The sequence below is a fragment of the Diabrotica virgifera genome, chromosome 1 (genome assembly GCF_917563875.1).
Source record: "Diabrotica virgifera virgifera chromosome 1, PGI_DIABVI_V3a".
In the NCBI taxonomy this organism is placed as follows: Eukaryota; Metazoa; Arthropoda; class Insecta; order Coleoptera; family Chrysomelidae; genus Diabrotica; species Diabrotica virgifera.
Window position 1 is genome coordinate 299,875,307 of NC_065443.1, and position 144,179 is coordinate 300,019,485.

The window sequence follows — 144,179 nt, forward strand, 5'->3', positions numbered from 1 at the left end:
TCCCCAAGTTACATTCATCAAGTCAGAGTCACAGTCTGTCCTAACAAACTGACTCCTACCCGACAAATATGACTCCATCCAACTCAGTGACTTATCTTTAATTCCGTAGTGTTTAAGCTTCTGCAGCAGCAAACCATGATTGACACAGTCAAAAGCCTTCGTCAAATCACAGAACACTGCCGCAACCATCTCGCCTAAATTAATATTATTGTAAGCTATCTCTAAAAAACTGAAAATCGCGTCGGTCGTGCCAGTGTTACCGCGGAAACCAAACTGTTTCGGACTTAGTAGTTGGTTAACCTCTAAAAATTGTATTAATCTTGCTTTAACAATTTTCTCTATTATTTTTGCCAACGTAGGTATCAGAGAAATTGGCCTGTAATTGGAAGGGTTTATGTGATCTCCACCCTTGTGCAATGGAATTACAACATTTATCTTCAGGAAATCGGGAAATGTGCCAGCATTAAAACTATCATTAATTAAAATAGATAAAACATCCAAAGCAGAGTTTGGTAGATTATTGAAAACTCTTATAGAGATGTCATCATAACCCGAAGAGTTTTTGTTTCTGATTGATTTAAATATCTCTTTCAATTCCTCAACATTAGTATCATAAATTATGAAGGGACACATAACTTCTGTTTTCTTCAGATATGACAAAGGATCTGTACCATGTCTCAACTGTGCTGTTAAAGTTTCGGCTATGCTACAGTAAAATTCATTACAGTCATTTGGAAGTGGAGTGTGATGACTATTACCTGATCTGTGTTTACCCCTTAATTCATTTATTATAGACCAAGTTTCCCTAGTTACATTTGAGGAGTTTTCTATTCTATGCTTGTAGCAGTTTTCTTTTGCAGTTTTAATAACATTTCTGTATATCTTTTTATATTGATTATAATAGGTAACAAACCATTCATCTTGGTAATATTTTTTGATATAATGGAGCGATCTCATGGTTTTGCAGGAATTTTTATGCCATTTGTAATCCAAGGTTTTCTATTTTTAATTAGATAGCAAGATGCGCAAAAGATTAAACATATTAAATTTACAGTGCAATATACGACAGGACATAAACGAAATCCTAAATATACAATCAGTTTCTCAACCGAATAATTCTATCAAAAGAAAACGGACAGTATGCTACTTATGCCCTAGCCGTCTAAGAAGAATGACAACAAACTTTTGTGTACAGTGTAAACGAGTAGTCTGCGGAAAAATATTTCTAAATTTAAAATATTTTAACCATGTAAAACTTAAAACTTACATTTTTAAAAATTTTCAAATTACTTTTACTAAGTGCAAGATAGAATGTACGGAATCGGAATCGGAATGTAGAACGGAATCCTATATTTTGTTAGTAGTCACTAACATCACCAGGGACGCTAAAATGATATTAAAGCTACAATAGTGAAATTAGGTATTAAAAACAACTTACTAGGGTAAGATATAACATCTACATATATGACGACAATCTCACCCTAGTAAGTTGTTTTTATTACCTAATTTCACCATTGTATCTTTAATATCACTTTAGCGTATCTGGCAATGTTAGTGACCACTAACGAAATATAGGATTCCAGAGAAAAGAGTGGATACACCTGGTCTTCTATAAAAAGTAAAAGGTAAACGAATTTGAAATGCCGATAGAATACTTTCGTTTTTGGTAAATCTGATGTTTAAATTGGATATAAATTGATCCATACACTGAATAATAAAAATAGAAATAATCCTAGTAAAAAAAAATAATAATTTCGTTCACTTTTCCAAAAAAATAATAATGACTTGGGGATAAACTTGCTGCCTTGGTACCAAAGCCGAGACAGTTTTGGGAGGGGTCCGGACCCCATGGACCCCTCCCTTGGCTACGTGCCTGGGTGAGGCGTCATCTTGTTGAAAATAAACAAGGCCTTCACTTGTAAATCCTTTCGCATGTGATCTTGTAGTGTTGACCGTGCAGTACCAAACTCTGCAGAGCGTTTCCGCGTTGACTTCATCTGTAAAGGTTCAATGGAATCCTCAATGCCGGCATAAGTTTCAGCTCGAGTTCTTGACCTTCCACTTCTTGGTTCATCGAGAATGGTTCCCAATGAAAATGCCTTCTTCTCCCACGACATCAAAGTTGGTCTGGATGGTGATGGTTTTTCAAAACTAACAACAAAATCATTCATATTGTCTGACATTGTTTTATTGTTATGACGACGTTCGTGTATCCACACTCCAGCTGTGTTGGACCAAACGCTCTTCAATTGTATACTCACTTGTGTCTGCCATTACTTTTCAATTAAAACTATTGTTGTTTGGATGCGTTACCTGACAGGTGCCCTTGACGATGCACATGCGTTGCAACGCCAACAAACATTGGCGCGGTGATGAAACATTACTATTTTTAGTATAAAGGGACTTTCTGGCCACCCTATAGAAAGAGGAACGACTGGATAAGATCGAAAAAAAAGTCGAGAATATCACAACAAAAAATGAAAAATACAAATGGAACTTCACAGGCCACACTACTAGACACAGCAAAACCACAAAGTTGGTGGGCGACGTGGTAGACGACCAAGAGGAAGACCACATATTAGAAGACATCAAAAAGATAGCCGGAACAAATTGGAAGTATGCTGCTCAGGGTAGAGATCGATGGGAGGACTTGGGAGAGGCCTATGTCCAACAATGGACGATAGAAAGCTAAGAAGAAAAAGAACTTTGACGTGTATGATTATTCCAGACAGCATTTCTTAATCATCCAGATATGACTGCGGCCTGCGGCCTTACTTTTCTGTCCTTTTAGGTATCTGACTAGGCCATGGTAACTGTATATATTTACGCCGAGGTACACCAGGGTGGATCTGTTTTGAGGTGGATGTGAGAGGTGGCATTCGGATTTTTGCAGATAAGGTTAGGTGACAACATCAATAATTATAATTGACTTATGCTCCTTCTCAAATATGCCCGGAACATTAATAAAAAAATTAAAATATTTAAAAATTTCGAAAAATATCGATATTTTTCTACTTTCATTGCTTATATCTTTAAAACGATTCATTTTGGAACAAAGTCGCACGGAAAGAAAATAAAGATAATTGAATTTTGTATAATATACGACTGGTTTAAAATGTCTTAAATTATTACCTTTTCTGCAAAATAGCAATAAATAGAAAATAAGGGGACAAAAAAGACTGTTTTTACTCAATGTTTTTCAACCACTTTGGTTGCACTTAGAAACTTCATAATTCTCTTAGAAAATAATTATATCATACTTAAACTGTCCAACAAATGTCATTAAAATCCATCGAATAGATTTTGCATAATAATTTTGCAATCTAAATTATTTTAAAAAAGTTAAAATTTTTTAAAGTTTAAAAGTTTTTTTTAATCAAGGTTATGTCAATCCACATGTTTACAAAATTTTAGCTCTTAAGTTTTAATACTTTTTTCGGTTAAAAAATTGAGTTAAAAAGTCTGAATTACATAGTGTTTTCTATTTTGTATTACCACAAGTATTGAGGTTATATAATTCCCGGAAACTTCTAATTATTTTTGAACTTATTACAAAGTGAGGTTAGATCAGATAAAACATGGTTAATTCCTGCAATTCATGTGAAGAAATTATTTCTGAGGGCAATAAATCTGTGTGTTGTGATAGCTGCCATGTACTAATGCACCCAACTGAGCCATGTACAGGGCTTAATGCATCTGAATTAAGGGCGGTTGTCATTCAAAAAAGATCTATGATGTTTTTTTGTAAGCCATGTAGGGAAGCATTTAAGAATGCTCCAGCTATTTTGAAACAAGTTAGAGAGCTAAAAGCTGAAATGGAAGTCATGAAAATGGAGCTGGAGGCGGTTAAGAATAAAAAATGTCAACATGTTTCTTCAGAATTGGATCCGGAACAAGTGATCAACGAGGTGCATGAAAGAACAATTAGATCCAGAAATTTAATAATTTATAATGCAACGGAGTCAAATAAGGATGATCTCTCAGGAAGGATTGAGGATGACAGGAAAGTGGTTCAAGAGGTGTTTGATATTATGAGTATTGGTGAAGATGGGCGTGACAAAGTTGAAAAGGTTCTTAGATTGGGTGCAAAAAAGACGGGATCCTGCAGGCCATTAAAAATTGTCTGTACTGATCAACTTTTTGTGAAAAGAGCGTTGAAAGCTAAGAAAAAATTGGTGGAATCTGGTTATAAAATCACTTCAGATAAGACTACCCTACAGAGAGACCAATTTAAAAAAGCATTAACTGAACTTAATGATAAAAACAATGGAGTTGACGATAGTTGTTATATAATTCGTTACATCAATGGGTGTCCGAAAGTAGTCAAAAGGGATAACCGCTCAGATAATGGCTCGAATAATAAAAGAAAAAACTAGCTAATACCCCATTACTAATGTATTATCAAAACGTTGGTGGACTTCGCACTAAATTAGCTGAGTTGGATTTAATGCTGAGTTGCTCAAGTTATGATATCCTTGTTATTACAGAAAGCTGGTTAAGCGAGGACATCTTATCTGAGGAGCTTGGTGGAGCTAGTAGCTATAATGTTTTTCGTGCTGACAGGAACATGCAAGTTACATCAAAAACCAGAGGTGGCGGCATATTGGTATTGGTTAAAAGTTACATCCAAGCTTCAATTATTAAGAAAACTGAAAGCCACATCGAACAGTTGTTTATATTATGTAAATATTTTGGAACAAGTTTTGTGGTGGGCGGTGTATATATACCACCTGGATCAACTGAGGATCAATACAGTGACCACTGTCTGGCTGTTGAAGAAATCTGTGCTACATATCCTGATACCAAGTTTTACATAGTGGGTGATTTTAATCTGCCTAGTGTACAGTGGTCAAATTCTAATAATGGTGTTAAAGTAAACTGTTCTTCAGGTTCTCCAGCTCTTTATCTAGCACAAACATATGGTTTTTATAATATGTTCCAAATGATTAATACACCAAATAGCAGAAATGTATTTCTGGATCTTCTTTTTACCAATGATAATTCAATGGAATGTTGTAAGTCTTTAGATCCACTTTTTTGTGACTCTATTCACCATACCTCTTACACCTGTAATTTTAAAATAGGGAAAAATGAAATGTTGGATTCACTTAAAATAGAGGAATTTTATTTTGATTTTAAGAATGGCAATTATGAGGGTCTAAATGATTACTTATTTTCAGTAAACTGGGACAATATATTTATACATAATGATATTGACACTGTTGTGTCAGATTTTTATAATATCTTAACTTTTGGTATTCAATGTTTTATTCCACAGAAAAAATTTAGAACATCCAGCTATCCCTCTTTCTTCTCTAGGGAATTAAGAGAAATGATATCACTAAAAAAGAGTAAACATAAAAAATATAAGCTGTCTTATAGTGAAAGGCACTATCATGAATTTAGTATGTTGAGAGCACAATGTAAACGATTGAGTCAAGAGTGTCACAAAAATTATCTGACATCTGTAAATAGGGATTTGATTAGTAATCCAAAGAATTTTTGGAAATTCATTAGTGGTAGGAGAACATCAAGTAATATTCCGAAAAACATGGTTCTAAATAATTCAGTTGCTACCAATGGTCAACAAATTGTTGACTTATTTGCTAATCACTTTTCTACAGTCTTCTCAAATGCAAAGGCAATGTCTCCTGAAAAATTTTATAGCCAAATTAACATAGATTGTCCTGTGATATGTGTATCTGAGGTTTTCGAAAAGTTAGGGACTCTTCCTAATAAGCTAATGATTGGGGCTGATGGCATTCCAAATCTTGTTTTAAAACAGTGCAAATATTCATTATCTCAGCCATTGTGTAAACTGTTTAATTTGTCTCTATCTACTGGAATTTTTCCCCATATCTGGAAAGAAAGTTATATCTCGCCTATATTTAAAACAGGCTCCAGAAATGATGTAAAAAACTATCGTAGTGTATCCATACAATCATCTATCCCAAAATTATTTGATAGTCTCATGTATAATTATTTGAACTGGCATTGCAAACACATCATTATTGATGAACAGCATGGTTTTAGAGGAGGTCATTCCACAATGACCAACTTGCTTCTATACCATGGTAGGTTGTTGGATGCCTTGGAGAGGGGGTATCAAGTTGATGCTGTGTATACTGACTTCTCCAAGGCATTTGATAAGGTCAATCACTTGTTATTGGTTGAGAAGCTGAGAAATATAGGTTTCTCTGATAGATTGGTGGAATGGTTGCGTAGTTTTTTGTGCGATAGAAGGCTAGTAGTTAAAATCGGTAACTTTATATCTAGAGTGATTGAGGTATGTTCAGGGGTTCCTCAGGGGGGACACTGCTCTCCTTTGTTATTTAACCTGTTGGTTAATGACCTCAAAAAGGTCTTGAAGTATTGTGACTTTCTCATGTTTGCTGATGATCTCAAATTATTTTTAACTATACGTAATGATCTTGACATTAGTTTACTACAAAAAGATTTGGATAGTCTTTCTCAGTGGTGTGAACATAATCTCTTAGACCTTAATATTGATAAATGCTTTCAGATTTCATTTCATAGGAAAAAAAATAGAATACCATCATTCTATTCTATAAATGGGCAAAATCTTAAAATAAATGAGGTAGCTAAAGACTTGGGTATACTATTTGACTCCAAACTGAATTTTAGTGATCATATAGATAAACTAGCAGTAAAAGCGAACAGGATGTTAGGTTTTACACTAAGAAATTGTAAAGGGTTATCTTTGGAGGCAGTGAAGACAGTATATGTTGGGTTGGTCAGATCACAGCTTGAATATGGGTCAATTATCTGGTCTCCTCAGTATAATGTCTATAAGTCGTTACTGGAGAGTGTGCAACATAAATTCCTACGATATTATAATTATATGTTCAATCTGAATATGATTCCTGACCACAACTATTCTCATATTTTAAGGTATCTTAAACTGGATACATTAGAGAAGAGAAGAACCATGTTTGATATTTGCTTTGTTTTCAAACTATTGAATGGAAATATATCATGTTCAGAAATTCTTTCACAAATCAAATTTGCTGTTCCACAGAGAATGCTTCGACAAAATAACTTATTTTTTATTGGCTTTCATGCAACTAATTATGGTAGACACTCATTCATGAATCGATACCTAGAGTTTATGAATAGAGAAGATAGATTGGATGTGTTTAATAACTCTTTTCAGTCATTTAAGAGAACTCTTTTGGAAATATGTTAATGTTATATTGCTATTACATATGTGCCAGTTTATTAGTGATAACTTATGTACCTAATGGATTTATTATTTAAATAACTTTTTGTTCATTCTGTATGTGATATATTTGTACCTATATGTATCTTTTAAGCTTTTTTTAATAGGATGCTATTTAGATTAGTTTTGATATAGCCTTTAATCAAAAATGTACTATTTTTTTTTTGTAATGGGGGTTTCCCGTCTAATAATAAATAAAAAAAAAAAATTTTTTAAAATCTTTCTGAACAAAAAGTAGACCATTTAGAAGTTTGCTAACATATTTTTTTACATATAAAGAGGTTCTCCACCTATCTATTACACTTTACAGACTTCGGACAAATCGGATTATTTAAGCGGACTCAGCACTGTTTAAAAAGTTATAAACAATGTTTTGGCTTATAAACAAATACAGTGAGGACGTTTGAGTTGGAATAAATTCATTTTCTTGAGAATGGGCGACTCCGGAGATAAATCCCGAAACAGATCGATTTTTATTTTTAAATTATAATTTTTTGGCATAAATATCATACTAGTGACGTTATCCATCTGGGTGTGATGACGTAATCTAAATACTATTGGATATAATTTAATTCAATTTTTGTTTAATTCAAACCCTGTATAAATAATTATGTTAATGTTTATATTAGTGAATACAAAATTGAATAGCCTTTCGATTGAGCTATCAGACGGCACCTATTCTCATTTAAAAAATCATCGATTACGTCATCACGCCCAGATGGATGACGTCACTAGTATGATATATATACCAAAAAATTAGAATTTAAAAATAAAAATCGAGCTGTTTTGAGGTTTATCTCCAGAGACGCCTATTCTCGAGAAAATTAATTTATGTTAACTCAAACGTCCTCACTGTATTTGTTTATAAGCCAAAAAATTGTTTATAGGTAACTTTAAAACAGTGCTGAGGCTTAAATAATCAGATTTTAATTCTGTAAAGTGTATTAGATAGGTAGAGAACCTCTTTATATGTAAAAAAATTAGCAAACTTCTACATGACCTACTTTTTCTTCAGAAAGTTTTTAAAAAAATTGAACTTTTAAAAAAAAAATTAGATTGCAAAATTATTTTGCAAAATCTATCAGGTCGATTTTAATGAAATTTGGTGAACGATTTAGGTATGTTGTAAACATTTTGTGAACAAAGTGGTTGAAAAACATTTAATAAAAACAGGCTTATTTTCCCCCTTATTTTGTATTTATTGCTATATTGCAGAAAAGTTATTACCTTAAGACATTTTTGACCAGTCGTATATCATACAAAATTCAATTATCTTTATTTTATTTCTTTACGACTTTGTTCCAAAACGAACCGTTTTAAAGTTATAAGCAAAGAAAGCAGAAAAAAATCGATGTTTTTCGAAATTTTTAAATATTTTAATTTTTTTATTAATGTTCCGGACATATTTGAGAAGGAGCATAAGTCAATTATTATTGTTGAAGTTGTCACCTAACTTTATCTACAAAAATTCGAATGCCACCTCGCACATCCAAAAATATACGTTTTTTCACAGATCCGCCCAGGTCTACATTTGAATTGGTTCGGCTCTTATATGGATATCTTCTCCTCCAATATCAACTATCAGCTTATATGATCTAATCTTATTTTAAGGTAAACGTCAGGTTTTAAAGCAAGCACAATTGAATTAACTGTTGAAAACATTCCCCAAACATTTGTTTTAATTCGATTTAAGTGATTATTTTTATAGTAAGTACTTATCAATATTTTTTAGTAAAGATAAACTTAGATAGACTTGTAACCTGAGGAGGAACTGAAAAGATCTTCTTCCTCCTTATAAGCAATTCTGCTTGTGCTTGTTCATTATCAGACTGATACCTATAGGTATCGAATATGAGGCAGTCTTAACAGATAATCGTACAATCAGAGATCAAAATTTTACTCACAAACTCCCCTTATCTATCACTTCCACTGACAAATCAGTAAATCTGGCATCGCGGCTTTGCAGGTTTATTTTAAGATTAATATAAATTATAACCGATATTTAAAATCTAACAATGTTTACATAATTCTAAAAATATGTTTGCTGTGATGTTCGAATTAATATTTTCGAGATTTCACAGTGGCAGAGGTTTTTGTAGCGTTTCTCTAATAAAAAATAACCTACATATTCCGATGATTTGCATTGAACGAGTATCAGAATGAAATAAAGTGGAAAATACTGGAGAAGGTCACATTGCTTACTATTATCTTAAAGGAGACCACACACTACGAATTTAAGCGATTCGATAGGATGAAAAACAAACGTAACCAGTGTTTTTGCTTCTATCGTCATCAACGTGTACGTGTCCACTGCTGGACATAGGTCTCCCTCAACTTTTTCCATCTGTCCGTGTTTTGTACGGCTTGCATCCAGTTACCGATAACCCGCTTCAGATCGTCGACCCATCTAGTTGGTGGCCTCCTCTGCTCCGTAGTGCTTCTTCTCGTGGCCTCCACTCTCCACTCGACAATATGTTTTGTCCATCGGTTGTCTGACAATCTGGCGATGTGTTCCACTTTAGTGACGCGATTTTTTCAACAGCGTCTGTTGTTTTTGTTCTACGACGTATTTCTTCGTTTGGGATTCGGTCCCTCCTGACAAAACCAATAGCAACAAAAGAAAGGCAGTAAAGGAATAAAGTTTCAATGAGCAATTGGTAAACATTAAATAAAAAAAATGAAACATGTTCTTTCAGAATTCTTATCGGTCTTTTAACAGTGACGTTCCATCTCTCTTCATTCTAGATTCGATACAATCAGAGGACTCGTAGTAAAAACATGCAATTGGCAATGAAAACGAAATTAAGATTCATCAACAGCATCATAACATCCATAATATCATAATGGATCTCTTGCAAAGGGGCACACATGCAACACAAATAAAAAGAAGATGAAGATAACAAGCAACCCACACCAAATACTTAACAGAAGCCACAAAATTGCCCAGATTATATACAAATAAGTAGCTGAATACTTCCTGTTAAGATTTGAAGTAAATAAGAGTACTGAAAATGATAAAAGGAAATCTATCGATCTAATTAGCCTTCTTCAGTCCATCTTTGGCCTCATCAGATATCATCATCATCATCATCATGCAACCTCTTCTGTCCACTGCTGGACATAGGTCTCTCCCATTTTTCGCCACTTTCCACAGTTCTGTGCGTCTTGTTTCCATTTATTGGATATTAGTTTAATGTCTTCCATCCAGAGTGTTGGTGGTCGTCCTCTGCTGCGTTTGTCTTCTCTTGGGCGTCAGTCAATTAGTTTTCTGGTCTATCTTGAGTCTTTCAGTCTCGCTACGTGACCTTCCCAATTATTTAGACATAGGCCTCCCCCATCCTTTTCCATTCTTCTCGGTCTGTCGCTGTCGCTACAGTCATCCACCTAGAGCCCACGTGCTTCTTGATATCATCTGCCCATCTCATTTGGGGCCTTTCTCTGCTTAGTTTATATTCCCACGGTCTCCAATTTATAAGAATTTTGTTCCATCGGTCTTCTTTTTGTCTTATATTGTGTCCGGCAAATCTCCATTTCAATTTTGCAACTTCTTGTCTAACATCCCTAACTTTTGTTTTCTCTCTTATCCACCCGTTTCTCTTTTTATCCATTAGTCTTATGTACAACATTTGTCTTTCCATTGCTCTTTGCGTGTTTATGGTTTTGTCCATGTTTGCTTTTGTAAACGTCCACTTTTGGGAACCATAAGTGGGAACAGGGAGTACGCATTGATTGTATACCTTGTTCTTAAGATGTTGTGGATATCTTTTGTTTTAAGGATGTTGCTTAGTTTGCCAAATGCCGCCCATGCCTGTCTAACTCATCAGATGAAAGGAAAAAAGGATAAAAAGAAAAGCCAGAGTAAAATTAGCTGAGCTAGAAGATCAAGATAAACAACAATTGTTTAATGAAGACTAAATAATATTATAGCTCTATCAAAAAAACCAATAGACATTCAAGAAATCGTGCATAAATTCATCGATATTTTCTTTACTTGGAAGGAGATGGAATAAGAAGATAACGTATTGATGACCAAGATATATATTATTAAATACTCATCTATTGGCAATCAACAAAGTCAGGCAAATATGCAGGCTGAAAAGGAAGATATATGCGCATATATATGCATATTATTTGTGTCAAATATGCATGTAGGTATATGCATTTATTTATGTCAAATATACATGTATATGCATGTATTATTTGTGTCAAATATGCATGTATGTACATAATAATACTGATTATTATGTCCATAATATTTTAAGTATGAAAGTTGCGTGGTACTTATTTTATTTTTCAACAATTCTTTGAAAAGTTTAAGTGGTTCCGAAGAATCTACTGGCTTCAATTCAGCAAAAATTTCTGCATAAAACATTGCAGCCTCTAATCAAGTTCTCATCCAGTAACAATAGGTTTTGGTGGAAGAGGAAGATTCGGCAAATGTTCTTTATACAACTGAGACCTTAGAGGTGCCATAAGAAATATTTTGTTCATATTTGAAATAAAATTATTAACAAGAGGAAATTTATTTCTAATTTCTTCTGCGACCCTATTTAAACCATGTGCTAGGCAAGTTGTATGTACTAAACGAGGATAAAAAATTTTCAAATTGCTTCCTACTTTAACCATGTAAGGTGCAGCATCTGAAAGAAAAATAAAAAATTTTCGTTGGGAACAGCTAAAGGAAGAAAAAAAATTGCTAAACTGTCTTGCAAAACCCTTAAAACTCTTACCTAGTGCCTTGGTTTTACTCAACTTCTTGGAAGCAATTAAATGCGATTTAAGGGGCGTTTAAACACAGCGATAAGTCCAGCAACTAGTTGTGATGACAAGTTGCTGTGATTTGTTGAGGTTGAAACGCTGTTTAGACGCTGCGATAAGTTGACCACAACAAGTTGAAGAGGGGACCATTGTGTACATTAGACCCTTTTAGACCCTTCAATGAATTATAACTAGTTTTCATCGTAAACAAATAGATCCTGTTACTTTCAAAATATAAAGGTTGGGTATGTTATACAGGGTATTTACAAAGTTATAACCAATTTTATATGAAAATCGTAACAAGTTCAACTCACTGTATAAATAAAAATAAGCACAACGGCAATGGTTTATTGATGCCATATTTTATTTATTGTCAAAATTTTTAAAAATGATTGATATTGCTAATTTACTTTATATCTAATAAAGGGTGAGTTAAAACTCAAGTAGGTAGGTACATTATTTTTTCAGTAAAATTTAAATGGGATACCCTGTATTTTATATCACTATTAAAAAGTACCATTACCGTACTTTAATTTGTATACAACATTCCCTATTCGTCTGTCTACGCAAAAGAAAAAGTAATTAAAAATGCGTGATCAAGGGATCAGGCACGTCAACTTCTGTCGGTTTTTCAACAAAAGCTTTGATGGTTCGCAATACGTATTTGGACGGGTTTGCGAGTGGTTTGTTGGTTTTGGAGCGCCTGAGTTGAAAATATCAACAAAAAACATTCATACATTAAAAATTTAACTTTGTTTCTGGTGAAGCAACACAGTTGGAAAAAGCAGCTGATATAATATTATAATTGTCACCGGAAAGCAAAAAAGGTAACGCACAACTTGGAAGAACCTATAGTTTTCTAACTTCGCTTCTGGTGAAGCAACAGGGTTGGAACAACCAGATATATTATAATTGTGTCACCGGAAAGTGAAAAAGGTAACTCACAACTTGGAAGAGCCTATAGTTTTCTAACTTTCGCTTCTGGTGAAGCAACGGAGTTGGAACAAGCAGATATATTATAATTGTGTCACCGGGAAGCGAAAAAGGTAACGCACAACCTGGAAGAACCTATAGTTTTCTAACTTCACTTCTGGTGAAGCAACAGGGTTGGAACAACCAGATATATTATAATTGTGTCACCGGAAAGTGAAAAAGGCAACTCACAACTTGGAAGAGCCTATACTTTTCTAACTTCGCTTCTGGTGAAGCAACGGAGTTGGAACAAGCAGATATATTATAATTGTGTCACCGGGAAGCAAAAAAGGTAACGTACAACTTGGACGAACCTATACTTTTCTAACTTCGTTTCTGGTGAAGCAATGGAGTTGGAACAAGCAGATATATTATAATTGTGTCTCCAGAAAGCGAAAAAGGTAACGCACAACTTGGAAGAATCTATAGTTTTCTAACTTCGCTTCTGGTGAAGCAACAGGGTTGGAACAACCAGATATATTATAATTGTGTCACCGGAAAGTGAAAAAGGTAACTCACAACTTGGAAGACCCTATAGTTTTCTAACTTCGCTTCTGGTGAAGCAACGAGTTGGAACAAGCAGATATATTATAATTGTGTCACCGGTAAGCGAAAAAGGTAACGCACAACTTGGAAAAACCTATAGTTTTCAGGGACTACCTTTTTCGCTTTCCGGTGACACAATTATAATATATCTGATTGTTCCAACTGCGTTGCTTCACCAGAAACGAAGTTAGAAAACTATAGGCTCTTCCAAGTTATTCGTTACCTTTTTCGCTTTCCGGTGACACAATTATAATATATCTGCTTGTTCCAACTGCGTTCCTTCACCAGAAACCATGTTGGAAATCTATAGGTTCTCCCAAGTTGTGCGTTACCTTTTTCGCTTTCCGGTGACACAACTATAATATATCTGCTTGTTCCAACTGCGTTGCTTCACCAGAAACGAAGTTAGAAATATATAAGTTCTTTCAAGTTGTGCGTTACCTTTTTCGCTTTCCGGTGACAATAATTATAATATTCTGCTTGTTCCAACTGCGCTGCTTCACCAGAAACAAAAGTTAAATTTTTAATTTATGAATGTTTTTTTATATACTGATAACGATTTCCGAAGTGAAACTCGAAACGTCAAGTAAACTTGATTTCAAACTCGAATTGTGACTTATGTCCAAATAAAATAGTAAATCTTATTTTGTATTTCTCACGCCGGTAAGAAGACAACAATGAAATGACCTTTTTTACATTGGTCCGCATGTATATTTTTTATTTCAGCTTCGAGATGGATGACGTCACTAGTATGTAAATGCCAAAAAATCATAATTTAAAAATATGTCCGGATTTTTTAGTCGTCGGTTTACGAAATAATGAATTTATTCCATTTGGTTTTGCCACACTGTAGAACGTAGAACTAATAATAATTATTAAGTTACATAATATTTATTTAATTATAAAATTGCATAAAGTTATAAATTTAAAAAGCCATCGTCGTCATCTGAATAGGGAATCTTACTGATTCAAAAACAGCTTTCTTTGAAACACTTCAGATATCAGGACATCGAGATTCATTTTTCGGAAAAATAACAAAGAGTGCGAGCGGAGAAATCAAACTTGTTTGGTTTCGCTGTTTTGCTCTATGATTTCTGCCACTATGTTATCGAACACCCTATGTAACATTCTAATTAATTTTATAAATGTGAATCTAAAAGTTGGCTACAATTTTTGTTATTAACTTTTATTGCTATCTATTACTATAACGGATCTACGTAGCTTTACCCCACTAATCAATCACCCTGTACATTATTTAATTATATATGTAAATAAATTCTAATACGGTAAGATTCTCCTAAATTGATACGACCCAAGTCCAATGATAAATCACTGTACCGTTTAGACACGACGATAAATTAAAACAACTCGATCCTTGTGATAAGTTGATACCAACCTCAACCCAACTCCAACTTTGATAAGTCGTGCGATGCACCGTTTACACACAATGATAAGTTGCAACAACTCGATTGACCTTGATAAGTTGTTTGATATATCGCTGTGTTTAAACGATCCTAGCTTGCCCATTTTTAAGAGATTCGATTAATAAATGTGCGATGTAACGTCCAGAACAATCAATTGTTTCATCCACACATACATAAAAATAATTGTCTCCTATTGTCTCTAATTTTATGTTACTCAGTACCGCAGAATATACCTACAGAATCGACCTCGTTTCTTCTTAAGCTTCTTTCACTTGGAATATTCCATTTGCAGTATTTTCCAAGAAATATTCGCACATTTTCGTTTGATAATTTGGACAAAGATATATTTTAGCTTAACAATGCTTCGAACAAATCATGGTTAAATGTCTCTTGCTCACTTGATTTCCGATTAGTTGATTTTAAGCACCTAGATATCGAATCTTGCTTTTTCTCTTCCGATTCTAATTTATTTTTTTACCGGTGTAAAATGCTGGACTATTTGGAATTTTTTTGCATGGAATCTGTAAAAAATTTCCTACAGTAAACTAAATAATTTTTAGATCGGGGTTATTTAAAGCATTTTAAATTAAAAATGTATATTTTTTGGTTTTCTGATTATTTTTATGCAATTTAAAATATTTATGTTTACTGTGTATTTACTTACTGCACGCTGAGCATAATAATTTTCCCATATCAATGACCAATTCTGGATGCCTTAATCCACACAGAAATATCAGGTACGAAGGTATTTGAACCATGAATAAACAAATAAATTCGCTTTGAAAAAAGCGAAACTAAAAGAAACTACAAAAATATGCAAATGCATATGCATATGCACTATTGCATATTTGCCTGACTCTGGTAATCAATCAACAAATTGAAAAAGTCGAGAGCTATACATATCTGGGTACCAATAATAATAATATCGTATGGTTTTTTCGGATTCGGATTCTTCTGGGGAGATCCTTTCGGATTGTTTCGGCTCCAATTGCATCTTTAATCCTGTTTTAAGTAACTATGGTCTGATTTTAAACCAGGTGGAGTGATTCAAATTTACCGCGCCGTAATTCTAGTTTGTAATTGGTCCAACCTCAGGCAAGTTTACTCCACTGTTATGAAATTTTGATACTAATGACATGTATTAATTTTGAGACTATTGGCATTTCATAGGTTACTTAAGTTATATCGGCGATTTTTTGTGTTTTCTGTCTTATTCCTTTAATTTTTAAATTTTTAGTCTACTTTTACATAAAAACCCGTTGTTTTTAAAACTCTTTAGCGACTTAATATTTGTGGATAACCGTCGAAGGCTGATATGGTCAACTAAAAAAGAAGATGTATTTAGTGATTTTTCTAGTAACTTTCTTGGGTGTGAATCTGTCTTTTTAGTTTACTCCTCCTGATTTAAAAACAAACCGTTCACATTATAAATAGCGGGGTACCAATACAAATAGTCGATGGGACCATTTTAGGCTCCATAAAAATAATAGTCTCCATTTTATACCGCTACCGCTGCTTTGGGATTATAATAGGGTAGTCTGCTATCTCTACATAGATCCTATGATATACAAGGAAGGTAACAGGGCCAGTGCTACGCTTCAACCGCCAATTATTATCCCTGCTTTTACGGATTCTGGATTCGATCCCCGGCCTTCTACGTGAAAGTCATACATCCTACCGCCTGAACTACAGCCCGCCATTCTAGGTTGAATCTGGTTCTTAAATCTGAAGAAACTCTTACAAAAAAAAGTTTCCAGCCAAAGAAACAGCTAACCAAAGTTTACATAATAAACCCCATTTTTAGAAAAGCACGTACAAATTTTTATATTTCTTATAATTATATATTAAAACAATTTAAAAAAATGTTGTATTTACAACCTGGACCAAATTTGAATTTTGCAATATAGGTACTTGTCCAAGTCACAAGTAATGAAGCTTAAAATAGGACAAAACCTCGCAATTTTTACAGAATGGATCGATTTGCATGAAAATTTAAGAATAAGTAGTGGATAGTCCAAGGATCAAAATCTATATGATGCTGAAAAGCGCTTTTACCATAGGGGTGGTTGCCACCCCATCTCGGGGGTGGAAATATTTTATTATAGTTTGACCACAAAAGTTGGTAAAAACATTCATTCTAAGCAAAAAATGTTTTATACATTTTTTTGATAAAATGAACAGTTTTAGATTTATTCGCTATCCAAAATGTTAGTTTTATATCGAAAAAATCAATGTTTTTAATCAGTTTGCTGCTAATAACTCAAAAAGTTTTCGTTTTATCAAAACAACTTTGCTTAACAAAATGTACCTTTTGAAAAAATTAACAAAACCGTTTTTTCTAATTTTTTTACGACCAATAGTAAATCGAGCTATACTTTATTATATGGTAGCTCTTCTTCGTCAAATGCTAAATATTGTAATTTCAAAGTCAAAAGACAGGAAAACTATGCATTTTTCGAAGATAACTTGTGTAAACTAATTTAAAGAATATAAAAATATCTATCTCCAGAAATAAAACAAGTCTTTATCTCAAAAATTAAGTGACTTATAATGAAAAGAATGTCAGTCCCTATGTTTTTCAGCGAAAAAGTGATCGGAAGCAACCCCCTAATCACCACCCTAATTGAAATTAGTCATTGACCTTATTTGGTCTTCTTTATTTATGTATTAATAATAGGTTCTAGAAGTTTGGCCGGCTTAGAATGATTAGTTTTTAAAAAAATGGAGATAAAAGCGAATAACGAATTTTTGTAGTTTGGTAAAAAATGCACTTTTCTTCAGTATAAAAAGATTAGCATCAGAGATACGAAAAAATGTTTAAATATAAAATTGTAGTTTATTTATTTCTCAAGAAGTTGGTTTGCAAAAATTTTTTCTATGGCAAAAATTGAGTGATCTATTGACAATTAAAACTTGTAATAACATGCAAAAACCACCTTTTCCAACCCTTTCAAAGTCAGCTCTTTTAGCGACTGAGGATTTTAAAAGGATTTAATATTAATAGCCTTATAGATCTTGTAAAAACCTACAAAATTCTTTTTTACCAAACTTTCTAAGATAAAAAATAAAAAGTTACGGTTAAAAAATCAATATAATTTTAGGAAAAAAAGGAGAAATTCAATCGGAAGCATAATAATGTAAGTTGTTTTTAATCATTAGCCTTATTCGTTCTTCTTTATTTATGTATTTTTAATAGATTCTAGAAGTTTGACTGGCTTAGAATGATTAGTTTAAAAAAAACTGGAGTTAAAAGCGAATAACGAATTTTTGTAGTTTGGTAAATAATGCCATTTTTTTCAGAATAGAAAGATTACCATCAGAGATATGAAAACATGTTTAAATATGAAATTGTAGATTATTTAATTCCGAAGAACTTGGTTGGAAAAAAAATTTTCTACGGCAAAAATTGAGTGAATCGTAAATGAGTAAAATATCGAAAATCATTGATTTTTTCGATATAAAACTAACACTTTCGATAGCGAATAAACCGAAAACTGTGAATTTTATCAAAAAAATGTATAGAACATTTTTTGCTTAGAATGAATGTTATCAACTTTTGAGGTCAAAATATAATAAAAAATTTCCACCTCCGAGATGGGGTGGCAACCACCCCCATGGTAAAAGCGCCTTTCGACATTATAAAGATTTTGATCCTTGGACTATCCTCTACTTATTCTCAAATGTTCAAGCAAATCGATCCATTCTGCAAAAATTGATTGACTGTAAAATTGTAAAGACAAATTTTTTGCCTGAAATCAATATTTTGAGATAAATGGCATTATTTTGAAAAAAAGTTGTTTCTGCCCCTTTTTTACACCTGTAAAGAGTGATGTACACAATAAAATTTATTGACAAGATTATCATCCAATTACTCTCCCAGTTATAGATGACATTCGGTAACAAAGCCACTGGTATGGCATTTTTTGAAACCTTCGGTTTTCGAACTATGTATATCGAAAATTAAAAGAAATTGAGCAGTCAATGAAAAACGCCCTCCTTCGTTACTTTTTCGGATTAAGTTGTGGGCATTATCAAAGAAAAGTGATTTTGTCCCAGTTTGCTATCATATAAAAATATCATTCTCTTACTACATAAACAATACAATAACAATAACCTTAATAATTCTTTTTTAATATGCACAGTGAGTAGATAAAGTAATATCAAAAATGAAGTCGGCAAGTCTCTTTGTAGGGGAAAAATGTTCTTTTGTTGAATTCTCGAGCCGACTACAGATATAAATACTACAAGTATCTATTGTTCGTATCTAAAAGTACACTCGCGAACGAAAGTATTGCATTTAGTTATCAAATGCATTATTCAATTATGTCAACCTTATTCTTCATGTTTTTCTCTTTGCTTCTTTAATTCCTTTTTTATGGGATTTTTAGTCGTCTGAATGTTCTTTTATTTGTAGATTGATATTTTAACGTTTTATATGAGTTGACGGACTATTATTCTGTAGATGACCTTCCCTCTTCAAGTCTAATGTCTTAATTTCTTCTTTATTTAATGTTTTACATTTTTCCTGCTCTTCTAAATGATTCCTCTTTTTATTGTTAATTTTTTTACTTATTTTTCTTGATAATTGGACAACACTTTGAGCCATAAGTTTTTCTGATCTCTCTAATAGACCTGTATATTGTAAATTTTGTTTCCTGCCAAACTTCTTTGACCAATCTATTAAATTTAGTTTTTGAATCGTCGCTTTACATTTCTACTGTATTCCATTTGATGTTCCTTTATATATAGCCTAATAAAATAAAAAAAAGTCAAAATGTAAATTCGTACAGGTTAAAACAAATTTTATATCAAAGTTTAGATGGGTACGAAAGATATTTTTAAGAAAGTATCCAAATCATACAAGGGGATCATTGTTTAAATAATTAAAAAGGGGTCATTTTTGCAAAAAAAAATACTTTTTTAACTGCTGAGGTAATTCACTTATTAATGAAGGTCTATGGGATTTTTTCTGCAAATTTGAAGGGTAAATATTTCACATAAGACTTACTGAATTAAATTTGACCCCCTATTTATTTAAATAATTGTATATAACTGTTTTAAAAACAAATTTGCAAAAAATTATTTTTAGCGTTTTAAATAGGCAATATAAAATATCTTACTTTACAGATTAAGTTGCACTATGTTACCAGTATTAAGCAAAAAAAAAATTGGTCGAAAGTATTTAATATTTTTTTAAATATTGAATTTGTTTATTAAATGTTACTATATTTTCAATTGCAAAAACGCGGTTGTTCCCAAAGAAATATTCACCTGCTCAAGACCTCATTATTTTTGTTTTTATGTATATTTTCGATAAATGTATTGATAAATTCAAATTTCAATTAAACTTCCCCCTAAAATGGCATTTGAAAATTATTCAAATTTGTTTTTTTAATAACGTCGCGGGGATTAAGTATTTTGAAATGCCGTTTCGATAATTGGGTTCGTGGGAATTTTTTACTAATTAACAAAATTTTTTGTCGTTTTTCTTCTTATTTTTTTCTTGGAGTTATATTACTACGGGTCCTTTTAGGGTTAAATTTTATTAAGAATGTCGAATCTCTGAGTTGTAGATTCTACACCCAAAAATATTAAGATTTAACTAAAATCTCTTAAATAAAATGTGGCTACTTACTGAATTACAGGGTGTTTTATTTAAAAATTTAAAAATTATTGTTACCAAGTACTTTAAAACTATTTGACGTATTCTTATCATATTTGGCAGAAAGTGTGGCTATTATACACCCTACTAAATTGTGATTAATAAACGTTTCTATCTAGTGCCAGAGGCGTACGACAGGGGATAATGGATGATTGACCCTTCCCAAATTCTACGCCACTGCGTGAATTACTATTTTAGCGAAATTTTTCGATTCTCCAATACTTTGTATGTAAACTACTTTATTAGTATCGATAAAGTCATCAGTTTGAGAGATATTGGAAGTTTAAAGTGAATGAATGAATGAATCAAAGTAACTATGCCGTTTCATTTTTAACGTCCAATATCTCGAAAACTAATGACTCGTTACCAGTAAAGAGTATATTATTTACATAGAAAGTATTGGAGAATCGAAAAATTTTACTAAAATAGTAATTCCCCCAGTGGCGTAGAATTTGGGAAGGGTCAACCGTTAACTATCCCCTGTCGTACGCCTCTGGTACTAGCTAGAAACGTTTATTAATCACAATTTAGTAGGGTGTATAGTATCCACACTGTCTGCCAAGTATGATGAGGATACGTCAAATAGTTTGAAAGTATTTGGTAAAGATAATTTTTAAATTTTTAAATAAAACACCCTGTAACTCAGTAAGTATCCACATTTTATTTAAGTGATTTTAGACCAATCTTAATATTTTTAGGTCTAGAATCTATAAATTAGAGATTCGATATTCTTAATGAAACTTAACCCTAAAAGGGCCCGTAGTAATATAACTCAAAGAAAAAAAAAAAAAAGAAGATGAAAAAAAGACAAAAAAATTTTTTAATTAGTGAAAAATTCCCAGGAATCCAATTATCGAAACGGCATTTCAAAATATTTAATCCCCGCGACGTTATTAAAAAAACAATTTATAAACAAATTTGAATTATTTTCAAATGCCATTTTAGGGGGAAGTTTAATTGAAATTTTAATTTATCAATACATTTATCAAAAACATACATAAAAATAAAAATATTAAGCTTTAATACAGGTGAATATTTCTTTGGCAACAACCGCGTTTTTGCAATTGAAAATAGAGTAACATTTAATAAACAAATTTAATATCTCAAAAAATATTAAATATTTTTTGACCAATTTTTTTTTGGTTAATACTGATAACATAGCGCAACTTTTGCTGTAAAATAAGATATTTTATAGTGCTTATTTATAACGCCAAAAATAATTTTTTGCAAATTTATTTTTAATGTTTTATATATAATTATTTAAATAAATATGGGGTCAAATTTAATTTAGTAAGTCTTATGTGAAAGATTTACCCTTCATCTTTGCAGAAAACAATCCTATAGAGCTTCATTAATAATAAAATGACCTCAGCAGTTAAAAAAGTAATTTTTTTGCAAAAATGACCGCTTTTTAATTATTTAAACAATGATCCCCTTGTATGATTTGGATACTTTCTTGAAAATATCTTTTGTACACACCTAAACTTTGATATAAAATTTGTTTCAACTTGTACGAATTTACATTTTGATTTACATGTAGTGTAATTTTATTTTACTAGACTAATAGGATACTTATAATATTTCCTAAATATGTGTATTCGTCATTGTGTATTCGTCATAGGTTCCACGCTCATGATCTTCTATTTCAACGTCAGGTGCTAGGTCTCCCAAGCTTAGGTATCCAGTCTTTTTAAAATTTATTTTTCGTCTGTTCATTCCATAGGTTCTCTTTTATGTTTCTTACCCGTAACTCGTTGTCTCTTCCTTCTCTCCAACTTGTTCCCATTCCGGTTGCTATTTTCGTATTTCATTTAAATAGGTTTACTTTAAATAAATTGGAAGACAGGCAATACCATTGCTTCAATCCCTTTGATGGTACAAGTACTGTTGATGTTCGTTCTAGACAGAACTGGAAGAAATTAGAGGAGGCCTATGTTCAATATTTTACGCAGAATGTTGGATGATAACGAAGTTAATTGGCTACAGTACGAACGACCGATGAAGAACATGCAGCCTCCAGATTCTTGCTTTAATTTGTTTGCTTTTCATTCTTTATTTATACATTGATAAACTAATTAATAAATAATTAAATTGCTTATTTACAAATTACAAAAGAGTAATTTTTACCACAATATCTCGGTATTTAATTGACGAGGCCTAGATGATAAATATTCAACAATTCAAATGCCAGATCCAATGCAATGAGAATAATTAAAGATTTAATGAGGCAAATATAATTACTCGACTGTCCTGCCGTTAAAAAATGTGACATCCTGTATGTACCCTTCATAAACATTAAATCATGTATATATAATAAATATAACAAGCATCCGATTCAATAAATCCAGTTTTGAAGCCAGAGCCGAACTAAAAAAGGATGAAATCGATTGCATATATTAAATATGATCATAATCTGTATCAGATTACTTTGTAACAGATTTAAGGTCATTAAACAATATCTTTTAACTTATGACACTTTGGAAGACTCTCGTGCCCTCAGCTAGCAGTGGCGTGCTGGAACTTTTCAAGCGGCCCGGTGATTTTATAAAAAAGCGGCCTCCCATCCTCATTTTATCTTCTATTTTCAGGATTTTTAATGGTTAGGTATTTATTTATAAAACAAAAATACAAAAACATAAATTATTTTTAAATCAAACATTAAACTTTGCATTCAATGAAATTGTTTAAAATTTGCTGTTTTATTATTTAAGAATAAGCAATCTGACAAAAATATTACCTAAATATTATCACATGTATGACAATGTTGTTTGCAGTAAGGCAGAAACCATAATTTCCTGAATAAATTTACAATAAATTTAATGTGATTAAAAGATTAAAATAAAATGAAATTTTGAGAATTTTTCAATTTTAAATTTTAGTAAATCAATAATAATTATACATAACATAGTATGGTATAACTGGACCCAAACCCAGACATTCAAAGTGAAAGTTATCCTCCAACACCAAATTGTTCTATATGGTCCACATAATGTTCAGAAAAGTCACACCATTTTGAGCGTCCGGTTTGGGGGGGGCGAGGGGGGAGAAATCGGTAAATTCGTAGTTTTTTACGTTTCTCGTCAATATTTCTAAAACTATGCGGTTTAGCATGAACAACCTTTTATACAAAAATGTTCTACATTAAATTTGAAATAAAAAAGGCCCCATGCATAATCCTTCTAAAATGAACGGTTCCAAAGTTACGGAGATAGTATATTATAATTGGTCCAAAAAAAGGCCTAAAAGTTTTCCTCCAACACAAAATTGTTCTATATAGTCCACATATTGTTCAGTAAAAAATTACACCAATTTGAGCGTCCGGTTTGGGGGGGGGGGGAGAAGGTCGGTAAATTAGTAGTTATGTTTTACGTTTTTCGTCAATATTTCTAAAACTATGCTTTAGCGTAAATTATCTTCTATACACAAATTTTCTACATACAATTTAAAACAAAAAAGGTCCAATACATAATTGTTATAAAATCAACGGTTCCAGAGTTACGGAGGGTGAAAAGTGGAGGTTTTCGATACTTTTTATATTTTTTGGGCAATTTATAATATTACTGATGACAGAAATTTTTTTGTAAATAAAATTTGCTATTTCAGTGGCCGATGGTATGTTAGTGATAAGCCCTTGAAGAAACGTCAACCTCACCACACAAAATCATCATCAATATTGTCCAAATAATGTAAAAAGTATCGAAAACCTCCACTTTTCACCCTCCCGTAACTCTGGAACCGTTTATTTTATAACAATTATGTATAGGACCTTTTTTGTTTTAAATTTTATGTGGGATATTTTTGTATAGAGCATTGTTTACGTTAAGGCATAGTTTTGGAACTATTGACGAAAAACGTAAAAAAACTACTAATTTACCGACTCCTTTCGGTTAATACAACGCAATAATCTAAACATTATTTTGCAATTATTTTATAAAATAATTAACTCTCATTCAATAATTTCCGCATTAATGGCGTAGGCGCAAAATTTCGCGCCAATGTGTTTTAAAAGCATTCATTTTTTTTCGAATCCTGAGAAAACTAATAGTATTTTTGAAGAGTTTAAACGAAGAATGAAATATTACATTATCACCGAGGCCCGAAAGTCCCTTAGAATAACCAAAAAGTTTCTTTTGAATGAGATATTTGAAATTAAAAATCACACTAAATTTTTTCTTTTTTACCCCAGTAACTTATTCAAATAAACATTATAGAAGTTGGCAGGGACTTTCCGCCCTCTGTAATAATGCAATCTTTCAATCTGCGTTTAATTTTTCAAAAATACTTATTAGTTTTCTCAGGATTCTAAAAAAATAAATGCATTTAAAACACATTTTCGAGAAATTTTGCGCCTACGCCCAAAGTAGATTTTTGAGCAAATTCGTCGATTATTTTATCATTTCTAAGGTCATACAAAGTGTCTTTTTCTATAGCCATTAGCACAAATGTTTTTAAGTGATCTTGGGTTAAAGTACTTCTTAACATATTTTTTATGTACTTCAACGTTAAAAAGATTCTTTCACAAGATACTTGTGTCACTGAGAGAGTTAATAAATACTTATTTATCTGTAGCAATCATGTATGTACATATAGTGTTATTAATTTACTTAAACTGCATTTTACAATAAAAAAAGATTTAAATTTTTGTGAAATGTTTTGTTAACATCATTCGATTCGAAATTTAAAAATATTGTTGTTGCACCTAGAAATTTTTGTGAAAAAAACTTATTTGACCGGCCTCAAGAGACCGCAGCCTCTCGGTGATTGCAACGTTTCATTTATATGGTCAGCACGCCACTGTCAGCTAGTTCAACTTCAGTTTGCTCCTTGGCAACTCGACTAGAGTCCTCTTAATGTCGACCAAAAATTAGATAATGTCATTTGAATGTTCTTCCATTTTCCTGTTCATTTTACTTAATACAATTAACATAAAAAAATGCAGTAATTAAAATGAAAAGGGCATATGACAAGTATAGTAGTCTAGGCGCCAAATAGAGGTCAGAGTGTCCTTTTCAATTCTGATGGACAAACTCAACGGTTTATTATGGATTTTTGGCTGCTGATTACGAATTTCGAGGGTGGATTTCGATCCGAGTGATCAAAAAATTGTTATAAACAATTTAATTGTTTATAAGGCTCTGGCTCATAAACTAAAAGAGAAAAAAAATGTTTCAAATAAAATTTGTTCCTTAATAAAAAACGAAGAAAAAAACGTTTACTAAACTTAAATCCAACAATTAGAACTCAAGATATTGTAACATTTGTGCACAATACAAATTGCAAAATAAGTATTTTTCGAAGCTTTATCGATCGTAACTCGGCTTTTAAGCATGGAAATGAGTCTTAGAAGGTCTCATTTAAAAGCTTAATTAATAGGCTTCCAAACAAAGTTTGTTAAATTACTTTATCTTCATGTGCTTTAAAGGTATACCCGTGTGAAGTTATAATTTTCTTAAAAAAATTGTACATTAATTTGTTTATAAGGGTTTTAAGCAAATTTGAGCTATAAACATTTATACTTTAATTAACAATAATGATAGAAGAACTCAAAAGGAACATTTTGAGCTTACGAATATGTTCGTAAGTTTATTTTTCTCCAAGATATCGATATTTTAATAGCGCGCTCTGAGCCAGCTAGAATTTAAGGTACTAGTAGTAGTAGTTTAAGGTGAAGTGCGTATGTAGAAGTGTCTGTTTTTCTATTGTTGAAAGCCCTTTTGTGTTCTGCTATCCGTTTGTCAAAAGTTCTGCCAGTTTGACCGATGTAAGTTTTCGGACAGTCACCACAAGTTAGTTTGTACACACCACTCTGTAGTTGCTTTCTTTTTCGGCTTTTATTGTTTTTTATATGTTTGCTTAAGTTGTTGTTAGTTCTGAAAGCTGGTGTTATTCCTTTCTTTTTTATGTATCTGGCTATTTTTGTTGTTATTTTGCCAGTATATGTGAGAGAGCAGAAGGTACTGGGTTCTTTCTGTGGTGGTGGATACACTAATTTCAAGGCTTTCTTATGGAGTTTTTGGTTTAAAATGTTGTTAACTGTTTGTTCGTTATAGCCATTGTTTACTGCTATTTGTCTAATGATATTTAGTTCTGTCTCGAAGTTATTTTTTGTCATAGTAATTTCTGTCAGTCTATGTATCATGCTATGGTAGGCTGCTAATTTGTGTTGTGTAGGATGGGATGATGAATTGTGTATAGTTGTGTCAGTATGGGTAGGTTTATGATATACGGAGAACTCATGTTTGTTGTGTAGTCTGGTAATCGTTACATCTAGAAAGTTTATGGAATTATTCTGTTCTGTTTCTATTGTGAACTCAATATTACTATGAAGTGAATTAATGTATGATAGAAATTGGTCAAGTTGTCTGTTAGTTCCTGTAAAGCAGACTAGTATGTCATCCACGTATTTTATGTCCACGATATGTCATCCATTTTTTCATTTATGCACGTACACTAATATTGTAGAGGGCGCAAAAGTCGAGGCCTCGAAAAATGATGGCGGACAGTTAATCTCAGGAATGGGATATCTGAAATAAAAAAATCGTACTGCATTTGAAAAATAAAGGTTTCTTACGTGACAATTTACCACAATTTGACCAAAAAATAAAAAATAAATATTTTTTTGCCATGAAAAACTGAAGAAAAATAGGCGATTTTTTCACAAAATTTTTTCAAATTTCCGTAAAATCTTTTTCTTGTGGAATTGTTCACTATCGGTGGTAAATTGTCACGTAAGAAACCTTCCTTTTTCAAATGCCGTACGAGTTTTCTGTTTGAGAGATTCCAATCCTGAGATTAAATGTCCGCCATCGGAATTACTTTTTTTCGAGGCCTCGACTTTGGCGCCCTCTATAATATTAGTGTACGTGCATAAATGAAAAAAGATATATTTTTTGTATTCTCTAAGAGTTAGATATTAATATGTAAAAAGTTTTATGTTCATTTTTAATAAAGGTTCTGAGAAAAAAATCTTGAACAAATGCTTATTTTTGGTCTTCTAAAGTGTACTAGTACCTTAAATGAGCAGCTTTAAATCATAGAAAACATTAAAGGTACTGGAAAAGGATACGAGATGGCGGAAAAACAAATAAAAATCCTCTGTTATGCTGACGACGTAATCTTAATCTCCGACAGTGGCGAAGAACTACAACATGAAAATATCAACAACCAAGACAAAATTCCTGGTAGTGTCAAGGGAACCCATAAGATGCAAATTAAATTAGTAATTAACAACGAACTAATTGAACAAGTCTCGAGATTCCAATATCTGGGAATCGAAATATGTAGTTATGGAGATGTTAAAGAGAGCGTCCGAAAGGAAGCAAATAAAGCCAATTACGTATCAAGATGTCTGAGGGATGTAATCTGAAGAAACAAAGATATGAGGGTGGAAGGGAAAGTACGCATATACAAATCATGTGTAAGACCGATCATGACGTACGCGATAGAAACAAGATGTGACACAGCAGAAACCAAGAAGATACTGAGAACATCAGAAATGAGAACGTTGAGGTCAATAACTGGGAAAACACTGAGAGACAGAATACCGAACGACAGAATAAGAGATCTCTGTAACATACAAGATATAGTACGGTGATTCTTCTGTCAATAAAGCCACGATAGCGAACAAGATAGCAGATAGCCTTCTGACAGTCTTGGAAGTAGATAAAGGCCAACACAAAGAAATAAGGAAGAAATAAAAAATGAACCTGTAATATTGTCTTTCAACAACGACAAGAAACGATAGGATATTATATGAAGTATTTTAGTCTGAGTCTGCTCACAATGGTATTATGTGATAAAACAGACTGCTACGCTATTTACTACAAAAAAATATCTTTCACATAGTGACCTAATTTTTTATTTCCTTCTGCTGGGTACCCATCATTACGGCTCTGTACTATCCACAGGAAATAACAGGCAGTTACTAACATAATTAATAATAATACAAAAATAGATTACGGTTGGAAATCTTGACGTAGACAGTCAATGGTAGATGGTTTGTTGGTCTAATCGATCCGTATTTATTAGTCAGGGATCCCAGACCTATTTTCACAATTTACTACTAACAAGCTAATTTTTCGTAAGTAGCTTCATTTTGACGAGACGCCCAACTTTTTTCTTTGTAACAATTTCTGTATGTGGTAGATAACAAAGATAGCAGGGATAGTTCAGTCGGGTTAGACGAATAACAGGTCTAACCTTGCATGCCGAGCTGCCTCAAATTTTATTTTTCTTATATTTAGGGAGGGTCATTAGTAGTGTAAATTTGAAATCTCGACTGAATTTCGCCGTAGCGTTAGTCGTCATTTTGATTTTAAACGGGAACCGTTTTTGCTCAATATCTCCGCCATTTTCAACTTCTCGACAAAAAGTATGACAACTAAAATTGTTGAAAATGTGATTTTCTATAATTTCTTTTATTACAATTTTTTTCGTGCGGTCGATATTTTCCGAGTTATAGCGGAAAATAGTGACAGTTGGAGCATAATTATTGAATTACATATCTCGTTTCATATTACTTTTACAACAAAAATGTACGGTCTAATTGATCCGTATTTATATATTAGACCAGAGGTTCCCAAACTATTTTTTCTCGTAGACCACTTTAAAAATTATACTGGTTTCGGTGGACCCCCTGCTGCTACATTTTTACCATACTTCCAATGAAAAACATGGGGGGGGGGGGGGTAAAAATAAGACATTGAAGGTCTTTTTCGTCTTCTTCTCTTTTCTCAAAATATCATTTCAAGCGATTTTACAGTGATTTGGAATCTATTTAAACAAATTTGCATTTTTATCGTAAATAATCGATTGAAAAAATAATGTTTTAATAGAAGGGTTGTCCAAAATGTGATTATTAGGCATTATAACAAGTTTTTTGTTTTAAAACAAGTTGTTGATCTAACTTTAGCGTAGAAAACGTTAAAAAAATACTGTTTTTTCCATTTTTCTCCATTCCCAAAATGCATGTTCTTCTATTTGGCTGAAAATTTGCCCATAGATAGCCAAAAGACAGGACTTTAATGGTTAAAATAATTTGCATAGTTTTACAATACAAGAAAAGTTACATGCAATGAAGAGTCAAAATTATATAGTAGTCAGGTTAGCATTTGATCTGGCATGCCGAGATACCCAAGCAAGATTCTATTTTTCTAATCTTAAGGGGGTCAATAGCAGTGTAAATTTAAAATCGCGAATAAAGGAGAACCGTTTTTGCTCAATATCTCCGCCATATTTAACTTTTCGACAACAAGTGTAAAGACTGAGTTATGGGGGAAAGAGTGACAGTTACAGCTTAATTATTGAATTATCTCGTTTATTATTAGTTTTATAACAAAAATGTACCTACACAAAAATGGAGAGAATTAAATTTTATACAATTTTGATCTCTTTCATGTTTTTCCTAAAATCAATATTTCAGGTAGTACATATGCGGTAAAGGCGCGAGCATAAGCCCTGATTGATTTTATAGCAGTGGTTTTTGTTCAATATCTCCGCAATTCTCAACTTTTCAACAAAAATGGTATAGGAACTGAAATTGATCCAAATAAATTGTGTTTACAATAATTATTATAATTTTTAACGATTTTTTTCGTATGGTCGATATTTTCCGAATTAATTATACCTACAGTAGACGCCCATATTTTTGACTCTGATATTATTCCACGTATTTTTTGAAGTTATACTTCTTTACGATCGAGAGTGAAATTTTTATAATGCCCGGCCCATGCGCACCCAGGCAGTATGTATTTCGTTGCTAATCTTTCAAGATATGTATGTATCAGCGCTGTCAGCGCAAATAAGTCATATTTATTATATCATATAAAAGGATATATTAGTGTTCTTAGTAAATGTATTATTTATTATAATTTTTGTGTCTTTGGATTTGTCTTCCTCGGGAATAAGATATTTTATAATAATAGTAAGTATATTTAAAGTATTTTTGTATTAAATTTGTCAGTATGTATGAGAAATCTTGTAACCTGTCAAAGCAATAGGAATATAGCTCAGTGGTAGAGCGTGTGACCGGAGATCAAGAGGTCCCGCGTTCAAATTCCGGACGATTCATATTCTTTTTTTTTTATATTTTTGGTATCATTTTAATAAAATTTTTTTAAAAGTGGTAGGCAAAGAAAGTTAGTTTAATATTTAAATAAAATACAAATAACCTGTTAAGTATATTAATTTCGTTGAAATCATAATAATAGAAGTAACTTCTTACGTGCGTACAAAGTACACACACATTCTTTTTTTTTTTGTATTGTAAAACGATACAAATTCTTTTAACCACTTAAAGTCCTGTGTTTTGGCTATCTGTGAGCAAATTTTCAGTCAAATCGAAAGAAATAATGTGTTTTAGGAATGGAGGAAAATGTAAAAAACGGTATTTGAACGATTTCTACAATAAAATTTGATCAAAAACTTGTTTTTAATCAAAATAACTTGTTATGATGCATTATAATATCATTTTTGAGTCACTACTATTAAAATATTATTTTTTCCATTGATATTTTACAACAAAAAAATACAAATTTGTTTAAATAAATACCAAATCGCTATAAAATTTTCGTGGACCCCCACTTGCAACTTGTGAACCCCCATTTTTATTTCACGCCAACGTAGACCCCCGTTGAGTCCCTCGTGGACCCCTGGGGGTCCACCTGGACCACTTTGGGAATCACTGTATTAGACTAAGAGCCGCTATAGGTGAAATTTGCTAATCATTTTAGGCACGATAAGAGTCTATAACTTACATAGTAGAATCTAAAAGAAAACGTATGAACACTGTGCCGTCACATTTTGTGGCACATGCGTCGACAGTGGCGCATCAAACTTTCCATTTATGGACGGGATAAACAAATTAAAAGGGACCCTCCCTCACTACCAGGATTCAATTTTTTTCATTTTTTAAGTTCTATATGATTAAAAATAAGACTCGGCTTAATTTTAACCCAGCACCCCCTTCCCCCTTCCTCCTACATCCAAAACTTCATTTTTGGTTTTTATTTTTTTAGGTGGGATGCAATCAATTTTCAAATTTCAAAAAATCACACGTATGATGCTTTTAGTGAATGCGTAAAATAGTTTTACAAAACATGTCTATTTTAATGGACCCGTGGGTTGAGTGTACATAACCTCAAAAAAATGTTTTATTTTTTTTCGGAAAAAAGCGTATAATTTTTTTTGGTGATGGCTGCAGGTTTAATTTTTTTTAATCTTATGTATTTTATCAAACACTATACAGGGTGTTTGTAAATAAGTATGAAAAATTTTAAGGGCTAATTCTACATGAAAAATTAATACCAGTTTGCTTTATAAACATATGTCCGCAAATGCTTAGTTTCGGAGATACAGGGTGTTGAAATTTTTATTTCAAACAGCCAATTTATTTATTGCTCTAAGACCAGTTGAGCTATGAAAATGAAATTTGGTGAGTTTTAGGAGGTAGTTATTACGAATTTTTTGACATACAATTTAGAATTTCGTATTCATCATTGGCGCGCCTACGGGCAATGGTCTGAATTATTTTAAAGAAAAAAAATAGTACGCCACTGAGATATTTTAAATTAAAAATTATTTTTAAATTCCATGTGTAATTTATGATAAAAAACTTCTCTAGCCTTTTTCATATGATGCACCGTTTTTATGCAGAAAAGTAAAACATCTTGGCGCGTATTTTTCATTTCTTAATACATCATCAAGAACTATCCAATATAATAATACTAAACTAGAACAATAACAGAAAATATTACTAATAAGATTTCAACTAGGTGCAAAACTGCAAGAAATGTTTAAAATGATCTCCTTTACAGATAACAGAAGAATTTTATATTCATCATTGGGGCGCGTACGGGTAATGGTCTAAATTTTTTTAAGAAAAAAATAGTACGCCACTGAGATATGTCAAACTAAAAATCATTTTTGAATTCCTCGTTCAATTTACGACAAAAAATCTTTCTTTCCTTTTTTTTACAAGGCTCCGTTTTTATACAAAATAATAAGACATCTTAACGCTTACCAAGTATTTGAGGTAGTTTCCATATGCATAGAAACTTAGTTCAAATACTTTGTAAACGTTAAGATGTTTAATTTTTTTGCATAAAAACGGCGCCGCATATAAAAAAAGGCAAGAAAGATTTTTTGTCGCCAATTGAACGAGGAATTCAAAAATGATTTTTAGTTTGACATATCTCAGTGGCGTACTATGTTTTTCTTCAAAAAATTCAGACCATTACCCGTACGCGCGACAATGATGAATATAAAATTTTTCTGTTACCTGTAAAGAAGATCATTTTAAACATTTCTTGCAGCTTTGTACCTAGTTGAAATGGTATTAGTAATATTTTCTGTTATTGTTCTAGTTTAGTATTATTATATTGCATAGTTCTTGATGATGTATTAAGAAATGAAAAATACGCGCCAAGATGTTTTATTTTTCTGCATAAAAACGGTGCATCATATGAAAAAAAGGCAAGAAAGGTTTTGTATCATAAATTAGACGTGGAATTTAAAAATAATTTCTAATTAGAAATATCTCAGTGGCGTACTATTTTTTTCTTTAAAATAATTCAGACCATTGCCCGTAGGCGCGCCAATGATGAATACAAAATTCTTAATTGTATGTCATAAAATTTGTAATAACTATCTCTTAAAACTTACCAAATTTCATTTTCATAGCTCAACTGGTCTTAGAGCAATAAATAAATTGGCAGTTTGAAATAAAAATTTCAACACCCCGTATCTCCGAAACTAAGCATTTGCGGACATATGTTTATAGAGCAAACTGGCATTAATTTTTCATGTAGAATTAGCCCTTAAAATTTTTCATACTTATTTACTAACACCTTGTATTTCCAATTTTTTAAAGATTTTTCCTAAGGTTCGTTACCTTCAAAAATCCAAAAAACTGTTTTTTTAGGGGGTGTTTGTGGGCTTGAACGTATTTCTCCCATTTTTAAATGCTCTAAGGGACTCACTTAATTTAATTTTCATATAACGTATAAAAATATTGATTTGATCTATTTTGAAGTCTATAAAATAGGGTAAAACCCCAAAAACTCCTAAAAATAGTTGTTTGGATTTTTGAAGATGGCGAACCTTAGGGAAAATCTGAAAAAAAATTAGAAATATAGTGTTTGATAAAATACATAAGACTAAAAAAAATTAGACTTGTAGCAGTCCCCGAAAAAAAGTTAAGTAAAGCTTTTTTCCGAAAAAAAAATAAAACATTTTTTTGAGGTTATAGACATGTTTTGTAAAAGCATCAACCAAGCGTGTGAATTTTTTGAAATTTTTAAATTGATTGTATCCTGCCTAAAAGAAATAAAAACCAAAAATGAAGTTTTTGATGCTGGGGAAAGGGAAAGGGGGTGGTGGGTTAAAATTACGCTGAGTCTTATTATTTAATCACATTAAACATAAAAAAATTAAAAAAAAGAGTGTGTGTGTACTTTGTACGCACGTAAGAAGTTATACTTCTATTATATGATTTCTTAAAAATAAATATACTTTAAACAGTTTGTTTTAATTTTTTTAAAACACCAAACTAATTTTAAAACTTACCGCTTTCAAAAAAAAAGTATAGGATTGCACTGGATTCGAACTCAAGACCTCTCGATCCCTGGCCGAATGCTATACCAAATACGCTACGACGACTGTGTCTGTATCGGTTCGAACGTACCTAATGACAATTCACGGTAACAAACAGACAAGGTGATGTATAATAAAAATATACAATAAAATGTTTTAATAATACTCATCTTACTCCTGAGAAAGACAAATCCAAAGACACAAAAATTATAATAAATATATTTACTAAAAACACTAATATATTCTTTTCACACCTTTTCTTACACTGATATATTTATACATAACTAGAAAGATTTAGCAAGTAAACGCCATACTGTCTGTGTGCGCATGCGCGCAGTATTATGAAATTTTACTCTCAATCGCGCCTAAAGAAGTATAATTTCAAAAATTTGGGAGTGAATGAGGGTATCTATTAATTTATTTATCCCGTCCATAAGTGGAAAGTTTGATGCGCCACTGTTGACGCATGTGACACTAAAAAGTGTCGGCACAGTGTTCATACGTTTTCTTTTAGGCTCTACTATTTAAGTTATAGGATCTTATCGTGCCTAAAATGATTAGCAAATTTCATCTATACCGGCTCTTAGTCTAATAGTTCGTATCTGGCCGTTTTTTCATCGTGGGAATTTCTCATCTCGGCTTTTTTTCCACGACGTGTTTGCTAGGAAATGGGAAATGTGTAATTTCCTTCCAATTTTTTATTTTTATCTATCTTGATCTAAAAATATGAAATTTTTAATAGCAAATTCTCACATAAAACGCAATATTCAAGTTAGTAACTGCTGCTAATTTTTTTCGGAAATCGTCTTCAAAAAAGATTATTAAAGGAAGAAAATTGTGTTGAAAAAAAGTATAACCGCCAGTTGTTGTTAAGGTCAGAGGCGGCGTAGGGTGTGGGCGACGTGGGCAACCGCCCACGGCCTCGCGATCCGAAGAGCCTCGCGCCATGGAGATTTAAGGCAAGCGTCCACAGGCCCGCATCGTACGCATCGGACGCATCGTACGCAACGGATTTTAGTTTGCCTTGTACAGAAACTTATGTAACCGCGTCCACTGATCCGCATCGTACGGATCGCATTATCGATTGTCAAACTAAAATCCGTTGCGTACGATGCGGGTCTGTGGACGCTTGACTTTATGCATTAGTAAAATAAGAAAATCATACGGTTTCGTTTTGATCAAAATCTGTCTTCCTCCATCCCCCGATAGTACTATTTCTAAGTCTACCTGTTGACAAGGAGGTTCTGAGGAAGACAGATTTTTACCATCACGACCGTAGATTCTCGATATAAATTGAAACAATTTATATAGCAGTATGGTTAGAACGCCCTCTAACGGGGAATAAGCGAAATGAATTTCGACTCGATTCAAGTTCTCTGTTTACCCAGGTATAACCATACCAACAGGCACCGCTAGGAAAACATTCCACTTTGCGGTTCAGAGAACCTGTATGAAACAAGTATGTGTACTCTATACAGAGTATGGCATTAGTAAAATAAGAAAATCTACGGTTTCGTTTTGATCAAAATCTGTCTTCCTCCATCCTCCGATAGTACTATTTCTAGGCCTACCTGTTGTCAAGGAGGCTCTGAGGAAGACAGATTTTTACCATCACGACCGTAGAACGGGTTCTCTGAACCCCAAAGTGGAATGTTTTCCTAGCAGTACTTACTTACTTTCCGTGTCCGGAACACCAACAACTTTAAATTCTGTATTTCCAATGGTTGGCCACATAGATGGCCCTGTCATTTGCTATAATTAAGTCTTCTTCTGAGTGGGTCTCTCTCATCTCTGTGCATGATAGTAGATGCCGGCTGGTCTGAACCGCGCCACAGTCGCAGGTATCGTCATCCTGGTATCCCCATTTTTTCAGGTTACCAGCACAACGTGAAACGCCGGTTCTTAGTCTGTTTAGCGCTTTCCAAGTCTTCTTCTTCTTCATGTACCATGTCCTTTCAGAACGTTGGTTACCATCATAGCTATCTTAATTTTATTCACTGCCACCCTAAATAGCATGCTTGTATCAACACCATACCAATCTCGCAAGTTCTTCAACGATGAGGTTCTTCTTCGTCCTGGACTGCGTTTGCCTGCTATTTTTCCTTGCATAATATTTTGTAGCAACCTATATATGGGACCTCTCATCACATGTCCGAAGTACTCCAGCTTTCTCTGCTTGATGCTTTTTATGATCTCACTAGTCTTGCTGAGACGTTATAGTATTGTGGAGTTTCGAATCTTCTCCACCCAGGAAACTTTTAAAATTCTTCTATAGCAACACATTTCGAAAGCCTCAAGGCGATTTAGATCGATTTTATTCACAGTCCAGGACTCGACACCATAAAGTAAGACCGAGAACAAGTAGCAGCGAAGTAGGCGGATCCTCAATGCCAATTTTGTGCCAATGTCTCTGTTACATAACACCTTGGACATCCTTCTAAAAGCGGCTCTAGCCTGCTCTATCCTAGATCTAATTTCGCCGTGACTTTCTGCGTTACAATTTAGTTGCTGTCCAAGGTAAACGATTTTATCAAGTTTGGTATTATGTATTTACATATATAGACGGTTTTATATGCTGCTGTTTACTTATTACGAGTAATAAGGTATTTACCGTATCCGACTTTCCAAGTCGGATACGGTAAATTGTGTCCAGCAGCCATTGGTAGCTGACGCTTGCCATAGGTGTATTCGGCGCGTCTCTGGCGCTTCGGGGATGGATCTTGATGTTTTCAGGAAGCTTTTCCGAGATCTTAGTGTGCTTGGCTGAGTTTGGTGGTCATATAAAGGGTCTCTTCGGTCCGTCTCCTGCTTTTTTCGTTCTACCTCTGACGTGACCCTCCTCCTGATAGGTAGAGGAGCAATTCCAGCTATGGGGTATACCTCTTCGATAGGTGTCGGTTTCAGGCAACCCGATATTATACGGACCGTTTCATTTAGAGCCTAGCAGTGCCTGTTGGTATGGTTATACCTGGGTTATCAGAAAACTTGAAGCGAGTCGAAATTCATTTCGCTTATTCCCCGTTAGAGGGCGTTCTAACCATACTGCTATATAAATTGTTTTAATTGTTAAATTGTTTCAATTGTTAAATTGTTTCAATTGTTAGATTGTTTCAATTGTTAAATTGTTTCAATTTATATCGAGAATCTACGGTCGTGATGGTAAAAATCTGTCTTCCTCAGAGCCTCCTTGACAACAGGTAGACCTAGAAATAGTACTATCGGGGGATGGAGGAAGACAGATTTTGATCAAAACGAAACCGTAGATTTTCTTATTTTACTAATGCCATACTCTGTATAGAGTACACAGACTTGTTTCATACGGGTTCTCTGAACCGCAAAGTGGAATGTTTTCCTAGCGGTGCCTGTTGGTATGGTTATACCTGGGTAAACAGAGAACTAAAATCGAGTCGAAATTCATTTCATTTATGTATTACTTAAACCTAAGCCATGAACGCGCCGAAAAATGGATAACATTAGAGAGAGGCATAAAAAACGAAAAAACAACAGGCAAAGAAAACGAAAGGCTACTCTAATTCGTGAATTTCAAAAATATTGGTACAATTTGTTTGAGAGATTAATCGATATTATTAACTTCTTAGCCTCTCATAATCTCGCTTTCAGAGGTCACAGAGAAGCTATAAAGACAGACAATGACTTTAGGAATAGTGGGAACTTCATTCATGTATTTCATTTGATACCTATCAAAATTTGATCGTACTTTACGAGAATTAGTTCAGAGAAATAAGGAAAAAAATATCCTGTTGGTGACACAACCCCCTCCAGGCCGAAACCAAATTTTTTGAGTAGTATGGACATCTATATTAATAACCTTTATGTTTTCTGCAGCCGATTTTGATGATATACATACATAGTTATAAACAAATGAAGATCAAAAAACGGTAAATTTTTGCTTTTTCGTCTATAACCAAAAAGTTAGGTATTTTAAACAAATTTGAGAGTGAGAAACTCATAAATCGTATAAAAAACTTATATATGGCTTTCGCTGAATATGTCTATCCTTATTGGTTGCTTAGAAAATTGCAAAATAAATAATAAATTTTGAGTTTTTATAAATATTCATAATTTATGTAAAAATTAACTTAGAACGTTCTTATTACACGGAATGCTGAGACTTCTGATGCTTAAATCATACCCCGAATTTCAAAGAAATTGATCAAATAGTTTAAAAGGTATTTAATTTGTTTATCCCAAATTAATTTTTTTTTGCAACGCTATAAGTCAGAAAATTATGAAGTTGCACTAATACTTTGGATAGTTTATAAAAGAAGAAGATTTATACTATTAATTTAATTAAAAAAAATGACAAAAATAATTCTAAATACTGCAAAATTATTTTACAAGAACATGTAAATTAAAAAAAAGGGGGGGCTAACTTCGTCCCTAATTGTCCTAGGACAATTGTTTTTCTTTCTGAATGTGTATAAACATTCAGTCTTTCCAAATATGAAAAATTAATTTTTCTACGGGTAACGGTTAAAAAGTTATTCTAATTGTTTATAAGTAAGCAAAAAATCGACGTGTTTTTGCAAAATAATTTTACACTGTTTAAAATTACTCTTGTAATTTTAAAAACAGTAAAAACTGTCAGAAGTCTTACTGTAACCTCATAATTTTCTGACTTATAGTGTTGCAAAAAAAAATGAATTTGGGATAAACAAATTAAATAACTTTTAAACTATTTGACAAATTGCTTTGAAATTTAGAATATAATTTAAGCACCAGAAGTATCAGCAATTCGTGTAATAAGGAGGTTCTAAGTTAATTTTTACATAAGTTATGAATATTTATAAAAACTCAAAATGTATGATTTATTTTGCAATTTTCTAAGCAACCAACAAGGATAGACATATTCAGCGAACGCCATATTGAAATTTTTTAGACGATTTATGAGTTTCCTACTCTCAAATTTGTTGAAAATGCTTAGCTTTTTGGTTATAGACGAAAAAAACGAATATTTACCGTTTTTTGATCTTCATTTGTTTATAAGTATGTATATAATCAAAATCGACTGCAGGAAACATAAAGGTTATTAATACAGATGTCCATACTACTCAAAAAATTTGGTTTCGGCCTGGAGGGGGATGTGTCACGAGAAAAATCTTATTTCTCTGGACTAAACATATGAGACGTATTACTGACAAACAACTTGCGCATCATTAGGCCTTTTCGCGTTGTATAACCCGAACGTACCCAGAGGGAGAACGCCAGCGCATTACAAAATTGGACGTTCAATAAGGTCGAATATTGCCCTCCGAAAACGTAATGCGCAGGCGATCTCCCTTTGGGTACGTTCAGAGCATGCTCCACGAATAAGTCTAATAGACTTATTCAAATTATTTAAGTCACGACATACAAAATGACTTAATCATACTGATGTCAAAAACGGTAACTGGTGAAGTGATTCGCAAATTAAAAGAGGCAAAATATTATTCTTTTTTGCTTGGCTGCACTCACTAGAGACTGTAGTAAAGTAGAACAAATGTGTGTGATCGTAAGATTTTGTAATACATCAACGGACTCAATAGAAGAGCACTTTACTGGATTTCTTGCTGTAAGTGAGACAACAGGAGAGTATTTTAAGTAATGCGTAATGCCATACTAGGCTAACTAGAAAAGAATGGCTTAGATATTTAAAACTGCCGTGGCCAAGGATACGACAATGGCGCAAATATGGTAGGCATAAATATAAATAGTGAAGTCAAAACTCGAATATTAAATATAGTCAAAACAAGTAGCTACTTGAATCAGGGCTACTTTATCCATTAGGCAATATAGGCAGTTGCCTAGGGCGGCACATTATGAGAGGGCGGCAAAAATACTGTACAAAAAATATTTGTATATAAAAATTATGAATCTAGGTTCTGTCATTAAAGAGTATCTCTTTCAAATTACTTTACCGCAAGGAAGCCAAACAATTGTGCCCAAATAAAACATAAAGAAATAAGAAAGAGAAATTCAATTTGCTAAACTAGTAGTAACTAAACTTTTCACCTAGTAATGAGATAAAATCCACACATTCTATGTTATAATCGACACTCTGATAAGAGACCTGAATAGACGTCAGGAATCTTATCGACTTATTTATCAACGTTTTCGTGTTATTAACAGATTTGCCAAAATTAAGCAATGAAAAAATTATTAAAGAAGCTGAAAATCTGATACAAAATAAAGACGACCAAGATACATAATTCATACATGAATGCCTTCACTTAAAGGGTCATTTAGATACCACAATAAAATCACCAATTGACATATCTTAATATTTAAAGAAGAGTTAGTGCAGTCACTGAAGGTGGATATGAGCTATTACCTCCGATTTCGTTGAACCTTCATCGATTTGCATGAAAATTGGTGAGTGGTTAGAGGATATCCCAAGGAACAAAGGTTACATGGTGTCAACTTGCGCTTGTACCCTGGGGGTGGATGCCACCCCTTCTCGGGATTGAAAACTATTTTATTAGAAATATCCCCTGAAAATTAGAAATTCGATAGAGGGACAAATTCTAAGCAAAATTTGTTAGATAAAGTTATTAAAATAAATCAATACTTTTTGAGTTACTAAAGATCAAAGATTTTAATTTTTCGTGAGAAAACTGCATGTTTTTTACCGATTTTTCATAAATGACTCAAAAACTATAAGATTTTACAAAAAAGTTATTATTACCAAAATTAAAGCTAATATAAAACGAAATAAAAACTCCGTACTGGAAAAACCTTTTAATGTTAACTAAAATTAAAAATTCTGATTTTTAAATTACATCTTTTTTTCAAAAATATGCATTCTAAACCGGTAAAAAATGTTGAAATCATTACTTATGCTAATATAAAGAAATTCTTCTAAGGATTACTATAAATTTTGATTTGTGTAGAAATGGCGTATGTTTTATTTTTCACTTTTTCCTAAAAAGTTCTAAAGGGTTCTCTTATTTTCATCATTCATATGCTTAATTGTGATGCTATTAACTTCTACTAGAGCTCATTTGATAGGTACTCCGAAGTACTTTGACAAGTGCTTAGTAGGTATATTTTTTAAAATGCATCGTTTTCCCGTTATTTAAGTTTGAATACTTAGATTTGAGTACTCATCGAAAAAATATACATTCAGTTACCCACATAACTCACATTAGTTTAGTTCTTTAAGTGAGGAGTGTACGTATTCAGCTTTTTATTATCTTCAATTTTGGTAAAAATAACTTTTTTGTAAAAGCTTACAGTTTTCGAGTTATACGTGAAAAACAGCTTTAAAACATGCATTTTTTACGAAAAAATAAAATCTTTGATCTTTAATAACTCAACAAGTATTGATTTATATTAATAACTTTATATAACAAATTTGACTTCGAATTTGTCTCTCTATCGATTTATGGTATTATTTCTTTCACCCCCCTTAAAGTGGTATTTTTCACCACCAAGGTAAAAGCGCAAGTTGGCATCATGTCATCTTTGTTCCTTGATGTATCCTCTTACTACTCATCAATTTTCATGAAAGTCGATGGAGGTTCAACGAAATCGAGGTGAAAACCTTCAGTGACTGCACTAAGTGGATTGAAAGGTATTTTCCTTAATTTTGACATTGCTTTGCACATTTATTTGTGCTTCCCAGTTGCCAACGTGTCCGCTGAAAGGTCATTTTCGAAAATGTCTAGAATTAAAAATATTTTCCCATTAAGTATGACGCAAGAACGTGTTAACAATTTGTCGATTTTGTTAAGAACAAATTTTTTTTTAAATCTTTTTCTAAAAAGATGTTTTTTCAATGAAGAATGCCATTTTTTTCTATTATAGGTATATAAATATCGTAGTTTAAATCGATTTTTAGTGTATTCTTATTTAAATAAAAAATTCTGTAATTTTTTTCGCAAAAATGGTACATGTTTGAAGGGCGGCTACTAGATTGACCTAAACGCGGCCCTGACTTGAATCATTCCGAGTTTATGTAAAAAACAAATACAGTAATACAGGGTGAGTCATGAGGAACTGTACATACTCCTACCTCCTATAGAGGCCACTATGGAGAATAACAAATGACCATTAAAAAGTGTCTGCTGCCATTGTTTAATAATATACAGGGCGAGTTTCGCATTTTGACCGAAATTTATATTCGTCATAATTTTTGAACGGTCAGATCGATGTGTCTCTTATTTTGGTCAATCGTTACACTATTACCACCTAATAAACTGATTTATTCAAACTAGAAAAAAATCAGGACCGACTTTAAAAAATTAGTTCGTTTGGGTCTTAGAAAAAATTTCACCCTGTATACGCTTTTTGAAAACTCTAGTATTAATTTTACAAATTAGACAAATACGCAATTAAAATGACATATTTATTTTTCCCCACACAATTACTTAATTTTTTATAAAAAAATCAAATTTGTGAAAATCGCAATTTTACCATAAAAATAAAAAAAATTAAACAACGTTTTTCTTAAAATTAAAGTTTCACCATTTTTTTTTTCTGTAACACGTCTAGATCTAAAACTCCCCATAACACTGCTCTTTGGACTCTATAGTTTAACATAGACGTGATCAAATAGATAAATTTTAAATTTTTTCACTTAATTTTTGCGATTTAACTTTGCAATTCACGAAGCTGCACCTTTCATTTTTTTAAATTTATAACTTTTACGAGAAGAAGACTGAAAGTCTACAACAATTGTCATAGTCTTCACAATGGTAAGAGATATGTGCTGTAAAAATTTCAGAAAAAAAAAATTTAAAATGGAACGTTGTAGCGAGTTAAACCGTGATTTCATCTTTTTTTTTCATTTTTAGGTTAAAATTCCGATTTTGACAAATTTGATTTTTTAACAAAAAATTAAGTAATCGTGTGGAAAAAAAAATATGCCATTTTAATTGCCTATTTGTCTAATTTGTAAAATTCATATTAGAGTTTTCAAAAAGCATATACAGGGTGAAATTTTTTCTAAGACCAAAACGAACTAATTTTTTAAAGCCGGACCTGATTTTTTTCTAGTTTGAATAAATCGGTTGATTGGGTGGTAACATAAATCAAATATTTGTTAAAAAAAAATTAATTTTTGTAATAAAAGTAAATTTTTTTTAAATCTATGGTTCACTTTATCAAACTTTTAATTATTATTCATAGTCAAATTTGATTTTTTTATAAAAAATTAAGTAATCATGTGGGGAAAAAATAAATATGCCATTTTAATTGTCTATTTGTCTAATTTGTAAAATTCATATTAGAGTTTTCAAAAAGCGTATACAGGGTGAAAAGACCCAAAACGAACTAATTTTTTAAAACCGGACCTGATTTTTTTCTAGTTTGACTAAACAACATAGTTGCACCAACAAATAACCGATTGATTTGGATTGCCCGTTTATTTTAAAATATAATTGTCAAAAAACTGTCAAATTAAAAACAGAAATTTTAACGATTCTTTCAAAAGATATTAAATTTTAACCTTTTTCGAAAGAAACGAAAAGTGTTCTATTGTTATATTTGATGGTAAAAAATTTAATATTTTTCGGGAGAATCGTTAAAGTTTCCGTTTTAAATTGACAGATTTTTGACAATTATTATATTTTAAAATAAACGGGCAATCCAAATCAAAAAATCAATTGTTTATTTGTTGGTGCAACTGGACATACGCCAACTTTTATTTTTATTTACACACAAAAAATTAATATAACAGAAAAAAGATCTTCAAACATAATAATATTCAAATAACTGAGTTCGAAAATACAAAAATAAAATTTATATATCTTCAGTTTCTTCATTTGCGGCAGATGTATTAAAAACTTGAAATAAATACACCAGTTTTGGTTTAAACCCCTGTTTAAACTAAGGTTTTAAGCATGTTGGTTTAAACCTGCCAACCCTGATCTGTAGTTTTAAAATAGGTCGAGGTAACATCTTTAGTTGACATATCTTTACTTATAACACTATACATGAGGAACTGTACATACTCCTACCTCGTATAGAGGCCCCTATGGGGAATAACAAATGACCATTAAAAAGTGTCTGCTCCCATTGTTTAATAATACACAGGGCGAGTTTCGCATTTTGACAGAAATTTATATTCGTCATAATTTTTGAACGGTCAGATTGATGTGTCTCTTATTTTGGTCAATCGTTACACTATTACCACCTAATCAACTGATTTATTCAAACTAGAAAAAAGTCAGGTCCGGCTTTAAGAAATTAGTTTGTTTGGATCTTAGAAAAAATTTCACCCTGTATACGCTTTTTGAAAACTCTAATATTAATTTTACAAATTAGACAAATAGGCAATTAAAATGACGTATTTATTTTTTCCCCACACGATTACTTAATTTTTTATAAAAAAATCAAATTTGACTATGAATTAAAAATTTGGTAAAGTGAACCATAGATTTAAAAAAAATTAACTTTTATTACAAAAATTAATTTTTTTAAACAAATATTTGATTTATGTTACCACCCAATCAACTGATTGGTTCGTTAGTTCGTTTTGGTCTTAGAAAAAATTTCACCCTGTATACGCTTTTTGAAAACTCTAATATGAATTTTACAAATTAGACAAATAGGCAATTAAAATGGCATATTTATTTTTTTTACCACACGATTACTTAATGTTTTATTAAAAAATCAAATTTGTCAAAATCACAATTTTACCATAAAAATAAAAAAAATTAAACAACGTTTTTCTTAAAATGAAAGTTTCACCATTTTTTTTTTCTGTAACACGTCTAGATCTAAAACTCCCCATAACACTGCTCTTTGGACTCTATAGTTTAACATAGACGTGATCAAATAGATAAATTTTAAATTTTTTCACTTAATTTTTGCGATTTAACTTTGCAATTCACGAAGCTGCACCTTTCATTTTTTTAAATTTATAACTTTTACGAGAAGAAGACTGAAAGTCTACAACAATTGTCATAGTCTTCACAATGGTAAGAGATATGTGCTGTAAAAATTTCAGAAAAAAAAAATTTAAAATGGAACGTTGTAGCGAGTTAAACCGTGATTTCATCTTTTTTTTTCATTTTTAGGTTAAAATTCCGATTTTGACAAATTTGATTTTTTAACAAAAAATTAAGTAATCGTGTGGAAAAAAAAATATGCCATTTTAATTGCCTATTTGTCTAATTTGTAAAATTCATATTAGAGTTTTCAAAAAGCATATACAGGGTGAAATTTTTTCTAAGACCAAAACGAACTAATTTTTTAAAGCCGGACCTGATTTTTTTCTAGTTTGAATAAATCGGTTGATTGGGTGGTAACATAAATCAAATATTTGTTAAAAAAAAATTAATTTTTGTAATAAAAGTAAATTTTTTTTAAATCTATGGTTCACTTTATCAAACTTTTAATTATTATTCATAGTCAAATTTGATTTTTTTATAAAAAATTAAGTAATCATGTGGGGAAAAAATAAATATGCCATTTTAATTGTCTATTTGTCTAATTTGTAAAATTCATATTAGAGTTTTCAAAAAGCGTATACAGGGTGAAAAGACCCAAAACGAACTAATTTTTTAAAACCGGACCTGATTTTTTTCTAGTTTGACTAAACAACATAGTTGCACCAACAAATAACCGATTGATTTGGATTGCCCGTTTATTTTAAAATATAATTGTCAAAAAACTGTCAAATTAAAAACAGAAATTTTAACGATTCTTTCAAAAGATATTAAATTTTAACCTTTTTCGAAAGAAACGAAAAGTGTTCTATTGTTATATTTGATGGTAAAAAATTTAATATTTTTCGGGAGAATCGTTAAAGTTTCCGTTTTAAATTGACAGATTTTTGACAATTATTATATTTTAAAATAAACGGGCAATCCAAATCAAAAAATCAATTGTTTATTTGTTGGTGCAACTGGACATACGCCAACTTTTATTTTTATTTACACACAAAAAATTAATATAACAGAAAAAAGATCTTCAAACATAATAATATTCAAATAACTGAGTTCGAAAATACAAAAATAAAATTTATATATCTTCAGTTTCTTCATTTGCGGCAGATGTATTAAAAACTTGAAATAAATACACCAGTTTTGGTTTAAACCCCTGTTTAAACTAAGGTTTTAAGCATGTTGGTTTAAACCTGCCAACCCTGATCTGTAGTTTTAAAATAGGTCGAGGTAACATCTTTAGTTGACATATCTTTACTTATAACACTATACATGAGGAACTGTACATACTCCTACCTCGTATAGAGGCCCCTATGGGGAATAACAAATGACCATTAAAAAGTGTCTGCTCCCATTGTTTAATAATACACAGGGCGAGTTTCGCATTTTGACAGAAATTTATATTCGTCATAATTTTTGAACGGTCAGATTGATGTGTCTCTTATTTTGGTCAATCGTTACACTATTACCACCTAATCAACTGATTTATTCAAACTAGAAAAAAGTCAGGTCCGGCTTTAAGAAATTAGTTTGTTTGGATCTTAGAAAAAATTTCACCCTGTATACGCTTTTTGAAAACTCTAATATTAATTTTACAAATTAGACAAATAGGCAATTAAAATGACGTATTTATTTTTTCCCCACACGATTACTTAATTTTTTATAAAAAAATCAAATTTGACTATGAATTAAAAATTTGGTAAAGTGAACCATAGATTTAAAAAAAATTAACTTTTATTACAAAAATTAATTTTTTTAAACAAATATTTGATTTATGTTACCACCCAATCAACTGATTGGTTCGTTAGTTCGTTTTGGTCTTAGAAAAAATTTCACCCTGTATACGCTTTTTGAAAACTCTAATATGAATTTTACAAATTAGACAAATAGGCAATTAAAATGGCATATTTATTTTTTTTACCACACGATTACTTAATGTTTTATTAAAAAATCAAATTTGTCAAAATCACAATTTTACCATAAAAATAAAAAAAATTAAACAACGTTTTTCTTAAAATTAAAGTTTCACCATTTTTTTTTTCTGTAACACGTCTAGATCTAAAACTCCCCATAACACTGCTCTTTGGACTCTATAGTTTAACATAGACGTGATCAAATAGATAAATTTTAAATTTTTTCACTTAATTTTTGCGATTTAACTTTGCAATTCACGAAGCTGCACCTTTCATTTTTTTAAATTTATAACTTTTACGAGAAGAAGACTGAAAGTCTACAACAATTGTCATAGTCTTCATAATGGTAAGAGATATGCGCTGTAAAAATTTCAGAAAGAAAAATTTAAATGGAACGTTGTAGCAAGTTAAACCGTGATTTCATCTTTTTTTTTCATTTTTAGGTTAAAATTCCGATTTTGATAAATTTGATTTTTTAACAAAAAATTAAGTAATCGTGTGGAAAAAAAAATAAATATGCCATTTTAATTGCCTATTTGTCTAATTTGTAAAATTCATATTAGAGTTTTCAAAAAGCATATACAGGGTGAAATTTTTTCTAAGACCAAAACGAACTAATTTTTTAAAGCCGGACCTGATTTTTTTCTAGTTTGAATAAATCGGTTGATTGGGTGGTAACATAAATCAAATATTTGTTAAAAAAAATTAATTTTTGTAATAAAAGTAAATTTTTTGAAGTTATACTTCTTTAGGCGCGATTGGGAGTGGGAGGTTTTTATTATTCTGCGCGCATGCGCACACAGACAGTATGGCGTTAGTTGCTAAATCTTTCAAGTTATGTATAAATATATCAGTGCAAAAAAGGTTTCAAAAGAATATATTAGTGTTTTTAGTAAATATATTTATTATACTTTTTGTGTCTTTGGATTTGTCTTCCTCGAGAATAAGATAAGTATTATAAAAACATTTATTATATTTATTATACTTCACTTCGTCTGTTTGTTACCGTGAATTGTCATTATGTCCGAGACTATACAAATAGAGACGTCGTAGCGTTATTGGTATAGCATTTGACCAGAGATCGAGAGGTCTTGGGTTCAAATCCGGACCATTCCTATTCTTTTTTTTGAAGTTATACTTCTTTAAGCGCGATTGAGATTGAGGGTGAATTTATATTGATCTACGCGCATGCGCACACCGACAGTTTGGTATTAGTCTTTATACGGGCTCTGATTGGGTGTTGAAATAATCTGTCATAAATTGTTCAATACGGAGGTTATCGCTAAACAAAAATGTTGTATAATATATTAGTTTTTATTGTTGTGAGGACAGAAATAAAATCAAATTTATAATTATAGTGACTTTTTAAATAGTTTTGAAAAGCCACAGGTACGTAATTCTAAATGTTTCAGTTGTATTCCAATAAAAAATTATCTTCATACCTATTTGGAAAATGTAAAAAAAAATAATGTACTTGCCTGTAATAATGTACCTAGTACTTGCTATGCTATACCCCTAGTAGGCAATGCTTTAATTTACATAATCTGATTACGAACAAACTTTCTAGAAATTTTCATCTAATGTATCGTTTTCTTACTCTATATATTGTTGTATTTTAATTCGACAAAAATCAAACTAATAAAAATTCATATAAACAAAATGTCAAAAAGCTGTTCAGTTTGTGTATATTCCCACATGACGTATACGCGAAGGTGGTGCAGTTTGAAATCGCTTCGACTCTCGTACGGCGGGATACACGGGAAGTAGGTTCAAGCCCAATGCAAGTTATATCATTTTTTTATTTTTTTTATAGATTTTATGATTGTAAGTATATTATTATATAATTTTTTTCAGAAAATACGTATTTAATTAAAATTTTTGGCAACAATTATTGTTCAGAAATTATTTGTGGCATTTTCAATGTGTTTGTGTGTGTTTTATTCTTTTAATTTTTGGTATTGTTTTAATAAAAATTTTTGGAAAGTAGTAGAGAAACTGTTTAAAGTACATATATTGATTTCGTTGAAATCATATAATAGAAGTATAACTTCTTACGGGCGTACAAAGTACACACATTCTTTTTTTAAATCTATGGTTTACTTTACCAAACTTGTAATTCATAGTCTTTGATTTTTTTATAAAAAATTAAGTAATCGTGTGGGGAAAAAATAAATACGCCATTTTAATTGCCTATTTGTCTAATTTGTAAAATTCATATTAGAGTTTTCAAAAAGCGTATACAGGGTGAAATTTTTTCTAAGACACAAACGAACTAATTTTTTAAAGCCGAACCTGATTTTTTTCTAGTTTGAATAAATCAGTTGATTAGGTGGTAATAGTGTAACGATTGACCAAAATAAGAGACAAATCGATCTGACCGTTCAAAAATTATGACGAATATAAATTTCTGTCAAAATGCTAAACTCGCCAAATATATTATTAAACAAGGCGAGGAGACACTACTTTTTAATGGTCATTTGCAGGCACGTAGCCGAGGGGTCCATGGGGTCCGGACCCCTCCTAAAACTGCCTCGACTTTGACAAAAACCGCTTTGGCTTTGTACCAAGGCAGCAAGTTTATCCCCAAGTTAAGAACGAAAATATTATTATTTTTGTTACTAGGATTAATTCTGTTTTTATTCAGTGTACGGATCAACTTTATCTAATTTAAAAAACAGATTTACCAAAAACGAAAGTACATATTCTATTAGCATGTCAAATTCTTTTATGTGGATCTGCCTCCACAGACAATGCAAAATTGCTAGAAAATTTGTGTGCCCATTACTCCCGCGACACTTCCCTTCCAGCAATAAAAGCTGAAAATATGTTATGGTGTAACTGTAATACCATATATTTGGAACCAAATACCGAAGTTCTCCGCATAATGGAACATTGTAGCAAAGATTTTTTCCAAACATTTACATATTCCTTACAATTTTGGCAACTATCCCTGTCACAACAGCCAGTGTAGAACGTTCCTTCTCAACAATGAAGCGAGTAAAAACTTTACCCAGAAACAAGATGGGAAACGAAAGACTCAGTTTATTGGCTCTTTGGTCCGTTCATTGGAACGCTGAATTAAAGCCAGATATATCAAATAACCAAAAATTATTGGATAGACAGCTGAATAGAAGACCAGATATTCTCTTTTCTACGGAATCCTATATTTCGTTAGTAGTCACTTACATCATTTAACTAACTAACTAACATCCAAACTAAAATGATATTAAAGATACAATGGTGAAATTAGGTATTAAAAACAACTTACTTACTAGTGTGAGATTTTCGTCATTTAGATGTTAATTAATGGTTAATATATTTTATTAAATTTTAAAATATTTTTTAATTGAATGAGAAAATAACTAACAACAAAATGGCAATTGTTAAAATATTAATAGTTTTTTCAAATTTTGCATATTATGGATCTAAAATTTATTCTGAATATTTTTTTCAATACCTTACCGTCTAATCTGACAAAAATTTTGTTCTACAAGGAAATAATTTTCCTATAGCTACATCATCCTATACCATCAATCACAAAAAAATTTGAAAAACCCTTTAGAAAATGTATAAAATTTATTAAAATATCTTAAAGGGCTATATCAGTCACAGAACGTTTTAGATATATAAAATATCATCATCAGTGTTAGAACTGGTTCATCACATGCTGAGCCACCAAAAAAATACCAGGATATAAACCCTTTAAATAATATAAAATTTGTTACCTTAACATTGATACTTAAAATTCCAAACGATGGATAAAATTTATAAATATGAGGCCCTTAGGCACTGTATGACTCCCCCATCACGTGGGTAGCTGAACTGGTGATGGGGGAGTCATACAGTGCCTAAGGGCCCTATTTTTATAAATTTTATGCATTGTTTGGAATTTTAAGTAATAGTGTTAATGTAGGAAATTTTATACTATGTAAAGGGTTTATACCCTGGTATTTTTTTGGCGGCTAACCATGTGATCAACCCGTTCTAACTTCCACACTGATGATAATATTTTATATATCGAAGACTTTCTGTGATTGAAGTAGGCCTTTAAGGGATTTTAATAAATTTTATACCTTTTAAAGGGATTTAAAAAAAATATTCGAGTTGTGTTTAGACCCCCCTCAAGCACATTTTCTGGCTACGTGCCTGGTCATTTGTTATTCCTCATAGGAGCCTCTATACGAGATAGGAGTATGTACAGTTCCTCATGACTCACCCTGTATAAAAGACAAACTCATATTTATTAGAAACAGAGGCGAATAGGCAACGGTATGACATATCTCACGTCAGTTTCTACGTCCTGAAACATACACGTCAGTAGTTAAGCGTTAAAAAAATTGTCGATTACGTCATTACACTAACACACACACACACACACACACACGCGCGCGTTCAACCCAACCTCTAGGAACATGTGTGTACCACTGCTAGTCAGCGGGACCCACATGTCCGAAGATCAAACCGGTCTCGCTCCCGAAGAATATCATTCCGGAGCGGTACCTATCTGACCCCCAGGTTTTTTCCTCCACCCCTCCCCAACGTGTGACATACGAAGGGAAGGCTTTGAACTTTTACGTCGGGTGATTTGGGTAATGTAACACCCTCCGTCTTGTCATGGTTGTGGTTAGGCCACCTATCTGTAGGGGTAGCTGTTTAGCTTTTCTCCCTAATTACTTTACTGAGTTTATTTATGTTTTTCATGATTTTGGACTTAAGTCCCTAAATGTGTGTTCCGAACGGAGAGACACCAACCTGGATTGGTGTCCCTCCGCTCGGACTTTGGTGTGTGTCGGTCACTCAGTTGCCGATTTGACAATACTTGCGTATTGTTCTCCTCGTCAGCCGAGCAGCCGCAAGGTCTGGCCATCAAGCTCGTGCTTGGCGGACACGGTCTTGATGCTAGGTACGCGCTATGGTCTCTCATTGACCTGCCTGAAGGGCCTTCAGCCTAAGTGGCTGTGTATAAAGGACCTGAGGGGTCTTTATTGCATTTCATACTTACACCTTGATTTTACCAGTACTAAATTTATTGAGCTGATGGTTTCATGTATCTTGTTTTTGGTGATCAACTTCGCTACTCCGTAGAGCAACGCAGTTTCTCGGTTTTTTTATTTTTATTTTTTTTTATGCATGTTCCTACGATTGTGCGACTGTCTTTAATTTCTTGAGGTCATTATTCTGGGACTTCCCTATATCCTGTTATTTGATGTTTAGGCCTTCTGTGTGTAGTACGTATGTTTTCATCATAGTCTGTCAACTCTCTCAGTTTACTGTTTGGATGGTCTCTTATGTTATTAAAAATTTCATATGCTTTTTCATCCATCATTCTAAGGATCTTTTTCTGCTTCGTGTCTTTGTTATACAGGTATCTGACTGGTACGTATTTGGGTACATTTAGGGCATCTCTTATTATGTTATTCTGGATTACCTGGATTTTCTTTCTGTTAGTTTTGCATGTTTGTCCCCATGCGGCAGATGCATATGTGAGAGTTGGTATGATTATACTATTAGCCATTCTAATTTTTGTTTTGAATCTTAATTTGCTTCTCTTCCCTATCAGCGAGGAGAGTTGGCTTCTTAAGGCTTTGGCTTTGTGGACCGTTTGTTTCACGTGTTCTGTGTACGTGAGCCTTTTGTCAAGCGTAACCCCTAGGTATTTCGCTTGTTTACTCCATTCTATGTTTGTGTTTTCCATTCTTAGTTCTCTTTCTGGTCTACCATATCTGTGTTGGAACACTACAGCCTGTGTTTTCTCGGGGTTTAGTGCTATTTTCCATTGTATGCACCATTCCTGCAGTTGGTTTAGGGCTCTTTGTAGGTGATTTCTGGCTAGGTTAGGGTCTCTACTACTTGCTGCTATTGCCGTATCATCAGCATATAAGCTTAGTAGGGTTCGTGCATCTGTAGGTGTGTCTGCCGTAAAGATAGTGTACAGATAAGGAGATAGTACCGCTCCTTGAGGCACTCCCGCTTCCAATGTTCCGACTTCGGACAGGGTGGCCCCTATTCGAACTCTAAACCTTCGGTTTGTAAGGTATGACGCAAGGAGGCATGTCATCGCTTCGCTGTATCCATTCTCATGCATTTTATGCAGCAGACCTTCGTGCCATACTTTGTCAAAGGCCTTACTTACGTCGAGGAAGGCTGCTGCTGTGTACATCTTTTCATTGAACCCTTTTGTTATGTACTCCGTTAGTCTTAGTACTTGTAGCTCGCATGAGTGCCTTGATCTAAAACCAAACTGCGATTCTGGGATAATTCCTAGTGCCTCTGATTCTTGTTTTAGTCTTTTAAGAATTATTTTCTCCACTATTTTGCTTATTGCTGGTAGTAAGCTTATTGGCCTGTAATTTTGTGGAAAGCTCCTCTACACTAACACTGATGAGGTAATATCCAGAATATATCTTATGCCTCCTCTACACATCTGCAGACGCGTCCGCGAATGGCATCTGCGTATGCATCCGCAGATGTGTAGATGGGGTAATTTGATCGTTTGTTGTTTATATATCACGTCGGCGGACGCGTCTGCGAAATATCCAATCGTTGGCGGTTTTTCTAGCACAGATCAAAGGGTTTCGGTGCGAACGTCCGATGCCTCTCCACGCACAGACCTCTACGACGCATTAGTTTTCGCAGTGAATTCAAAGTAGATATTGCGTCACCCGAGAATTAACACAGAGTGAACGATTTACAGATGTGTACCTACAGATGTGTGGTCAGCTCGTGATGATACATCGGCAGATGCATTCGCAGACGCGTCTGCCGATGTGTAGAGGAGGCATATCAATTGATGGATATTCGAAATTTGAAATTTGCATGTTTTAAGATCTTTTTAAAAGTCATCTGTTTCTGAAATGATGAATTTATTCCATACTTTTGATTCATACTGTATAGACATCTAGTCGCGGTTCAATTCAAAAAGATCGTATCCACGAACACAACACTGCATAGCCTAATAATAATTCGCTCAGAACATAATTCGGTTCATACCGAATTTGTCTATTGGCATAGCAAGAACGAAAGTGAGAAATTCTCGTGTTCTCATACACATATATAATTTTATCTTATAAAATAGCCACTTCCGCTGGGGGCCGATGTCTGGATATTCAGCTTCCGGTCTATTCATGGTGCATCCTTTGGCAAGGTTGTCGGATATAACGGTTTTCGACAGATCTCGGCAGAAATTCGGAATCTGTATTTCTAAATGGATTTATAATTTTTTTACTTCTGAATTTATTTTCCCCCATAATTGTCTAAGAAAGGGAATGTTTTTAAAGATTAACATAATGAAATATTAGTTATAGGCCTGGATCTCGTGTACCAAAAACAGTTGATTAATAGCGCAATAGCTGAAAATTTGTTAATAGCTTAACGGTGTCTAGTCGGACAAACTTTGATGTACGGGAACACTGGAACAGGGGAAGTTTTAATTATCGAACAAGTTAAAAAGTTGAAACGTTCAGACTACGAAAACGTCCCATGTATTTTGTGGGACAGAACTTTTAATTGATTTGTAACCCTTTCATTAAACTCATGCAAAAATCAGACTGTTATTGATCACCTGTCATAATTCCTGTCATTTGACATATTCTACGTGTCGGACTTGTTAAGAGCTGGGAGCGGATTTTGTGCGTGATAAGTAATATGGAAAAACTATACGGGGATATGTTGAATTATCTATGTACATGATTTTCCCCAACGGCCGGAAACCAGAGTGGGGGACGAGGGTAGTTATAAGGGGTCAAAGTCGCTGTTTTTATTATTTTTTTTGTGACGCTCATGATCGAGATACTGCATCAAAATTTGGGAATAAGTAGGTCATGACGTAACTAAGTAAAATCTCTAGGGGCGGAACGCTGCGTGGCCGACAAAGGGGTGGGGATAGGGGTGAATATAAAAAATATAAGGAGTTTTTTGCGACGTTTGTGATTGAGATAGTGCACCAAAATTTGGGAATAAGTAGACCATGACATAACTAAGTAAAATCCCCAGAGCCGGAAACCAGAGTGGGGGATGAGAGTAGTTATAAGGGGTCAAAGTCGCGGTTTTTATTATTTTTTTTTGTGACGCTCATAATCGAGATAGTGCACCAAAATTTGGGAATAAGTAGGTCATGGCGTAACTAAGTAAAATTTCCAGGGGTAGAACGCTGCTTGAGGTACAAAGGAGTGTAAGGCAGGGGTGAGTATAAAAATATAAGGGATTTTTAGCTGTTCGTGATCGAGATAGTGCAGCAAAATTTGGGAATAAGTAGATCATGACATTACTAAGTAAAATCTCCAGCAGAGAAACGCTGCGTGGAGGACAAATGATGTGCTGCGTCACCATAAAAAATAATACAAACTGCGACTTTGACCCCTTAAAACTACCCTCATCCGCAACTCTGGTTTCCGCCCCTGGATATTTTGCTGTTATGTCATGATCTACTTACTCCCAAATTTTGGTTTACTATCTCGATCACGAACGTCACAAAAAATTCCTTATAATTTTTATATTCACCCCTGCCCCCATCCCTTTGTCGGCCACGGAGCGTTCCGCCCTGGAAATTTTACTTAGTTACGTCATGACCTACTTATTACCAAATTTTGGTGCACTATATCGATCATGAGCGTCACAAAAAAAAAATAATAAAAACCGCGAATTTGACCCCTTATAACTGCCCTCGTCCCCCACTTTGGTTTCCGGCTTTGGGGATTTTACTTAGTTATGTCATGGTCTACTTATTCCCAAATTTTGGTGCACTATCTCAATCACGAACGTCGCAAAAAACCCTTTATATTTTTTATACTCACCCCTACTCCCACCCCTTTGTCGGCCACGCAGCGTTCCGCCCCTAGAGTTTTTACTTAGTTACGTCATGACCTACTTATTCAAAATTGGGGTGCACTATCTCGATCATGAGCGTCACAAAAAAAATAATAAAAACCGCGACTTTGACGCCTTATAATTACCCTCATCCCCCACTCTGGTTTCCGGCTCTGGGGATTTTACTTTGTTATGTCATGGTCTACTTTGTCCCAAATTTTGGTGCACTATCTCAATTACGAACGTCGCAAAAAACGCCTTATATATTTTATACTCACCCCTACCACACCCCTTTGTCGGCCACGCAGCGTTTCGCCCCTATAGATTTCACTTAGTTACGTCATGACCTACTTATTCCCAAATTTTGGTGCACTATCTCAATCATGAGCGTCACAAAAAAAATAATAAAAACCGCGACTTTGACCCCTTATAACTACCCTCGTCCCCCGCTCTGGTTTCCGGCCGTTGGGAAAAGTCATGTACACAACTAATTCAACATATCCGCGTATAGTCTTTCCATATTACTTATCACGCACAAAATCCGCTTCTATCTTTCCGACTATGCCCAGTTGGTGATAAATACCAGTCTGATTTTTGCATGAGAGTTTAATGAACGGTACCAAATCAATTGGAAGTTTTGTCCGACAAAATACATGGGACGTTTTCGTAGTCTGACGTTCCACATTTTCAACCTGTTCCACAATTAAAACTTCCCCTGTTCCAGTGTTTTTGTCCGACTAGACACCGTTAAGCTATTAACAAATTTTCTGTTTGCTATTAATCAACTTTTTTGTGGCGCGGGGTCCAGGCCTATTACTAAAACTTGCAGATCCAGGCCTATTACCTACAGAGAATTTGATGTTTTTTTAAAGTGAAGTATATTTGAAAAAAAATCAAAAATTATGTATTGTCCTTTTCATGATCATTTTTCAGTGCGTAACAAATGATAGGAAAAAGGGTAAGTCCGTGATAATACACATTTATGACATTTATTCTAACATGACATTTTAGTTAAATCTGACGGTTGTCACATTTTATTTTCAATTTGGAATAAAAAAAATCAAATGTGTTTCTTGCATTTATAAAATGGTATTTTCTTTGATTTGTATAGTCTTATAAATTATACAGATTATATTTGTAATATTATTATCTAATTAAAAAAATATTTTTTATTATGGCGCCATCTATCGACAACTAGAAGAAATGCTATAAAAATGTCACCGACGAAATGTAATCACCGACGTGCCTTTTTTTCTGTCACATACAATTTAATGCGTTAGAAAGAAATCTAAAAACTGTGACGCACTGAAAGATGATCATGAGAAATACTGTATGTGTGATATTTTTCATCAGGATGAAACATGGATTTGTGTATATTTTGTAAGAAACAATTGGCACGATAAACTAGATAATAATGCTTACTCACGCTGATTATCGGAGGAGCTGATATTATATTGGAGGAGATAAAGAAGTTGTTGATCAAGGTTTGTTAAGGCTGTATGACACTATACATTTTCTTGTATCATTTCTAATATCGTTTCTGATATGTCAAAAAAATGCATAGTGTCATACACAGATACAAGAAACGATATCAGAAACGATACAAGAATTTGTGTCAGGCACAGATTATTGTACAAGAACTGCGCCAATTTCTGCGCAAAGAGCAAAAACGTAAAACCTGCTGGTAAAACATCTAAAATGTCATAATTACTTACTCATAATGGCGGCTGAAATGAAAATGGGATAATGTATTGATGAATTTATTTGTGTTTTTGTAGGTATTGTTTATAAATCTTTTATTGATACTTAATATACCGTTTGGTATGGACTACTGTTCTACTAATAACCATATATTTAGCTCCTAGTAAAGTTCAAACTATAAATTTAGGTTTCATGGTGCATAATTTTTTAATAGACGAAAATACAATAGTTCCTAATTTGGATCCAACTGAAGATAATTCTAATGCAAATATTTTAGCACAAATATCAAAACAAAATAAAAACACAAATAATCAACCTCAGTCAACGTAAAATTCTGGTTAACATTAAAATGTTAATTATATAAAAGTTTATAAATTTTATAAAATATTTAAAATCAGCTGTGTCTGTAGATGCAGTACTACCATAACGTGACACAGGGTGACAAACAAAATTTCGACCAATCACGTGCCGAATTTCATACAATTTTCGATACAAGAACTTGCATAGTGTCATACAGGGCACAAATGTACGTACAAGAAATGATACAAGAAAATGTATACAAGAAACGATATCAGAAACGATATTAGAAATGATACAAGAAAATGCATAGTGTCATACAGCCTTTAGAATTTGTTTCTAACTCTACGAAAGACCATCGTAAAGAAGCTACTTTTATGTTTTCGAAGATTCGTCTTTTTGTTGGGCTGTCTGCTTTAGTGGAGGTAAGCGACTACACTGGCAAATCTATCTCTGTCCAATTTCCAATTAATGGCACATTTGACAATAAATCTTCGTATGCGTGTCCTACTAATGTTAATTATATCCAGTCTAATTAGATGTCAGATTTTTACTTATATTCGCATTAAAATTGCCCACCTCATCGCAAGTTAAACCATTCAAACAAGTGAGTCTCACTTGTCTTTATTATGCGTAGTATATTATAAATTACGTAATAAGTTACTATAATGCCTATATAGTTTTCGCAAATGTTGCGGTCACATTTTTCAATAGCTGTAAACACAACCGCAAGCTTAATCTGTTTGTATGAAATGCAAAAAACTTACATGTCCGTACAGCGCCAAGGATTATAACCGAACCGACTACAAGCACAAGCCGATTGCAGATCCTAGTTGTCTACACATACGCGGTACAAATGGATTATAATAAGTTTATGGATATGTACGTAAAACATATAATTTCACCTAAAATACATCAAAATTTTAATAATTTTATATAAATATAGGTAGGGTACATTAACTCCTTCAGTCGTAATCGTCGCAGGTCTTTACATAATTATATGAAACTTCACAAGTCATGTTAATAGATTGGAATCTTTACCATTTATAAAAACAACTTATTATGTACCTACATGAAAAGGTATATTGGTATATTGATAGGTATATTGATTAATACTGACAACGTGACAACTAACATTTATAAACTGTGGGGCCCGAACCTGTGATTGGAGTACCCAGTACTGGTCGGGGTAGTCTCAGGGAGCTTCTTCTGAATGAGTCCTATTGTAACAAGAGTACTTTTGATCGACCCTCGTATAACAGGTCCCATCTCCACACAAACAGAGCGACATCGATATTTCTGGATAAGACGCGAAGCAAGTGGGCGTGGCGAGCGAATGGCTAGAGATGAGCGTGGATTGCTCTAGAAATAACGGCTGGTCTATATAACGGACGAATTTTGTAAAAAGAAGTTATTTATAAGCTAGAGTTTGTAAAGTAAACTTGTATTTTTATTTTTATTTAGCGTATGGCTTAGTACATCACAGAATCTATTTAGATTTATGCGTCACAAACAGATATCCAGTTTTTTTTTATATATTCGATTGAACCTAAGGTTGCAATTACAAAGTCTATAGGGTCGCCCTTTGTATGCTCTGCGTGGGCAGTTCTGAACAATGTTTGTTCGAATTCGATTAAGGGTTGCCCTAATCTTATGGGGACGCTCAAATTCGCCAGGTTTTTCTATGATATCCGGTAGACTATGGTAATGCGGATCTGTCTTACTCTCCATCGGGTATTTAAGTCAAAGTTTGATTGCTGCAGCGCTTGAGCAGATTGTAGAGGGGGTAACCTGGATCGGAGACGGTTTCCAAGAATATCGGGGATGTCGTTGTGGACTAGAAGCTGGCGACTGTCCATTATTTTGTTATATTCTTTAACCAATGCATGTTCACGGCGTAGGTTGGGTGGTGCTATGTTACTAAGGGTAGGTAGCCACATTGTAGGGGTGGGCTTAATTGTTCCTGTTATCATACGCATAGCACGGTTTAGTTGAGTGTCGACCAGGTGGGTATGCCTGCTATTTAGCCACACTGGTCCACAGTATTCTGCCACCGGATATATCAGGCCAAGAGCAGAGGATCTTAAAGTTGATGCTGTGGATCCCCATGTAGTGCCGCAGATTTCCGTATTATGCTGTTGCGTGTTTTCAATTTTGCTACTGTTTTCGTCAGGTGTTTTCTGAATGTGAGCGTTCTTTCTTGAGTAACCCATCAAATACACTCGCGATTCTCTGTTTGTCAGCTTGTTATTGAGATGAAAAGCTGGTACTTCAGTTTTTGTAGTACTTGGTTGTAGTCTCCATTTCTTAACGTATTCGCTGAGGATGCATAGGTCATTCATGAGAGTGATTTCTGTAGTTTTTAAAGATTGGTGGCTTGTTGCAAGGGTCCAGTCGTTAGCATATCCAAACTTCCGAGATTCGGTTTCAGGCATGTCAGCAATATAGAGGCTGAAAAGTAAAGGGGCAAGGACAGAACCCTATGGAAGGCCATTGTTAAGTTTCATCTGTCTACTCGTCTCCTTTCCCATTATAACCGGGAAGGCTCTGTTTTTCAGCATGTTGTCAATGAGGTTAATTATCTTTCTGCAGGGTATAATACGGGCCAGTTTATATATTATAATCCCTGTCTCCAAACAGTATCATATGCTGCTGTTAGATCTATGAATACTGTTGCTGTCTTTTGTTTCTTTTGAAAAATAGCTTCTATAAAAGTTGTTAATGACAGCACTTGGTCCGTATAGCTTCAATGAGGGCGGAAGCCAGCTTGTTCAATGAAGAAATTTTATGTCCCACATGCCACGTTGAATGGTTACAAGTAAACTTGTATAAATAAATAAAGTCGTATATGAATACGAACGCTCGTTTTTTTTACTGTAAGTTCGGTACATTATATAAAATTAATAAAGTTTTGATGTATTTTAGGTGAAATTATATATTTTAAGTACATATTCATAAACTTATAATAATCCGTTCGTACCGCGTATGCGTAGAAAACTAGGATCTGAAATCGCCTTGTGCTTGTAGTCGGTTCGGTTATAATCCTTGACGCTGTGCAGAGATGTAAGTATGCAAAAATTCTACGATGATCCCGGTCTACACCGGAAATGGAGACAACGCCTGGATGTTTATGTAAATAAGTGTCTATTTTCCCCTGAAATATATTCATTATTCGTTTCTTAGAAGTGTGGAATTTGTCGTCATGCTGTCTGTCTCTGCCATTGACACATTTATTTTACGTTTTGTTCATTTGGTGTGCCGGTTTATGGTTTGGTTTATTGGCAGAGACTTATTTCTCGGCTATAAATTATGCTCAAAAAGATAATATATAAAAGTTCCATTAGACAACATTCCAAGATCTAATGATAAATCAATGGATAATTTTTCTATATACGTAAATAAACGCATTATACATATATATCGTCGGTCTATTGTGAAAAATGCATAAGTCCAAAATATCTGGTTTTACAGGAGAGGCAAAAAACTAACAACTGTGCATAACTCCACTTATATACAAATAAATATATGTACTGTGAAAAGTGCCCAAGACCCTAAACAATTTAAATTCAACGTTTTTCGTAATCAATTTGTTTAATTATCAAACAATATGCCATGTCATTTTAACCTATACCCTATTATAGGTAGGTACTCACCCGTTTTCAATGAAAAGATTTTTTATTGTTATAAACATCAGAAAATCACCGATACGTTTGATCACCAGATTTCATATGCTTTTCCATATTGAAATGGACTTAATTTTCACAATTTTAGCAGAATCTAGTAAACTATATTAGGCAGTGGCGACGCGTGACTTTTTCTAAAGTGTTACCAAAACCAGATATTAAATATATACCAGATATATTATATATTATCTATATATATATAATGTATTTTATAAATATTTTTATATATACACTGTTCCCATACATCAAAGTTTGTTCGACTAGACACCGTGAATTTTCAGCTTGCTATTAATCAACTTTTTTTGGTACGCGCGATCCAGGTCTATTATAAAAATAGATGAAATAAAATTAAAAATTTAAGAAATTATATAAAGTATCTACAAACTAAAAACATATTTGTTGTTTTTAGGTAAAATATGTATTATATCACCTTTATACTTTATTAAAAAATCCAAATTGTATAATTAGTATACTAATCAGTACATTCATTTGTCATTTTTAGCCTAAAATATTAAATAATTTTTATTTTATTGATTATACACTACAATGTACTGTATAATCAATATTATTATATGTCATATTATAATAATGTTGTTGTTAATTAATATATTTCGACAAGTAATTAAAATCGATTAATATGATTTATATAGGATAAAAAGGTATAGATATATTATCTGTATAATAAGCAAGTACAGTTACAAGTTATAAACTAATAATTAATAATGCATATTATGCAATAATCGAATCCAAAGGGCCGGTACGGTTAACTAACCGGAGTTTAATCGAGAAAATACCGGCCCTAAGAATAACAGACTTCATAAATGGAATTATAATTATTGCCTATAATTATAATAATAATTATAATTGCATTTATTAAGTCTGATATTCTTACGGTCGGTATTTTCTGTCCCGATAGACACCGGCCCTACCTAGCGTCACCAAATTAAAATTTGGTAACACCAATACGCGGTTTCAGAGCCATCGTCCCCACAAAATTTTCAGAGACGATCCAGTCAAAGATCCTACTATCGTTGCCACTCACAGAAGTGGTAAACGGCGCGGCGCACGGTAAGGACACAGTATAATAAATATGGAACCTCTTTATACTGTGGTAAGGGCGTATTATAATAACGTGCAACCGATTTTACATAAACTCGCTGATATTTTCGTGCGTCTAGTTGGCTATTTTACTGAATTAGGTAGATACTATTAACAAATATTTCTATTTTTAAAAAATATAAATGGAATTATTTCATAGTAGTCATAAAATATTTATTTACAAATTTTAACTGTTACCAATGGTAACAATGGTTACATGGACGCTTCGCCAGTGATATTAGGCTGTGGTCTCCAATAGACGCTGTAGGCTGCGTACAACGTCACGCCGTAGGAAAATCATTTGTACGTTGAAAATTTTACGTTTAATAAACGTTGAACGACTAAAAACTATTTTACAACCGAAAATAGTTAAAAAGAGTAATTCTAAAACAAATTCAAATTACGGGGTGAATAATTGTAGTGACCACCGACTTAGCCGTTGGTATCCAATAGACGCCGTATTCTGGGTACAGCGTGTATTGGAGACCACCGCCTCAGAAGAAAACAGAGCTGTACATAGCTTTTGAATAACGCTGATAGATGCCATCATTGAATATTTTCTACTTATGCATTTTTCATATTAGGCCGACATATTATTTATAATTGTTTTAACGGTGGCTGTATTTCCTAAAAGAATATGGAGAAATATGGTCAACGTTAATAGGGACTGCAATTAAAAATATTTTAGTCGATAGTCTCGAATACACGCTGTACGCAGGCTACGGCGTCTATTGGAGACAACCAGCAAAGTCGGTGGTCACTTCAATTCACTTCGTAATTTGAATTTGTTTTAGAATTATTACTTTTTTTAACTATTTTCGGTTGTAAGAGAGTTTTTTGTTCTTCAAAGTTTATTGAAAGTAACGAAAATTAACAATTTTCTTACGGCGTGACGCTGTACGCAGCCTACAGCGTCTATTGGAGACCACCTCATAGAGATATATTTGAAAATAAAGCGGTTCGATTGATGGACGTCACATGTATTCCAACTAAAAATAAAAGCCTGAAAATAAAATTGTATACAGAGTGACAAGAAATTACATTAAACTTAGATATTTCAAATTATATCGCAAAAACGAAAGAAGCGTGTAAAAATCTATGTATATGATAATCTTGACATCAAAAAGAGTCAAAGGAAGATACCGTCAGTTCAAAGATGAAATATAGTTTAGAGAGCAAGACATCAGACATCCAATGATATAAATAAATTAGATGTTTCAGACACTATGTGTAGACATGACTCTGTTTTTCAATGGGCCTCCAGTAAGTTGTCGTTCCACGGTTTTCGTGGTCTTTCCACTGGTCGTCTTCCTATATAGTAGTTGTATGTGTATGCCTGTTGCCAGGCCTCTTATTTTCTGATCTGATGTTATACTTCTCCCTTCTCCCTCCCCCTCTCTCTCTCTTTCTCAATATCTAATAATAAAGCGTGGTTTTCAGAAAACAATTTTCAATAATAGGGAACTTGCAAAATATTTAAAATTAAAAAACATGTTATAAATCACAACAGAAGATAATATGAAATATATATCAAAGAAAAAGACCTTGTTTTTGTCTTTCGTTTGGCCCCTAAAGACTATTTTAAATTCAAGTTATAGCAGCTAGGCCAAAACGCGTCGTGACGTCATATGATTATATATTTACACTCTGCACCAACAAATTAAACAAAATTGTATTTATAATTTTAAATAAGACATTATAAACGTCAGTAGAAAATACAATGATGTAACTTCACAAGTGATTTTGATTGTTTGAAATGATTTAAATACATAGAAGATTTTAAATTTGTACTTTTAAGTTATTATGAGGTTTTAAGGCGTGACATTTTGGAAATCTTATTTTTAATCGAAACTGAACATTATTATGTAATAAAAAAATGTGTAAGTTCCCTATTGATTGAACATTTATAAAGATCCTGCGTTTATTGTAGTCTAAGTTGTTTTTCCTTTTTAATATCACACGACTTCCTCCTTGCGTGTACCTAGTAATCCTGTACAATGTTTACCACAGAGGAAATAATTCAAAGAACTTGTTTTAATCATTCCAGTCGACAAGTATTCATTAACTTAATGAATGGATTAGTAGTAGGCAGCTCGGTTAGCTGGAAACACCTCCACTTCTTAGAAATTAAAATTCAGTTTAACGTCGCCCACGAAAAAAAGCGGTTATGTATTTATAACTTCCATCGAAGAGAATGTTTCACAAAAATATGTAGGTATATGAATTGAAATAATGTGCTGGATAGTCTATATTGCGCGGCAAAAAATGTAGACCGATATGGGACGTATCATGGCAAAAGTTTTATCATTTTATCATTTTACAGGGTGATTCATCAAGAATGTTCAATCTCGTGAGTTGTAGATTCTAGACCTCAAAATATTAAGATTTAACCACAATCACTTAAATAAAATGTGGATTCTTACTGAGTTATAGGGTGTCTTATTTAAAAACTATTTTTGCTCAATATTTTAAATTTATCCGACGTGTCTTTTTCTTGCTTGGCAGAAAGTGTAGGTACTATACACTCTATGAAACTATGTTAAATAAACGTTTCTGGCTATTACCAGAGGCGTACGACAGGGGCCGACAGTGAATGGTTGATATCCTTACCAAATTCTATGACACTGGTGGAATTGCCATTTTTAGCGCAAATTTTCGATTATCCAATACTCTCTTTGTAAATAACATACTCTTCACTCGTAACGATAAAATCATTAGTTTTCAAGATATTTGAAGTTAAAAATGTGAAGAAAAACACGTGAAGAAAATAGTGACCCGACTGTCATTGGAAATCTAATCTGCCCTACTAAGCGAAAAGGGGGTAGGTATCTGTAATTTATATTATTTTGAGTTAAGAAGGTATTTATTTAGATTTCGTTTATTCGCATTCTTATTTTGTTTACAATCTTTAAGTTTAAATCATTTATATTGAAAATATACTTAGTTTTTTTTGTTTTCTCAATAAAAATAATAAAATTCAGTTTTTTTCATTTTTTACTAAAAAATACCCCCATAATTAAGAAACAAGTATAGGTTAGGTAGTAAGATCTACATATACACATATAACACAGTATCTACATATTATACACATTTATTTTTAAATAAATGTGGAACAATGATTGGAACAATGATCAACTCCACAGGAGATTACTTACAGGAAATCAAAATCAGAATAGAAAAGGCTAGAGCAAATTTTAACAAAATGAGAAAAGTGCTCTGTACAAGAGATTTGAAGTTCATACTAAGGTTGGCTAGGTGCTACGTTTTCTCAACTTTGTTTTATGGAATAGAAGCTTGGACCTTGAATGCTGCATCAATGAAAAACTAGAATCATTCGAGCAGTGGGTGTACAGAAGAATTCTGAAAATATCGTGGACAGAACACGTCACAAACAAAGAGGTTCTGAGAAAGATGAATAAAGAAATGGAAATCCTAAAATACCATCAAAACAAGAAAATTGAAATATCTCGGACATATTACACGTGGAGAGAGATACAGCTTGCTCCAATTGATCATGCAGGGAAAGATTCAAGGAAAGAGAAGCATAGGGAGACGCAGAAAATCGTGGCTGCGCAACCTGAGAGAGTGGTACGGATGTATATCAAATGAACTTTTTCAGAGCAGCCGTCTCTAAACTACGAATAGCTATGACGATTGCCGACATCCGTCGCAGAGATGGCACTTGTGTATTAAAAGCCTGTATTAAAGCCATATACATATTATCCCCTGTATTAAAAGCCAATATATGGTAGAGGTATTTCTGCAGGGTACCACGTTTATCCCCATATGATAATCTAACGCGCTCGAGTAACTGCAAAAATCCCCGCTTGGGCTCACCTACCATTAAAACAAGTTTTTATTTATTTCTAAAATAGAATATAACTACCCAAATCCTTAAGAATTTTAATTTTCCCCTACACCTTATAATAAGTCGTAAAAATTAATTAGTTCATATCAGCCCTAGACAAATGCCAGAGAAACGAAACTTATAAGCCATGCTTAATTATGAACACTCAGCTCAAGTACATACCCAATTTTTAAAAATACAAATCCTCCGAATTATATTTTACATAGACTTTACTCGATACATTTTTGGGCTGAGCGATGTACACCACCGTGAAAACAGACTGAAGTTGGAGCGCTAGTAAGATAAAAAATTGGAACGTGAATGGAGCCGAATATCCAACAAGTAATCCCATTAGTGGGACCACAAATCGGAATGTGAATGCCCCGCTTTACCGAGATCTTGTAGAGATAGTGCAAACACTCCTGACCATCACAGATCACTTAACTCTCTTAGGTGATCTGTGCTGACCATGGAGCTTGCGCGAAGGCGGATATTTTCACATTGCATAGTACAGTGCGTTTCGCATGGAAGTGGGGACTAAACCAAATTTCGTCTACTGCGCCGTGGTCACGAGTGTTTGCACTATCTCTACATCTGGGTATTTCGTTAGTTTACTTGTACTGAAAGTACCGAAATAACGAGTATTTCTAACAACTAGGTATCGGTACTTTGTGTATTGGACAAATACTCGTTACTTTGTGCGGGTAGGTACGTTTTTACATCACTAGCGCCGACCATTTGAGAAATACAGTTTACAAGAAGGGTTGAACAACAACGGAGAGCAGAATTTACCGGAATTGGGAAAGTATTGTGGTATCTAATGAAATAAGCTTGTTAGTGAAATGTATTTATTGTTTTTGTATTAAAAATTTACAAACATTTAAAATACAATAATTTTTCATTCTTATATGGACCACATCTGTCCACCCCCAGATTAAAAAAGACCACACTTCTCTTCTAAGATTTTTCTTCTTGGATGTTCATATGTTTACTAAATAAATTTATATGCAACATGGTATGTTGTTTCAAACCACCGGACTTGGAAAAAGTCTTAAATCAAACTTGGCACTTATAAGGTTTTCCCCCAGTATGTACTCTCAAATGTAACTTCAAAGTACTTGTTGTACTAAATTACTTAAAAAAAAATTTGCACTTATGAGGTTTTTCCCCAGTGTGCACCGCCGAATGTGTTTTTAATTGACGCACTAAACTGCTTAAAACAAATTGAACACTTGTGCGTTTTTTCTCCAGTATGAACCTTCTTGTATTGTTTCATAGCACTTAATTGAACAAACTGTTTAAGACAAATTTCGCACTTATAAGGTCTTTCTCCAGTATGTGTTCTGATATGTTGCTTCAAAGCAATGAACCGACAAAATACTTTAAAACAAATTTGGCACTTGTATGGTTTTTCTCCAGTGTGTATTTTCAAATGACGTGCTTGAATAAATTGCTTAGAATAAATGTCATTTAGGTGGTTTTTCTTCAATGTGCACTCTCAAATGTATTTTCAACTTACTTGCTTCAATAAATTCTTATTCTTCTTTTACGGCACTACAGCCCAAATTGAGCCTTGCCTCCTTTATTTTTTGCCTTCGCCCTTGTTTGTCTGTAGCTGCTCTTCTCCATACACGGACTCCTAAAAGGGCTTGTGCGTCTCTGTTTACTGTGTCTTCACAGCAGCGCTTTTTTGGCTTTCCAACCGGTCTCTTTCCCTGCATTCTAGCGTTCAGTGCTTTTTTGGTAGCCTATCCTCTCCCATTCTTATCACATGTACGGCCCATTGCAATCTTTGTATTCTAATGAAGTCTGACAGGGGTGTTTCCTCATAAAGTTAATAGAGCTCGTGGTTGTATTAACTTCTGAAGATATAAGGGGGTGAAAGAAAATGACGTATAGCGCACAAGATATACTTAATTTTGAACTATACGCAACATACAACGAACCCGACGTCAAAACATCCATAAAGATCGGACGTCTACGCTGGATGGGCCATGTTGAACGGATGTTGGAGACCGAAACACCAAAGCATATAATGAGGCAAACACCAGTAGGGAGAAGGTCAAAGGGAAGACCCAAACTTAAGATACATGGAACAAGTGGGACAAGATCTGAAACCACTCGAGATTACCCACTGGAAGAACAAAGCAAGGAACAAAACAGAATGGCGGAGAATCCTAGAACAAGCCAGGACCCAAAAAGGGTTGTCGAGGTACTGATGATGATGATCCTCTCCCATTCTTATCACATGTCCGGCCCATTGCAATCTTTGTATTCTAATGAAGTCTGACAGAGGTGTTTCCTTATAAAGTTGATAGAGCTCGTTGTTGTATTGATTTCTGAAGATTCCTTTTTCCCTCACAGGTCCTAGTATTCTCGTCAGTACTTTCCTTTCGAATGTGTCGAGTTTGTTTTTGGATGTTTCTTTCAGGACCCATGCTTCACTACCATAGCATTGGTCGAATTAAGGTTTTATATGTAGATTCTGACCTTTGTTTTTCGGTGGACCCTTTTATATCGAACTATATGGGAGAGGGCAAAATAAGCTCTGTTTGCCTGCGTTATTCTCTTCCGTATTTCTCCATCTTCTGATCCGTCGGCATATATTTCTACTCCCATCATTATTTTTGTTTTTTCTGTGTTAATAACATTGTGCTCCTGTTTATGTTCTACTCATAATATTAATATCATCGGCATAAGCGGCCAGTTGAACCGTTCGGTTGGCCAGTTTATTGCTTCGTCCAGTTTGCATTTGCACCGCATACTCCAGTGCCAGGTTAAACAATGTTGGGGTCAGCATATCTCCCTGCTTCAGTCCCTGTGAAATTTTGAAAAAGTTTGTCCGGTGGTTTTGTATTCGTACACATGCCTGAGTTTCATCCATTGTGGCTTTAATGAGTCGAATTAGCTTGTGTGGTACTGCCAATTCAGCCAATATATGGCATAGTTTTTTCCTTTTGACTGAATCGTATGCCTGTTTGAAGTCTACAAACACGTTGTGAACATCAATGTCGTGTTCCCATGATTTCCTCAAGATCTGCTTGACTGTAAATATTTGATCCAGTGTCGATCTTCCCCGTCGGAAGCCCGTCTGATACTCTCCAATAATATTCTTCCGTATTCCTCCATCGTCTGATCCGTCGGCATATAGGTATTTCTATTCCCAGGTATGTAAACTTTCCAACCGTTTCAATGTTATCTTCATGTATAATGTTTTGTGGGTCTGTATCATTATCCAGACCTAGCCTTTTTGTTGGCGTTTTTAACTATGCGTATGTTTCCTGTGCTCCTGTTTATGTTCTACTCATAATATTAATATCATCGGCATAAGCGGCCAGTTGAACCTTTCGGTTGGCCAGTTTTTTTCTTGGTCCAGTTTGCATTTGCACCGCATCAGTTTTACATTAACCGCATACTCCAGTGCCAGGTTAAACAATGTTGGGGTCAGCACATCTCCCTGCTTCAGTCCCTGTGACATTTTGAAAAAGTTTGTCCGGTGGTTTTGTATTCGTACACATGGCTGAGTTTCATCCATTGTGACTTTAATGAGTCGAATTAGCTTGTGTGGTACTACCAATTCAGCCAATATATGGCATAGTTTGTTCCTTTTGACTGAATCGTATGCCTGTTTGAAGTCTACAAACACGTTGTGAACATCAATGTCGTGTTCCCATGATTTCCTCAAGATCTGCTTGACTGTAAATATTTGATCCAGTGTCGATCTTCCCCGTCTGATACTCTCCAATAATATTTTCTAATATTTTATAATTTGGGTCAAAAACCTAAAAAATATGCATTAAAAGTATGAATCTGAACATTCAAGGGTAACACGAGTGGACAGGTGGGGTCTGTCAGGACATTATTGAATATCTCAAAACCGAAAAATAAATTTGTTCCAAAAATATCGTCATTAGTTGAAGTAAACATTTATTGAAAGGTACTGAAAAGGCCAGTTCTACAATATAAATAACATTTAAAATAAAATAATTTTTAAATCTTGCGTGGACTGATAGACACACGCGTCCACTCCCGGGTTAAAACAGATTTCACACTTCTCTTCTAAGATTTTTCTTCTTGGATGTTCATGTGTTTACTAAATGAATTTATATGCATCATGGTATGTTGTTTCAAACCATCTGACTGGGAAAAAGTCTTAAAACAAACTTAGCACTTATAAGGTTTTTCCCCAGTGTGCACTCTCAAATGTGTTTTCAAAGAACTTGCTTGATTAAATTCCTTGAAACAAATTTCAGACTTATGAGGTTTTTCACCAGTGTGCACTCTCAAATGTGATTTCAAAGTACTTGTTGTGCTAAACTGCTTAAAACAAATTTCACACTTGTGCGGTTTTTCTCCAGTGTGAACTTTCTTGTGTTGTTTCATAGCACTTAATTGAACATACTGCTTGAAACAAATTTGACACTTGTATGATTTTTCTCCAGTGTGCACTCTCAAATGTGTTCTCAAATTATCTGCTTGAATAAATTGCTTAGAACAAATTTCAGACTTGTAAGGTTTCTCTTCAGTGTCCAAGTACTTACTCAAATGAAGAGTACAGTAGAAAACAAGGAAAACACATTTTATACATATCGGGATAAACACCAATAAAGGTTTGATTCTTATGATATCTAAAGACTACTTACCAGATTCTTAGCAGAATTCTAGCAATTCGTATTCTATAATCTTAATATATTAATCTATATTAACTTATTAATTTAATAATGCACAAAAAAACTGCTAACATTCCTTTTTTTGCTCAGTGACGTACAGACAATCCTGGTTCTTCGCCTGAATACACATTCTTAGAAAATTTATATAGTCTGATCTTTCTGGTTATTGTCCTGAATCGATAGTACTGTTTTTGATACCACATGGCGAGAAAAGCCAAAATTCATAAAAAATTGGCATTCCTTGTTTTTCCCCTGTACTCTTCAAATGTATTTTCAACTTACTTGCTTTAATAAATTGCTTAAAACAAATTTCACACTTATAAGGTTTTTTTTGTAAGGTTGTGGTTTTCTCTCAATGTTCAATTTGATATGGTTTTTCAAATTAGTTCCTTATTAGGTTAAAATTTAGATTATAAACACAAATTTATAATTTTCCTATTTTTAAAATTTCCTTTAAAATTTTGAATTTTTTTTTACCAACAATATAACCTTTTCTGTTTTCATTAAAAAATATACTATAATTGAACCGGCCATTTCAAAAACAGCATAAGTCCACAATTTTCAGAAACTAACTTTTTGAGCGGAATAGACTCCTTTAAGATAAACGTTGTGTGCAAAAACGACACTAGTCCAGTAAAAACATTAGGAACAAAACTACAATATAACTCTGAATTTTGATGTCATCCATTTCATTCATCTTTCAACTGTATAGTTAGTTTTCTTTGCTCTTCTGTAAAAATAGGAATATGTGACTCGTGTTGTTTTTGAAATGACCGATTCAATTGTTAATTACATTATTCGGCTACAATGTAGGTTCGCGTTATATTGCATATAGGCGGTATAACGCGAATTCAAACGCGTTATATACTGGCCTATACTGCCCTGCTAATCCAAAATGACGTAACTCAATATTTTGACATATTTGCGTAAAAGGTGGTGTAGGGTGTTTATACCGATATGCATCAAATTTATTAAGCAAAACAGGCATATCTCGCGTTGTTGAAGCGGTTTCATGCGAGATACGTCTGTTTCGTTTAGAAAATTTAATGCGTATTGGTATAAAGACACATTGGTATAACACAACCTTTTACGCATATATGGCAAAATGAGCTATAGTGCAAAGTCAAAGTTATTGATCACATACGACATTATACAAAGTACATGTATGAGACAAGTCAAAGTTACAAACATACATCTTAAAAGTATATAAATTAATAAATACGATAAAACATACTTAAAAGTTATTTTTAGAGTATGGCTCTAGCTCACAAATGTATTGATGTACACACCTCCGAAAGTTTGGCTGATGTAAATTCATTCGTATATCTATTGGCAATTTGTTAAAGAAACTTATAGCTGCATAATGTGTGCTACCTTCCAACAAAACAGAACGATGTTGTGGAAGCATAAAGTGATTGTCTCTGAATCTTGTTGAATAAACATGGTTAAATTAAAATTTATTGAATTCATAAATTCTGCAATGTAAATACATTATACAAGAAAATATATACAGACCAGGAATTGTAAGAATATTGTTTTGTCTAAAGATGCCTCTACAAGAATCTCTAAATTTCATTTTATACATTATCCTAATAGCTCTTTTCTGAAGTACGAATATCTGCTCTAATTCAGAGGTACACCCCAGACTTCAATGCCATATTTGGCTATTGAGTAAAAATGGGCAAAGTATACTGTTTTTAATATTGATGTATTAAAGAGACGTGAAATAATTCTCAATGCATAACATGCGCTACTTAATCTGGATTTCAAATTAGAAATGTGGTTTGACCATTTACAATTACTGTCTAACAGGACCCCCAGCAACTTCGTGCAGTCTGTTTTATCTATTGCTGCTTGTATAGTGGCTTGATGGTTTAATAAATTATTTGACGTGAAAATCACATATTGTACTTTGATTTCTCTTCATTCAAAACTAGTTTGTTGGATAAGAAATAACTGTTGATGGTGGATAGTATCTGTGTAGTTTTATTTTGCAAATTTTGATCGGATGTTGCTGTGACTAGAATGTCGGTATCATCCGCATAACTGATGATGTTAACTCCACTCAGTGAATTAGTTACCAAAGCTATATCATTAATAATAATAATAGTCTCCCGTTTTATACCACTGTGGCTTTGGGAGTATAGCAGGGTTGTCTGTTATATCTAGGGCCTACCGTATACAAGGAAAGGTAACAGGGCCAGTGCTACGCTTTAACCGCCTATTATTACCCCTGGTTTTATAGTCCAGGGCGCATCTGTTTTGAGATGGACGTTGAGAGGTGACTCAAATTTTTTTGCAGAAATTGCTTGAAAATAACTCAAATAATAATATTTGAGTTATCCTCCCACTCAAAATGGTCCGGAACATTGTTTAAATAATCAAAATGTCAAAATATGAAGGAAAAATTCGATTTTTTATTGGTTTTTTGATTATAACTTTAAAATTATTCATTTCTGAGAAAAGTTGTACTGACATAAAAGTTGCGTAATTAAATTTCCTACAATATAGAATTGGTTAAAAATTTAAAAAATTGTAACCCTTGTTGCAAAATAGAAATAATTGCGAAATAAAACATAAAAAAACAAGTATTCGCATTTTACGTTTTTCAACTATTTATGCTAAACTTAGGACCTTCATGTTTTACCCAGAAAAACTTTATGATATAGTAAAACTACATTTTAAATTTTATTAAGATCGGTTTAATAGATTTTGCAAAATAAATTTTGCGATCAAGCTTTCGCAAAAAAAATTCATTTTTTTAAAAGGTTGCAGGACTGAAAATAAAGCAGATAGCAAGTTGAATTATTTTTTGCTTATAGAAGTGTACTGTACCTTTCATTTGCAATTTGCAAAATTAAAATCGATTAATTACCACGGCGTGAGGAAATTTTTTAAATAAACATTAATTTTTGGTGCTACGCGCAGGACAGCGGTGTTCGATTCACGCAAGTTGATTTCCACCAAAATTTCTTCCAATCTTTATCTAATATATTATTTTCTAACTCTATATTTTGTTGTATTTTAATATTTTAATTCCACAAAAATCAAACTAATTTTATTATTGTTTGTGAAATATTGTTTAAATAATTGCATATGATTAAAAATAAGAAAATTTTATTCTGAAGTTAAAATATATGAACAAAGAAAGTTTTTGCTAAAAAAAGTGTTATTTCAAAGGATAGAGTATGTGTTTTTATTTTGCAATAAACAAATTTATTTATTTATATCCAAATGTAATAAAAATTAAAATGTATCAATCATTATCAAAGGTCATTGAAATGCCCAATAATAAATGTTTATTTAAATAAATTCCTGACGCCGTGATAATTACTCGATTTTAATTTTGCAAATTGCAAATAAAAGGTACAATACACTTCTATAAGCAAACAAAATTTCAACTTGCTATCTACTTTATTTTCAGTCCTGTACCATTTTGAAAAAATGAATTTTTTTTGCGAAAGCTGGATTGCAAAATTTAATTTGCAAAATATATTGAACCGATCTTAAAGAAATTTACAGTATTTTTTTACTGTATCATAAAGTTTTTCTGGGTGAAATATGAACGTCCTAAGTGTAGCATAAATGGTTGAAAAACGTAAAATGCGAATACTTGTTTTTGTATAGTTTTTTCGCAATTATTGCTATTCTGCAACAAGGGTGCCTATTTTTTAAATTTTTAACCAACTCTATATTGTAGGAAATTTAATTACGCAACTTTTATGTCAGTACAACTTTTCTCGTAAATGAAAACTTTTAAAGTTATAATCAAAAAACGAAGAAAAAAATCGAATTTTTCCTTCATTTTTTGACATTTTGATTATTTAAATAATGTTCCGGACCTTTTTGAGAGGGAGGATAACTCAAATATTATTATTTGAGTTATTTTCAAGCAATTTCTGCAAAAAAAATTAAGTCACCTCTCAACGTCCAAATGTACTAATATTTTTACAGATGCGCCCTGGTCTATTACCCAAGGTACTCATTTTATTCAGGCTGCGTCGACCTGGGGCCTATAAACATTTTTAAAAATGTCTAGTTGTTCTTGCCAGCGGTAGGATTTGAACTCCGGACCACCGGCACGCGAGCCAAGCACACTACCACTTCGCTACGCCGCGCCGGCCCTACTATATCATTAATATATACTATAAAAAGTAGAAGACCCAATACACTACCCTGAGGGACACCATAATGGATATCCAATGTGTTTGATTCGTGTTGATCTTTACTTTTTGTCTTCTATTTTCTAGGTAGGACGTAAACCATTTTAGAACTACACCACGAATACCAATCCCCCAATGTTTTATTAGCAACAAATTATGATCCAAAGTATCAAAAGCCTTGGACAAATCGAGAAATAAACCACATGCCTTCTCTCGTCTGTCCAAAGCATCCAACACTAAGCTGACGAAATTTGCAAGAGCTGTAGTTGTAGACTTAGAAGATGTAAAACCATGTTGAAAATTATGCAAGACACTATGCTTTTTTAGGAATGCTTTAATTCTAGTACAAACCAGAGTTTCAATTATCTTTGAAAACACAGATAAGAGACTTATGGAACGGTAGTTGTTAAGGTAATATTTGCATCCGGACAATGTAAAAGGCAATTTGCCTTTTTAAAAATATGTTGTTATTATCAAAAGATTTCTATTATTAATTGTAATTTTATTTTACCACTTCAATTTTATTACTTTGAAATCTCTTGAAACACAAAGTGAAATGTAATTTAACATACACTCTATATACCACTTATTACATTTAGAAGCTTTATTCAGTATGTTTAGAAGTGTTCTTAAATTATTAAAGTACAAAATGAGGAATAATTAAACGCAAAAATCGAAGATATAGCTTCTTTTATTTTAACAAATAGAAAGCATGATTACATTTCAACTTCAACATAATATATTTACAATAAAATTACATTATCTATTGACATTAGAGTTACTACAGTTTCCCGTTTAAAACTCCTTCGAAAAGCATTTGAGTCGAAAAGACTTATTTCCCTAGTGAAAAATTAAAACTTTATGTTGAAGTCTAGGCTGCCTCTGTAAGGTCTTTTTAAAAATGTGTCATTTGAAAATATTTCGTTGGGATCGGCTTTTATAATACATATTTTCAGGGGCGGCTCGTGATAGTAAAAGATGGTGAGGCACCCTACATTTGAGGAATAATATTATTACGGTGTTAAGATTCTCTTTAATGACCAGGTCTTTTTTGTGACGTTATAACGTGAAGCGGTCTACAATACATTCTGCGAAATCAGTATTACCTCGTATATAAGTGCGTTCTCATCCTGCGATTTTATAAATGAATTTTCAGTTGAGACTTTTGCCATATTACTCAATCGTGTCTGTCTCAATTTTAATCCTTTTTAGCGCGGAGAAACTTCTTTCTGCAGAAGCACTTCATTGATTTCACTTTCAAAACAACACAAATCCCTAATAATTTAAAAACTTCTGGCATACAAAGTTTTAAATCATTATCGTGAAAAAAAGTCTGTATCTATCCTCAAAAAAAAAAAAACGTTATAGTAAAGGTTCCGATATAAGATCGAACTGCACCGATTTGATTAATGGATAAAAATTATTGGATATGTGATGTCGTATGTTACCAATTATACAATTATTATACAATATGAGAAGAGTAAAGTGTTATGTATGGTCTCTATTACTATATGGCTGTGAGTCCTAGACGTTAAACAGTATGACGTCAACAAACTGAATTCATTCGAAATGTGGTTGTACCGCCGAATGTTAAGAATAAGCTGTGCCAGCAGAACTACGAATTAAGAAGTACTGAAAATAATGAACACACGTCCTCCTCTGGTCAATACTATCAAAATTAGAAAGACGTCATTATGTAGTGTAAATGTAATGCGTCATAGGGAATTTGAGTAGCTCCAGGTAATATCAGAAATCAAGATCGAAGGTTAAAGGCGTATAGGAAGAAAGAAAAAATCTTGGCTACGAAACATCAGATATTGGGCCCACACAACAGCAAATGACTTAATTCATCAAGCCCAGAACAGACAGAAATTTGTCATATTGACCGCCAACCTCAATAGAGAAGACACTTAGGAGAAGGAGGAACAATTAAAAAAAACAAGGGGTGCTCGATCTAATTTTGTTCTGACTATAATTAATTAATAATTAAAAACTAACTTTTTCTATAAACTAAAAATATAATTGATCGTTTTTGAATTATACACAATTTAAAACTGAAAAAAGAACGAAAGATGACGATTATAAAGGCTCAAAACACACGTAAAAAATTATATTTTTGTAATCATCAAGAACCTAAATTCAAGTTCAAACCCTCTTCTATCAGTTCCTGATAATAATTTTTGCCATATTTTATTCAAAAATGTAAGATAGTTTTTTTTATTTTTAAGGAGGAAAGTTCCTTATGGCAAAACGGTCGATTAACAACTAAAAAACAATGTTTTAAAATAAAATCACTAAAATAAGTCCAAACTACTTATCAAAACTGATAGAATAATGGTTGAACTTGAATTTAGGTATGGACTTCTAATTTCAAAAATGATATTTTTTACTATACTAGCTGACCCGGCAGACTTCGTACTGCCTCAATAGATAAAAACAAACTGTTGTATACAATAAACTTAAAATGAACAAAAGGAATTCGTAATTAATAAACAAAAATGCTCGATGTGAATGAGGTTTTATTATTATTTTTAATTAATTACACATGATGTTTGAAATAATAAAGTTTAGTTAGAAGTAACAAAATAAAGTTTGTAGTGCAACAGTTACAATCTTAAATTTGTTTATCTTATAATGAATATAACAGCTTTATTATATCTACATTCAAAACAACCATCTATTTATTATTAGGTTCGGGGAGATTCCAAGTCTATAGGTGTTGATTAAATAAAATTAAATTCAATTAAAATTAAATAAAAAAGTAAATGAAGTAAATTAAAATTAAATGAAATTGAATAAACGTAAATAAAAATAAATAAAACTGAATAAAATTAAATACAAATAAATAAAATCATATTAACTTAAATACAATTAAATAAAGTTAAAAAAAATTAAATAAAAATAATAAATAAATTAAAAAATATTAATAAAATTAAATAAAAGAAAATATGTATAGTCTAATAAAAATAAATAAAATTTAATTAAATGAAATAAAATAAAATAAACGAAAATAAATAAAATACTTAAATTAAATAAAATTAAACAAAATGAATTAAAATTAAATAAAAGTTTATAATTTGCTGTTTGTTCTTTTCGTGTGCTCAGAATTTTTCTCCTGCTTACGGTTCCGTTTAGAGATATTTTTTGAAAATTTCGCAAAATTAAAAAATTCATATTTTGCCCAATTTGAGTCCCAAAGTTAAACTGTGCCACTTCTCTTCTATGAAATTTGTCGCTCGTTCTTCTTCTGTCCTCAGAATATTGCTACGGCTTGAGATATTGTATTTCGGACACCGATTGTGCTAGACAAAAAATTTTAGTACGGTTCTGCTTTGAATTCAGCAAGGAGTCTACCTACTTAATTTCATATTTTTCACGTCATTGTTGTCATGGGCAACCCCCTAATGACATACGGGTATGAAATATAGACAGCAACCTACTCCCAGTACAGTCCAATATACCTGCAAAATTTCATAAAAATCGGTTTAGTCGTTTCGGAGGAGTATGGTAACAAACACTGCGACCGGCGAATTTTTATATAGATGTAAAATATTTAAATGGCTATTAAAAAATACGGTCTGAGATAAAAAATTGAAAATTTAGGATTGTATGTATCTTCTGCTTCTACATCTCATAAAAATAGTAAAAAACGGTTTTTCCAAAAATTAAAAAATATATCAGGGGGGCAACACCCCTTATGACGTACGGGTATGAAACTCCATATTATCCTATTCCCAGTCCGCTAGAATATACATGTAAAATTTCATAAAAATATGTTCAGTCGTTCTCGAGTTATAAATGGTGTAACTAACACAATCTCGACTTTCTTTTATATATATAGATTTCGAGCCTTGAAAAACGTCACCTTTCATTCTTTTTTTCAGTTTTAAATTGTTTATAATTCGAAAAAGATCAACTTAAGAAAAAAATTACAAAAGATCTTTTTTGTTTCGAATGATCTATAAAATCTAAAATATCTGACCCGTCCGATTTTTTTTTAATTTATAAAGAAAAGTAATTTTTTAATTATTAATTAATTGTATTCAGAACAAAATTATATCGGGCACCGCTTGATTTTAAAATTGTTAACAGATTAAATTACATATCCAATCATTTTTATCCATTAAACAGACGGTGAAGTTCGATATTATACGCTTAGTAGTGATGAGCAAAACAAGAACAAGACCAAGACCAGGCTAGTCTTGGTCTTGTTCTTGCAAACTTGGTCTTGGTCTTGCAGCTAAAAGGCAGTCTTGGTCTTGGTCTTGCACTAGCCGGTCTTGTTCTTGGTCTTGCTGCAAGAGTCTTGCTGGTCTTGCTTTTTTGGTAGTAATAATTTGATCCAAACAATTTCGAATAAAATGTACATTGAAATAAATAAAGGTGTGAAGAATGAAACTATATTTTCTGCTTTAAAATTTTAACAGAATGTAGAATGTAGTTTCAAACGGATACCAATTTTAACATTATACATTCACCTAATGACCTAATTATTTCTCTTTATATAAAGAGATTAGAGTATATTTTTATAATGGTAATGTTTATCAGTAGAAAAAACCTGCATTTACAACCCTTGTTGCAATTGCCGGCCTTCGGTTGTGCCACGTTGTGTTTTGCATGCTGTCGATACCTGCCGCCTGCCTTCAGACCACGTCTTGAGTCTGGATTATTGTTTATTGCCCCTGTATTTTAATAAAATGTTAAAGAAAAAGAGCTTCTTAAAGGTGCCACAAATGGTCGGGGACCTTCAATTCACGGATGTTACGAAAAGGAATAAACGGTTTATAGTTGTCAACAGATAATGATCTGCTCCTTTCACTCGAACACTGTAGTATTTATCCTACGAGGGTCAAATTTAAGAACATAAATTAAATTTTTTTAAGAGAACACAAAAATCAAATATTTTTTACTCTATTTAATCATTATTTAATATAATAACTTTTTTATAAACTAACTAAAACATACTTTTTAGTAAATACGTACATATTTACCATACCTATTTATAGACCTAATACTATAACATAATAACTAAACCTAATGGGGAGTTATAAACGCTTAATTCTGTAATTTGTTATCTTGCAGTTCTTTAATTTTATTTAAACTACATTGCTCTCGTAACACGAGTTATTCGCACTTCTTATTTTCACATATTTTTGGATTGAATACACATTGTGGCATTTAAAAAGTTGAAAATATTCGGATGTGGGTAGTAAAAACTAGAATTTAAAACACACTGAAATGATGCGCATGCATTTCAAGTGCGTCACATATTATTTGTAGTACTGGCCCTTTCTGGGGAAAATCTAGATTCTTCCAAATAGTTTTCAACTATGAAATCAATAAAATTCTTTACACGTTTGTCATCCGGGATTTGCACAAATAATTCAACTTCCAACTTTCGTTGATTGTAAAAAATTAATCCAAAAAATAATTTTAAAAATTTCCCAGTATCGGAATTTTTGTCATTATATTCAGAAACTGAACCTAAGCTTTGGATTTTACGATACCAAGCTTGACACATTACAATCGACAACCAGTTATTTTTTATTCAGGCCACAATGCTTTCACAGCATTGTGAATCCCTTTACAAAATCTATTATGATATTTTTTGTATTCATTTTAAATTTAACGACCTATATTTTTCCTCGATTATGCGAAAAGAATTGAAATAAGTGTCAGTATTTTTATTAGACAAAAAAGCGAAAACTACTGGTACATAAAACCGTTTTTAATTGCATTTTTTTTAATGGATTACCCTGTCTATCATTACATTTTTATGTCTTACAAGTAATTTCAATTGTCCTTGAACTGTCGCCGTTTGAAAACTTGCCTTCTGGACACTTTGAAGGTTGAGAAAATGTAAACCGTTTGACTTAATCAAAACGACTTAAAAATATAACCAAAATATTATGTATTTTAAAAATTCGATATTGTTTAAGGTTTCTTACAATGTCAGTATATATTATTGAACTAAAAAAATAAAGTTAAATAATAAAAACCAATTTTTCTCAAAAAAGTGCAAGAGTCTTGCAGGTTGGTCTTGGTCTTGCGTGGTCTTGCAAGGTTCGGTCTTGGTCTTGTTCTTGCAAGCTTGGTCTTGGTCTTGCAACCAAAAGGCGGTCTTGGTCTTGCTGCAAGACCAAGACCAAGACCGCAAGACCAAGACCAGTCTCGCTCATCACTAACGCTTAGGTATATCGTATCTTACACTTAGTACCACTATGGCCAGCCTTCGAGGCTAGCCTCGAAGGATAGTGAAATTCGCGTTCCGAAATTGAACCTCAGTTAGAATTTTGTTGTTGGTTGCTGGCATACATCTGGTTCCGTTGACGAAAATGCCGTGTGTTAGAAACGGCAAGAGAGGCATGCTTCATCTGTAATAATTTGAGAGATGAGAATGAGATGCAAAATACTCGTACGTAGGAGGGAGGGCAGAGATCACGGCATACTCATTTTTATGTTTTATCATAAAAATCTATTTAGCAAATTTCAAAGAGTTACTTAAATTTTATTTAAAGAATTGATGACGAAATAACGTAAATAGTCTATTGATATACTGGTGAGGCACTGCCTCGCCTGCCTCATAGGACCAGCCGCCACTGCATATTTTTATTTTCCTCGTTAAAATCTAAGCACAGCCAACCAAACGCGCCGACTACCTATACCAGGAAATCAGAAGGGATCGGGAAAATGGAGCTCTACTTCCCCTCTAAGATTTTTCTTCTAGAATATTCATGTGTTTACTAAACGAATTTATATGCATCATGGTATGTTGTTTCAAACCACCAGACTGAGAAAAAGTCTTAAAACAAATTTCACACTTATAAGGTTTTTCCCCAGTGTGCACTCTCAAATGTAATTTCAAAGAACTTGCTTGATTAAATTCCTTAAAACAAATTTCACACTTGTGAGGTTTTTCCCCAGTGTGGATTCTCAAATGTGATTTCAAAGTACTTGTCGTACTAAATTGCTTAAAACAAATTGTGCACTTATGAGGTTTTTCCCCAGTGTGCACCACAGAATGTGTTTTCAAATGACATGCTGCACTAAACTGCTTAAAACAAATTTCACACTTATACGGTTTTTCTCCAGTGTGAACTTTCTCGTGTCGTTTCAAAGCATTTAATTGAACAAACTGCTTGAAACAAATCTCACACTTGTAAGGTCTTTCTCCAGTATGTGTTCTCGTATGTTGCTTCAAAGTAATGGACTGAGAAAATACTTTAAAACAAATTTGGCACTTGTATGGTTTTTCTCCAGTGTGCACTCTCAAATGTGTTCTCAAGTTACCTGCTTGAATAAATTGCTTAGAACAAACGTCACACTTATGTGGTTTTTTCTCAGTGTTCAATTTCATATGGTTTTTCAAATTACTTGCCTTAGGTCGACGCATAGGTCTGTTCATAATTTCCGCAGTTTCTTTCTCTTGAGGCAATCCTAAAATAAAAATTTACTACATAAGAAGAAAATTTCAAAATTCAGAGGATATTGTGCAGTGTAGATAACTCTTTTCTTGGCAAACAAAAATAATAATCTGAAAACTGTGTTTTATTTCTATTAATACCCTTCTAGAATTATTTAAAAATTTATGAAATAGATATTTCACCTTTAATTTATCGAAATAGATATTAATACCAAATTTTAATTTGTTGCAGCAGTCACAAGCGACTAACGCACTGGTTGGGTAGTAGTCGAGGAAATGAAGCATTTTGGCTCGCAATTTTTTCGTCCAGCATGGATTTATGTACTTGAAATTTTCACAGAAGGTAGGGAATAATCCAAGAATCATTTTCTATATCATACCGCTGTACGCTAAAACCATGGAGGTGGCTGCCAAGGAGGTGGGAATTTTTTATTACATTTTAACCATGTAAATCGATGTAACTAACAGTTTTTCGTCGAAAAAATCGACTTTTTTAAAGGGTTTTTTGAGAATACCTTGAAAAATATGCATTTAATCGAAAAAACTGCAGATAGCAAAATTGTATCTCTTAGTATATATAATGTTCTTGAACTCCTAAGTGGAGCATAGAGCTTCAGTGAAAACGCGCCATCGGGTTCTATTTTGCGCTAGGGCCTTCACCTCATTCCAAGACTTTCCTTGACTTCTTATCTCGTCCATGATGGATCTTCTATAAGTTTGTGCTGGGCGACCTCTTTTTCTCTTTCCTTGGGGATTCCACTCTAGGGCATTTTTTGCAATACTGGAACTATCTTTTCGGAGTGTGTGACCTATCCACCCCCACTTTCTGTATTTGATTTCATTTTCTACCCTCTTTTGTTGGGTCAGGTGTAGCAAATCTTCGTTTCTGATGGTGTTTGGCCAGAAAATACGAACAATTCTTCGTAGACATTTGTTAACAAAGACCTGCAATTTGTCTGTAAGGTATTTTGTCACTTTCCAGGTTTCACATCCATAGAGTAGAACAGACATAACATTTGACTGGAATATTCGGATCTTTGTCCTTGTAGTATATTCTCCAGACCTCCAAACAGGGTTAAGCATGCTGAAAGCTTGTTGAGCTTTTCGTATCCTCATACGAATATCGTCTTCTGTACCTCCGCTTTCTGTTATGACACTTCCAAGGTACGTGAAGTTCTCCACATTTTCAATCTGCTTGAAACGCAAATTAAATTATTCTTCTATAATATGTTTAAGACCAATACAAACCGAGATACGGCATGTTAAAGGTTAGCTTTTCTCGTCAAATGCATAATTTGAAATATTCAATGGGAAAACTTTGCAATTTTCGAGGAAAACTTAAATTATCTTTTTTCAAGTATACAATTAAACCTTTCAAATAATAATAAAAAATTTCTAACATGAAAATAGGGCGACTTATGATCAAAAATAAGTCAGTACCTGCTTTTCTCTACGAAAAAATCAGTGAAAATAACCCCCTAACTACCCTCTCAATTACAAATTGGTCTTTACCTTTCTGTAATTCCTTGTATATTTGTATTGTCAATAACTCAAGAAGTTTGACCTATTTATAAGGCCTAATTTTAGAAAAATTGGAGTTTAAAGAAAAATTGATTTTTTGCAATTACGTATTTTTCACCTATCACTTCAAAATATCTCCGAAAATACTGGAGATACGAAAAATATCATGGATTACTATATTGTCGCTTTTTTAATAACTAAAATTATATTGTGCATAGATTTTCATTACAGTGAATAGTTAGCGAGATATAGCTGTTTAAAACCTCTATTTACAAGCAAACACCCCCTTATTCGAGCCCTTTAAACCCACCCCAATTAAAAAGTAAGGGATCTAACAGAATTTAATTTACACAGTCTTATAGTTCTTCAAAAATCCTACAAAATCGTTTTTGAAAAAACTTTTTACCGCCAAAAATGAAGGAGCTATGTTTATAAAACAAATTTTTTTTTCGAAATATTCGAATACTCCGCTAATGGAACATTTTCAATGCATGTATAATACCACAGAACTGGTTGGTATAATGGAAGATGACTTAAAAACTATTGGTATTTGTACTTCTACATATTTGTAAATACGTATTTTTGTGTAAATAAATGTTTTTGTAATTCTTTAATTCTACTTTTTTTCTGTATAGATCTATTAAATTATCTACTTATAAAAATTGTAATGTTTTTAAGGGTTGAACTATTAGGATATTATATCCTAAAGCATAAAACAATCATTATTTTTAGACAATCAAAACCAAATTTTACCCATATTAAAGTTTACAATGTTTTTATCTAAACAAACGCTCATATGGTATTCACTGATCTTGAGAAAGCATATGTAGAATTCCTCGAGAGATTCTGTGGTGGGCACTCAATAAGAAAGGAGTCCCTGGTGAATATGTAAAGATTGTGAGGGATATGTATGAGGGAGTAACGACTAGTGTTAGGACAGGTGTGGGAGAGACTGATAAATTTCATGTGAAAGTAGGATTGCATTAAGGCTCGATGCTTAGTCCTTATTTTATTCTCATTATTTTTGGACCAGATAATAGCGAAACTACAAGGTAACATTTCATGGTGCTTAATGTATGCTGATGATGTAGTGTTAATAGAAAATGAAAATAGTGAAAGATACTTAGAACAAAAAGTGGAACAGTAGAGACAAGCTCTGGAGGAAAAAGGTTTAAAACTTAGTATTGGAATGTTCATTTAAATATGGAGTTACTACAAATAAAATGGTATCTTTGGATGGTGAAATGATTGTGAAAAGTAATAGTTTTAACTACCTAGGATCAGTATTGGAGTAATGGAAAAATAGATGGAAATGCATGCAGTAGAATTAGGGCTGGATGGATGAAGCGGAAGGAAGCGAGTGGTGTGTTGTGTGACAGAAAAATTCCAATGAAGCTGAAAAGAAAATTCTATAAAACAGCCATAAGACTGGCTATGATGTACTGAATTGAATGTTGGGCAGTGAAAAAGAAAAAGGAACAACGAATGCATATGGGATAAATAAGAATGCTTAGAAGGATGAGTGGAGTGACAAAAAAGGATAAAATTAGAAATAAGTATATTAGGGACCATTCAAGTATTATGTAACGCAGCTTGGGGGCCGTACATTAATCACGTGAGGTTTTTTTTTAGCATTTTTTAACCCCCCCTCCCCTTTGGTGATACATTTTGAGGTTTAAGACCACGTATATCACGTGGATTGAGACATTTCGTGATTTTTTATAGACCCCCTCCCCCCCTTTCGAGCCTCACGTGATTAATGGACGGCCCCTTGGGGGGGTCAAAAATCTTCAAAAATTGCGTTACGCAATAGTTAAACTCCCATAAGAGTGCGTTACGTAGGGGAGAGGGGGGGTTAAAAATTTTCAAAAATCGCGTTGCGTAATACTTGAACGCTTCCTTAGGGAAAATTTAGGTGTGGCACCAATTGATGCCAAAATGAGAGAGCATAGGTTCAAATTCAAATTCAAATTCAAATTCAAAATATCTTTTATTAAAAAAATTGTAAACAACACACTTACAGCAAATTGTCACAATTGAATAATAAGTGTCTAATATACATACAAAATTACAATTACAAATACTATGAGTTAAAAGTTAAAATGTGTGATTTAAAAACTCATACACAGAATATGGTTCTAAATCCAATAAAATGCTTTTTATTTCAGTTCTAAATATATTAAAATTCTGTTGCAATTTAATTCTAAGAGGCAATTTGTTAAAAAATTTTATACACGAATATGTAGGTCCTCTCTCTGTTGCGACTAGCCTATGTATAGGAAAATTGAGCCCTACATACCTAGTGGGTATGCTGTGTTTTGGCTCAAAATGTGTAAACCTATCCCTATTCTTGAACAGGAACAGTAAACACTCATATATATAAAGCCCTGCCAGTTAATAATCTTAACTCCTTAAATTTTCCCCTACAGGTCCTTCGAGCTTTTATCTTGAGCATTGTTCTTATTGCTCTCTTCTGAGCAATGAATACTCTATCAACATCAGTTCCTCCGCCCCAGAAAATAATACCATATCTGAGCACTGAGTAGATGTTTGCAAAATAAACTGTCTTAAGGTGTTGTAAATTCAAATACTTAGACATTACTCGTAATGAATAACATGCCATGTTGATTCTCTTGCGAACACACAGATGCTCTGACCAATTTAGATGTTGATCTATGTAAATACCCAAGAATTTTGTATTTGTTGATAATACAACAGTTTGATCATCCAACTCAATCTCCTCTGGAATTATCTCATTATTTTGCTTTGTGTGAAAACAAACACAGTTAGTCTTCTCAGTATTTAAAACCAATTTATTTTTTAAGAACCAATTCTGAGCTGTTTTTAAGTGATCTGAAGAAATACTCAGAAGATCCTCAAACGTTGATGCTAATGTTAATAAGTTTGCATCATCTGCAAAATTCACAAGGTGAGACTCACTGCTCAGTATTTCGCTACCAAGATTGTTAATGTAGAAAACAAAAAGAAGTGGTCCCATGACACTGCCCTGAGCAATACCAAGTTGTAAATTCCCTTCTTCTGAAGAAAACTGTTGTCCTTCTCGAGTTATAATAACTTTTTGTCGTCTGTCAGTGAGGTAATCTCTTATCCAGTCCCGAGCAGGGCCACGAATTCCATATCTTTCTAGTTTGTTGATCAAAATATGATGATCTATGCTGTCAAACGCTTTTGATAAGTCCAGGAACATTCCCAAGGAAATCTCCCCGTTCTCCCATCCATTCAAAATCTTATCCACGAATTCGTATGTAGCTGTTTCAACAGACCTTCCCTTGAGATATCCATGTTGTGATTCAGCAATTAGGTGGTCATCATTGAAAAAGGCTATAAGTCTTGTGCACATTGCTATTTCGAAAATTTTTGAAAATGTCGGTAGTAAACTGATAGGTCTATAATTTTCCAATTTGGTTTTATCTCCCTTTTTATGTAAAGGTTTCACTAGAGCTAACTTTAGTTGGTTAGGGAAAATACCATACTTAAAAGAGTTATTAATAATGTGGCACAATGGTTCTGCAATCTCTTCTGCACAATGTTTCAACAGATTCGCTGAGATCCCATCATAACCTGCACTTTTTTTATTTTTTAGCTTTGAGATGATATTAAGAATTTCAGAAATAGTTACTGGTATAAGAAAAAAAGATTTGGTGTTATATGGAATACTGCATGAAAAAGTGGCTTGAGGTTGAGTTTTTATTAAATTAGGACCTGCATGAAGTACAAATTTGTTAAAGTTATTACAAATATCCTCAGGCTTACCACTAATATTCGAAGTTTGATCGACATATTCTGTAACTGTACCATTAATTTCCCTAACAATCTGCCAAACGCATTTTGATTTGCTTTCACTGTTATTTATACGCTCTTCATAATGAGCACTTCTTGCATCGCTCAGGAGACGATTGTATTCCTGCTTCTTTGTTTTGTAAGCCTCACTATAGACCCTGTCAGACCTACTAAGCACTAGAAGGATGTCTAGCTCATTCTTACATGCAGCAACCTGCTGATTAGGTTTTAGTATTTTTTTTGCCGTACATTTTTGCTGAACTGAGACTATAGGAAAGCAATAATCAAAGGTAGACCCAACAATACTGACAAAAGCATCCCATTGCTCATTTACCAGTGATTCAGGGGTAAAAAACACTGAGTCCCATTTTTGACTAAAAAGCATAGACTTGAAGTTATTTTTATTTGTAATTGAAAAAATTCTTTTTTTAACTTTTTTGAGTTTTCCACTTATTTGCAAAGTAAAGGACACCTTCTGGGCAGTATGGTCAGACATATGAGTGCCTACCACCTCTGCATCAAAAACGTTTATATTAGTGTAAATATTGTCAATACAACTTTGAGAAGTCCTACTTACCCGTGTATATTCTAAAATAGAAGGAGCAAAATTAAAAGACTGCAACAATTCACTGAAATCTTTAGCATTACTGTCCTTAACATTCATTATATCTAAATTAAAATCTCCAGCAATAAAACATGTGCATTGCTCATTCAGTAGTATGTTTAGAACTGACTCAAGTTTTACTAAAAAGTCATGAACAGGTTTTGTGCTTGTTCTGTATATACATATGATTATGACCTTTTTTTTATAAAATGAGAGTTCTACGGCAGAACACTCAAAACATTCTTCATCGCCAAATATGGTTATGTCACTTCTATGTACGTACTCTATACCATTCCTTAAAAAAATTGCTGTGCCTCCATATCCATTTTGCCTGCAAAATGCTGATGCCAGTGAATATCCCACCAAATTATATGTGGACAATTGATCGATGGTTTTCCAATGTTCGCTCACACACATAGCAAGAACATTTTTTTCATCGTTTAGAAATTCTTGAAGAGCATCATGACTTGTTCCTATAGATTGAAGGTTTTGGTGCACTATACACACCTGGTCAGAAGCAATTTTTTCAAGTTGATTATTTAACCTATCTATTGAGGTGCTAGATTCTTCAGGTTTAAAAATTCACTAACATAAAGACCAACTGGCCAAAAATCAGGAGTTAGGACTGTGGGCACGCTCTCTTGTGTTACTCCAATTTTAAAAGAGCTAATGAACTTTTTCTTTGTGCGCAACTTTTCTATGACACTATTTTGAACCCCATTTTCTTGCATGTATGATTGCACATCCTTTGCTGTTGAATCGTCAGTGAGACCTGACAAGAAAATCCAACTATAACTAGACACACTGGGGGCAATTTTAAGATTGGAAGTTCCATTTCTTTTGCCTTGAATGGGTGCTGGTCGTTTATTTTTTAAGAAACCCCTTTTTCTTTGAGTTTCCCAACCATCCATATGTTGATTTTTACTTGACGATGATGGAGCATTTTGATTCGTTGTATTATTAATTTGAGTTTGTTTTACAAGATTTTCATGTGAAGACTTAACAGTTAGTCTTGAATCATCAGGTTTTATTGTCTCGTCGTTATTAATGTTTAACACATCATTCATTATTAGCTGAGTTTGTGTCTTCATAATTTCTAAACTAACAACTTGTTCATTTATTTTTGACTGACCTTGTATGACATTCTCATTAATTTTCGTAGAGTTTCCTTGAAGTTGTCCATGTTTGTCTGCTGAAGCCTCTTGTTGTTTTGTTAAAATCAAGGTAGATTGCTGTGGTACAACAAGACTATTGATTTTATTACCCTTGGGCTGTTTTTTGTCCATCTGTTTATCTTTTTGTAACTGATTCATTTTTTCTTCTAGAGATACTATTTTCTCATTCAAAAGTTTTATTAAGACTTCCTTGTCTACTATTATAGTGTTTTTATCTTGTATTGTTGCTCTTAATAATTTATTTTCTTCTTTTAAAGAATATTCTTCTATTGAAGTTGAGGTTAGGTTGACATCACCTTTTTCAGCATGAAAATTTTCAGTAATATTTTCACTGCAGCACGTTTTTGCTCTCTCTGCGCAACTGGAGTGATAAACTGAATTACATTTAGCACAACACACACCAGATTTTACATTTTTGCTACAACCTTTACAAAGTTTCTTTAGGATATCTAAACCCCGAACTTTATCGGCGGCGGCCATCTTGAATCCCTTAGGTTAGGTTAAGATGGTTTGGTCATGTTCAACGTTGAGACATTAATCATCCAATGAATGAGAATCCATAAGAGTGGATGGATAAATCATCAATCTCGAATACGAAGAATTGCTAAAGTGCAGATCCCTGGAGAGTAGGAGAGGAAGACCAAAGAAGACCTGGGGGGAGACGATAAGGCAGGACATGTTGGACAAGGGGATTAATATTAATATGCCAAAAAGGCAAAATGTCCAATTCAATTTAATATTAATATGACCCAAGATAGAATTGTGTGGAGAAATGCAATTAGAGAAGCCAACCCCACATAGTGATAAGACAAAGAGAATGATGATTAAGAATAAATAAATCATTAATTATTTTGTACTTTGATAACAATGTCCGAAGTGGAAGTCGAAACGTCAAATAAACTAAATTTTACACTTAAACTGTGTAAACATTATATTCTCTGTGTTATTTACTTACCCATTTCGTTTGTTTGTTCTTCTTCAAATAGCGTAAGTTTCTTTTCATCTTCTTCTATTTCAGTCTTTAATAAGGACAAATCAATTAAGTCTGGATTATCAAATAATATATCATTTGTATTTTCTCTATTGGGCTCCTTTTTAATTTCATTTTTGAAGCTGTCTAAAAGAGTATCATTCACCTCATTAGAATATATTTCTTTGTTAAAGGTATCCTCACTAAATTCTTGTTTCACTTCCATTAGCTTAAACGAGATTTGACGGTTTTCAACAATAAATTTACTATTTTTATTAACAAAAACAAAACTATTTATAGGTTAATCTTGTTGTCGAATAGGGCATTTCAAGACGTTGACGTTATGTCACCGCTGGGAGGCAATCAGAGATGTGTAAAAGGATAGACTTTGCCACTCAATGGGTGCATTCAGCAGACGCAATCGCTAACTAATCGATTAGTAATCGATTTGTGATTTACATGCTAAATGTCAAATTTATGTGGCATTCAGCAGAAAATCACTAATCGATTAGTTAGCGATTGTGTCTGCTGAATGCACCCAATGCATCGGGGTGTAATGTCAATAGGGCTTTTCATTCACAGTCATTTGTTTCGAGCTTCTGTCATATTTCGTATAATCCGTGTATATGAATTTTATACATGGATTATACAACATTTGACAGAAGCTCGAAACAAATGACAATCGATGAAAAGCCCTATACGTGTTATTTTGTTTACTGCGCAGTTTCGTGATCGTTTCATGACGGTTTTGGAACAAACCTATAGGTTTGCAGATCCACAATAGTGACGATAGATCAACTATTCACGCTGAGACATCCTCTAGAAAAGGGATGAGAGTATTAACAGACCCATACGTGCCCATACACAATCTCTTCATAGACTTTCGACAGGCAAATGATAGCGTAGAAAGAAGTCAACTATGGAATGCCTTGCATGGCGGAGTTCTCGATACCAAAGAAACTCATTCGGATGACTAGAGTCTGTATGGAGGGTGGAATATCAAAAGTACGTGTAAATAATAAACTGTCTGATAGCTTTGAAATCAACAGTGGACTCAAATAGGGTGATGCGTTATCTCCACTACTTTTTAACCTTGTATTAGAGAAAGCCATGAGGTCGACCGAAATAAAAACAGAACTGCTATCGGTTTAAGGTCCCAAGTTATTTATTACTAACATACGCAGATGACACTGATCGCGTTGGAGACTCATCCATCCTATCCACAAATGCCTTTTTCAACAAGGTGGAAGGAGCAACAACCGAAGTAGGGCTATGAGGATTAATGAAGAGAAGACGAATTATATATTATATGTGTATAAACAGAACGACACCAAGCGACATGATAGGACAAAATGTGACGGTCAACACCTTCAGTTTCCAAATAGTACAACGTTTTAAGTATCTGGAGGCCATAATCACAGCTGACAACGATATAACTGAAAAAATAAAACACAGAATCCAATCAGCAAATCGCTGTCTATTCGCACTGGATAAGCTTATTATAAAATCAAAAAATCTCACAAGAAGTTCCAAGATCAAAATCTATAAATCCATCGTCCGACCTGTACTAACATATGGATGCGAAACGTGGACGATGACCAAATTAAACGAAGAAAAGCTTAAACGTTTTGATAGAAAAATACTTAGAAAAATTGTCGGACCTCACCACGACATTAACACAAACCAGTATAGCATCAGAACCAACATCGAATTAAAAGCACTCTACAATGACACCGATATTGTCCAAGAAATTAAATCACAGCGACTAAGATGGGCAGGCCACTTCCTACAGGCAAAAGACCATTCGGACGTCCCAGAATGCAATGGAGAGATAGCATCCAAGCATATCTCCGAAAAATGAACATTCCATTTCAGAGCCGTGCGGTACATCTTTTCAATATGATGCAAGTCTTCGAAATGCCGCCCCCTAAATATTATTTAAACTTTACTAGTATTTATTTTTATTAAATGCAATTACACAAGATGAACGAAAACTTTTATTTTAAAAACAAAACATACTTTAAATTAAATGAAATATGTATACTTTTTCTCATGAGGATCTTTCAGTGCGTCACAGTTTTTCGATTTCTTTCTAACGCATTAAATTGCATGTGACAGAAAAAAACGCACGTCGGTGATTACATTTCGTCGGTGACATTTATTCTATTCTTTACTTTGGCACAAATAGCTCAAAATCTCTAAAGGTTTCATGGAGTATGGTATCATTTGGGATAAATCATGCAATAATTCTTCTAGAAAATCGCCTCTATATCCGATTCTTTTTCTATGAAAAGTATTGAATGAAGATTTTCTAGTATTTTTCTAGTATTTTATCATCTTTCTCTTTTCCCTTTTCTTATATTTCCCTCAATTTAAAAGTATTATATAAAAATTTAAAATTTTTATTGAGTTTCTAAAAAAAGAATGTGTGTGTACTTTGTACGCACGTAAGAAGTTATACTTCTATTATATGATTATAAACGAAATTAATATACTTTTTATTTATATTTTATTTAAATATTAAATTAATTTATACTTACTACTTCTCAAATTTTTTTATTAAAACAGTGCCAAAAAACACATTAAAAATGCCACAAATGATTTCTGAACATTAATTGTCGGAAATTTTTTTAACTAAATACGTATTTTCTGAAAATAAAATTATATAATAAATATACTTACAATCATAAAATGTATAAAAAAAAATAAAAAAATAAAAGTTTCTATTGGGATTCGAACCAACTTACCACGCGGCTGGTATTTGCGTTGTATTGGGATTCACCCGCATTAAAACTTCGCCACAGAGACAGCTTGTCATTATGTGCGAAGATCGTCTAACTAAACAGATTAACCTTTTGACATTTTTAACTTATGTAAATCAAATTATTTTGATTTTGAATTGAAATGATTTAGAATTGAAAAAATACAACAAAACATAGAGTAAGAAGACAATATATTAGGTGAATATTAAGGTGTAAAATAAAAGTATTACATACTACTTATGTATTTTGGTAGGTTCAAGGTAGGTATCGGAGCCCGTATAACGACTAATAAATTTCGCAATCACTTGCGTCGTGCAAAGTGGCTATGTTCAAATATCATAACAAAATTTGATCAACTATTTATAAAACACTTACCAGTGAAAGATTCTTTAGCTTTGAATAAGCGAGATCTGCGGCACTCATACTAGGCACAGTTTGATGAGCTTTCACATTGGCATGCAACAATCATCTCTTCTATGTAAATAAGTCCAAAAATATAATATGAAAACTATTTAAAAAGGCAGTATAACCATTAACTAACTTTTTGTTTGTTGTTTCTCTTCCTACAAATTTTAAAACGCAACAAGCATACATTATAACCAAACCATGCACAGTCCCACAGCTGTGCCACAGCTGCCATATTGGATAATTTTTGTCATGTCATTTGAACATCCAATAAGAACAAAGTTATAATGCGCATGCGCCCGGTCGCTAGGTTTTCCCATATAAAATTTCACCGTCATTACGCCCGTAAAGAAGTATAACTTCAAAAAGCGAAAATCGATCATTCAAAGAATTAAAGGCATTGTCTAAAATATTGATGAAAAAATTTACTTTAAATTTATCTTCTTCTGTTGATAGCTGATCCACAGATCAAATTGACGCATTTTTCTCTTGCCTCAATATTCATTTTTAGCAGGAAATTCGGAACTTATTTACACGATTTTCTACAATTTCATTATCAGTAATTTTCATTTGGTCATAGCCAAATCAGTAAATTTTCATTTTTTTCCTTAGTTTCTGACATTTTTACACATTCTGACAAATTTATAGTTACATGTTGCAACATCTTCGAGACTGAATTTATGTATATGAAATAAAACATGCCAAAGAACTACATGGCACAAAAATTTTTAATATTTTTTACCAATCCTCGTGCTTTGACTTTATTTTCTGAATCATTGTTGACGTCTTCTATTATTTCGAATAAGGCATTATATATTTCACAAAATTGAAATCTTAGAGGTTTCAATGCATCTATTCGACTTATCCATCTAGTAGTACTCAACGGTTTTAGTGTTAGTTGTGAAACATGTTTTTCTCAGAACTTCCCAACGCTTTGTAAAACCAGAAAAAAGTGTACAGTTCTTGTATACATAATACAAAAAAAAGTTTGTTGTTTCTGTAGAAGAAGACGCTGCATCATTTATGACTAAGGTGGCATGCGAAGGTGGCATATTTCGTATTCCTTTCATATTAACTCCGTTATCATAGGCTTGTCCTCTGAGCCGTGTTAAATCAAGAACTAATTTTCCAAATTAGTCAAAATAAGTTCTGTTAAACCTTTACCAGTTAAATATTTTCGGCTGAAACTTGGTCCTATATATATTTTCAATTATTGAATGGCTCAATTTGTATTTTGATTTTACTGATTATGCCGCCCCCCTTGTGATGCCGCCTGATGCGGCTGCCTCACCGCATCATCGCACCGCACGGCCATGTTCCATTTGACCCTAGATTGATGGAAGACCGAACAAATTGAAGAAAGTTGTACAGTCAGCCAGGACCCACCCAGGGTTGTAGCGATACGTGATGATGATGATCCTCTAATCCTTAAGTCTAATAAGGAAGAAAATCTCTATAGGTCTATACATTGAATCCCATCAGATATAAAATTTTATTAGTTGTATAGAAAGTGTGTAAAGAATGTGCTCCTTGTTCAAGAATATCTCTATTTTTGACAATATCGGAAATTAATATAGGTACGGAAAATATGTTTATAAATAAAAATAATTTTAAAACATTGTTTATCTATTTACTAGGTATAATAAAATAGTTATTTTCCTAACTAGTGCGGAAAGAGATACTTTCCCGCAAGAGACTGCCGTTGACCCGAACGACGTGATAGCGGAGTTCGGGCAAGCAGTCGAGTGCGGGAAAGATACTTTCCGCATGAGTTAGGAACAATATTTTTTTAGGCCCGTACGTTTGGAAAAAAGCCACAAAAAATAGAGTCTTATCTCGGAAACGCGTGCGGAAAAGTGCAACTTTCGGAAACGAAATGCATGCGGGAAAGTGGCTGTTTTAGCACGGCCGTAGAAAAAAGTATTTTTCAACATTTTCTCTGCGACAGTTTAAAATTCAAAACCCTCCAGTGATTGACAGACGCCTAAAAGACTTTGGCTAGAAAACCAAGCTGCTCGGTCAATTCCAGAGATCGTCAATGCCTCACCTGCCACAAGCCAAGAACTTATACCATATATTTTTAATCCACAAAAACTAGTCAGCAAAAGTTCTTATTCTCAACTGGAAAAAACCATTATATTGAATGTGCATGATGCGTTAGTTCACAAAACTCCAAACATTACTCTTCAGGAAATCGTTGGTTGTAGTTCAAGTTTTCAGTTATGACTGGAGTTAGAGAAGCAACAATTTATCGATTTCTAACAGAAAGGAAAGATGAAGGAACAACCTACTAGCCCAAAAATCCATCGAAAAGAAACTTATGGAAACTGATAACTTCGTTAAAACTACTGTGTGTTGTAAAGTTCATTCTTTTTATTTACATAAAGAAATATCATCGACAAGATTTGTAATAGTATTATAGAAGACGACGAACTAACGGTTTTTATGCGTACAACATTGTGGAAGTGTCTTAAGGGAAATAGTTTTTCAATGGAAAAATGTAACAAAAAAGCTTAACTTCTTGACAAAGATTAAATTGGCGGTTGGAAATGGGAATATCTAAGAACAATTAAAAGGTTCCAAACAAAAGGAAAAATAATTTATTATTTGGATGAAACCTGGTTAAAAGAAGAACACACTGTTTCAAATTGTTGGGTTGATAAAAATATTACCAATCTGCGACAGGCTTTTATGGAAGTTATTCCTCTGGTTTGAACCCACCTATTGGAATTGATCATTAACTAATAATTACTAAAATTGGATTTGAAAATGGTGGTTTCTTAGAATTTACTTAAAGAACCACCAAAGATTATCATGAGTAAATGATTGTAGACATGATACTATAAATAAAGAGATATAGTATTTTCCCGTAGCTCAAATAAGTCCGAGTTTGCGCATTGATTACGTAACTGGAGACCGGAAGTTGAATTTGAATTCTTATTAAAGTTAAATGGGATTTGTATGCATTATGTGATGAAATTATTCAATTAGCAAAATGACATTAAACTTCAATGTATTCGAAAAGAATTTAGTGTCGAGATTCCAGTCAAAATAACTGTCAAAGATAAAATATAAAATACAACCGCGAACAATTCAAAGTAATCGGACATTACGAATGATTACGAACCATTACGAACTTGCCGGTCTCCAGTTACGTCACGACTTCCGGATGTGCAATATATTATCTTATTATTTATAGTATCATGATTGTAGATGAACTTGAAGAATATTTCTTTCGGATGCCAGTTAAAGTTTGTTCCAGAAAATGGTTGACTTCAATTAAAACATCCTGGGTTAACCTAGATAATAGTATAAAAGGCCCGGTTTCAGGTAAAATTTAAATATGTTTCATTTACATATTTCAGGTAAAAATTTAGTGGATCCTTTGCTTTATTATAGGAATATCGCCTAGTCAGTGTTAATTGTCAAAAGACCTACTCTGTCTACCTCGTCCGCTTATCGCTCGAGACCGGTCTTAACAATGGGCCAAGTCAGATAAATTTAATAATATTTACGACCGCACCAATTGAAGTCAACCATTTTCTGCTAAACAAACTTTACCATTCTCCTTTTATTGAAAAACTACAACTTTGACGAAAAAGTTGGAAAAAGTATAAAATACTAATTAATTGGTTAAAAGAAAAAGAGATCACATTTGATAATACGATGATTAAAAAAGAACTCATGTAATATCATAAAAATCAAAAATACAATAAAATTTCCTTTTTCAAACATTTATATCCAATTCCCCGTCACTGAATTGACAAATCTTTTATGTTCATTATTAAATGTGCCCTCGAACAATTGTATTATAGCCAGTATTATCTACTAACTGGAAGCCATAATACAGAGAGGATGCGAGAAAAGGTGCGAGTAAAGACACATTTGTAATTAAGAACTGCGTAAGAGTCGCTTAAATTTTTTGAATGACGCTATAGCGATGCGGACACATTTTTGAATTTATAATGAGGCGCTCTTTTATAATGATAATGATTTATAATGTTGTGATATCAATCCTACGCAGATGGACTCTAATTGCATTGAAAAAATAATATAAAATAAAAATAGCTATTTGTATAACAAGGGAGGAAAGGAAACTTTTCCTTACGAGAATGAAGTTTACTGCCCGACGCGTAGCGGAGGACAGTAATCATACAAGGGAGGAAAAGGCACTTTACTCCCATATTATACATATGATTTTCCACCTTCCTCAAATAACAAATCATTTTTTCATTTTTAAACTAACAAGTAGGTACAGTAGAACTGTCAACGGTCAAATATACGTCAAATTATTAATGTAAACATTGTTAAACCAAAATAACAATTTACTGTTTTTTACCATTCTGCAAAATACAGGGCGTTCTACAAATAAACGTTAAAATGTATAGATACTTACGTAATAGATAATAGAATATTGTATAGGGCGTCAATAAGTTATTTCATCAATGACATACCATGACGTCACTTTTACTTTTACTCCCTAGGAAGGAAAAGTACAACTTTGCTCCCTAGGGAGGAAAAGTATACTTTCGGTAGAGGTAGGTGGAAAAAGCATTTTCTTTCTTTTTATTTTTAAATTTCCCGATTCCCGGGAAATCCATTTATTTATCGTATGGCACTTGACACATTTACACATATTTTGTATAAAAATAATACATAGGTTTACAAACGCACATCTAGCTTATTTATATTATAGTCTATCAACTCTGGAGTCGCCATTAGGAAATCCTCTGACCTGCTATGATATGATCTTGTGGGACGTTGTTCTGTGATGTGACATATGGTTTGTGGTTGTCCACACTCACAGAGTGGGGATGATCGTTTACCCCATTTGTGCATCATGTAACCACATCTGCCGTGTTGGGTTCTGATTCGGTTCAGCATAGTCCATGTGTTGCGTGGTAAGTAAGTTAAAACCTGGTGGTTTTTGTGTGATTCAGGGTAGGTTGCTATTTTGTTGTTCCATCCATTCTTGAGTCCATGTGGTAGTTAAATTGAACTCATTTTCCACAGCAATCTTTGCTATTTTTATTGGTGGTCATTTCGAGCGTAGACGGTTACTGTTGGCAGCATCTGCAGTGCTAGTCAAAAGTCCGTACCCCCCCTCGTATCTTTTGAACGGTTATACCTATAATAGTGAAATTTGGAGGGATGAAATAAACGAACGTAAGCTTCTTAACTAGTCATGACAGGTGACGTAATAGTGACAGATGACGTTACAGAGCCACTGTGACCGATAATTTGAAATGGGACCTTATGGCAAATGATACCTCGTTTGAAAGGTATTTAAAATACCTATTCAGTCATACTAACTTTTTTGGATTTTAGTTGATTTTGATTTTGGTGAATAAATTAAATAAATATAATATTATAGTTTCGCATTTAATTAATAAAAATTCAAATGTCCGCCTATGGCTTTTTTGTCAAAAAAATTGACGTTTTTCAATTCTCTAGTAGTTTTTACGTCAACGTCAACCTTTTTGACAAGTAATTATCTGCGGAATTTTTAATTTTTATTAGTTAAATGCGAAACTACAATTTTATATTTATTTTATTTATTCACCAAAATTAGCTTAAACTCAAACAAAATTAGTAGGACTGAATAGTATTTTCAATACCTTTCAAACGAGGTATCACTTGCCATAAGGTCCCATTTAAAATTATCTGTCACATTGGCGCTGTAAAGTCATCTGTCATAATTACGTCACCTGTCATGACTAGTTAAGAAGCTTATGTCCGTCTATTTTCTCCCTTTAAATTTCACTATTATATTTATAGCCGTTCAAAAGATACGAGGGGGGGGGGGGTACGGACTTTTGACTAGCACTGTATATCTTGATGGACTGGCAGGCTCTCGTTATCAACTATCTTTCTGTACTCACTAGTAAGTGCGTGTATGCGTCGTAGTTTGGGTAGTGGAATGTGGCTCAGTACTGGGAGCCATTACGTAGGGGTGGTTTTGAAATCCAAAATTCCAGGGGTTGTGTTGGGAAATCCAAATTACCGACTACCGATACCGGGGAATCAAAAGGAACCGGGAAAATGGAGCTCTACTTCTAAGATTTTTCTCCTTGAAAGTTCATGTGTTTACTAAATGAATTTATATGCATCATGGTATGTTGTTGTATGTTGAATCAAACCACCGGACTGAGAAAAAGTCTTAAAACAAATTTCACACTTATAAGGTTTTTCCCCAGTATGCACTCTGAAATGTGTTTTCAAAGAACTTGCTTGATTAAATTTCTTAAAACAAACTTCACACTTATGAGGTTTTTCCCCAGTGTGCACTCTCAAATGTCTTTTCAAATTACTTGCTTCAGTAAACTGCTTAAAACAAATTTCACACTTATGAGGTTTTTCCCCAGTGTGTACTCTCAAATGTGTTTTCAAGTTAAATGGTTGAATAAATTGCTTAAAACAAATTTCACACTTATGAGGTTTTTCCCCAGTGTGTACTCTCAAATGTAATTTCAAAGTACCTGTTGTACTGAATGGCTTAAAACAAATTTTGCACTTGTGAAGTGTTTCCCCAGTGTGCACCACCGAATGTGTTTTCAAATGACATGCAGCACTAAACTGCTTAAAACAAATTTCACACTTATGCGGTTTTTCTCCAGTGTGAACTTTCTTGTGTCGTTTCAAAGCACTTAATTGAACAAACTGTTTAAGACAAATTTCGCACTTGTAGGGTCTTTCTCCAGTATGTGTTCTGATATGTTGCTTCAAAGCATTGGACTGAGAAAATACTTTAAAACAAATTTGGCACTTGTATGGTTTTTCTCCAGTGTGCACTCTCAAATGTGTTCTCAAATTACCCGCTTGAATAAATTGCTTAGAACAAACGTCACACTTATGTGGTTTTTTCTCAGTGTTCAATTTCATATCGTTTTTCAAATTACTTGTCTTAGATTGACGTATAGGTCTCTTCATAATTTCCGCAGTTTCTTTCTCTTGAGGCAATCCTAAAATAAAAATTAACTACATAAGAAAAAAATTTCAAAATTCAGAGATATTCAGGATATTTGGCAGTATACCTAAGGTGCAGTCTCTCTTATGCAACTGTTGCTTAGCAGTCGCAAGCGACTAATGCACTGGTTGGATAGTCTCTCTTGTGCATTTATAAGCATGCGATAGAACAGCTGATATTGACCTAAACAGCGGCATCTCAATAATACTTATTGTATTAGCTGTTTAAATTAAGTTATATTTATAATTTATGTAAACGACTGTTTTGCTGTCGTCAAAGACATATCTATAAGGATGTGCAGAAAAACGGATTATGGCGTATTAGACGCTATAATGTTGAGCTTTACCACCTTTACAGTGGGCCTAGTATTGAAAGATCTATAAAAATAAACAAGCTGCGGTGGCTAGGTCATTTAGAGAGAATGCATGAGGTGGAGCCGTCGAAACACTTTTATAGCCAGAGACCGGATGGAGTGAGGGAAGAGTCAGGCCTAGAGCACGATTTAAGGACCAGGTGGAAGAAAATTTGCGAGTGTTAGAAGTGCGAAATTGGAAAACCAAGGCGAATGATAGGAAGGAATGAAAGCTGATTCTGGAAAAGGCAAAGACCCACAACGGGTTGTAGAACCAATGATGATTGTGATAATCATTATGTGCTGATATGTATAGCTCTTGTCACTAAAAAATTAGCTCTATGAGTCTAGCATCGCCATTAGCTTGCATATTATTTTAAATAAAAACAAAAATTTAAATTCAAAGCTTTATATTGTCAACAAAAATACTATCTTCTTCATAGAACACGTGTAGATAACCTACAAATTCTCATTTTTAAGTGTTTTATGAATTGGACGCATGCAGTCGCTGCAGAACACTGCTTGCGTCGAACGCACAATAGCGTAAGAGAGACTGCACCTTTAAGGGCCGTTTGCACCGACTATATTAAGGTGATATAGTAGCGATCAACAGGTAGCCAAAACGCGGTCCAAGATTGCGGCTGTAATTCTGAATATTTTTTCGAGATATTTGGCACACATATTCGTAATATAGTAAAGAATGGCGGTACAGAGCCCAATTTGAAAAATATATTAATATGTGGAAATTACTCTGTAATTAAATACAATATTAAAAAAACGAGCCTGTACCGCCATTAAGAAGAACAAAAAAATACACTTTCTTCAAATAAACTTTTTTATCCGATGCCTAATTAGGTTTTGTGTCATTTTGGAACTACTAATGAAATAAAAAATTTTAGTAGTTCCAAAATGACACAAAATCTAGGCATCGGATAAAAAAGTTTATTTGAATAAAGTGTATTTTTTGTTCTTCTTAATGGCGGTACAGGCTAGTTTTTTTAATATTTTATTTAATTACAGAGTAATTTCCACATATTAATATATTTTTCAAATTGGGCTCTGTAGCGCCATTCTTTATTATATTACGAATACGTGTGCCAAATATCTCGAAAAAATATTCAAAATTACAGACTCGCAATCTTGGAACGAGTTTTCGCTACCTGTTGATCGCTACTGTTTCCTCTTAAGGCTAACTTAAAATTAAGGCCCGCTTAAAGTAAATATTTTCGTTCCACCTTATGTCAAACTCGATTTAAACCACACTTAATTTAAGTTTTCTTAAGCCGCCGAATTTTATGGCTTAAATTAAGTGAGGTTTAAATCGAGTTTGACATAAGGTGCAATGAAAATATTTACTTTAAGCGGGCCTTAATTTTAAGCTAGCCTTAATATAGTCGGTGCAAACGGCCCTAATTTGACAATTTGGACAATAAACGTATTTTAATGAGGGTAGATAAATCACATATTTCAGAACTTAATATAAAGCAAACCATAACAATTTATTGGGGCATCAATTAAAAATTAATCATTTTGAAAGTATTTTTAATGGATATGACATATGACAGCATTTTAATATTAATAGCTCAGTTATAGTGTAACAAAGACTTAATTTGAAGAATAAAAAATTGGAATTTTAATGAAAAAACTTCCTGTTGGATGTGGTTTAACACATCCAACAGAAAATATCTGCAAATTAGCATAACACTATTTATGATAATAACATTTAAGTTGAAATAATTTTAAATCACAAGTTGTGCAGGAGCGTCATTTGAAATTTTGTTTGGGGGGGGGGGCAAGCACTATACATACAATACGTTATATGTATATGATGTTATGATAAATATTGATGTATTTTTTGTAAATTTCGCCCCTGAAGTTTTGTTTATTCACTAGTGATATTTTCATCGACTTGTTTTTAGACCAATTACACAAAAGGGTAAATGTTCTTTTTTCTCATATGTTGAAGGTTTAAAATGGGAATTTCTAAAAGATTCGGACTTGCCTGCTGAAGCTAAATTCTTTGCATTTCATAATGAATTAAGTAAGGCCTTCTTACACTCTTTTCCTGAAAAATCCTATAAAGAACGTAGAGATCAAAGTCGACTAATAAACTGGTTCAACGATGATTTAAAGTCCATGAGGGAAACACTGCACTTACTAAAGGAGCAGTATGATGAGTTTCCTACATTGGCTCAGAAAACTCTATTAGCAAATCACAAAAAAGATTACAAATTATCAATAAAATCTGCTAAACAAAGGGCCAATGATAACCTTATTTCAACTGCATCCAATCCAGTTAAGTGTATGTGGAATATCATCAATGAACACAGAAACAAGTCTAAAAGTAAGTTAGAAACAAAAATTACACCTAATGAATTTAATGACTTCTTCACTAATGTCGCCTGTAACTTGCAAACCCAGATTCAACCCTCCTTTTTCAATCCCTTGGATTTTAATGTCACCATGTTTGGGGAAGAATTTTTCTTCCAAGATGTTTCTCTCGTTGAAACCAGAGACATTTTAACAAATATGGTGAACAAGAAAAGTAGAGACTACTTTTGATTCTCGGTTAACATAATAAAAGGAGTGAAACATCTCATTGCTGGTCCATTAACAACACTTATAAATCACTGCTTTAAGGAAAGCATCTTTCCTGATCTGCTCAAAAAAGCAGTGGTGGTACCGATCTATAAGAAGGGTGACAATGATGACCCATCCAATTATAGGCCAATATCACTCCTTCCTATAATATCAAAGGTATTTGAGAAATGTATGGCAGCAATGATTATTAAGTACTGTGAATCCAAAAATTTGTTCACAAATAGTCAGTTTGGTTTTAGGAGGGGTCTAAATACGACAAAAGCCATCATGGACTAAGGGCCAATTTCTCATATCGAGTTCAACTCCAGTTTAACCTGAACTTCTAGTAAACGTCAGTTTAAAGTCAAAATCGTCTTTCTCAATTCCCGTTCAACCGATGGCAGTTTAAACTTGAACGATGCTTGAACGGTGAAATTCGGCCGTTCAAAGATTTCAGAACTCAGTTCAGATGATTTCATGGACTACGCATGCGTTGTATTAACACGAAACGCTGTCATAATATAAATATATCCTATTTTATTATATTAAGCCTAACGATAAACGATAACATTATTTGTGTTTTTATAATATTTATTTATAATTATTAAAATGACTATTTGACTATAAATACTTAAATTTAACTTTATTCAAAAACAGCATAAAAAAGGTAGTTCAAAATGGCGACAGTTTTTTACCTTTTGCCATCTATTGGCATTTCTCGAAAGCTGTAGAACGAGCACTGACATGAACGCGCAATGAGAAATGCATTCCAAACAGAACCGGAGATCACTCGTGAACCCGGTTCAACTGAACCATAGATTAACGCAGGTATGAGAAATCGACCCTTAGAGATGAACATTCAAGAGGCTTTCGAGCAGAGCTGCTATCTGTCGGCTACATTTTGTGACCTGAGCAAAGCTTTTGATTGTGTTTCACATGACCTGCTTCTCAGGAAATTGGAGAGATATGGGTTTGGAGATAGTAGCATTGCAATGATCTCCAGCTATCTCTCCGATAGAAAGCAGAGTGTGCAGGTGGGTAGAGTGAGGTCGGCAGAGAGAGCTATAAATATTGGATTACCTCAAGGCTCAATATTGGGACACTTTTGTTTATAATTTATATTAATGATCTTCCACAGATAGACCTTACCCGTTCATTTACTCTTTTTGCTGATGATACTACTATTACCTGCAAAGATTGGGATTGTAAGGCAGCAATAGAGGCATCAATAAAACCCAGTCTTTGATTTTTTCAACAAGACAGCTTCCATCCGGAGATGCAGACAAACAAATAAAATTTTTGGGAGTTTACTTGGATGCGGGACTATGTTGGAAGGCTCATACACGGTCCCTTGTTGCTAAGTTAGGAACTACAACTTTTCTGATTAGAAGACTTTCCGAGTGTGTATCTCAGTTCACTTTACAACAGCCCTATTTTGCACTGTCATTCACACATCAGCTATGCAATTTTGGCATGGGGTCACAGTGCTGGAGCCAAAGATGCCTTTCGTATTCAGAGAAGAATAGTAAGGATAATTGCTGACCTGTCCTATCAGAAAGAATGTCGGCAAGCATTTGTTGCACTGCACATACTAACTCTGCCTTCGCTATTTATTCTGGAGAGTCTTGTTCATGTGAAACAAAATATAGATTGTCATCAAAGACATGAGGATGTACACCAATATGAAACCAGAAATAAGCATGCCTTAATACTGCCCTACATCAGGCTCCAAAGAAGTAGAGACGGACCAAACTCATATGGTTTAACATTCTACAACAAGTTGCCTACTGAAATTACTGAATTGCCAACTTTACAATTTAGAAAACAACTAAAGCCAAGCATTTTACAGCAGTGATGAATTTTTAAATTTTAACTTTAATGTTTGGAACTGGGTTGTGAATTGTTGAATTGTACTTTGTTTATTCTTAGGAACTCAGAAAGTGTTTGTCTTAATAATTGATGTATGTATTATTTCATATTATGCCTTGTGTTTTTATAATTGTATTTTATATCTGTGAACCAAATTTGTATACTATTTTTCGACGTATGTAAGTACTTTTGTATATTGACATGAACAAATGACTTGACTTGACTTCACAACATGTTCTAATAATACTATGTATGTGTTGTCGGCTCACTGCCAAAAACAAGTTAAGTCCACTTTCTGTCGATATTGAATTAAGTAATCCTTTTGACTTAAAAATTCTCAAATAATGCACGGACAAAACCAGACAAGTCCAAACAGATTTTAAATGTGGAAAATAGAAGGGGCTTAAAAAATTTACTCCAATAATAATACTTTTTTCCAGTGTTAAAAAAAAACATGGTTTTTTTATACAAAACAAACGTTTTAAACGGTTTTTTCTGTTTTAAACATGTATTTTTTTGTTTTTATATAACATGTTTTAAACAAATAAAACGTAGAAAAAACATTGTTTAAATCATATTTTCTTAAAATGAGAAGGGTCTGTTTGAGGAACTGCACAGGCTGCTGCTACTTGCCCAAGATATAGAAGTGCCAGGGATAAAGAGTAGTATAACAAAAATGGCAAATATTTTAGAAATGTATATTTTGCTAGCGCAAAATTTAGAGAAACTGGTGATTCTGCTCTTTTATTGCATCAGGATGTTCGTTTGAATACTTTATCGGAATGCTTAGAAAGTTAGTTAAAAAATGACTAATATTATTTCACGTTTGCTCTGTAGCCAATAGAATAAGTATTGATAAAGATGTAATAAAGCTTGTAAATGATAGAAATTTAAAGATAAATGCCTAAGACTAGGTATTTATAAAAATGAAGTATATTGCAGGGACAAAGTCCACACAAATACTTGCACTAAAAGGAAAAGTCTACAGAGATATGGCTAGAACTTCTGGAAGCATTCGAGACTGAACAAGCAAATGGCAAATTTTTGGTAAATGATACGAATAAAGTCAAGGATCTTTAGTTCAGAGAAATAAGGAAAAAACATATCGTGTTGGTGACACATCCCCCTCCAGGCTGAAACTAAATTTTTCGAGTAATATGGTCATCTATAATAATAACCTATATGTTTCCTGCAGCCGATTTTGATGATATACATAGTTATAAACAAATGAAGATCAAAAAACGGTAAATTTTCGCTTTTTTCGTCTATTACTAAAAAATTGGGCATTTTAAACAAATTTGAGAGTAATAAACTCATAAACCGTATAAAAAACTTCAATATGGCGTTCGCTGAATATGTCTATCCTTATTGGTTACTTAGAAAATTGCCAAATAAATCATAAATTTTGAGTTTTTATAAATATTTATAACTTATGTAAAAATTAACTTAACCTTCTTATTATACGGAATGCTGATACTTATGGTGCTTAAATCATACCCTAAATTTCAAATCAATTGGTCAAATAGTTTAAAAGTTATTTAATTTGTTTATCCAAAATTAATTTTTTTGCAACACTGTAAGTCAGAAAATGATGAAGTTACAGTAATATTTTGGATAGTTTATGAAAGAAGAAAATTTACAATATTAATTTAATTTAAAAAAAATGACAAAAAATAATTATAAATATTGCAAAATAATTTTGCAAATACATGTGAATTAAAAAAATGGGGGGGGCTAACTTTGTCCCTAAATCTCCTAGAACAGTTGTTTTTCTTTCTAAATGTGTATAAAAATTCAGTCTTTCTAAATATGAAAAAATAATTTTTCTACGGGTAACGGTTAAAAAGTTATTCTAATTGTTTATAAGTAAGCAAAAAATCGACATGTTTTTGCAAAATAATTTTACACTGTTTAAAATTATTTTTTGTCATTTATTTTTAATTAAGGTAATAGTATAAATGTTCTTCTTTCATAAACTGTCCGAAGTATTATTGTAACCTCACAATTTTCTGACTTATAGTGTTGCAAAAAAAATGAATTTGGGAAAAACAAATTAAATCACTTTTAAACTATTTGACCAATTGCTTTGAAATTAAAAATATAATTTAAGTACAAGAAGTCTCGGCATTCCGTGTAATAAGAAGATTCTAAGTTAATTTTTACCTAAGTTATGAATATTTATAAAAACTCAATATTTATGATTTATTTTGCAATTTTCTAAGCAACCAATAAGGATGGACATATTCAGCGAATGCCATATTGAAGTTTTTTATACGATTTATGAGTTTCTTACTCTCAAATTTGTTTAAAGTGCTTAACTTTTTGGTAATAGACGAAAAAAGCGATAATTTACCGTTTTTCGATCTTCATTTGTTTATAACTATGTATATCATCAAAATCGGCTGCAGGAAACATATAGATTAATAATATAGATGTCCATACTACTCAAAAAATTTGGTTTCGGCCTGGAGGGGGATGTGTCACGAGAAAAACCTTATTTCTCTGGACTACTTATGAAAATGGCTTTGATCCCGGCTCATTTTTGACAAATTTTACTTTAGTGGAAATAAATTTAGTCAAGAGCAAATAAAAACTGGCACGGAATATAGAAAGTTTTATCCAAAAGCATTGCCAACTATTATTAAATACCAGGCAAAGTGTGTACCCTTTAAACCATATATGTTTTCTAAACATCTAATTGAGAATGTAAGACATCATTGGCATGGTGGCGTTCTATGGTCATCCAACATAAAAAAACTCTTCTCGTCATACGCTTTAGTCAATTCCAAACTATTTAATCGGCTGGATTGCAAGATTACTATAGAAAGTGAGACTATAGAGACTGAAACAAAATGTTAATTAAAACAAAATGTTTAAAACAAAAAAACCCTGCTTTTTTCAACCAAAAATATATATGTGGAGTTGTCTGTTAAAATAAAATAAAATTTTATTATTTACAACATTCTAGTTCTGACAAAACAAAACAAGTGTCAGTTAGGTTATTTAGGCTGTACTATTTCGGTATAAATGCATAAATTTCATGTGATGCAGGGTGATATTGCAGGGATAAGAAACCTTGAAGTAGGTCCATCCTCTATAAGCATCACAGAGCAGCAGTTACCCACTAGTGCTAAACCAATACACAGCCAGAAATAGTTGGAGACATTTTAGGTTGTCACCAGCATCAGTACAACTTATTACAACAACTATCATGATCATGATAATTAAAACATAATAATAATAATTTCCCTTTTATACCCCTAACATGGCTTTGGGGTTATAACAGCCAGTGCTATGCTTCAACCACCTATTAGTACCCCTGGTTTTACCCAAGGTACTCATTTTAATCAGGCAGAGTCAGCCTGGGGCCTGTAGATATTTTTAAAAATATCTAGATGTTCTCGTCGACGCCGACGGTGGGATTCGATCCTTGGCCTTCTATGTGGAAGTCAGACATACTACCGCCTGAGCTACCCGGGCCTCTAATTCAAAAATACAAAGGTAATTAGGGAACAAGAGAGCAGGCCTAAAAAAGCCAATTTTTTGTGGTTGTAGCCTAAAAAGTAAAAAGAAATTAAATTTTACTGTTTTAATCAAACCTAACGGAACCAAACATAAACAAACCTAATAGACCGGGCAGTATCGTCGCCCCCGCTAGCGAAATTATTCAGATTCGGTTTTTTTACACAAACTTACTCAAAGAGAGGTCCTTATAACATATCCACAGGGTGCCGGGCGAAGCCGTGGTCGAAAATTGTTTAGCAATTTTTTTAAACAAATTAACGAAAATAATTTTTTCATTTCGAATATTTTTTTTAGATAATTTGGGTCATTGTAAGCAAAAAAGGACTCTTGTTATTTTTCTCTAAAATTGATTATTGTCGAGTTATATGCGATTAAAAATTATTATTATAAAATTCAAAAAGTAACCAAATCAAGTTTCAAACCCCTTCTTTAAGGTCCTGAAGAGATTTTTGTCATTATTTTATTACAAAGCTGTTATTTTTAATTATTAACAATTAGCGCTATAGTCCAGATGTCCAGATGAACGATTTTGGAAAAAAATCTCGAAACGGGTCAATTTTTATTTTTAAATTGCGACTTTTTGGCATATATATCATGCTAGTGACGTTATCTATGATGTTTTTAAATGGTAATAGGGGTCGTGTGATAGCTGATTTGAAAGATAATTAAATTCTCTATTCAGTAATATAAACATTAACATAATTCTTTATACAGTGTGTCCAAACATTTTTTTTTTGAATTTTATTTATTGGCATAAAAAGAAGAATGCACGTAATTTATTCAATTCAAAATACATTTTACTGCTCTCATAAAATAGAAAACAATGTTTATTTGAAAAATATTCATTGCTTTTCGCTTAAATTAAATGTTCAAACTGTCAAGAGGAAGGTGGGTGGCTGCTTTAATATTGAATTTAAGCAAAAAACAATATTTATTTGTCAAATAAACATTATTTCCTGTTTTATGATAGCAGTAAAATGAATTTGAGTTAAATAAATTACACAGATTCTTCTTTTTATGCCAATAAATTTATAAATAATTATGTTTATGTTTATATTACTGAATAGAGAATTTAATTACCTTTCAAATGAGCTATTACACAACCCCTATTCTCATTTAAAAAATCATAGATGACGTCATCACGCCCAGATGGATGACGTCACTAGTATGATATACATGCCAAAAAGTCGCACTTTAAAAATAAAAATTGACCTGTTTCGGGATTTTTTTCCAAAATCGTTCATTCTCGAGAAAATGAATTTATTCCAACCTTTACGTGCTCACTGTATAATGGCATAATAACGCAAAAGATGGAAAACATAATACATTGTGAAGTAAAAAGAGATGAAACTAAAAGAGGTGGAAATTATCGATATAAACATATAAATTAACATTACATTACACACTTTCCCACCTTTAGACCCATCGGAGGAGTATGACAACTGCCACAGAATTTTATAAAATACTCCTGGCCCAAACGTCTTAAGGTGGTTAACTATGTAATGTAATGTTAATTTATATGTTTATATCGATAATTTCCACCTCTACTAGTTTCATCTTTTTTGAAGTTATACTTCTCTAGGCGCGATTGAGAGTAAAATTTAATAATACTGCGCACATGCGCACACAGACAGTATGGCGTTTCTAGTTATGTATTGTAGTCCTTTATTTGAATTTCGCGCCACTGACAGACTGATTGTCACTTGTCATTCAAATTAGAAGTGTGAAAAAGAAGAGGAATATAACCTCACTTTTAGGACTTTTATGTTTGATTAAGATTACATGAATTATGTATCGAGGTTTGAAGTTTTACGTTTAAGATTCATTTTTATTGTTTATGTGTAAGAAACGTTTATGTTCAATAAATACAGTTACGAAGATGAAGCCCATATTATTTCATTAAGGGAGACTACAGTATAAATATATCAGTGCAAGAAAAGGTGTGAAAAAAATATTAGTGTTTTTAGTAAATACATATATTTTTATTATAATTTTTGTGTCTTTGGATTTGCCTTCCTCAGGAATAAGATGAGTTTTATTAAAACATTTTATTGTATATTTATTATACTTTCACCTTGTTTGTTTGTTACCGTGAATTGTCATTAGGTACGTCCGAACCGATACAGACACAGTCGTCGTAGAGTATTTGGTATATTGTTCGGCCAGAGATTGAGAGGTCTTGAGTTCGAATCCTGTGCAATTCTATACTTTTTTTTTATTTTTTTGAAAGCGGTAAGCACAAAATTAGTTTGGTGTTTAAAAAAATTAAAACAAACTGTTTAAAGTATATTAATTTCGTTGACATCATATAATAGAAGTATAACTTCTTACGTGCGTAAATAGTACACACACATTATTTTTTTATTACACATTGTATTATGTTTTATATCTTTTGCGTTATTTTGCCAGTTAGTGGCGCATTGATCACTATATTAACATAGACAGAGTGTCATGTTGAGGGAAGTGACCACACAATCTTTTGTTCTTGATCAGTGCTGTTTAACTCTTACACATAGTAAGTTGCAGCATTAGTTCTCACCTACTGTGCCTATACAGTGGTACCTCGACATACGAGGATAATTCGTTCCATAACCTTGCTCGTATGTCAAATTGCTCGTACGTCAAAGCAATTTTCCCCATCAAAATTAACTGAAATGTCATTAATCCGTTCCGGTCCCAAACAAACCACCTTAGTTGTTTTTGTTAAGTCTTTTAAAGTAAGAAAAATGTTTTTACAAGAAGAAACATTTATTTATAAATAACAAAAAATACATACACATTCTGTAAAAACATAAGAAAAAGTGAGGTGCTTACGGAAGCGCTTAATTATCGTCAGTGGTCTTCGTTTTTCTTGGTCACACTTTGCTTATTTTCATCTGCAGCTCATTTAAAAAAACTGTCCACAGAGGTACACACAGTGTAAATTACACAAAGAATACGGTTGGGATGGGAACGCAGAATACGAATTTTTGTCGGATTTAATTTACAATGTCTACTTAATTTGTCGGTCCAAGTGATAGTCACATACAGACCTGTAAAATGATCTTGAAAACCTGGCGGGGCCGTAAAAATCTATTACCAGTAAAACTATTTTATAATGCAAGATAAAAAAAAAGGCTCAAAAAAGTACTCCAAAAAGGCATGAATTTTAATAAAAAGCGGTTCCTCGTATCTCAAATTTGGCTCTCATCTCAAAGTAAAATATCGTTCGCTCGGTGGCTCTTATCTCAAAACACTCATATATTAGGGCGCTTGTATATCGAGGTACCACTGTATATAAGTGAAGCAGAATTCATTGATATAAATTTGATATCCGTAAACACCCTACCCTTTTACTCAACTAGTACCACTGGGGCACTTAGAATAATAACACTTTGTTAGTCTTTATTTTATTATATTCTGTTTCTTAATATTCTTCTGAAACTATAATTTCCTTGTGGCATCTTATGTAATTTACTATTTTATTTGGAAATAAAAATGTATTAAGAATAAATAAATCACTAATATTTTGTATTTTGATTGATAACAATTTCCCGAAGTGGAAATCAAAACGTCAAGTAAATTCAATTTTAAACTTAAATTGTGGCTTTATTCCCAAATAAACTAGTAAATTATATTCTGTGATATCTGTCAATGAAGTTAATCACAGGCATACTCAAGGATAAATTAGAATCACAGATAAAGAACAGAGAAGAACAGCAAGGATTCAGAAAAGGCAAGTCGATAAGCTATGCAATATTTGCCATGAAACAAGTGAAAGAAAAGTTGATAGAATATAACAAACCTGCATACATTTGCTTCGTAGACCTAACAAAAGTATTTGACAGAGTCAGACTTAGCGATATATTACAGAAAATAAATAAAAAAAGAATACTGGCAAACATTGTGGAATTCATAAAGCAGATGAACAATAACAACACGATAAAAATTAAAACAAATGACACCACTATAGCCAACTTACCAACTCCAGGGGGATCAAGCAAGGAGACAGCCTCAGCCCTTTCTATTCAATATGCTGATGGATGAAATATAATAGAGATGTGGAATTGCTACAACTAGGATACAGACTTGGTCACAGTAGCATCTCTGATTGCAGAGGATGAGGATGACCTACAAAGACAACTTTATCAATTCTACCAAGCATGTTGATGACTGAACATCAACATATCCACACAGAAAACAAAATGCATTACCATTGCGAAAGATCTAAATAGATGCAAGCTCGTGGTAGAGGGAAAATCCATCGAACAGCTAAACCAGTTCAAACATCTAGGTGTAGATTTATCAAGTTATCATGACCCAGCCAGAGACCTAAGAGGACAAATAAACAAGGCCACAGTCCACAGCCACATCCGGATGTTTGAGAGATGTGGTCTGGAATAACCCATATATGAGAATGGACAGCAAAGTTAGAATTTATAAAATCAGACCTGTTATGACCTATGGTATTGAATCAAGAGAAGAGTCCAATAAAACCAAAAGCATGCAAGGCGAAGAGAATGGTTCAGTCATGTAAAAAGAATGGAGGAGCACAGACTACCATGAATTGCACTAGAAGGAAAACCAGCTGGCAAGCGCCCACGGGGGAGACCACCAAAAAGATGGAGAGATGGCTCGCAGTCTACCTCTCAAGAAATACTTCAACGTCAGAATTAACAGATCGACAGATCTACAACAGGCATATAGAATATATTCTGTGTTATTTACTTACCCATTTCGTTGGTTTGTTTTTCTTCAAATAACTTAAGTTTATTTTCATCTTCTTCTATTTCAGTCTTTAATAAGGAGAAAGGAATTAAGTCTGAATTATCAAATATATCATTTGTATTTTCTCTATTGGGCTCCTCTTTCATTTCATTTTTGAAGTTATCTAACAGAGTATCATTCACTTCATTAGAATATATTTCTTCGTTAAAGGTGTCCTCACTAAATTCTTGTTTCACTTCCATTTTTTGATTGAATTTAATGAGATTTGCTTGCTTGGTTATTGGCCTTGCTTTATGCAATTTGGCCAGCTCGATCAGGTTGGCGGTCACCACGTTGACTGGCTCATGACCATGTCGGGCCCACCGAATATGTCTACTTCTTGATCTCTTTTGAAGTAAATTGGCTATGGTGATAACTTTGACTAAATATTTACTTTTTGTACAAGGTACAATAACAAACATAATCTATTAGTAATAAGCATGAATTATAAATAAGTTGTAGCTAGTTGAGCATTATAATTTTATTCTGTTTATGCTAAGAAACTTCATAATTGCTCTGATTGATTCTTCATCTACTTTATGTAAAATTGAATATATTGTTATCGGGGTGGGAAGTCCTTTATTGGCGAAAAAATTGTAGATATCCCAGTTTGGAATGGAGTTAATAGGGCATTCAAAAAATATGTGATTAAGATTTTCTATTTTCCCACATTCGATTAATGAGATTTGGATTTGACGTTTTTCGGCTTTCCGAACAAATGAACAAAACTATTTATAGGTTAAATCAAGAGGGTTAAATCTTCTTCTTCTCTTCATTTGAATGGCCTTAGCTGCCAGGGCTATCCGGCCAGGATCCGTGAATATAGACTTGAATATTCAAGAGCCGTACCTGAGGTACATCTGGGCTTAAGCTCATAGCTCCTGAATCTGAAATATTAAGAGATAAAAAAAACTTTGTAATTGTTTATAAGTTCCATAACTAAAGTTCTACTATTAATGGTCTAGTTCTAGTACTACCACGCAAAACCGCACTAAGCACAAAGCACATGCATTGCAAGCAAGCATAAAGTCATAAAGTTTTTAAGCAAGCTACACACGAGTCATTGTTGATGTTAAAAACTTTTGCACTGCGATTAATGTCTTTGAGTTTAAATTTTTAAACAACACATCAGTTAATGTCGGATCACCTTCTAGTTCCCTTCTAAGCAACTGGGACTCTCTTTGGAACCTAGTACATTCCAATAAAACATGTTGTAAAGTTCCTACACTGCCACATAAACACTGGTTTGAATTCACTACCTTCAATCTAAATAAATGTACAGGAACACTACAATGTCCACTTCTCATACGACACATTTGTGTGATTATACCTCTCCCCAGGTTGGGAAATTTTGTAAACCATGCCTTTTTATATGGAACTGTAACTTGTGAGCAATAAGTAATTCCTTTTGCCTGTCCTATTTGTTGGAATCGATTTTCCCAACCGATCCATAGGTTTTCTTTATATTTAATTTGAAAATCTTTAAAGGAGGCCTTTGGTTCTTCACTAATGGGCAGCTTTCTTCCAAGATTCGCAAGATGGTCAGCTCTATCATTCCCAATAATTCCAGTGTGACTTGGAATCCATGCAAATTTAATTTCTCTATGTTGTTCATCAAATTCACATAGTTTTTGTTTTAGTTGGAGAGTTTGTGAGTCTATTGCCGCCTTGTAGCTTGATCTTGTGATTTTTTCTAGAGCACTCTTAGAATCACTACAGATGAGGCACTTTGTAAAATTATTCTGTTGGATTAACTCTAATGCTTTTTTAATGGCAAATACTTCTGCTGAGCAAATTGAATTAGCGGAGGGTAATCTTGCTGTTAACTGTGTTCTCTCGTTAAGGTATATCCCAATACCTACATTACCTTGTTTATCTTTGGATCCATCTGTGAAAATAAGTTTATATTCCGACCAGTTATTGAGGTACCATTCCATAAACTTGGTTTGGTTATTTGCTTCTTTGCCCATATTGACAGTTTCATAAGCCATAGGAGAAATCTGAATATTAAGTGGAAAGGAGTGACAAGGAAATAAGGAGCTATGTGCTACCTCATGAATTTCATGTAAAGTATTCTGGAAAGCAGCCAGTATTGGTGGGAAATATTTTCTTCTCCAAAAACTAAAGTAACCCAGAAAGACATTGTGAAATTGCTCAATTGAGGCATATATCGGGTTGTCATAGGCTACTACTTTTAAAATGAATTTAGATGCTAGCCATATTCTTCTGAGATCTAACGGTGTTTCTCCACACTCTGACAAAATTATATGAACTGGAGAAGACCTCATAAATCCCCCCACCACTCTAAGAGCTCTATACTGAACCTTATCCAATTTTGCAAGTAGAGAACGTGCACAACCTCCCAGAAAAATGGATCCATAGTCAAGATGTGATCTAATGTATGCCTTATATAGAGTGAGTAAAGTTGCAGGATGTGCTCCCCACCAAGTTCGACACAAACAACGAATAATATTGACTCCACTGGAAGCCCTCAATGCCATCTTTTCAATTTGACTTCTCCAAGAAAGGGAACTATCTAGAATAACTCCCAAATGAGAAACTTCTTGTTTCCAATCTAAACGTGTGTTATTCACTGATATTAGTAAATTCGGAATATTATTCCTATTTCTATCAAAAAAAATTGCTTGACTCTTGCTAGATGACAGACACATTCCCATATCATGAAGTTTATTAGAAATACTTTCTACTGTACCATTTAATTTTTCCACAACATCCACCCAGCTGTTGCCGGAGCAATAGAGGGCAACATCGTCTGCATACTGAGTAATTAGAATATCCTCTGGCACACAAAATGAGATTATATTGATGACAATATTAAATAGTACTGGACTCAAAGGGGAACCCTGAGGAAGGCCCACATTGGTAGTTCTTGGTCCTAGCAGATTTAAGGAAATAGGATCACGAACAGACACCAAACGATTAGTCAATAAATGTTTAACCAATTCAATAAGTAACCATGGCAAATTGAGATCTCCCAAAGCGTCCAATAATTGGATGATTGACACTTTATCATATGCAGAAGAAATGTCTAATATAACAGCAGCTGCTGGTTTCCTTTTTGAGATATTCATTGAGATTTCATTGACCAGATGAATTAAGTTTTCAGACACCCCTCTACCTTTACGAAAGCCAGTCTGGAAAGGCGATATGATCATAAAATGTTCTACATACCAATCTAACCTTATTTTTATCATGTTCTCTAAAAGTTTACTAACACACGATGATAAAACGATTGGTCTCCAGCCCGAAAGACAATTTATATTTTTATTGGGTTTGGGAATTAAACACACTGTTTGTGATTTCCATTGAGTGGGGATATGCATTCCCTCCTTTAAACATAAATTGAAAAATTTTAACAGGAACTTGATTGCTGACTCTGGAAGATGTTGCAACATAGAAAATGTTATACCATCCTGGCCCGGCACAGTATCCTTTCGTTCAACCAAAACCAATGAAAGTTCGTTTAAAGTGAAGAGTTCACACTCGATAGTATTAGATTTCACTGGGTGAGACGCAATGTCCTCGAATACAGGTGGAGTCAATGAACAAAGCATTTCCTCCCCTAACGATAAATTACTAGGAGTTCTAATTGAGGCTTTAGTGAAAGCCTTATGGAAACTTCTCACTTTTCTCCACATTACTGATATTGGAGTATCAGGTGAAATTGTGGAACAAAACACAACAAATGATTTTTTTCTTTTTGGATTTAAGTTCTTTTTTACAATGTGCCCTAATTTTTTTTAAATTAATGAAGTTTTCTAAACAAGGTACCTGTTTGAACTTCTTGACTGCCTCCCTCTTTGATTTAATTAAAACTGAACACTCTTCATCCCACCAAGGTAATTGTGGTTTATGGAATCTAACATGCTTTTTCTTAGGGATGAACCTGTTTGCTGCGTCTAATATTAGGTTTTGAAAATCTGTGTAAGACTCATTAGGGATGTTGTTAATGTTAGACTCAATATATTGGTTGAATTGTTCCCAATTGGCTTTTTTCACATTAAAGATACTGCGATCTTGAAGAGGGTCATTTCCTTGGGGACTATTTCTATCCTGCCCGTAACACACTACAAAAGGAAAGTGATCACTTGCTCCTATCTCTGGAAAAACTTCCCAGAGGCAGTCCACAGCCAAACCTGGAGATGCTATAGCTACGTCAGGGACACTGTTTGAGTCAGGCGGTGAGATTCTTGTCGCCTCACCTGTATTGAGAAAACACAAGTTATCCTCCTCCAAAAGATCTGCAAGACGATTGCCGTTCGGATTGTTAGATGATGAACCCCATAAAGAATGTTGGCAATTCAAGTCACCTATGAAGAAAAACGGTTTATCACACATTTGAACCAATTCTCTAAAGATCTCCTTACGAAAACGAACATCTGGTGTCTTATACGATCCTATAATAAAAAAATTTTCAAATTTGATAATGATAGCCTGCCATTTTTCAGGCAAGTGAATATGTGAAATGTCTATCCTATCAGCTGCCAGAGACTGATGAATAAGTACAGCTATTCCACCCCATCCATCAATCCTATCATCCCTATAGCAGTAAAAATTGGGAATATACAAGTGCTGTGAAAATTTCAGATGTGTTTCATTTAGAAGAATGATATTAACATCATATTCGTTAAGAAACACCATTAGATCTTGCTTATTGTTAAAGAAACCATTAATATTCCAATGCAAAATATTAAATATCATAACTATATATATAATTTGTTACTATTATTATTATTTTTTCTTTTTAATATAAAAAATAATATATTATATTATCTGTAAGAAATAAATGAAAATTCAGTCAACACTACTTTTACTAAAATTAGATGTATTATGTGACTCATCAAAACCTGCAAATTCCATATTATTATCAGAGGTTAAATCAACGTTTTTTGAAAATACACTATCCTGAGAATGTACACGATTGCGTGTTAATGAGAGTGCAAAACTTGGGCCTTGTGATCCCGTATACTTTTGTGAATCATTTAATTTGTTTAAAATCGGTAATCTAGGTAAATTTCTGCTTAGATCCTCGTTTAATAAAGCTTTATGCGCTTCTTTGTCATAACTAATGTCTTTAAGAATTACTTTATTTTTCCTTTTAACTGGGACCACATGACTTTGACTCTGGAAATGGGGAGTGGAGGATGGGGATTTTTGAAGTGCTTGAGTAAATGCTCTGGGTGAGCTGGATAATAAAGAAGGAAAGTCCCTACTTCTCCTCTGAAACATTCTCGAATTCTCTGGCTTTTCCTTAATTGGGGGAAACAGCTTGGCAGCTTCAAAAAAAGTGAGATCTTGGAAGACCATTACTTCATTTATCTTTTTCTGTCTTTCGAATTCTTTGCAAATTTTATTTGTGGCAAGGTGATCAAGATCGCAGTATAGGCATTTTGGTACAGAAACTGTGCAGCTTTGTACTGTATGTTCATCGGAACATTTCGGGCATCTTGCTTTTCCCCTGCACTGTCTTTGTGAGTGCCCAAATCTTAGGCATTTGAAGCATTGCTGTACAGGAGGGATGTATGGATCTACTGTTACCAAGTTTGAATATATGATTATTTCTTTAGGGGGAGTTCTTACGTCAAAGAGTAGTTGTACAGTTCCTGTTGGAATGTATGTAACGGTCCCATTGCTATCTAAAACTCTTCTGTTAAGTCGTCTGGCCGATATAATTTTCACGTTTTTTTGTAATTTACTGTCGTTAACTATGTTTTCCATTGAAATATTTATACTTACATCTCTAATAATACCCCTTGATGTTAGCATTTTTTGAGGTATATAAGCAAGAAATCCTTTCTCAAGGATTTCTGTGCTATTTAGTACCATATTTGCCTGTTTGGAGGTGTTAAAAATTACTCCAATTCTATTCATGCCTTTTCTACTAATTTCTTTAATTCCAGTCGTACCCATTGTATGAAATACTTTCCCAATATCCATAGGATGGATATTTCCTGCTTTTCCCTTGTCACTCTCTATCATAGTAAGGAATGGGCCGAAGTCAGTGTCCTTGTATTCAACTTTTCTTCTACTAATATTTTCAATCCTAGATGATAAGTTATTAACTTCTGTTAACATGATCTGATCGTTTTGGAATTTATTTTTTAAAGCACAGAGTTCTCTTTCTATTAAATTAATGTTATTTTTATGTCTCGGGGCTAGCATGTGTATGGAATTTAAAAAATTTTGCGAGTTCAATGAAAGCAAAGCATAGATCCCGCCCCCTTTGTCAGGGGGGCCGGGAGAGTTTGTGTCCATCTCCTAAGCCAGCCTCTACTCTACTATACTACTGCTACTATGATTATATAAAGGCAAAACTTACAGAAAAGTCCTTAGTATTTCTTATTCACTACTAACGTATTATCCCGTTTTAACTTTTAACTTAACTACTAAATTAATGTTCAAACACTAACTAACTATATCTACAGTATAATTACTTAATTTATAACAATTTTAACGCGATGATTTAAGATTTTTCTGACAAAACATCTAATCACACCCACGCCATTTTTCTATTTTTCAAAACCGACTTTTGGTTTTGACTTTGTGAAAATCATGGTTTAAATCAAAATCAACGAACTGTCAATGTCAACACCTTAGACCTTTCCTTGTTTAAGGTCAACAGTCAACACGAATGGAATCGCCCCGTCATCGAGAGACAGAGAATGGGCAGGAAAATTTGACAGGCCGTGTAATTTGAGTTGCCTATATAAACTTTTTTTTTCTCTGATTTTGGCCTTGTTTTAGAACTAGAACCTTTAGCCACGTAATTGTATAACTTATCACTAAGTCAGTGTGTTGTGTAATGTGTGTGTTGAGTAAGTGTCTTGTTACTTTGCAAAGTCGACGTCATTGTCTTTGCAAAGAAACGCTAATTGTATCCGAACGTCTGCGGTCGGTATATAAACTTAAATCGGGGAAATGTACGTCATATTTTTTTAACTTGGTATATATTTTTTAACTAGGGCTGATAGGCAGTATTTAAAAATTAAGTGAAGTTCATAAAGTTAAACAAATACAGTGATGTGGGAGGGAGGTAAAATACTCTCTCCCACATCACTGAAAAAATATGAGGTCAACTTCCCCAATTTAAGTTGATATAGGCAACTCAAATTAGACAGCCTGTCAAATTTTCCTGCACATTCTTTATCTCTCTCGTATCGTGGCCTCATTAAAGGCGGGTTGACCGTACTAGTGAATAACGAACGTCGTTCACGCTCACGGTTCTTAGACATTACTACGGTTGCCTAAATCGACTAACCAATGAACATTAAGGGTGAGATTACGTCACGAGAGTTTACTGTCATTTGAATCGTAATATGATTTTTTTCGAATCCTGAGAAAACCAAGTATTTTAGAAAAATTTAAACGCAGGATGCAAGATTACATTATTACCGAGGGCGGAAAGCCCCTTAGAATAAACAAGCAGATTGTATTGAATGAAATATTTGAAATTAAATATCACACTTCTCTTTTATTTTCAGCCCTGTAACTTATTAAAATAAACATTATAGAAGTTGTCAGGGACTTTCAGCCCTCGGTAATAATGTAGTCTTTCATTCTGAGTTTAAATTTTTCAAAAATATTTATTAGTTTTCTCAAGATTCGAAAAAAATGAATACAATTAAAACACATGGAGAATTTTGACATGCGTCAAAATTTTGCATTAACTCAATGTAAAATTCTGAACTGTTGAATTCCAGCTTCCCTAATAATTATTTTACATCAAAAGACATTAGAAACTATTTGTAGAGGATTGAAATCTGTATTGGAGATAACTGTTAAAATTGGTCTACGTAATTAAACATATTCCAAAATTTTGTAAAAATGTAATAGGTACATTTTAGTTTTCAGCCCAAACTTAGGCCACACACAATGCAATAATGTTCACATTTTTGAACTGTCAATATTTTTATTATATCATCTATTGTTTACAAACAATACAGTTGATAAGATACCCTCAGTTGCGGAGAAAGGATTAATAATAAAGATTTTTTTATTCAGTCAATGGTGTGAGCACTGTCAGTTAAATAGTAACGTGTGGCCTTACTTTTACACGCATACCTATTGTGGCAAATGTATCATATTTTTTAAAATTTTGGAATGCATTTAAATCGTAGAACAATTTTAACTTTTGATTTTAATACAGATTTTAATTCTCTACAAGTATTCTCTCATGACTTTTGATGTAAAATAATTAGGGAAGCACTGAAGCAGGAATTCAACAATTCAGAATTTTACATTGAGTTTCCTATGGCCCTTTTTAAGATTCACCCCCGGTATAAGATAAAATGTGTACTCTTTGTCTAATTATTTCATAATAACACAAATAATACACATATATACACAATAACACACATTCAATGATTGAAAATCATTTAAAAATATGGGAATGTAAACTCTTGTGACGTAAAGTCAAAAATATAAGTCTCCCCACCACCGTCGGACAAGACAACCGTAATAAAGTCCAATAACCGTGGTTCACGCTTACGTATTTGGCCCATAGAGTTATATATTAGCATAGAGAGAGTCTCATTCAGAGCGAAGTGACGACACCATCTTTTTTATTTGGATTAGTGCTGTTTCACTCTTACGCATAGTAAAGCTGCTACAGTTGTCCTCCTCTTCCGTGCCTATATTCATACTGAATGTCATTATAGATTTTCGATACAATGTGTTAGAAAGAGATGCAGCAAACCAGTCCATGAGATCTTGTCATCAGGAAGCGCGGAAGGTAGGCTCCCTCTATGTTAATATATACCTCTATGATTTGGCCCGTGCTATTGTTAGATATTTTATTATCTATTTTCAAACTCGAGCAGTACATTTGTATCTATGCATTGCATAAGTAAAGGGTTTTTACCCATAACTTTTTGGTGGCTCACGCATGCATGCTATTGGCTAACACTAATGATGGATTACTTGTTAGTCCGAAAACGTTTTGTTTTGTGATGTAACCCTTATTGGGGTCTTTTAAATATACCTTTTATAAAGGATCCTGTATCTTTTGTGATTTATGGTATATAGCCAGCTACAGGAATTTTATTTTCCTCGTGGATTTTTACTTTTATTTAAGCTCGGTCTTTTCACCTCCGAATAAAAGTTATTCGGAGGTTTATTTGACATGTAATCTGCCGGATAAACTTCCCAATAAATAGTTATTCGGAGGTGAAAAGACCGGGCCTAAAGTGATCTTGTCCATTGGCAATTTTCTATTGAATAAGCTAAAAATTATAACACTGTAAAAATGTCCTTCAGATCAAGATTATTAAAATACAATGCCTCAAAAACGAAGAAAAAGCTGATATTAAGACACTACTAAACATTAAAAAATGGATTTATTTATTTTTAATAATGTGACAGTTTTACTTTCGTAAATATTTAGTTTGAAATATTTTTTTTGAAGTTAATACTTCTTGAGGCGCGATTTCTATGAGGGTGAAATTTTATTAATCTGCGCAAATGCGCACACAGGCAGTATGGAGTCAGTTACTAAATCTTTTAATTTATGTATGTATCAGTCCAGAAAAGGTGTGGAAAGAATATATTAGTGTTTTTAAATATATTTTTCTACAAACGTGTTAAAAATGCAATTTATAGCACTCCATAGGAGCTTTTTAAAGACAGATCACATGCTATAATTTTTTTTTGTGACGGATATTCTCGAGTTGGGGTTGATTTCATGTAATCGAATGAACTATCTTTCAGTAAAGTCGTCCCAGAAACGCAACTCATAAATATTGGCAATATCAGTTTAAAGTCTTCTACTTTAAAATGTATCATATGTATCTGAATTGCCGATATAAATGAGTCAAATTAAATAAATTATTAGAAGAATTTTTTTACTAAGCAACAACATTTTTGTTTATGTTAGTAGTATTTTGTATTTTGACAACGGCACCCGATTTGGGCGTCGAAACGTTAATAAAAATCATTTTTTAATAATATTGTGGCTTATTTCCCATTATAAATAGTTAAAATTGTAAAAATGCCACAAGAAAATAGCTTCAGAACAACTCCATAGGAGCGTTAAAAATGCTACTTTAAAGCACCCGTGCTTTAAAAATTTTAAGCCACTGCAGTTAAAAGTGAATTGTCAAATTGTGAAACGTCAAAATATCTATATTTCATTTATTAACATTAATATTAATAATACAACTTGCGCAATTTGAAAAAGGTGGTTTAAAAGGTTTTTTAAAATTTAATTTAAACTATATTATTGCATTTTTAACACGTTTGTAGAAAAAAACTATTCAAATTTGTCAGAATATACAAAAATAAAAGTAGATGTTATTCTGATTTACGTATTGACAATATAGGCAATTTTGATGTAATGTCAAGAAAAAACAAAAATGGAATGTCAGTCAAGTTCAAGTAAAAGTTTTTGTATGTATTGTCCTGTAATTGAGAATGAATAAATTATAATTGTTGATATAATAATATAAGACGTTTGTAGAAAAAATATTGTATGATATAGGTACGTGTTAAAAAGTATATTTTTAAGGCACTTATTTGAATTGCAGAATGAGCGAAGCGAATCTTTCACACGAAATTTTCACATACGTGCCTTAAAATTGTACTTTTAACATTTATCTCATAAATAGGTAACTATTATTATAATACTTGTGTATTTGGACTTGTCTACCTCGGGAATAAGAAATAATATTTATGCCCGGTTGCACCAACAGATCTTAAGCTTAAGTCGAGAATATCATAAGAATTAATATAATATAGTTATAATATATTACAATAAGAATACCATAATATAATAAGAGATATAATTGGTAATAAGGTAAGAATCTAAAATTATGGTGCAACTCAAGTGATACTCAAGGAGGCCCTATTTATAAGTAGAGCTTAGCTAATCTGCAACTTAAGATCTGTTGGTGCAACCAGGCATTAAAGTATTTTATCATTTACTTCGTCTGTTTGTCACTATGTCTGAGAAATCTTGTAGCCCGGATAAACAAAAGGGTATAGCTCAGTGGTAGAGCGTTGGACTGGAGATCAAGAGGACCCCGGTTCGAATCCTGGTGTTTTCTAATCTTTTTTAATTTTTGGTATTGTTTTAATAAAATTTTTTGGAAAGTAGTAAGTAAAAATTAATTTAATCTTTAAATAAAATACAAATAAACTGTCCGAAAGTATATTTATTTCATTGAAATCATATTTAGAAGTATAACTTCTTACGTGCGTACAAAGTACACACACATTCTTTTTTTTTATTTTTGGCTTGGACTTACCGTCATACTGCCAGACACATAAGGAATAAAAGTTATACAAAACAGGTTTAAAACAAAGGTAACATTTTAATATAAATCATTTATTAATTTAGATGAATAAATTGTATTTTTAGAACAACCAAAAAATATATGATCTAAATCACTTTATCCTCTTCACAATGCTCACATTAATTATCATTATCCAAAACCTGTATCTTAAATAAATGCTTTGGATAGCATGCGTGCCCGAATCGTACTCTAATAATAGAAGTTATGTACTTCCTAGAAGCTTGAAATATCATTATCATTATATATAATAAAACTAAGTTGATAAAATGTGTGTGCCGATAAAACTTAAAAAGGATTCCCGATACGATAAAGGGACTTATATAGTGCAATAGCCCTTTATCCCCGCTCGAACAAGTAAGTTCCCGTTTTAACTTAAAGGGCGTATTTTTAAAGATATAAGGGCTTTTCCTAGCAAGCTTGGCTAGCACTAGACCTGGCTCCTCCACCAAATTTTTAAATATTCCCAATTTTGCCCCTTCGCCAAACTTTTAAATATTCCGGTATTAACATCATTATCATCATTATATATAATAAATATATATATTTTGGAGTTGAAGCGAGATAAGTTTAGTTATTCAAATTATTAATTATTAATTCTGAAAATATTTAAAAATTTAAGTTTTCAAATTTCGCGCCTTTACTACTTATGCTATAGCTGCAGAACTTATTGTTACGGCGGACGATAATGTCGAGTACATTCTAGAATGTGTAAAAGAAAATACTCTCGAACTTTTCCGAATATGCTAGAGCCTAGCTCTCTGAATATATAAGGGCCCGGTATCACCCGCCAGAGTTAGTTCGATTTGAAAAGCGATTGCGAAAGGAACTGAAAGAAGTTATCTGTGAGCATTTATTTTGAAGTATCACGTGTCAGTATTTTTAATAGTGTGTTTAATTAATTCTCGATTTTGAAGCCGAGAAGAAAAAAGTCGTCTGTGAGCCTTTATTGTGAAATATCAAATGTAAGTATTTTTAACCGACTTCAGAAAAAGGAAGTTCTCAGTTTGATTATTAATTATTTATATTAATTATTTTTGAAAAAATAATTATTTTTGAAAAGATAATTAATAGTGTCTTTAATTAATTCTAATGGTTGTTTTTTTTTTCTTTTAATTGTTTGTCTATAAAATGTTTATTTAATTTATATTTTACAGAATACAATGCCTAGACGTAAAAAAGGAGGAGATCTTGCCAGTTCTGCAGCGAAACGGCGGAAACAAAAAGAACATAGAAGAAATGAAACGGAAGAAGAGCGCGAAGCACGTTTACAAAATCAACGAACTAGGATGAGAACTCTGAGAAGCACAAAAAATGAAGAAAGAAAAGAGAACGAAAGTATAGAAGAATCGAGAATTTTAAAAGATAATTTAACAAAGGAAGCATTCCACTACGAACCGACGAAAAAATATTACAATCATAAACATGTTGTGATCGGAAAAATGGATAACATTTGCCAATTTTGCCACGCGAAAAAATTCAGTAAAGAAACAGCAGGTCTCTGTTGCATGAATGGAAAAATTCGACTACCACCACTGGAAGCACCTCCACAGGAATTTCTACATTACATGACCGGGGAAACACAAGAATCAAAACACTTTCTTCAAAATATAAGATTAACCTCAAAGAACCCTGCTTCTCTCACGGTCAGCTATATGTAGCTTGCTCAACGGTAGGAAATCCGAAAAATCTATATATATATATATATATATATATATATATATATATATATATATATATATATAATAAACCAAAAGTATTTGCTGACAACGTAAGGAAGTAAACGTTCAATATTGGGTTTGCAGCAATAAAAAGTGAAATGTGTACTCTTGTAAATTTTTTATTCCAAGCTTTCGGACATGGTTATGTCCTTCATCAGGGAGCTACAAATGTGATGAATAGTTTGTTAACGTTGGTATAATTAATTAAAAAATTCGCTACTTACAAACTTATTGAGATTGTATCATCAATGATGTTATATTATAATGTTGATAAAATTTATCACAGTCTGTCATCTTTGTTAAGTCTAAAACTTACTCCTATATTTAAAATCAAAAATTGCTTTACATTCACAACACTTAATTATTATAAAACCATGCCATGACATTGTTATTCTTAATTTTATTATATCGCCATTAGTTTTTGTCACGACAATCAAGTAGTTTTTATTATTGGCTTTTCGGAACTCTCCGTGTGTAAATTTAAAAATATTCGAATTGACAGATGAAAACTCCACACCCACAATATCAAGCAACTGGCAGTACAGCAAATTATAGGCCTATCATTGGGTGTATTGTGGCAATATAAATTATTTTATATTTGTTAATATTAGAAAGGAGTGAAGCTTTAACCTGCCAATTCTTCAATACAAAGCTTTTCAAACTAACATAAAAAAATTATTCAGGTCATAATTCTAACAACGTTACAATTGATTGAGTTTTTATTTTGTATGACCCCAGTATCTGTGTGTATAAAAAAATTACTAAATTTTTAAACAAACTTCAATGAAAAAAAAAAAAAAAAAATTATCTTTTGAAAAAATCCTTTAACAACTTTCTTTCCCTTAAATGTCCATTGATAAATTATTGGTTTTGTTATTGTTGCATTTATCTAGTAGTAACAGATAGGAGAACATTTCATTTAGATGACCAATATCCGTTCTATGATTCATTGCATTAATATCTTGGCAAATGTAGGCCATTTCAAGAAAAAGTCTTTTGGTGATGTTACTTTCCTGTTCTACTACTTTGATGTTATTATAATCTATCCGATGCCCATTTTTAAATGCATGTTCACCCAATGCACTTCTTTCAGGATGTAGTCTATTATCAGACTTGTGGGATGTCATTCGGTCTTTAAGGCATCTTGATGTTTGACCATAGTATACTTGTTCACATGATCCGCACGGTATACAATAAACAACATCCGTTAAGGACAAGAGTGAGGATTGGTCTTTGAGTTTAGAAAAAACTTTGTTCACTGTTAGTACTGTTTTAAATGCAATTTTGATATTCTCAATAGATGAAAAAATTCTACTAAGTTTAAGGCAAATATCCTTAATATATGGAAGCGATACATATCTAATTGCGGTTTGTTTTGGTAAAGGATCTACAGGTCCTATCATATCTTGTGATAAAGATATATTTTCCTCGTTTCTTAAAAGACTACTTGAATTTTGTGGAGTGTTAAACAAAATTTTCTGTAGTAGTGTACTTGGGTATGAGTTTTCAATGAATAGGGTATAAAGAATTTTTAGATTTTTTGTATGGAAAGTGGTATCGCTGATTTTAAGGACACGATTTTTCATTTCTTTAACTAAATTAAGTTTCATTGAATATTTATGGTATGACCAAAAATTGAGATATCTACCCGAACTGATAGGTTTTCTATACCAATCAACCAGCAAATGGGTACCTTTTCGTATCAATTTGGTATCCAAAAAAGGTACTGAACCTGTAGCATCTTCACGTTCTAATGTGAATTGAATGTAGGGGTTGTAACTATTAAAATACCAAAGTATATCGTTTATGCCCGTGCTTGGTAATGCTAGTATTATGTCATCAACATATTTTTTTATAAAATGAAATTTATAAGGTAGAACAAGGATGATGGTGTCAAGTATGTGGTCAATTACATAACAGGAAATTATTGGTGATATAGTTTCCTATTCATTCCTATTCAGATGTAATATTCATTGAAAACTCATACCCAAGTACACTACTACAGAAAATTTTGTTTAACACTCCACAAAATTCAAGTAGTCTTTTAAGAAACGAGGAAAATATATCTTTATCACAAGATATGATAGGACCTGTAGATCCTTTACCAAAACAAACCGCAATTAGATATGTATCGCTTCCATATATTAAGGATATTTGCCTTAAACTTAGTAGAATTTTTTCATCTATTGAGAATATCAAAATTGCATTTAAAACAGTACTAACAGTGAACAAAGTTTTTTCTAAACTCAAAGACCAATCCTCACTCTTGTCCTTAACGGATGTTGTTTATTGTATACCGTGCGGATCATGTGAACAAGTATACTATGGTCAAACATCAAGATGCCTTAAAGACCGAATGACATCCCACAAGTCTGATAATAGACTACATCCTGAAAGAAGTGCATTGGGTGAACATGCATTTAAAAATGGGCATCGGATAGATTATAATAACATCAAAGTAGTAGAACAGGAAAGTAACATCACCAAAAGACTTTTTCTTGAAATGGCCTACATTTGCCAAGATATTAATGCAATGAATCATAGAACGGATATTGGTCATCTAAATGAAATGTTCTCCTATCTGTTACTACTAGATAAATGCAACAATAACAAAACCAATAATTTATCAATGGACATTTAAGGGAAAGAAAGTTGTTAAAGGATTTTTTCAAAAGATAATTTTTTTTTTTTTTTTTTCATTGAAGTTTGTTTAAAAATTTAGTAATTTTTTTATACACACAGATACTGGGGTCATACAAAATAAAAACTCAATCAATTGTAACGTTGTTAGAATTATGACCTGAATAATTTTTTTATGTTAGTTTGAAAAGCTTTGTATTGAAGAATTGGCAGGTTAAAGCTTCACTCCTTTCTAATATTAACAAATATAAAATAATTTATATTGCCACAATACACCCAATGATAGGCCTATAATTTGCTGTACTGCCAGTTGCTTGATATTGTGGGTGTGGAGTTTTCATCTGTCAATTCGAATATTTTTAAATTTACACACGGAGAGTTCCGAAAAGCCAATAATAAAAACTACTTGATTGTCGTGACAAAAACTAATGGCGATATAATAAAATTAAGAATAACAATGTCATGGCATGGTTTTATAATAATTAAGTGTTGTGAATGTAAAGCAATTTTTGATTTTAAATATAGGAGTAAGTTTTAGACTTAACAAAGATGACAGACTGTGATAAATTTTATCAACATTATAATATAACATCATTGATGATACAATCTCAATAAGTTTGTAAGTAGCGAATTTTTTAATTAATTATACCAACGTTAACAAACTATTCATCACATTTGTAGCTCCCTGATGAAGGACATAACCATGTCCGAAAGCTTGGAATAAAAAATTTACAAGAGTACACATTTCACTTTTTATTGCTGCAAACCCAATATTGAACGTTTACTTATATATATATATATATATATATATATATATGTCTTCATATCAAGGCGAGATCCGTTTGTATCATAAGCTATACAATATGAGATCCGTTTTGCAAGGCGAGATCCGATTTTGGATCTCACCTTGTATTCACGTGTATATAGTGACATCTCGATGTAACAATGGTTAGGGTACAAGGAAATCGATTTTTGTCTGGACCTCATTTTGCACCCCTTTTGGTGAATTTTATATTGCAGTGGTTCCACTAAATCCGCTGTAGAGGGCAGCGCGCGCGATCCGTTGTGTATATGGTAAATATATATTTTGCGGACAACCCGAGATCCGGTAAATTTGGAAACATCGCAAATGAATTTCACGGTCAGCTCTCTCACTCGGCTTATGTCTAGCTTGAATAAGAATGTTTACATTATTTAAGGGCTCTGTCCAGAAAGGCGATTGTCAAATATCTCGAGAACTAGACGGCATATCGAAAAAACTTTGGAATGCTTTTTGAATGGTTTTTCAAAATCTATATACTTATGCAATAGCAGGGTTCTTATTCTGCCTGCGAAAGCGGTGGGTGTAGCAACTTTGAATTTTCAACTGAAACACTTTATTTTTAATTAAATAGTTGAAATTTAGAATTAAAAATACACAACTTTTGTTTGAATCGATAATAGCTTCTTTAATCTAGTCGGAAGAGCTTCAAAATCGTCGTTTTGATGACATTTTTAGGGTTTAGGGGTACCTCAGGTAGTTAGCTTAAAACGTAAGAAATAAATTTGAATAGTTAATGTTTATTGATAAACAAAGCTCCAATTCTATTTTACTTCAACTCATTTTAAGGCTATTTCAATAAACTAATCGGTTCTTTTTTCAGTTTTTTGGTAAAACATTGTAACTTATAGACGAAAATTCTTAAAATCGGCTATTTTTCATTTAAATTGTCAATAAATAATTAAATTGAGAAAAAATTGGTCAGATTTACATAAATTTTGTTATTCCGTCCATATAGAAACTAAAACAATTGTTACGTAGTTACACTGAGTGTCATAAAAACCGTGTATTTTTACTCATTTCTTTGAGCTATTTCACGTAATATCGAGATATAAGTTGTATTTTTAACATAAGTTATATTAACGTTAAACTGACTTAATTTATAGTTTTATAAGCAACAATTAAGTATAGCGAAATTTATAAAACCTTATTTAAATTGTTTTACATGCTCTATAATGCGGTTATCTTAAATTTTGTTTTGAATGTTTTTCTTCTTACTGGTAGACAAAAAATGGCAAAATGTGCATTTTTGACATCAAATTGTTGATAACCAACATAGTTACTACTCAAAATATTAAAAAAAACTAACCGTCGGTATAACAGGTTGCCTGGAAACCAGATGCAAAACAGTACCATAAATGTTTTAGACTTTTTAGCACTTTCTCTAAGTGAAATTTAAAATCATTTACCACCCATGTACACTCATTACGGAATCTGTTACAAGAATTTCAGCGATTTCAGCCATTTTTTTCAAAATTTATTTGGATTTTCTCTAGTAATCCTTCCAAAAGACAATACATAAATGGTGAATACCTTTTACACCAACTTCAAGGAGGGTAATTTATACAGGTACATACCTGGAATTATTATATGGACCGTTCACTCTTGTTAGAGTATAGTTCGCTCAAATATGAGCTCTTTTAATCCATTTCACGCGGTAAATTAGTCCGCTTTGCCTTTAGGTCTTAGTTCATAGGTTGTGATGTTTTTTTGCCCTCTCTACTATCTTCTTCCACTCTCTCCGGTCCTGAATCTTTTCTCTCCAGTTTGCAATTTCCATATTTGATATATCGTCTAGCAGTTGATCTTCCCATCTAATTTTTGGTCATCCTCTTGGTCTATTTTTTACTGGTTTCCAGTTCATTATCTTCCTGATCAGTTCTTCTACCCCTCTTCTTTCTGTGTGCCCAAACCATCTGAGGCTTTGTGCTTTAATGAATTTTACTATATCTTCTCCTTTATTTATATTTATTATTTCATGGTTCATCAGCTTTCTATATTCCCCTGTTTCTGTCTTTACTGGGCCATGTATTTTTATAATTTTTCTCTCAATTATTTTTAAATTTATTCGTCTTTTTCGTAAGGAACATTACTTCTCCTTCATAGGCTATCACTGATCTGATTGCTGCTGTGTATATTTTTGATTTTGTTTTTTTGCTCAGGTTTTTGTCCTTGAGTAGTTGGTGATATTTCCAATATACTCTATTACCTGCTTTAATTCTGTCGTTTATCTCTATACTCCTTCCGTTTTTGCCGTCCACCATCACCCCCAGGTATTTGAAGCAATCTACTCTCTGGAATGTATTTTCACCTATCTTTACTTCTGCTATTCTGTTTACATTGTCTCGTGTGCTTATAAGATATTTTGTTTTATTCTGATTGATTATTAGTCCTCTCGTCTTTGCTTCTCTTACCAGGGTTAAAAGTGCCTCTTCTACTCTTTTTTTATCTCGTGCTACCAGTCCCAGTTCATCTGCATATCCTATGATCTGTGTTGAGCTTTGAATAATTGTCTTTTTCAGCCCTGTGTCCCTAATTACTCCTTCTAGAGCGATATTAAATAGTGTCGTTTGTCGTTAACAGACTGTCTCCTGGTCTTACTTCAAGTTCTATTTTGATGTCATTTGTATCGCCCTCATTTGTTTTAACTTTTGCTGTTGAGTCTTTTATTGTCATTCTAGTTAGTCTTATTAGTTTTGCCGGTATCTCCATTTTTTTCATTTCTTTTAATAATTGTTGTCTGTATATGCTGTGGAAGGCCTGTTAGAAGTCGATGAATAGTATGTGTAATTCTATGTCATGTTCATAGCTTTTTTCAATTGTTTGTGTCAGTACGTGTATTGCATCTATTGTTGATCTTCCTTTGATCTATTGTTCTAAAACCCTGTTGATATGGTCCTATAATTTTTTCTGTGTATTGATTTAGTCGGTTTCTTATAATTGTGATCAATATCTTATACGTTGTATTTAGTAGCATAATTGGTCTGTAGTTGCAGCACTTAGTTGGATCTCCTTTCTTAAAGATTGGTGCGATGTGTCCGTTTTTCCATTCTATGGGCATGCTTTCGTCCTTCCAAATTGTAACCATTAACTTGTGCATTCGCTTCGTGAGCTCCTCTCCGCCGTTGATGATCAGTTCGTTGTTGATTTCATCTGGCCCTGGCGTTTTGTTTACTTTTAGTTGTTTTAATACCTCCATGAATTCCTGATAAGTAGGTGCGACTTCCTCTTCATCTCTGTTATCTCTTATATCCTCATCCTCTGAATATGCCTTATTGTCGTTTTTGTATAGGTCCGTGAGATGTTTTTCCCAATCTTTTTTGTTTATTTTTGTGACAGATTTTTTGGTACTGTGTTGTTGTTTTATCTATTCGAACAATTTCTTGTTGTCTTTATTATTCGTTTCTAATTCTTGCATTTGTTCAGAGATCCATGTGTTCTTCTTTCTTCTATAGAGTTTCAATGCTTCTTGTTTTTCTTTTCTATATTGGTCCAGTTGTTCCTGTTCGGCACTTTGTAGCCATTTGTTTCTTGCGAGGTGCTTCAGTTGACTTTTTTGGTGACATTCCTCATCAAACCATTCTTTCGATTCTTTGTTTTTTTGGAATCCTATTATTTGTTCTGCTGTCTCTATTATGCTGTTCTTTATGTTTTTCCATTCTCCTTCTATTTCTATGTGCTCGTACTGACCCAATTTCTGTTCCAGTTGTTCTGTATATTGTTGCTTTGTTTCTTGCGTTTTCAGATTGGCTATATTCCATTTCCTCCTTTTTCCTTCCTTATGATTATTTGCTTTGATTATTTTCATTTTAAGTTTTGCTATCAACAATATGTGGTCAGTGCCTCAATTTGCTCCTCTATATGACCTTACGTCTTGTACTATTTGTGTCCACTTTTTCGAAATTAGAGTATGATTTATTTGGTTTCCATCCATTCTTCCTGGTATCATCCATGTTATTTTGTTTTCTTTTTTATGTTTATGCCCAGTACTAACTATGTATGTATTTGTTGCTGCTGCTAGGTTGCAGATTTCTCCTCCATTATCATTCGTAGTTTCATGAATGGTTTCTTTGCCAGCTACATTACGATTATAGTCCTCCTTTCCGATCTTTGCATTGAAATCACCCAATATTATTAATATGTCATTCCTCGGAATATTTTCATAGGTTTCTTACAGGATGTCTTAGAATTCTGTTTTATCTTCTTGGTTTGCTTCTTCGGTGGGTGCATAGCAATTGACTATCGAGATGTTGGCTTGTTTATTTTCTTATGTAAGATATCCTTTCATTAACTGCTTTGAATTGTATCAGTTTTTCCCTCATTTTTTTGTTCACCATAAATGCCGTACCGTTCGTTCCCTGTTTGTTTTCTCCCGAATAATACATGCTAAAGTTTTTCTTCTCAATTTTTCCTTCTTTCTTCCATCGTATTTCCTGTAGGGCTAGGATTTCTAGTTGGTATTTTTTCATTTCAAGAGCTATTTCTTGCATCTTACCTGCTGCCAGCATGGTTCTAATATTCCAAGAGCCCATTCTAATGGGTTTTGTTCTTTTCTTCTTATTGAGATTTTTTCTTTATTTTGTGTGCGTTATTTTGTTTTCGTTAACCGTTTGCATTTCCGAGTCTTTTTTGCCATGTCAATATCAAATTTCAGCCGCTGTTCTTCGTTTATTAGTTTTTTGAATTTTCTATCAGCTGTTCTCTCTCTTCGTCCCATATCTAGATTTTGCCATTCACTATTAATTTCTTGTAGCCGATTTTCGTTTGCTTACCTTTGCTTCTTTCGTCCTTTGCTATTTTAGTTATTTCTTTTTGTATTTCTTTTTCTTTCGATGTCCAATCGTTGTTTATATAGATACGATCTTTATGCTGTTTTAGTTTACGTTTCTTGTTTAGGATTTCCATTTTATCCGTGAGGGCTTCTGTTTCTATTGCGCATACTGTTTCTCCTATTTTTTTTGCACTTCTTAGTTTTATTTGTATTTGCAACTCTTGGGCTCTGAAATTTTCCATTTCTTCTTTTAATTTCTTATAATCATTTGTTTCTACTTTCAACCCAGTTACGATCAAGCTTTTCTTTTTGCTAAATTTCTCCAGTTGCTCCATTCATTCATGTAGCTGTTTTACTTCTTTTTTTAGTTTTTGTTTCTCTGCTTTTACACCCATTAACTCTTTATTGGTTTGTTGTTATTCTTTCCTTATTTGTTTTATTTCCTGAAGCATTTCATCGTTTTTATTCATTAGCTCTTTCATTATTGTAATCATAACATTTTCCATGTCTTCCTTGTTTTCGTTGCCTGCTTTGCTTGGTGACCGTTTTTTAATTTTACTTCTATTAAAACAATCATCCAAGTTTTCTCTTTTGCGTTTCGTTTCATCATCGGTTTCACTTCCTGTGACATTTTTTCCATTTTCTAGGAGTGCAGCGCTAAATACCTGGAATACCGATATTAGATTATCAACAATACTTAAAAAATGAAAGTTACCAATTCACCGGTAGTTAATGGGTTATTTAAAAATTACCTGCGCACCAGAGTTGCCAGTTGGTCTGTAATTAGGATGGGGATTAAAATAGATACGAATTCACCGGGACCCGGAAATATGCACACCCTGATATTCTAGTTACGTAAGCTCGTCCGATTGGTGCATGACGTTAACAACAGAGTAAAGCATAGTCCCGTCTATGCGTTCGTAATACGAACGCGAATGAAATTTGAGAATAGTACAAATGAATGAATTATGACTAAAAGAAACTAAGTGATTTTTATAGTTTAGAGGAAAATTATTAAACTATTTACTTTTATTTAAATTGATTTTCAGTTATTTGTAAAGTACCCAGTTTCTTGATTATATTGGTATCCGGAAAATAAAAATATTCATATAATCGATATCTACTAAAATTATTATATTTCGTTAGTTGGCAAAAATTGATTAGTGGCCTACACATTAGTAAATATAATTTTTACCAAGGGGAAGAAAAGCCCCAAAATAAAACCATAAATTTAATAGATTGATAAAAAAACAAAATTTTTTACTTTTTAAATAATGTATTTCATCAGATTTAAGTAAGAGGCTTGGAAAAGACAAAAATAAGTTTTACAGTTTTCATGCCATGCACTTTATTTAAATTTTGTGCATGTGAAATAGACGTACATACAGCAACTATGTAGCAGTTTTCATAATTTTTCTTTTACGCAATGTCAGGTTGTTAAGAGATTTGTTTAATTCTTTAATTCGGAAGTACATCCGAGACCTAAAAAATAACTTGTTCGCTTTGTTAGAACAGTCTACAGTTACACTTTTGGACATAAGGTTTTCTAAATAATTTTTAGTTACCAAAATGGAATCACCATTCATGTGGAAGGAAAAATTTATGACAAGAGAGTGTCTGATGGTTTACATAAACCACACTTACTCAAATGATCAACCCACGTGTACGTTGAAACGTCTACGGATTGAATACTGGAGTCCTTCAATGTATGGCAGATATAACCAGCCAAATTCTCCAAACTATCATACTCGAGGTCACTAATGTTTTTTCATTCTAACTCTCATTGAAAACTTGAAAATCCACAACTGTTTCGTTGTTAGAATCCAGCCTTTGGATCAATTGTCCAGAAATTGGTAAATCTGGGATGTCGTCTGTTTAAACGTTCGAAAATTCGTTCCGTTGTCTCTCCTACCCGTATATAACTTTTATAAAATAAAATAAAGCTTTCTGTTAACACTTTAAAAAAATTTTTAATGGGTTTTCCCCGAAAAGAGCTTCATTTTTTGGTACTATGTATCACGTTAAAATATTTGATTTGGAATTTGAAGGATAATATCGTCTTTTTTATGAGCTACAAATTTACTTTTACTGGTTCTATAGACTAAAAATATACTAAAAATATAAAAATTTTTCGTTTTTTTTATATGCTACATTTTTTCCAAGAATATTTTTTCGATATAATACTTACTTTTTGAGTATTTGCGAAAAACCGCCGAAAAACGTGTTTTTTTTTGTTGAAAAGTAAATATTTTTAGTCGCAAGTGACTCTAGTACCTACTACTAAATTAACCTAGTACCTAAGTTAAAAAAACTCTATAGAACAAAAGTTGCTTAAACTTAGTCAGATCTGTTTCCGAACTTATTTTAAACGTATATTTTTTCACCCTCCAAGTAAAAGCAATCAACGGCACAAATTCAACTTTGAAGTGGGGGATGGGTAGAATCTAAATCCAAATTTTCATGAAATTAGGAGTTGACCCTTAAAATTATGTGTGTTTCTTTTTATCTTTTAAATCGTTTTACTTAAAATCATTTTTTAACTATCAAATAATAATTTCTACATATTGAGTTATTTTATTTTTTAAACTTTAATAATATTTATAAAAAATTTTACTTTCTTGTAATGTATTTTTAAAACAAGCAATCATTTAAATAATTATTTTGTAACAATTTGTATTATTTAAGAATATAATAATTACATTTTGGTTTCGTAGTAAGTGTTTTTTAAGAATAATAATGTATAGTTTTAAAATATTATATTGCAAATAATTATCATTATTAAATGGTTATTATTTGTCAAGTATTCTTTTTTCTTTTTTCACACCCTTATGTATGTAATAAAACTAAGGGACTTTCTGAAAGGTCAATCGTAGACGTTAAAGACACAAAAGAAGCGATACTTAAAAGTTACGCCCATTATATATCTTTATATCGTGGGAAATATACAATACAACACGAGCTCCAACCGCTCGACTAATACTCTTTAGAGCTGGCATCAGTGTGTGATCTCGCGTTGAACGGTAAATATCTAAAATTTCGTATATAAGTCCTCCCCTTTACTTTTCAGCTACGGATCTCGTTTCGCTGTAAATTTATCAGAAAAATTTAAGTACAAAAATCTTTTCCCCTCTAAGTGTGCCATGATTAATATGTTAATTATAAAGATAGTTAAGAACAATATACTCCAATAATTAATTTCCTATTGGTGGATCTCGGGTTGTCCTCGATTTAGTCGGATCTCGCCTTGATATGAAGACGTATATATATATATATATATATATATATATATATATATTTGTACAAATATTTTCGACCGTACTGTGTTAAATCATCCTTTTTCATTTGTCTACTATTACCTTTCCACCTTAAAATTTCGCAAATACTTTTTCTTGTTTACTTTGACGTATTCACTAAAAATAAAAAATAAAATTTTTTTCAATATTAGACAATATTCTATTAACATAAAATATATTGCAGTTACCATAACTCCGAAATATATGTCAAAATAACATCAATCATTTCTCAAGTCAATGTTCAATATAATATGTTAAACGAATTTAAATTATCACTCTTATAGTTGTAAGTAATGAAATGTTTTGATTTTTGTCCATATCTAATCTTAATAAATTTACAGTTTTCTCCTGAAGAAGTCACCAAATAGTGACGAAATATTGAGACCTAGAACAAATAGAGTTTTATTTCATCTGACCGAATTGCCGTTATTCAAAAAATCACTATATATATATATATATATATATATATATATATATATATATATATATATATATATATATATATATATATATACTCCAGACAATAAAATGAAAAACGTTGTTTATAAGCAAATAGTGTGAGCGAATGTTTTCAATAAATTTTTTTACTATTACGTCATAGTTTATTTTTTTATTGCAACTACCGCGTAATCTCATATCAACTCCCGGGCGAAGCCGGGTATTATAGCTAGTTATACATACAACATAATAAACCATCAGAATCATCCTTTACTTTTATTGCTCAATAGACCATGTAGACCTAGGTCTAAAACACAAACATATCCTTAACCCGGGAGCAGTCACGCTTACTTCTGCCACGTAAGTAGTCGCGCGTAGAGAAAAAATCTCACAATACGAATTTAAAACAAATTTCTATTTTATAATATTTTTATTTACTTCTTATATTAAAAATCGACGGTTAAACTGCAAAACCTCGTAAGTCAGTTTTATGTAACTTTAGAGGGGAGACGAAAATCATTTTGGCTTCTTTACAGGGTGTAACAAAAATACAGGTCAAAAATTTAATCACATATTGTGGGACCAAAAATAGTTCGATTAAACCTAACTTACCTAAGTTCAAATGTGCACATAAAAAAAGTTACAGCCCTTTGAAGTTACAAAATAAAAATCAATTTTTTTCAATATATCGAAATCTGTTAGAGATATTTTATTGAAAATGGACATGCAGCATTCTTATGGAAGTAGTATCTGAAAAAAAAATTATAGTGAAATTTAGACACCCCATAAAAATTTTATGGGGGTTTTGCTCCCTTAAACCCCCCCAAACTTTTGTGTACGTTCCAATTTAATTATTATTGTAGTACCATTAGTTAAACACAACGTTTTAAAAACTTTTTTGCCTCTTACTACTTTTTCGAAAAGTCGAGATTTAACGAGATATTTTGAATATTTGTTAAATTCACCACATATTTGTACAGTGCGTCCATAAAGTAACGCATAAATTCATTATTTTGTAAACCGGAGATATTAAGAAAAAATCCCGAAACAGGTCCATCTTTATTTTTAAATTCCAATTTTTTAGCATATATCTCATAAGTACTAGTGACGTCATCCATCTGGGCATGATGACGTAATCGATGATTTTTTAAATGAGAATAGGGGTCATGTGATAGCTCATTTGAAAGGGTATTCAATTCTCTATTCACTAATATAAATATTAACATATTTATTTATACAAGGTGTTCAAAAAAACATTTTTTTAATTAAAATAATTGAGACAAAAAGAAGAATGTATGTAATTTATTTAATTCAAAATACGTTTTACTGTTGTCAGAAGACAGGAAAAAATGTTTGTTTGACAAATAAATATTGTTTTTCGCTTAAATTCAATGTTAAAGCTGCCACCCACCTGTCTCTTGGCAGTTTGAACATTTCGTTTAAACGAAAATCAATGTTTCTTTGTCAAATAAAATTTTTTTTCTGTTTACTGATAGTAGTAAAATGTATTTTGAATTAAATAAAGTACATATAATATTCTTCTTTTTGTCTCACTTATTTTAATTAAAAAACTGTTTTTTGAACACCCTGTATACATAATTATGTTAGTGTTTATATTATTGGATAGATAATTGAATACTCGTTCAAATGAGCTATCACATGACCCTTATTCCCATTTAAAAAAATTATCGATTACGTCATCACGCCCAGATGGATGACGTCACTAGTATGATGTATATGCCAAAAAATTGTAATTTAAAAATAAAAATTGACCTATTTCGGGATTTTTTCTTAAAGTCGCCGGTTTACTAAATAACGAATTTATGCGTTACTTTATGGACGCACTGTATATGGTTAAGTATTGTCCTTTTCATGATCATTTTTCAGTGCGTAACAAATGATAGGAAAAAGGGTAAGTCCGTGATAATACACATTTATGACATTTATTCTAACATGACATTTTAGTTAAATCTGACAGTTGTCACATTTTATTTTCAATTTGGAATAAAAACCAATCAAATGTGTTTCTTGCATTTATAAAATGGTATTTTCTTTGATTTGTATAGTCTTATAAATTATACAGATTATATTTTTAATATTATTATCTAATTAAAAAAATTTATTTTTTTATTATGGCGCCATCTATCGACAACTAAAATAACTAGAATAAATGTTATAAAAATGTCACCGACGAAATGTAATCACCGACGTGCCTTTTTTTCTGTCACATACAATTTAATGCGTTAGAAAGAAATCGAAAAACTGTGACGCACTGAAAGATGATCATGAGAAATACGTACGATTATGGAGACTTGGTAATAATATGAAAATTTATTTATGATTTACATTTTTAGGTATATTTTGAACCATATTAAAAAAGAAGCCATATCTCGATAAAAGGTGCCTTATCAAAAAAATACAAAGACGCAAAAAAGTTTTAAAAACACTGTGTTTAACTAATGGTATCGCAGTAATAGTTTAATTAGAACGTACAAAAACATTTGGGAGGTTTAAAAGAACAAAACCCCCATAAAATTTTTATGTAAACATATTAAAAAAGAAGCCGCAACTCGATAAAAACTGCCTTATCGAAAAAATACTAAGAGCCAAAAAAGTTTTAAAAACATTAAATTCAACCAATGGTACCACAATAATATTTTAATTGGAACGTACACAAAAGTTTGGGGGGTTTAAGGGAACAAAACCCCCATAAAAATTTTATGGGGTGAACAAATTTCACTATAATTTTTTTGTAAGATATTCCTGCCATAAGAATGCCACATGTCCATTTTCAATAAAAAATCTCTAATAGTTTTCGATATATTGAAAAAAATCGATTTTCATTTTGTAATTTCAAAGGGCTGTAACTTTTTTTATGTGCATATTTGAACTAAGGTAAGTTAGATTCATTCGAACTATTTTTGGTCCCAGAATATGTGATTTAATTTATGACCTGTATTTTTGTTACACCCTGTATATAAGACTCAATTTATTCGTCTTGTGTGTGTAGGGTTCTTTTTAGGTAACGATTCCATTACCATGAAGTAAATTTTAGTAATACTGTTTTTTTTGTCAAAGAGCGACTTACCGAGGTTTTGTTACTTAAAATATCATTAAACTTAAGAGGTTTTGTCTCATAAAAATGCAACATACGAGGTTTTGTAACTTAACCCTCGTAGGTCGGTACGGGGTGCTGCTGCACCCCAGACCTCGTTTTTCTCACCTATCTTTTTTAATAAATTTTTTTGATTTTTGTCCATTTTTTTATTCGTATTAAATTCAATTCTAAACGTATTCCACCCATTTCAGCATTTAAACCTCTTTGCGTTTACGTGCTTTTTTCAAAAAAATGACTTTTGGGTGCAAATGATGAAAATTTCGTATCCTGAATTGGACGTTTCTGATGTTCCCCCTGAAGATAACAGATCTGCGGGACAAGGTCGGTGTTACTAATGTCAGAGAAAAAAGACCGAAAGTCCCGGCATAACTGTATTGTGTGTAAAAACTTTGTGTTGCTCATTCTGTGAAAAATTTCATGTGTTTGTCTTGCGACGATATTAATTTTTTTAAAGAAGAAATGAGTACTTTTTTTGTAAAATTATGTTTCGTACTATAATAAATAAGTCCTAATTATCTTTCAAATTAATTTCCCCGATGTTCACATATAAAAAAAATAGATATACAGATGGGGTGCAAATGCACCCCGCACCGTTGTTTACGTAAGAATCTAAGCACCGCCTTACGAGGGTTAAAATCTTACTTATAAGGTTTTTGTAGATGTCGCTAGTACCATTAAATTTAAATATTGACTTACAAGCTTTCGTAGTTTAAAAGATATGTAAAAGTATAAACCAACAAAGTATAAAAGTAATAAAGGACCAAAAATCGACTTAAAAGGTTTTGCAGTTTAACCGTCGAAATATCTATTTCTAACAATTTTAAAGCTAACTGGTTCTCACCAAAGCCAAAAGTTCCACAAAAAAAATCCCACGCATTACTACAATCTTTCTCGAGGCATTTACGATTGGATAAATCATATTTCAAAAATATACATATTGTCCATTAACTATACTCGAGCCGTTTAAAAGATGGAATCCAAGGTCGCGTGATCATTCAATGCAAGCATTGACCGATCGTTCGAAGCCAGACCTTCTAAGAACGGTTTACACCGTCCTTATGTGTCTTTTGCACTTCCGCTGGTGACTTTTGTTAGGCGAGTGCTTAAAATTCGTTTTTGTTGAGCGGTGTAAACGTGGGAAAAGTGGTGACATGGGGAAAGGATTTAAGAGTGCGCGCCGTTCACGTGATCATTCCATCTTTTCAGCGGCTAGACTATAGAATCTAGTTCTATGTGTGCTCTTTCTTTGAACAATGAAATTGATATGAATGAATGTTTTTTTTCCACTGTACGTCCCTAAAATGATGTTTCAAAATATTTATTTGAGAAAACCGTTAAAAACTAATTTTTACACTTGTACGTTTTTTCCCAGTGTGCACTATCAAATGTCTTTTTACATGACTTGCTGTATAGTTAACTGCTTAAAACAAATTTCACACTTATGGGGTTTTTCTCCAGTGTGCACTCTCATATGCACACATGAAGATGCAGTTGTCAAAACTTTAAACGCATTTTTCTCAAAACTGCTTTGTCAAATGCGGTGGACATTGTAACTGAAAAACTACTAGACCGATCTACCTGAAATTTTGCGTAGATTTTCTTTAGACATTTCATGAGGTAACAACGTCGAGATAGTTTTCGTTGTATGCTTATTTTTTGTTCAACAAAAATAAATCTGTTGATTTTCACAAAATTTTTAGCAAAAATTTCGTATTTTTGTCTTCTGAGTGATACCAAAAATTTAAAAATCATTAAAAATAAAAAAACTCGACGTTGTTACCTCGTGAAACCCATAAGCTAATTAAATATTTTTAAATTATTTGTTTCTTATGATCCAGTGACGAGTTCTGATGTCCACCGCAAAATCCATTTTTTTGGGCTGCCTGTCAAAATTTGTCACCAATGGCTTATTTTTCAATATTTTGGATTGATTTTTTTTTAAATATTCTTTTAATTGTACTTAATCTGTTTATTTAATTTAAAAATAAAATAATTCTAACATAGCTTCGAAAAAAAATTCATAAAAATGTGCTTGATATGTTGATTTCAAACCATACTCCCCCCTTAAAAATGATGTTTCAAAATATTTATTTGAGAAAACCGACAAAAACTAA

At 32.8% G+C, this 144,179-nt stretch overlaps 4 protein-coding genes across 6 annotated transcripts in view; 1 reads left to right on the forward strand and 3 right to left on the reverse strand.

Moving 5' to 3' along the window:
* Positions 1-67,358: 67,358 nt before the first annotated feature.
* LOC126885630 (zinc finger protein 239-like) lies at positions 67,359-114,672 on the reverse strand. Of its 3 annotated transcripts, XM_050652264.1 has the most exons (3): positions 113,924-114,672; positions 82,549-82,695; positions 67,359-70,897 (listed from the first exon to the last, which is right to left on the reverse strand). In XM_050652264.1, exons 1-3 carry the CDS (start codon positions 114,378-114,380, stop codon positions 70,590-70,592), a joined length of 912 nt encoding a protein of 303 aa, XP_050508221.1. In that variant the 5' UTR covers positions 114,381-114,672; the 3' UTR covers positions 67,359-70,589. The 3 variants fall into 3 exon arrangements, with proteins under 3 accessions (XP_050508221.1, XP_050508220.1, XP_050508216.1); XM_050652263.1 differs by lacking the exons at positions 67,359-70,897; positions 113,924-114,672 and adding an exon at positions 90,738-91,128 and having other exon boundaries at positions 78,222-82,695; XM_050652259.1 differs by lacking the exons at positions 67,359-70,897; positions 82,549-82,695 and adding an exon at positions 97,670-100,881.
* Positions 114,673-118,773: 4,101 nt separating this feature from the next.
* LOC126878524 (uncharacterized) lies at positions 118,774-120,141 on the reverse strand. Its single transcript, XM_050641281.1, has one exon. It carries the CDS (start codon positions 120,139-120,141, stop codon positions 118,774-118,776), a length of 1,368 nt encoding a protein of 455 aa, XP_050497238.1.
* Positions 120,142-125,484: 5,343 nt separating this feature from the next.
* Positions 125,485-126,970, forward strand: LOC126885634 (uncharacterized). The gene is made up of 2 exons (XM_050652267.1): positions 125,485-126,229; positions 126,422-126,970. The coding sequence occupies exon 2, from the start codon at positions 126,428-126,430 to the stop codon at positions 126,923-126,925; it is 498 nt and encodes a 165-aa protein (XP_050508224.1). The 5' UTR covers positions 125,485-126,229; positions 126,422-126,427; the 3' UTR covers positions 126,926-126,970.
* Positions 126,971-141,914: 14,944 nt separating this feature from the next.
* The window catches only part of LOC126878526 (zinc finger protein 678-like), an 8,415-nt gene continuing 6,150 nt past the window's right edge, over positions 141,915-144,179 (reverse strand). The window contains exon 3 of the mRNA XM_050641282.1: positions 141,915-144,179. This exon is cut by the window's right edge and continues 812 nt beyond it. The gene's annotated coding sequence lies outside the window, so the exon portion shown is untranslated.

Coding starts and splice junctions, on each gene's coding strand:
- LOC126885630 (XM_050652259.1), bottom strand. CDS start 114,380: ATGTTTGTTATTGTACCTTGTACAAAAAGTAAATATTTAGTCAAAGTT. Junction 100,882..113,923: donor AAAACAAACCAACGAAATGG/GTAAGTAAATAA, acceptor TTTTTATTTTAG/GATTGCCTCAAGAGAAAGAA.
- LOC126878524 (XM_050641281.1), bottom strand. CDS start 120,141: ATGCTAGCCCCGAGACATAAAAATAACATTAATTTAATAGAAAGAGAA.
- LOC126885634 (XM_050652267.1), top strand. CDS start 126,428: ATGCCTAGACGTAAAAAAGGAGGAGATCTTGCCAGTTCTGCAGCGAAA.